Source organism: Capra hircus, chromosome 5, assembly GCF_001704415.2.
Source record: "Capra hircus breed San Clemente chromosome 5, ASM170441v1, whole genome shotgun sequence".
Lineage (NCBI taxonomy): Eukaryota > Metazoa > Chordata > Mammalia > Artiodactyla > Bovidae > Capra > Capra hircus.
Genome location: NC_030812.1, coordinates 33,413,822 through 33,558,000, shown reverse-complemented (window position 1 = coordinate 33,558,000; position 144,179 = coordinate 33,413,822). Strand labels below are relative to the sequence as shown.

General features: G+C 40.9%; 1 protein-coding gene across 7 annotated transcripts; it reads right to left on the bottom strand.

The window, feature by feature from the left end:
* On the bottom strand, positions 29,765-102,438 carry SLC38A1 (solute carrier family 38 member 1). Of its 7 annotated transcripts, XM_018047893.1 has the most exons (18): positions 101,793-102,438; positions 86,638-86,754; positions 85,438-85,580; positions 81,945-82,162; positions 69,478-69,553; positions 69,075-69,190; positions 45,574-45,647; positions 44,090-44,182; positions 43,686-43,767; positions 42,572-42,654; positions 41,084-41,142; positions 40,851-40,964; positions 39,397-39,476; positions 36,186-36,286; positions 33,733-33,851; positions 33,036-33,177; positions 32,847-32,944; positions 29,765-31,004 (listed from the first exon to the last, which is right to left on the bottom strand). In XM_018047893.1, the coding sequence occupies exons 4-18, from the start codon at positions 82,064-82,066 to the stop codon at positions 30,903-30,905; spliced, it is 1,461 nt and encodes a 486-aa protein (XP_017903382.1). In that variant the 5' UTR covers positions 82,067-82,162; positions 85,438-85,580; positions 86,638-86,754; positions 101,793-102,438; the 3' UTR covers positions 29,765-30,902. The 7 variants fall into 7 exon arrangements, with proteins under 7 accessions (XP_017903382.1, XP_013819305.1, XP_017903381.1 ...); XM_005680051.3 differs by lacking the exon at positions 85,438-85,580 and having other exon boundaries at positions 30,157-31,004; XM_013963849.2 differs by lacking the exon at positions 85,438-85,580 and having other exon boundaries at positions 30,157-31,004; positions 102,113-102,438.

Sequence of the window (144,179 nt, the reverse complement as noted above, 5' to 3'; positions counted from 1 at the left end):
ATGCTATGAGACTAGATATCAATTACAAGAAAAAACTAAGAAGCACAAACACATGGAGATTAAACAACACGTTTCTAAATAACCAACAGGTTACTGAAGAAAACAAAAGGGAAATCAAAAAATTTCTAGAAACAAATGACAATGAAAACATGACAACTCAAAACTTATGGGATACAGCAAAAGCAGTTCTAAGAGGGAAGTTTATAGCAATACAATCCTACCTCAAGAAACAAGAAAAACATCAAACAAACAACCTAATTCTACATCTAAAACAACTGGAAAAAGAAGAAGAACAGAAAACCCCAAAATTAGTAGAAGGAAAGAAATCATAAAGATCTGAGCAGAAATAAATAAAAAAGAAATGAAAGAAACAATAGTAAAGATTAATAAAACTAAAAGCTAGTTCTTTGAGAAGATAAAATTAACAAACTTTTAGCCAGACTCATCAAGAAAAAAAGAGAGAAGAATCAAATCAACAAAATTAGAAATGAAAAAGGAGAGGCTACAACAAACAATGCAGAAACACAAAGGATTATAATACACTACTATGAACAACGATATGGCAATAAAGTGGAAAATCTGTAAGATTAGATTCTTAGAAAAGCTCAATCTTCCAAGACTGAACCAGGAAAAAATAGAAATTATGAACAACCCGATTACAAGCACCAAAATTGAAGCTGTGATCAAAACCCCAAAAACAAAAGCCCAGGACCACATGGCTTCACAGGAGAATTCTATCAAATATTTAGAGAAGAGCTAATGCCTATTCTTCTAAAACACTTTCAAAAATCTCTTTTCCTGCAGAAGAAGGAACACTTCCAAACTCATTCTATGAGGCCACCATCACCCTGATACCAAAACCAGACAAAGACAACACACAAAAAAGAAAGCTACAGGCCAATATCACTAATAAACATAGATGCAAAAATCCTCATCAAAATTTTAGCAAACATAATTCAGCAACTCATCTAAAAGCTCATACGCCATAATCAAGTTGAGTTTATTCCAGGAATGCAAGGATTCTTGAATATACACATATCAATCAATGTGATACACCATATTAATAAATTAAAAGATAAAAATCATATGATAATCTCAATAGATGTAGAAAAAGCCTTTGACAAAATTCAGCACCCATTTATGATTAAACCTCTTTAAAAAATGGGCATAGAAGGAACCTATCTCAACATAGTAAGGGCTGTATATGACAAGCCTACAGCAAACATTATTCTCAGTGGTGAAAAACTGAAAGCATTCCCCTAATATCAGGAACAAGACAAGGGTGCCCACTTTCACCACTGTTATTCAACATAATTTTGGAAATCCTACCTACAACAATCAGAGAAGAAAAAGAAGTAAAAGGAATCCAGATCAGAAAATAAGAAGTAAAGCTCTCACTGTTTGCAGATGACATGATACTGTACATAGAAAACCCTAAAGATAATATCAGAAAATTGCTAGAACTAATCAGTGAACTTAGCAAAGCTGCAGGATACAAAATCAATACACAGAAATCACTTGCATTTCTATATACTAACAATGAAAAATCAGAAAGAGAAATTAAGGAATCAATCACATTAACCATTGCAACAAAAAGAATTATATATCTAGGAATAAACTTACCTAAAGAGACAAAAGAACTGTACATAGAAAATTATAAGACACTAATGAAAGAACTCAAAGATGACATAAACAGATGGAGAGATATTCCATGTTCCTGTTTAGGAAGAATCAATATTGTGAAAATGACTATACTATCAAATGCAATCTACAGATTCAATGTGATCCCTATCAAATAACCAATGGCATTTTTCACAGAACTAGAACAAAAAATTTCACAATTCATATGGACACACAAAAGACCCAGAATAGCCAAAGCAGTCTTGAGAAAGAAGAATGGAGCTGGAGGAATCAACTTTCCTGGCTTCAGGTTATACTATAAAGCTACAGTCATGAAGACAGTATGATATTGGCACAAAAACAGAAATAGAGACCAATGGAACAAGATGGAAAGCCCAGAAATAAACCCATGCACCTATGGGTACCTTATTTTTGACAAAAGAGACAAAAATATACAATGGGGCAAAAACAGCTTCTTCAATAAATGGTGCTGGGAAAACTGTACAGCTAAATGTAAAAGAATGAAATTAGAACACTTCCTAACACCATACACAAAGATAAACTCAAAATGGATTAAGGACCTAAATGTAAGACCAGAAGATATAAAACTCTTAGAGGAAAACATAGGTAGAACACTCTATGACATAAATCAAAGCAAGATCCCCTATGACCCACCTCCTAGAGTAATGGAAATAAAAACAAAAATAAACAAGTGGAACCTGATTAAACTTAAAAGCTTTTGCACAGCAAAAGAAACTATAATCCAGTTGAAAAATAATAGCAAATGAAACAACTGAAAAAGGATCAATTTCCAAAATATACAAGCAGCTCATAGAACTCAATACCAGAAAAACAAACAACCCAATCAAAAAGTGGAAAAAAGACTTAAACAGACATTTCTCCAAAGAAGACATACAGATGGCTAACAAACATGAAAAATGCTCAACATTGTTCATTATTAGAGAAAGCAAATCAAAACTACAATGAGCTATCACCTCACATCGGTCAGAATGGCCATCATCAAAAAATCTACAAATGATAAATGTTGGAAAGGGTGTGGAGAAAAGGGAACCCTCTTGCACTGTTGGAGGGAATGTAAGTTGATACAACTGCTATGGAGGATGGTATGGAGATTCCTTAAAACACTAGGAATAAAACCACCAGATGACCCAGCAATCCCACCCCTAGGCATATACCTGGAGGAAACCAAAATTGAAAGAGACACGTATATCCCATTGTTCATTGCAGCACTATTTATAGTAGCTAGAACATGGAAGCAACCTAGATGTCCATTGACAGGTGAATGGATAAAGAAGCTGTGGTACTATACACAATGGGAAATTACACAGCCATAAAAAGGAACACATTTTAGTCAGTTCTGATGAGGTGGATGAACCTAGAACCTATTATACAGAATGAAGTGAGTCAGAAAGAGAAAGATGTTTATAGTTGTATTCTAACACATATATACGGAATCTAGAAGAATGGTACTGAAGAACTTATTTACAGGGCAGCAGTGGAGAAACAGACATAGAAACAGACTTATGGACATGGGGAGAGGGGAGGAGAGGGTGAGATATATGGAAAGAGTAACATGGAAACTTATATTACCATATGTAAAATAGATAGCCAATGGGAATTTGCTCTATGGCTCAGGAAACTCAAAACAGGGGCTCTGATTCAACCTAGAGGAGTAGGATGCGGAGAAAGATGGGAGGGAGGGGACATATGTATAGCTATGGCTGATTCATGTTGAGGTTTGACAGAAAGCAACAAAATTCTGTAAAGCAATTATCCTTCAATTAAAAACAAAAAACGAAAGCCTTGAATGTGGAGAGATCAAGTGACTAAGAGCCCTGATCAGGATCTATTCCCAGATCATCACTTAGTGTTGTACACATGACATCTGGGCCCTCCTGTTGCTCTATAAATTTCTTAGGAATAATTTTAAAGGGAAGGTAATGGATGGAGGAGACTGGTAGGCTGCAGTCCATGGGGTCACTAAGAGTCGGACACGACTGGGTGACTTCATTTTCACTTTTCACTTTCATGCATTGGAGAAGGAAATGACAATCCACTCCAGTGTTCTTGCCTGGAGAATCCCAGGGACGGGTAAGCCTGGTGGGCTGCCATCTATGGGGTCGCACAGAGTCGGACACGAGTGAAGCGACCTAGCAGCAGCAGCAGCAGAGAACCTATATGAAGCAGATTGTAAAGTCTTTCTGAAAGATATACAATAAGATCTACATAAATTGAGAGAGATTTTTGTTTTAGATGGGAGGAAATCTTGGACTCCAAAATCACTGCAGATGGTGACTGCAGCCATGAAATTAAAAGACGCTTGCTCCTTTGAAGAAAAACTGTGACAAACCTAGACAGCATGTTAAAAAGCAGAGACATTACTTTGGCTACAAAGGTCCATCTAGTCAAAGCTATAGTTTTCCAGCAGTCATGTATGGATGTGAGAGTTGGATGTAAAGAAAGCTGAGAGCCCAAGAATTGATGCTTTTGAACCGTGGTGTTGGAGAAGACTCTTGAGAGTTGGACTGCAAGGAGGTCAAACTAGTAAATCCTACTCAGTCCTGAATATTCATTGGAAGGACTGATGCTGAAGCTAAAGCTTCAATACTTTGCCCACCTGATTTGAAGAACTGACTCATTGGAAAAGACCCTGATGCTGGGAAAGATTGAAAGCAGGAAGAGAAGGGATGACAGAGGATGAGATGGTTGGATGGCATCACCAACTCGATGGATGAGTTTGAGTACACTCCAGGAGTTGGTGATGGACAGAGAAGCCTGGCGTGCTGCCATCCATGGGATTACAAAGAGTCAGACACAACTGAGTGACTGAACTGAAGACTCAATATTTTAAAGTCTATTCTTAATACTCTAATAAAATAAGATTAGTGTACTGTCATTCCATCATGAATTCCAAGAGGCTTTAAAAAATCTAAGAAAATTTATTTTAGAATCAGAAGGCAAGATTAAATATCTAAAAGTAACCAATACTTTTTTAAAAGGAGGATTAAGAGGTGCTTGCCTTCCCAATTATCAAAGCATGAAATAACTGTAACTATAGTTGATAGCACTGTGTTGTGTAATTGAAATTCACTAAGAGAGTAGAACTTACCTGTTTTCTCTCTCACACACAAAAAAGGATAGATATTTGAGGTGATGGGGGTGTTAATTTACTAAATGAGAAGAATTCTTTTGCAATATATGTTTACTCATGATGTTACACTTTAGATATATTACATTTTATTTGTCAATTATACTTCAATAAAGCTAAAAAAGGAAAAATATCAAATGTAAATTCAAAATGTTTTTAAAATAAAAAATAAAACAACACCTGGTGGATTAGTGGCTAAGACTTAATCCTCCCAGTGCAAGGGGCCCAGCTTTGATCCCTGGTTGGGAAACTAGGTCCCACATGCTGCAACTAAGAGTCCTCATGCCTGCATGCCACAACTAAAGATCCCACGTCTGCAACCAAGACTAGATGCAGCAAAATAAATAAAAAGTATTTTAAAAATTAAAAAATGGTTAAGATGGTAAATTAGAGAAAACAAGTGTAAATTAGATGGCTTTGGCATAGGACTAGAAAAATTGATGGGAAGAATAGAAAGCCCAGAAACAGATCAAAATATACTTGAAAACTTAACAAAAAGTGGACAGAGTGGTTTATATAAGTGCTACTGACTTACCAACCCATTAATCTATATGGAAAGTTATATCCCCACCTCTCACACACAAATTTACTTCACATGGGTTGAAGACCTTAAATATTCTAAACAAAATATTAATAATAAACACATTAGATGAAATTTTAAGAAGATATTTTTATTACTTGGTACTAAGAAAGAATTTCTTTATAAAGTCTAGAAATACAGAAAAACCTAAAGCCATCTAGTAAAAATATCTATATTTGATCATATGAAAGCAGAAAATAAAAGGATTCAATATATCACAAGTCCAAAAACAAACACAGCAGACTGGGGAAAAGTAAATATTTAACAATACATGTAATAAAGTGTTCCTTTGTCCCTTTTTATAAGAATCAATTTTTAAAATCCTATTGGACAATTGGTAAAGAATATCAATAGGCATTTGATTAAAAAGGAAATGAAAACTGCTAATATATGAAAAAATGATCAATTTGATTAACAGTTTAGAAATTTAAAATAAAAACACAATTCTATTTATTGGTTACAACTTGGCAAAACTTCATAAGTGTCCCAGTGTCAGACTTCCCTGGTAGTCCAGTGGCTACACCTCTGAGTTCTCAATGCAGAGGACCCAGGTTTGATCCCTGGTCAGGGAACTAGATCCCATATGCTGCAAATAAGAATCTGCATGCTGCTACCTAAGAGCCAGCATGCTGCAGTGAAGGCCCAGCCCAGTGAAATAAATAAATATATATCTTTTAAAAAGTGTCCCAGTGTCCAGGTCTAGTGAAAATGCAGAAAAGGGGAATATATATATATATATATATATATATATATATATATATAAAGGGGCAAATTTATATTATTTGTGAGGAAGTGGATTATTATAACAATTTAGAGAGTAATTTTTCAATTTCTATTAAAAATAAATAAACACAGACCTTTCAGCACAGTAATCTCACTTTTGAGATTTTTATCCTAGAGAAATAATACATCAATTTTCAAGGACCTGCAGTCTTACATATTTATTGTAGTCCTGTATATACTGGTAAAAACTGTAAAACTCTGTAGGTCCATCATTAGGGGAAAGACTGAAAAAAATTATTTCTCTGGCTTTTCCATACCAGGAAATGCTATGAAATTATTCACAGAATGAGTTAAATCTATAGGTACTTTGTTAAAGGGATATCCAAGCTCTACTGTTAAGTGGGGAAAAAATTAAATCATGTACTTTATACTTACAGTACAATATATACTATTCTAAGTTTTGGTTGTTGTTTTAATTAAGTCATTGAATCCTCCAGCAAGCCTATGGAATGATTCTGTTATTATTACCACAAAGGCAAAAACAAGCATCAAAATATTAAGTAACATGTCTGAGCTTGCAGAGCCAATACATATTTTTGGAATCTATGTGTGTAACCACCATACTTAAATTTTTATTTCTCACGTTTAGTATTAGTCTAGTGGTCTAAAAACAAATTCAGCCCCATATCTATTTGAGATCTGTATGAGTGTAAGGAAAAAGGTATTAATTACTGCTGCCTCAGAAAGCAGATTATAAGAGATTATTAATTACTTCTTAATGCATCTGTACAAAGTTTGCCTTGTTGCAAGGAGGTGCTTATAATTTAAAAAATACCTATAAAAATGTTTCAAATTAAACTTAAAAATTTTGTGAAGGGAGAGAAAAACAAATCTGGAAGCATAAAATTGAATGCTGAATCAGATTATCACACTTTAAGGAGGAAAATGACTTAATGTAAACACCTTAATTTACTCATTCAATGAATATTTATTGAACACCTACCCTGTTCCAGTTGCTGGGATTACAGCAATGAATGAAATAGACATAACCCTGCCTTCTATGCCATGGAGGAGGAAATGGCAACCAGCTCCAGTATGCTTGCCTGGAAAATCCCATGGACAGAGGAGTCTGGTGGGCTACAGTCCATTGGGTCTCATAGAGTTGGACATGACTGAGCAACTGAATATACTCGTACTGCCCTCTATGAGTTACAGTTCAGACAGGGACAGACATATCTTAAATAAATGAACAAAATAAAGCATTTCAGATGGAGATAAGAATTCTAGCAACAAAAAGAAAATAAGAAAAGTGATGTAGGGCAATGTCAAAGAATGTTCAAACTACCATATAACTGCTCATTTTGCATGATAGTAAGATCACCCTCAAAATCCTTCAGTAGTATATGAACTGAGAACTTCCAGACTACAAACTGGGTTTTGAAAAGGCAGAGGAACCACAAATCAAATTGCCAACATTCTTTGGATCGTAGAGGAAATAAAGGAATTCCAGAAAAATATCTACTTCTGCTTCATTAACTACATGAAAGCCTTTGACTGTACAGATCACAACGAACTGTAGAAAATTCTCAATGAGATGGGAATACCAGACCACCTTACCTGTCTCCTGAGAAACATGTATGCAGGTCAAGAATCAAGTTAGAACTAGACAAGGAATGATAAATTGCTTCAAAACTGGGAAAGGAGTATGAAAGGCTGTATATTGTTATAGCCCTGTTTGTTAAACTTATATGCAGAGTACATCACATGAAATGCCTGGCTGAATCAATCATAGGCTGGAATCAAGATTGCAAGGAGAAATATCAACAACCTCAGATACGCAGATGATACCACTTTAACGTATTTCCTCTGCAAAAAATGAAGAGGAATTAGCCTCTTGATGAGGGTGAAAGAGGAGAGTGAAAAAGCTGACTTAAAACTCAACATTCAAAAAACTAAGATCAAAGTGTTTGGTTCCATCACTTCATGGCAAATAGAAGGGGGAAAAATGGAAGTGGAGATAGATTTTCATTTCTTGGGCTTCAAAATCACTGTGGACGGTGACTGTAGCCATGAAATTGAAAGACATTTGCTCCTTGGAAGAAAAGCTATGAAAAACATAGACAGCATATTAAAAAGCAGAGACGTCACTTTGCTGACAGAGGCCTGTATAGTCAAAGCTATGGTTTTTCCAGTAGTCATGTACAGATGTGAGAGTTGTACCATAAAGAAGGCTGAGTGCTGAAGAATTGCTGCTTTTGAATTACGGTGCTGGAGAAGACTCTTGAGAGTCCCTTGGACTGCAAAGAGCTTAAACCAGTCAATCCTAAGGGAAATCAATCTTGAATAGTCATTGGAAGTCTATTGGTGAAGTCAAACCTCCAATACTTTGGCCACATGATGTGAAGAGCTAACTCATTGGAAAAGACCATGATGCTGGGAAAGATTGAAGGCAAAAGGTGAAGAGGGAGGCAGAAGATGAGATGGTTAGACAGCATCACTGACACAATGGACATGAATTTGAACAAACTCTGAGAGATAGTGAAAGACAGGGAAGCCTGGTGAGCTGCAGTTCATGGGGTGGCAAAGAGTCAGATGCGACTTAGTGACTGAACAACAATATAGAGTGAGGTACGAGTCTTAGATGAGTTGCTATTTTTTAAATAGAATGGTCAGAGGGTCTTAGGGAAAGAGATCTGAAAGCAAGGAGGTTAACTACCATGTGGATAACTATGAGAAAACGATAACAAGATAAAGAATCAGTTCAGTTCAGTTCAGTTCAGTCACTCAGTTGTGTCTGATTCTTTGTGACCCCATGGACTGCAGCATGCCAGGCCTCCCTGTCCATCATCCACTCTCAGCGCTTGCACAAACTCATGTCCATCCAGTCAGTGATGCCATCCAGCCATCTCATCCTCTGTTGTCCCCTTCTCCTCCTGCCTTCAATGTTTTTCAGCATCAGGGTCTTTTCCAGTGAGTTAGTTTTTCGCATCAGGTGGACAATTCACATCAGGTGGACAACGTATTGGAGTTTCAGCTTCAGCATCAGTCCTTCCAATGAACACCCAGGACTGATCTCCTTTAGGATGAACTGCTTTGATTTCCTTGCAGTCTAAGGGACTCTCAAGAGTCTTCTCCAACATCACAGTTCAAAAGCATCAATTCCTGGGCACTCAGCTTTCTTTATGGTCCAATTCTCACATCCATACATGACTGTTGGGAAAACCATCTTTGACTAAATGGACCTTTGTCGGCAAAGTAATATCACTGCTTTTTAGTAGGTTGTCCTGGTTGGTCATAGCTTTTCTTCCAAGGAGCAAGATTCTTTTAATTTCATGGCTGTAGTCATCATCTGCAGTGATTTTAGAGCCCAAGAAAATGAAGTCTCTCACTGTTTCCATTGTTTCCCCATCTATTTGTCATGAAGTGATGGGACCAGATGCCATGATCTTAGTTTTTTGTATGTTGTTTTAAGCCAGCTTTTTCACTCCCCTCTTTTACTTTCATCAAGAGAAAGGATAACTAGTGCAAAGGCCCTGAGGTCAGAGCATGCTTGATATGTTTAAGGAACAGGGAGGCCAGATTGGGGTGGATAGATAAAATTTTAAAATACCACGGAAACACCCCATGTAGAGAAGGACTTCAGCTTTTCCTGTGAGTAATATAGGAAGCCACTGGAGGATTTTAAACACTGATGTGACAGCTGCAACTTCAATACTTTGGCCACCTGATGTGCAGAACTGACTCACTGGAAAAGACCCTGATGCTGGGAAAGATTGAAGGCAGGAGAAGGGGACGACAGAGGATGAGATGGGTGGATGGCATCACCAACTCAATGGACATGAGTCTGAGAAAGCTCCAGGAGCTGGTGTTGGACAGGGAAGCTTGGCATGCTGCAGTCCATGGGGTCGCAAAAAGTCAGACAAGACTGAGCTATTGAACTGAGGTGTGACAGGTCATTAACTTATGATCTGAAGGATATTTAGTTGGAATTTCAGTGTGAAGGCAGTACAGTATTTGCCATTTACTCCACACAACACACAGAAGCACTGCAGTGTCTCCCGCAAGGACCTTATGTGAAAAGAGGATGTGGCCGAGAGGGTTTCCAGAGGATTCTGAGAGGGGCCTGAGTGGGCTTGTTGGGGGCACTTGGAAATCCTGTTGTCATTCGTGCGGGCCCTTTCTTACAAAAAGCGCTGTTCTGTGTCATTTGTTTTGTGGCTATCTTGTTCAGAGAAAAGAAATTCTGGAAAATTGATAAGGATATTTCATTCCAGAAGGATTGTTGTTTTTTGACTTTGAATGAGGGGAAGAAGGTCCCCAGGACTGCACTACTCCCCCCACCCAAAACCCCCCAAAACACAAAATCCCCAGGATTTTGATTTGTTAGAAAGCTCAGATCATTTATTTTATAATGTGTGTGTGTGTGATAAGTCACTTCAGTCATGTCTGACTCTGCGACCCAGTGGACAGTAAGTAGCCCGCCAGGCTCCTCTGTCCATAGGATTCTCCAGGCAAGAATACTGGAGTGGGTTGCCGTTCCCTCCCTCCAGGGGATCTTCCGACCCAGGGATCCAACCCACATCTCTTATGGCTCCTGCACTGGCAGGAAGGTTCTTCACCACTAGTGCCACCTGGGAAGCTGAGGCAAACTTTGTGTCTTAAGTTGGGTTCCCTAGAAGCAAATCCTAAGCAGAATTTGTGTAGGGATGCTTTATTAAGAAGTATTCCTAAGAAGAACCCTTGGGGGCGGGGGCGGGGGGGGGGAGTGGTGGTGGTCAGGGAGTAGGACTGGGAAGGGAAGGAGTCAGGCAAGGAACTGGGCAGAATTGATCACAGATGTCTGAAGGAAAACTGCCCTGGCCCCCAGAGGAGCTATGCAGACAGTAGGCCTCCACATCAGGCATCTGGTTCCACAGGGGACCAAGTTGCGGTATGTCACACCTGTCGGTCATTGCTCATATGCTGTGGGACACGGGGAGGTTCTGCCTCCTCAGGCATGTGGGCCACACAGAGGGCTCCACTGGCAAGTGGAAATACAGGAATAAGGACATTGTGTGCCAAAGGGATCTGTGAGGTGGATGAAACTGGAGCCGATTATACAGAGTGAAGTAAGCCAGAAAGAAAAACACCAATACAGTATACTAATGCATATATATGGAATTTAGAAAGATGATAACAATAACCCTGTATGCGAGACAGCAAAAGAGACACAGATGTATAAAACAGTCTTTTGGACTCTGTGGGAGAGGGAGAGGGTGGGGTGATTTGGGAGAATGGCACTGAAACATGTATAATATCATATAAGAAATGAATCGCCAGTCCAGGTTTGATGCAGGATACAGGATCCTTGGGGCTGGTGCACGGGGATGACCCAGAGGGATGGTAGGGGGAGGGAGGAGGGAGGGGGGTTCAGGATGGGGAACACGTGTGCACCTGTCACAGATTCATGTTGATGTATGGCAAAACCAATACAATATTGTAAAGTAAATAACCTCCAATTAAAATAAATAGATTTATATTAAAAAAAAAAAGAAAACTAGATTTCACACCTTCCTTTCCACTCTTCCAAACCTTCATGCTTTTCCACAGGAAAACACACGTATACCTCAGATGTAAACTTTGATGTGTGAAAAGTGAAAAGTAAGCTGCTTCCCCGAGCTGAAAAGACTGCTTCTCAACTACTGAGAAGAGCCATCTTCTCAACAGGCAGGGACAGCACATACTACTTCCTCTGACACCCGGTTTCCAAGTGCTGAGATAGTCATGTAGACCTAGTTGGTTTCCAAAGCCTGAGAAGGAAATAGGCACCAGCTAGTGGTCAGAGACCTATCTCGCTCTCAGATGTGTTTTGTTTGATCTGTGTAATATGTTTAAAAATTGGACTTTCAATATTTGTCCATAAAAAAGTATCAAAAATTTTGCCCACAAAAAAAGTATCAAAAATTATTTTGTGTCCAGAGTGTTCATATTATGAACAAGAGGTTGAGAATCAAAGATAAAAAATAATCTATGCTTGAGGGAACAGTGAATATGGCAACATAAAATATCATAACAGTGGTAGGAATTTCACATCTTAGAGTTTTCTTAATAGAAGGAATAAGCTCAAGGTACTACACAGCCAATCTGAAGTAAGATAATAAAACCAGTTTGAAAGGCATTTTTAGGGACTGGTTGTTTATCAGCATTTTAAAAAGAATGAAAAGGTGGCAAGAATACACAGAAGAAGTGTACAAAAGAGATCTTCATGAGCCAGATGACCACGAAGGTGTGGTCACTCACCTAGAGCCAGACATCCTGGAGTGTGAAGTCAAGTGGGCCTTAGGTCGCATACTATGAACAAAATTAGTGGAGGTGATGGAATTCCAGCTGAGCTATTTCAAATCCTAAAAGATGATACTGGTAAACTGCAAATTTGAAAAGCTCAGCAGTGGCTATAGGACTGGAAAAGGTCAGTTTTCATTCCAATCCCAAAGAAAGGCAATGCCAAAGAATGCTCAAATTACTGTACAATTGCACTCATTTTACATACCAGCAAGATTATGCTCAAAATCCTTCAAGCTAGGCTTTAGCATACATGAACTGAAAATTCCAGATGTACAAGCTGGATTTAGAAAAGACAGAGGAACCAGAGGTCAAATTGCCAACATACACTGGATTATAGAAAATGCAAGGGAATTCCAAAAAAATCGACTTCTGCTTCACTGACTATGCTAAAGCTATTGACTGTGTGGATCACAACAAACTGTGGAAACTTCTTGAAGAGATGGGACTCTCACCTGCCTCCTGAGAAACCTGTAGGTAGGACAAGAAGCAACAGTTAGAACTGGATATGGAATAACAGACTGGTTCAAAATTGAGAAAAGGAGTACATCAAGGCTGTGTATTGTCACTCTGCTTATTCAACTTATATGCTGAGTACATCATGTGAAATGCCAGGCTGGATGAATTACAAGCTGGTATCAAGATTGCCAGAAGAAATACCAACAACCACATATATGCAGATGATATATATGCCACTTAAGTGGCAGAAAGGGAAGAGGAACTAAAGAGTCTCTTGATGAAGGTGAAAGAAGAAAGTGAAAAAGCTGACTTAAAACTCAACATTCAGAAACCTGAGATCATGGCATCTGGTCCTATCACTTTATTGCAAATAGATGGGGAAAATGTAGAAACAACTCAGATGGTGACTGCAGCCACAAAATTAAAAGACGCTTGCTCCTTGGAAGAAAAGCTATGACAAACCTAGACAATGTATTAAAAATCAGAGACATCACTTTACTGACAACGTTCCATATAGTCAAAGCAATGGTGGTCATGTATGGATGTGAGAGTTGGACTATAAAGAAGGCAGACAGCTGAAGAATTGATGCTTTCAAGCTGTGATGCAGGAGAAGACTCTTGAGAGTCCCTTGGACAGCAAAGAGATCCAGCCAGTCAATCCTAAAGGAAATCAACCCTGAATATTCATTGGAAGGACTGAGGGTGAAGCTGAAGCTCCAATACTTTGACCACTTGATGCAAAGAGCAGACTCACTGAAAGGGACCCTGATCCGAGGAAAGACTGAGGACAAGAGGAGAAAGGGGTGACACAGGATGAAATGGTTGGGTGGCATCACTGACTCAATGGACATGAATCTGAGCAGACTCAGGGAGATAGTAAAAGACAGAGAAGCCTGGCGTGCTGCAGTTCATGGGGTCGCAAATAGTTGGACATAATTTGGGACTGAACAATAGTAACAGAAAAGAATGATAGAATAAGATTGCTAAATTAAATACAAAGCTTTTCAGGTTTTATTTTGACTGGGCAGAAGTAATTTTCTTCTCAGACAAAAATCTATAAATTAACACTTAACGTGATATTTAAAATTATGATTTCCAATATTTTCACATTATATATAAAAATATGCATTTCATATATAAATATGCAATTATACATTATAAATTGCATATGTAAATATATAATTACATATTACATTTAAATGTCACAAATGTAATTATGTATGTTGTAATATTATAAGCTATGGACTATCACAAAATCTGGGCCTATGTACTCAGTAGTGGATTTCTGTAGTGGCTCAGATGGTAAAGAAACTGCCTGCAATGCAGGAGACCCAGGTTTGATCCTTGGGTTGGGAAGATCTCCTGGAGAAGGGAATGGCTACCCACTCCAGCATTCTGGCCTGGACAATTCTATGGACAGAGGAGCTTGGCAGGCTGCAGTTCATGGGGTCACAAAAACACTTGGACATGACACATTCCTATAGATGATTAAATAATCTGTGGGTGGCACTGATAAATAATGTCCCAGTTCGATATTATGTCTTTCTTTTCTTTGTCTTATTTTTAAGTTTTGGGTAATTTTGAAAATATCTCTGGTTATACGACTATAGATTTTATGATTAAATTGGCCTGAAGACAGACTCTAGCATAAATCCTCTGGAGAAGAAAATGGCAACCAACTTTTGCCTGGGAAATCCCATGGACAGAGAAGCCTGGCAGGCTACAGTCCATGGTGTTGCAAAAGAGTCCAACAAGACTTGGCAACTAAACAACACCAACAACAAATTCACAAAATATATAAAAGTTACCCATCCTGTTTTGGAACTAGCTATGAAAAATCAAGCTGTGGTTGAACAAGAATCTTCCAATTAAAATTTTCTGATGCATAAGATCAGAAAATGTCTCTCATTTCTATCTGGGATGTGGAGCTAGGCTGACTGGGAGCCTGAATATGAAAAATATGGAGGTGGGGCTGGGTTTACTTGTGGGGAAGTGTTAACATAAGGACTGTTCAAGAGTATAGTATGAAGAGACAAAGAAACAGCTGAAGGGAAGCAGAGGCAGGGAAAAAAGAGAGACAGGAATATGAATTGGGATGAATAGATGAGGATCTGATAGTATATTACTCATTTATTTTTGTACCTTTTTGTGAGTTAGAAAAATTCACAGATGTGGAATTGATGGGCAAAAGTTAAGAGTATTTACAATATTAACAGATATTGCCAAATTTATCTCTAAAAAGTTTGCAACAGTTTACACTGTCATCAGTTGCATACCAGAATGGCTGTTTCTTACATCCTTACTAGAATTACATTAGCAATTGCTTTAATCTTTGCCAGGATGAAAGTAAAAATTTTAAAGTTTATATAAATGTTATAAACTACATTTATTTACCTATGAGTTAGATTATTAGATTGGGCACCATTTCAAGTGTTTCTTTTTCTGGTAGCTCCTTTTTGCATTTTTGTAGCCCATTTTTTATGGGGATTTAAATTTTTTTCTTACTGATTTTTAAAAACTTTTGATTCATTAAGGAGATTAGCTCTCTGCTATGTAGCCAAGGACTGGGTAGGCAGAACTATAAACTGTTTCTTTGTGAATACAGTTTAGCAACTTTCAAAGAAGAAAAAATCAATGGAATGGCCTCTCTAAAGTTCTAAATAGGAGCCAAACATACAGGCATCCCCTCAAGGGAGAACTGTACCAGAAATATTTTTGTGGTTTAATGTGACTGTTTGAAGCCAAACATCCCTTGAGGTATCGAAACAATGACAGTTGGAAAGTCAGGCAAATTTGCAGAGACATCACAAAGATAGGATTAATTCTGCTACCAGTACCTTCTCTTTTGTATTTTGCTACTTTAAGAACCTCTGTCATAGATTCCCTAAAGGGGAACTCACCATGAGGGACATACAGAATGGAGATCTGACATCAATATCAGGTTTAAATACCCAGCGGGGTGGAGGGGGGAGGGGAAGAGTGGACCCTGATACCATGTGCAGCTATAATGGGAGTCCTGCCTAAGCCAGACAGCCTGGAGGGCATGAGTTGGGAACAAGCTTTGGCAAACTGCTCTTCTTTGCTTGGGCTCCCAAGGTGGCAGTCACCATAGCACTGCCTGCACTAGTCATCCTTTCTCTGTGGCTTCAACCCTGGACGAGTTGTGGACCAGCCGGGGCACCACGGTTAACAGGAGAGGCACGTTAACAAACTGTGCGGCGCCAGTGTTCAGCAGCAACGCTGTGTGGCAGCCACAGAAACTGCACCGCAGTGGGATGAAAGCCTGCTGGGAGCAGATCAAATTCACTTGGAAGTTCGCTTTTGCCTGGAGTTTGGAAGCAGGCACTTCTGGAACTAAATGCCTCAAGGGTTCTTGGGCAATTTGGAATGGGGACTATCAGGAAGGAAGCATGGAGCATCCTGGTAATATGATCAAGGGAATATTTTGAATAATTTCCACCTCAAATTTGAGAGTCAGGTCATAGTAGTCGCAACTGGCGTGTAGCAAATGTTAGTTTCACCTATTCGAAATTTTTTTTTCTGCACTTTGCTACTTTGTAAGCCACAGAGAGTTTAAAAATATTTATAGCTCAATTACTTTCTTTGTGACATCTGCATTTTGTATGCAGAAAGGCCTTCCCCTCTCCAAGATACTGTATATATAAGATACAGATATCTGTGTGTTGTTTAGTCATCTCCAACTCTTTGCGATCCCATGGACTGTACCCAACCAGGCTACTCTGTCTATGGAATTCTCCAGGCAAGAATACTGGAGTGGGCAGCCATTTCCTTCTCCAGGGGATGTTACTGACTCAGGGATTGAAACCGGGTTTCCTGCATTGCAGGCAGATTCTTTACCATCTGAACTATAGGGAAGTCCTACAGATACATAGATAGTGATAGGAAAACTCTGAAAGGCTTTGGAATAGGCAAAAAAGATTACTGGGTGTACTTTCAGTGGAATACTACATGGCTCTTTAAGGTTTTCTGGAAGAATAATTAAGATAGAATGGAAACCATTAGTTACCTAGGAAATTAACCACAGCTTTTCAGTCTCGTTATTAAACAGGTTCTATGATTCTTGAAAGTGGTCTGAGGTCCTGCTATAAGCTGCAGGTCAAAGTCTGGATCTTTAGCAGACATTGAAGAAAATAGGGAAAACCACTAGGCCATTCATGTATGACCTAAATCAAATCCGGTATGATTACACTGTGGAAGTGACAGATAGATTAAAGGGATTAGACTTGGTAGACAGAGTGGCGGAAGAACCATAGATGGAGGCTCATAACACTGTACAGGAGACAGTGACCAAAACCACACCCAAGGAAAAGAAATGCAAGAAGCAAAGTGGTTGTTCAAGGAGGCTTTATAAATATCTGAGGAAAGAAGAGAAGCAAAAGGCAAGGGAGAAAGGAAAAGACATACCAAACTGAATGCAGAGATCCAGAGAATAGTAAGGAGAGATAGAAGGCCTTCTTAAATGAATAATGCAAAGAAATAGAGGAAAACCATAGACTGGGAAAGACTAGAGATATCTTCAAGAAAATTGGAGATATCAAGGGAACATTTCATACAAGGATGGGCATGATAAAGGACAGAAACAGTAAGGACCCAACAGAAGCAGAAGAGATTAATGAGAGGTGGCAAGAAAACATGGAAGAGCTATACAAAAAGGTCTTAATGACCAGAATAATCACTATGGTATACTCGCTCACCTAGAGCCAGGCATCTTGCAGTGTGAGTTCAAGTAAGCCTTAAGGACGCATTAGTACAAAAAAAAAAAGCTAGTGGAGGTGATGGGATTCCAGCTGAACTTTTAAAATCCAAGTGCTGCACTCAATATGTCCGCAAAGTTGGAAAACTCAGCAATGGCCACAGGACTGGAAAAAGTCAGTTTTCATGCCAATCTCAAAGAAGGGCAATACCAAAGAATGCTCAAGCTACCATACAATTGTGCTCACTTTGCATGCTAGCAAGGTTATGCTCAAAATCCTTCAAGCTAGGTTTCAGCAGTACACGAACTCAGAGCTTCCAGATATACAAATGGGCTTAGAAAAACCAGAGGAATCAAAGATCAAATTTCCAGCATTCACTGGATCATAGAGAAAGCAAGGAAATTCCAGAAAAACATCTACTTCTGCTTCATTGACCAGGTTTGACTATGGTAAAGCCTTTGACTGTGTGGATCACAAAACAAACTAGAAAATCCTTAAAGAGATGGGAATACCAGACCACCTTACCTGTCTCCTGAGAAACCTGTATGCAGGTCAAGAAGCAACAGAACTGGACATGAAACAATGGACTGCTTCAAACTTGGGAAAGGAGTATGTCAAGGCTGTGTATTGTCACCCTGCAGAGAACATCATGCAAAATGCAGCGCTGGATGAATCACAAGTGGGAATCAAGATTCCTGGGAGAAATAACGACAACCTCAAATATGCAAATGATACCACTCTAAAGGCAGAAAGTGAAGAGGAACTAAAGAGACTTTTTAATCTTTAAATTTATTTATTTGTTTAATTGAAGGATAATTGCTTTATAATATTATGCTGCTTTGTGCCAAACATCAACATGAATCAGCTATTGGTAAAGAACCTCTTGATGCAGGTGAAAGAGGAGAGTGAAAAAACAAGGAAGCCATTTCTATTTCTTTTTAAGCAATCTTTAATCTACATTAATTCACTAGACTCTGCTTTTGTAAAATGAAATTAAACTCATTGATCTTCCCACCATCAATAAATTAAGAAGCTCCAAGGTTTTTTACTCTTTCATAGCAATGTATAGTTATATGCATAGCTTCCTTTCTACCAGTATATAATTGAAAAAAATTGTATATCAATTTCTGGGAATGTTGTATTTGTGAAGGATGTTCATTTAATTGAATACCTCTAGTGAACATAGGTTGGTTTTACTTATGAAGCCAGTGCCAACAAAGCCATCCCAGGAAAGCCAGTTCTTGCACCATCCTTATAGATTGTGAGAAAGGGCACTTTCTAGAAGACCAGGCTCCTTAGCAAATTTGGGAACTCACATAGAGAGGAATTCATTCAAATTTATAGGCAACATGGGCAAAGTATGGTGGAATTTCTTGGGCTTGATTTCCTAGCCTTGAAAGTGAAAGTCACTCAGTTGTGTTCAACTCTTTGTGACCCCATGGATTGCAGCCCTCCAGGCTCGTCTGTCCATGGAATTCTCCAGGCAAGCATACTGAAGTGGGTAGCCACTCTCTTTTCCAAGGGGTCTTCCCAACCCAGGAATCGAACCCAGGTCTCCCACATTGCAGGTTTTCTTTACTTTCTGAGCCACCAGGGAAGCCCTTCCTAGGCTTGAGCTGGCAAATAATAGAGACTTTTAAAAGTGCAATTCAGAGCTCCAGTAGTTGTACAACACAAACCCAAGAAAGCCCTGTTGTTGTTTAGTAGCTAAGTCATGTTCCACTCTTTTGTGACCCCATGGACTGTAGCCCAGCAGGCTCCTCTGTCTGTGGGATTTCATAGGCAAGATATTGGAGTTGTCTGCCATTTTTCTCCTCCAGGGTAATCTTTCAGACCCAGGGATTGAACCTGAGTCTCCTGCATTGGCAGGCATGTTCTTTATCACTGAACCAACAGGGAAGCCCCAAGAAAGTCCACGTGGTTAACTGACACTGCACCTATATGAATTATCAGGTCAAACCTAATGAGGTCTTCCTTTTTTATGACCAAAAATAATCTTAGAGACTTTATGGTTAAAAAGGGGAAAGATATTAAGAAAATTGGAAAGAATTTGAAGTTTTTAAAGGAGCAAAAAAAAAAAAAAAAAAAATTAGTAGGTTTTCTGTGTAATACTAGATGCCCCTTCTGAGTTCTGACTCCAAATGAATTTTGCTCATTTTTTGTTTTTGAGTTGTTTCATAACCCTGTAAATTGCAGAAACCTAATAGAGACCAAAATGATTATTGCCCAGGGAAGCAAATGAATTCTGTCTGATGGAGATGTAATTGATTTCTCCTTGTGGAAAGAGCCAGTTTTACATCTTTTAGCAAATTCATTTCAGCATCCTTGGTTGCTCATATATGTCTCTTTTCTTTGAATTCTCCTTGGAACCAGTTTAAAACATCTTATTTGTTCCTTTATTAATAATGAGCTAAATAAACACTTTGACACTTGACTACTTTATATGAGAGTCATAGCACTACATTTGTAAAAAAAAAAAAAAAGGCATATTTACCTGTGTGTTTTAAAGTTTTTTAGATGAGCATTTTTTTTAAGATATAAGGGGCAATATAAGGATGCAGCTTTATTATCTTCATAAAACTAAGTCATTTTTTTCACCATTTATTGAGTATACCTTATTTTCCCCATTAATTTGAAATGCCACTTTTCTGATGTTATTTGTGTTCTCTATTATGATCTATTTATTTCCACATCATAAGTCTGTTTTAAGTGTTATTGCTTTATAATGCATTTTGATAATTTGGCAGGTTATTTTAATGTTATGCCAACTACTGAAGAACAGATTGTCCTGCCAATTTGGGTCAGTCTAAAATTAGAAATAATGAAAGATAAAACACTAGTATACAAAAATTGGCTCAGTTATTTGGGCCTGATCAACTCCTTCTCAGACTACGCTAATGAGAGAATCTAATTATGAATCTAGAAGGTAAGCAAGCAGGTCTTCTAAGTTGCAAGGTAGTCCGTAAGCCCATAGTTTATTCCATTTTGGAAGCCCATAGTTTATTCCATTATGGGTTACTCTCCCCATACCCAAACAGTTGTGTATAAAATAGGGCAGAATAGAACATTAGCATGGAATGGTAGTGGAAGCAGTCAGAGCCATTAAAAGTACAGTCGGACCAGAACTTTCGATTCATAACAAAACCTGCTCATATTCTAATGCACTTTTACAGCTGCTTGGGTTTGAAAGTGAAATGACTCACACCCTTTGTCCCTAGGGTTTTGATTAAGAAACAGAAACAGGAGTCAGGAGGCACATAAGGATAAAAGTATCAGCTTTATTGATAATGAAGCTAGGTTGGAGTCCACAGCTTGGACTCCTGTCTCCAAATTTCCACCTTGAGATCCACATGGGCAAGAAGGTGGCCCTGCAGAATGAGCTGTCTCCAGGGCAGCCCAGTGAGGGTCAAGAGCAGCCTCACATCCAGTCATACATTGAGGTGCAGGTTGTTCCTGCGCTAACCCTGTCCACAGATAAATGCAGACATCAGACTATGGCCATCTTGCCACCTTGGTTGTATAAACTTTCCTAAAATCATGGGGAGGAGCCAATGATTGACAAGGGAAAAATCAGGCTATAGGAGCTTTCCCTTCAATAGTTCCTGGAGAAATGGAAGTGTTGATAAGATTTCCTATTTTATGAGTGGGCAGAGAAAGACTAGAGTCCCTCCTACAAGATGACACAGAAACTGATACTCATAAAGTTGAACTTGAGTTTAAGAAGAAAATATTATGTTCAACCTATTCTGATTATTAAGGATTGGAGAATTGTAATGTGCTTCAGATCAGATAGACTCCAACTGGAAGTATTTTTCTTTTTTTTAGAATTCTCAGTTGTCTTTAACCACTGAGTTTTAGCTTTTACAAATAATCTTAGAACAATGCAGTGAACTGAGATTTGGGGGAACCAGTTCTTACTGGCACATGAAGAACTATTCAGTTCCGTTGCTCAGTCATGTGACCCCATGGACTGCAGCATGCCAGGCTTCCCTGTCCGTCACCAACTCCTAGAGTTTGCCCAATGTCATATCCATTCAGTCAGTGATGCCATCCAAACATCTCATCCTCTGTCGTCCCCTTCTCCTCCTGCCTTCAATCTTTCCCAACATCAGGGTCTTTTCCAATGAGCCAGTTCTTCTCATCAGGTGACCAAATATTGGAGTTTCAGCTTCAGCATCAAGTCCTTCCAATGAATATTCAGCACTGACTTCCTTGAGGATTGACTGATTTGATCTCCTTGCAGTCCAAGGGACTCTCAAGAGTCTTCTTCAACACCACAGTTCAAAAGTATCAATTCTCTGGCATTAAGCTTTCTTAATAGTCCAACTCTCACATCCATACATGACTACTGGAAAAACCATAGCTTTGACTAGAGGTACCTTTGTTGGCAAAGTAATGTTTCTGCTTTTTAATATGCTGTCTAGATTGGTCATAGTTTTCTTCCAAGGAGCAAGCATCTTTTAATCTTATGGCTGCAGTCTCCACCTGTAGTGATTTTGGAGCCCCCCAAAATAAAGTCAAACTACCGCACAATTGCATTCATCTCACATGCTAGCAAAGTAATGCTCAAAATTCTCCAAGCCAGGCTTCAGCAATATGTGAACTGTGAACTTCCAGATGTTCAAGCTGGTTTTAGAAAAGGCAGAGGAACAAGCGATCAAATTGCCAACATCGGCTGGATCATGGAAAAAGCAAGAGAGTGCCAGAAAAACATCTATTTCTGCTTTATTGACTATGCCAAAGCCTTTGACTGTGTGGATAACAATAAACTGTGGAAAATTCTGAAAGACATAGGAATACCAGACCACCTGACCTGCCTCTTGAGAAATCTGTATGCAGGTCAGGAAGCAACAGTTAGAACTGGACATGAAACAACAGACTGGTTCCAAATAGGAAAAGGAGTATGTCAAGGCTGTATATTGTCACCTGTTTATTTAACTTCTATGCAGAGTACATCATGAGAGATGCTGGGCTAGAGGGAGCACAAGCTGCAATCAAGATTGCTAGGAGAAGTATCAATAACCTCAGATATGCAGATGACACTACCCTTATGGCAGAAAGTGAAGAAGAACTGAAGAGCCTCTTGATGAAAGTGAAAGAGGAGAGCGAAAAAATTGGCTTAAAACTCAACATTCAGAAAGCTAAGATCATGGCATCCAGTCCCATCACTTCATAGCAAATAGATGGGGAAACAGTGGAAATGGTGGCTGACTTTATTTTTCTAGGCTCCAAAATCACTGCAGATGGTGACTGCAGCCATGAAATTAAAAGACGCTTACTCCTTGGAAGGAAACTTATGACCAACCTAGACAGCATATTAAAAAGCAGAGACATTACTTTGGCAACAAAGGTCCATCTAGTCAAGGCTATGGTTTTTCCAGTGGTCATGTATGTATGTGAGAGTTGGGATATAAAGAAAGCTGAGCACAGAAGAATTGATGCTTTTGAACTGTGATATTGGAGAATACTCTTGAGAGTCCCTTGGACTGCAAGGAGAGCCAACCAGTCCATCCTAAAGGAGATTAGTCCTGGGTATTCACTGGAAGGACTGATGTTGAAGCTGAAACTCCAAAACTTTGGCCACCTGATGTGGAGAGCTGACTCATTGGAAAAGATGCTGATGCTGGGAAAGATTGAGGGCAGGAGGAGAAGGGGACGGTAGAGGATGAGATGGCGGGATGGCATCACTGACTCAATGGACATGGGTTTGGGTGGACTCCGGGAGCTGGTGATGGACAGGGAGGCCTGGCCTGCTGCTTTTCACGGGGTCACAAAGAGTCAGACACGACTGAGCGACTGAACTGAACTGAAACTGAAAATAGTCTCTCACTGTTTCCATTGTTTCCCCATCTATTTGCCATGAAGTGATGGGACTGGACGCCAGGATCTTAGTTTTCTGACCAAACAAGGTCTACTGGAGAAGGGAATGGCAAACCACTTCAGTATTCTTGCCTTGAGAACCCTATGAACTGTATGAAAAGGCAAAAAGTTATGACACTGAAAGTTGAACTCCCCAGGTTGGTAAGTGTCCAATATGCTACTGGAGAAGAGTGGAGAACTAAGTCCAGAAAGAATATAGAGATGGAGCCAAAGCAAAAACAATGCCCAGTTGTGGATGTGACTGGTGATGAAAGCAAAGTGGATGCTGTGAAGAACAACACTGCATAGAAACCTAGAATGTTAGATCCATGAATCAAGGTAAATTGGAAGTGGTCAGACAGGAGATGGCAAGAGTGAACATCAACATTTTAGGAATCAGTGAACTAAAATGGACTGGAATGGGCGAATTTAACTCAGATGACCATTATATCTACTACTGTGGGCAAGAATCCCTTAGAAGAAAAGGAGTAGCCCTCATAGTCAACAAAAGAGTCTGTAATGCAGTTCTTTGGTGCAATCTCAAAAATGACAGAATGATCTCTGTTCATTTCCAAGGCAAACCATGCAATATCACAGTAATCCAAGTCTATGTCCTGACCAGTAATGAAGAACTATTACATGCTCAGTTTTCTGTAAATAAATCAGTTGGTTGGAATAACATTGTCACAGGAACAAGATTATTTTTAAAGCCATAAACAAACATGCATTTCTGCTTACTAGTAGAACTGGAAGCATTTTTTAAAGTTTGCACACTTGAATATAAGCTTCCATGAACTCTCAGTGTCCCAAAACACTGACAAGTATGGCAAATCTGTCTCCAACAATCCCCAACAGTGATTTTAGCAAGTACCCAATTACTCCCCTTGCCCTTTTAGTTAGTGTGTGTGCGCGTGTTCAGTCATTCAGTTAGGTCCAACTCTTTGCAACCCCATGGCTCCCCATCAGGCTCCTCTGTCCATGGGATTATCCAGGCAAGAATACTGGAGGGGATTGCCATTTCCTCCTCCAGGGGATCTTCCCAACCTAGGGATCAAACCGTGTCTCCTGCATTGTAGGCAGATTCTTAGCCATTGAGCCACCTTTGTATTGTACCCTAGAAGAATGAACACAAAAATTCATAAATGCTTTATTCCACATTTTAATGCTTAAAAACTATGTTAAAAGAGCAGCTTTACAACAGAACTTTTTACATGTCTTTATTTACACCACATCCTGGGGGGAAAAAACAAAACTATGTGTTTAATCAACCATGAATGACAAAGTTTTCTGACATGTGACTCACTTAAATCATCCATCTGAAACTCGTTGACAAGGTTTTACATTAGTAAATCAGTGGTGTGCTACAGGTAGATGAAGTCTAGAATACACTGAACTCTAGAGTAGATTACATACCAGCAATCAAGATTCAAGTCTTTTGGGAAAAAAAATTACTTAAGACATCCTATGTTGGCGTGGACAGTGAAAAGGCAAACATGCAAGTCTTTCAAAAGCTTGATAAAATAATACTTTTTTTTTTTTCCTTTCTTTCAAATTTGTGCTCACAGTTAATTTTCAGGTCTTTCCCTTTCAAAGGGATTTGGGAAACAGAAATTCAATTTTGGAAAAAAAAAACATTCCTCCTCCCCAACATCTGTTTTCATAAATACTGTGTAGTAGTATCAGTGTTAACAGTGAAACAGTATTGCGAAGAAATAACTTATTATTCTGGGTATTCTATTTCTATACAGCAATAATTTGGGTCTAAAATGTTCCTTAGTATTTATAGCTCAGAGGACTAGCTTTGAAATAATTAATCTTAATACCAGTATAAGAAATCAACATAACTATTTCTCAGACATTTCTCTCTCTAAACAAGTAAGATTTGTAGGTTCCAAGTTTACATTCAGAGAACTATGTTACCTGGGAGAGACTGTAAATTTTTCTAATTCCCAAACAAAACCACTAATATCAATGAAGACATTTATTCTTGATATGCAGATACTAGCAACTTCTATTTCAATGTGGATCAACAACTTCAAAAATATACAGCCTCCTATTTATTTACAATGTATTTACATACAAATGAAGTATTTCCTACAATAAGCCTCAACTGCATAGATTCTTCCTTTAAAAGACACGAATTCAAGCCTGTATGCACATGGGCCCAGTTTCACAGTCCTTCCTTGTAGAAAACTCTAAAGAAGGAGGTCTGAGCCCTGTGAATTTTACATGCTTTTCAAGAACTTTTCCTTTAAGATTTAGTGGTATTTTTCAGTTGTCAGCCACCCCGTCCCCAATTCTGTATCTGAAAACCTTAGATCATTATAAAGAATTCTCTGTATTTTAGAGGAATGGTGTTCTGTTGCTAAAAGATTCTCAGATTTGCCATTCCTAAGGAAAACACTAACATCTTTAAATGATAAAATCTCAATCTTTATTTTGAAAGTGGATAGAAGTTTACCATGAACTGGAATGGAGGAATTACATTCTTAAGGTTTACATCCTAAGCCTCAAGCCAATTTACATTGAAAAACAGAGGGAAATTGATGGCTTTTGCAATAAAGGCATAAAATCAAATACCTGATCATTTCACCAATCTCCTCCGCACCCCCAACCCAACAAGATGTGCCATGCAGCACTCTGATCCGCTGAAACAGAGTGGAGCACTAACCTTTTCAGAGCAGTCTGTAGTCCCTTTCAGCAGAGAACTCCCTTTAAAGGGAGGATAGGATTAATCATCACATGATGAACCCAAACATTCTAGAGAAACTTCTGACCTAAATTCACTATTTCCTCTAACAAAGGGTATATCTTTTAACTGCTTTCAAAAAAGAAAAAAAATCTAAAACACCTCATTTTCATTTCTTCACAGCTGCCAAAACTGTAACCTTACTGTGTCTCAGGCCCCGTGCAGGCAGCCTTATTTGCAATGATGCACCAGCATTTCCAGTGGGAAGGGGGCTGCATTTCTCCCCTCTGTAAGTCCTGGTTCCCATTCTTATCCCTCAAGTCCTAGGAACCACTGTCTGAGAATGACAGATAGGACTAATGGGGAGAAAAAGGAGAGATGAATTGGCTGTGTGGGTCTCTAACTGGACTTGTGCCAAGATCACTGGGAGTGATTATAAAATACAGTTTACTGGACCTCCACCCCCAAAGTTTCTGATCTTATTTGGTCTGGGCTGAGGCCTGAGTATGTGCATCCCATCGAGTTCCCAGGTGATGCTGCTCATCTAGGGAGCCCCACTTTGAGGAACACTGACTTAGAGGCTTGAATCCAACTCTAGAAAGAAGCTAATTCTGGGGTGACTGCTAAGGTGTCCTCTGAAACACCATGACACCTTATCACAGCCATTAGTCCACCCCAAGCTCTATGGCCATCACCCACGTATGTCTTTCTCAACAGGGTCTGCAAATGTAAGAGGAAAAGTGGGTAGGGAGGTTTTTACCCCTCTTTGACTACTGGGCAGTTAAACTATGACTTCCTAGCACTAAATCCATTGAAAGTGCTGTGTGCTGGCGTCAGCGACTGGCATGCAAGAGAAGATACACAGTGACATCATCCATGGTAGTGGGCGTGAAGGAGATAAACTCCAGGAGCAAAAGGTCCTACAGACAGAAGCAGGCAGGCCAGGCCTGAGCCTCCAGAGTAAGGGGTGGCAGTGGAAGATGTCCCTGGTGATGTACGGCCCACCAGAGGACCCCTGCTCCTCCTTAACCCTCCTCCTCCTATAAGATCTCTGGTTGCCCTGGACCTGGTCCCCTTCCTTTGCTGGGGACCCAGCTGTAGGCCATCTGGGCACTTCTAATTGGTGGCCACTCTGGTGCCACCACCCAGCAGGCAGTGTGAGGTTGGAGCGGTTGATCCAGATTCCACTAACACCACGAGGGGCAGCTTCTCAGCAACTCTGAGCAAACATCTGCTAGGAACAAAATCATATTCATTGCTTAGATCCCTTAGCAATCTTGTTAATATAGTATCCTATTTCAGCTAAACTATGAGTTTAGATTATCTTTTCTAGTTGGTCTGGGGGCCTAGTGTAACTTGGTTTCTGAAGGTAAATACATTCCAGGTTGCAAACAACCAACCGACAGTTCTGCACTATGCTCTGCCTATAAGCTGGCTCTGCACTAGCTTATAAGTTGCGGACTGCCTATGATTAACAAGACTGAATTTCTTTCCTGTACATATGCTGCTGTCCTCACTTCCAATAAGCAACATGAAGGAAATTAGGGATTTACAGTGTGCTATGTTATTACAACTAGAGAACAGCTTATACCCCAAAGCATGAACCTAGCACTGTCCACTGGTGCTGAGATCCCGTCTCCCCAAGGAAAACATGCTCCCAAAGGCTTAAGGTATAAAATTCGTTAGTCTACTCACATAGCAGAAAAACTTGTACAGCACTACTGTGTGATTTAAATTCTACCTAACATCTGTGGTACATGTATTTTTGGCTAAGGGTTCACTACTCTGAAGAAGAATAAGAACAGTACACTTTACAGCTAATCCCACACAAATCATGAAATTAATCACTGATATCTGACAAATTACAGTAGGGTCTATTATATTCAGTCAACAATAAACTTAAACATACAAAGAAGGTTTTAAAAACCTGTAGTAGTGCAGACATCAACAAGTGCCTCCTCTAAATAAGCATATTTTAAATAATAAAAAAAAATCCCGTTCTGACACATAAAATCCAGAGATCCAAAAATATTACTACATATCCCAAGCCTCCTCTAAATAAGCATATATTAAATAATTTAAAAAATCCCCTGTTCTGACACATAAAATCCAAAGATCCAAAAATATCACTATACATCCCAAGAGCTAATGATAATCTTTTAAACTGACTGTATGGGCAGAAAGTGAATTTTTATAAGTTAATGAAGAAAACAGGAAGTAGCCTAATATAGCTTGCAAATGAAATTTGCATTTTTTTAATGGAGGGTCATCCACTATCTAGCTAGTACATGATTGGGCGCCCCCGGACAAGCTCCAAGGCCCAGGCATCTTGTTTGGTTGAGTTTCTCTTCTGCTTATTTATGGAAGACTGTTGAGAAGGACAGAAATGTCTGGGTTTCACTGGGTTAGGAATTCATACATAGGTAGGTACTCATTTCTAAATACCTGAACTCTGATCTCTGTGGATGTAATTCTGGAGCATGACATTAGAAGCTATGATGATACTACTAAGACAGGCAGAAAATAACCTTTCCTTTTCCCCCAAGAGGGTCAGGAATGATCCTGATGCTTGCTTTCTGTATGGGATATTAGTCTGTAAAGGGGAGGGGAGAGTTTTGTGTTACTCCTGGTAAGTGTGGAGGCCTCAGTGCAGGAGGAACAGAGCCCAGAGTTAAGTGCCTCAAAACTCTGCCAAGAGTCTGTGGTTAGAGGCTACTTATCTCTGGATAAGAAATCTGTTCAGTGAACAGACGTGTTTGTTGAATTCAACCAGGATGTAGATATAACACAAGCCCTGTTTCAAGAGACTAGCTCTCAGGGTACACATGCTTCTCGTTGTGTGACACAGACAATCCAAGCACGGGTGATGGCCCAGCATAGGAGGAATGTGGTACTGGGTTTCTATTCTGTCCCCAATGCCTTTTCAAGCTACCGTGCCCCAAACTTCTCTTCTTTTGCAGTCTCTCGGGAATTTCCTTCACTTGCTTTTAGGAGAGGGGCTGGGGTAAGAGTGTCAGCAACTCTGTCCCCCATGTGGGTCACATCAGGTAGGCAGTGACAGCCCACCCTTGACCAGGGATGAGGAGAGGGACAGCACTGCCACCAAAGTCCCCATCTTGGGGGAGAAAGGTACACAGTGCTTTCATCACACGCAGTCCTCAAAATCACCTCTGAAGGCTCTTTTTCTTTTTTCAAGACTGGACGGATGGCTAGTGTAGAAGAAATAGGAATGAGGCTTATTTAAGGTACAAAAATCTTGTATTTGCAATAACCTAAATTTATAAATACAAAGTGTTAGTCGCTCAGTTGTGTTCGCCTCTTTGCAGCTTCATGGACTATAGTCCGCCAGACTCCTCTGTCCATGGACTTCTTCAGGCAAGAATACTGGAGAGGGTAGCCATTCCCTTCTCCAGGGGATCTTCCCAACCCAGAGATGGAATCAGGGTCTTCTGTACTGCAGGCAGAATGGGTTCCCTTGGTGGCTCAGACAGTAAAGAATCTGCCTGCAATGCAGGAGACACCAGTTCAACCCCTGGGTGGGGAAGATCCCCTGGAGAAGGGAATGGCTATCCACTCCAGTCTTCTTGCCTGGAGAAGTCCATGAACAGAGGAGCCTGGTGGGCTACAGTCCATGAGGTTGCAAAGAGGTAGACACAATTGAGCAACTAACACTTTCACTTTCATAGGTATAAAACAAATATTTTAAAGACCCCCCACCCCCAAAGTACCTAATATAAAACAGGACTTACTTTCCCTAGATCAGCCTTGGTTAGATACACATGATTTTCTGTGCAAAAAGCTGATGGACATGAGTAGAAGCTGCTGGGTTTATAATTTAAGAAAATGTTTTTCCCCCTTCAACAATATAGTTGTTGGGCTGAAGGCTATCTGCATCTGAAAAATATTTCCTCATGCATTTTGGACAATCTTTTTGTAGGACTCTTGCTTCTCAATTTGTTATAAAGATGTCATGGGTCTTCCCCAACAAAAGCTGACTCAGATTATATAGAGTAACTTTGACAGAGGGAAACAAAACTTCATTTGCTAGATAACCCATATGTGTAGTTCAGTATATTTACCAAGGTTAAGAATCATTCCCACCCCTTTCCGAGCTGAGAACACTCGCTAGAGAAGGTCTCTGCACAGAGTGGATGGAATGCCAGCGAGGTCATGAGCTGCTGAAGCTTGCCTGCCAGGTGATCAGAGCTGCCTCAAATATTGGGCATTCTCTGATCCAACAAGGGTATGTGCCCTGTGACTCTCATCTGATTATCCCTATGTGCTATTTTAACCAAAATAGGCAAATTATTTACGAAACCATTTTTTTCTGTAAAGCAAAATAAATATATACAATTCAAGATTCTTTTCTCTGCTAAAAAGGTACAGATATAAGCTGAATATCAGTAGGAAAATTATTTCAGAATCTGGATGTACAATAAATAAACACGATGGGTGATCATGTCTTCAAAGTTCTAAGAGACGATGAAATCACAAAAAAATAGAGTTAGTAGAGTGAAAAACAATCAACTGTGAAAAGTACTGGAAAATATGATTGCATGAAATTTGGAACCAAAAAATCCACAATCTTAAAATTGATCCCCAATCCTGGAGGGGCATGAGGCATGATAGAAACAGGTCTCTTGTTTTGCTTCCAAAGTATTATTTCATTGTGTATCTTGTAAATTTCTGTTTGCTTCTGTAAACTTGCAGACGAAGTGATGAAGGGTTGCTGATGCGTGGTAACTTGACTGTTTTTCTCAGCTGGTCTCAGTGGCCTTCGTCACCACTTGATGAGTAGGCCCAGTCGTAGATGACCAAGGGAATGCTTACCAGGGAAAACAACACCCCCAGAGCCAAGAAAAGGGCAGCCTGGAGTAACAGAAAGGCAAGGGTTATTTTCAGGGAAGCAAACATTTTCCACGTACACCTGGGAAAAAACGAAAATGATTTCCCTCTCTTTTCGTGTCCCCTCATATTTGGTTGGTTACATCTATTATCGAACTGTGAGATTCTTTCTAAAGTTTCGTGTACCTGATTCTCCAAGGATGGGATACTAAGAAAAACTAGCTGTGCAGAACCATCCTCTGTATTCTGCTCTTTGACTTCATGGTCATCTTAGAGTGAGTCTGCTCTACAACTGACTGGGTATTACTCTTGCTAGCTTCTTTCAGACTAAAGATGAAAATGAAAAAAAACAAAAAAGATCATCCTTCGACAACATACAGGTCATGTCATCAACCCCAAAGATCATCCTTCGACAACATACAGGTCATGTCATCAACCAGCCTAGTTTATCACTGGCAGGTAAACATTTCTGTTTGAAAAAGTGTTAAAAGGATATCTAAAAGCAGAGTAGATTTGATCGAGTGAGACAGGAAATGGGTATACAAAATTAAATGATTTCAAGGGTTGATGAAGGCCCAGGGGGCAGGTTATTAAATCTAAAATCTGGAGAACACAAGCTTTTAAATTGCTTGGTGCTGAGAGTTTCCAACAAGAGCTGAAATTCAGGGAGAAGGATGAAGCGTCATGAGAGCCAGGGCGGGCTGAACTGGAGTCTGGAGAAGGAGACACTGTTATGGGAAGGGGAGGGGGCGGAGAGTGGGTTTGAGAGGGTTGCATCCAGGCTCACCATCACCAGTCTGGTGTAACTCCCAGTGAGCCTCTACATAGACTGATCTCTTGTTTAATGCTATTTGGTAGATCTTCCCAGTGGTTTTATAATGGGAGCAAGGTTACAGAGGCCCAGAGATTCGTGATTAGTAGGTCTCCATCACTGTCAGACTGAATCTTCAGTTTACTACCAAAATTTAATCAACCCCCACCCCTGCAAAAAGCAAAAGTCCGCGACCAGAAGACTGGTTCTTCCTCTCTATTCTTATGAAGCCCCCACTGGTTAGATTTAGAAGGATTTGAGATTTACGGCTTTAGGGATAGTCCTGTTGGGGAAGCAGATGCTCCAGTGGCATCAACGATGCTTCCTCTAAATACACAGGGATGTTCCCCCATGCCTACACCTCTCACTGGGGTCTGTTGACTCAGGTAACCTGTGTGACTGGAGTGCTTACACTATCTGGGAGGGCAGTCGAGAAGCCTTCTCAAAGGCCAAACATAATGGTGCTCCAGAAGGTACTCATGCAGCAGCCACTTCACCCCTGCTTCCCTCACTGTCTCCAAGTGCACCACCTTCAAGATGCCCTTGAACTTCACCAGACCTGGAAACAAGAATTCCAATACGGAAAGGTAGTTTCTGAATCCAGGTCTGTTGCTCCAAAGCATTTCTGTCAAATCATAAAAAGACTCAATGCTAACTCAGCTGTTTCAATTAAGGCATTGCAGGTTCCCTGGGCTGATGGATGGAGTTACAGGACCAGGGACTATACAGAAACAGTGGACTGCAGAAAATTTTGAGTCCCTTTCCACTTCAGATCTTGCTAATGACAAGGCATCACCCTGGAGAGACAAAGCATGATCAATGTCTAATTTTTTGGCTGGCCACTCTGACACAAAAGGAGCAGAACCTGAAGATATTTTGAGGGCATGGAGAAGATCCTGATATGATATTTTAAATTTCCCGAATGGGCTAACACTAGGATGGTTGCCTCCTTTTGAGGTCACTGTAAGTACTGGTTGGTGGAGATGGACTATTTACCTGGGACAGTTCAATGAAAAACAAATTAGAAAAACGAGAGTGGCCGGCATGAGACATACCCAAATTCGCTGAGTTCCCTTATCCCCATCTTGGCTTGTGATTTTTAAATAAAGAGATGAAGGAAGAATGAAAATAAGCATATTAGCAGATGTAACGCCTGGAAAATAAGAAAAATTGAGGTTACCATTGTGAAAGTTTAACTTTCTAAACAGCTATCATAGAATAAGTGGCAGGTCAGAAAGCCATACCAACGACTCCAAAAATATCCTTCATGGAGGGTATGAAGATCACCAACAAGTTCATAATAACCAGGAGTATGAAGGTCACCGAGACATGACGACATAAATTAAACTTTGTTTTCTTAGACAGTTCAAATAAAGAAGATCGAACCTGCAGAAAAAGAAACAAAAGGTCCTGTCATGCCTCCAGCTCGATGCCTTTTGTGTTTCTCATCAGTTATGGACGGATTGGGGTGTAGGCATTTGGACATGTTCAGTCCACATCTCGTGAGTTTATAGATGGCTCAACTGTCTGGGGAGCCAGGGGGCTGGACATAATTTGGAAAGTCCTTTTCTTTATGAGTAGGTAGTTTTCTTTTGCAGGGGGTGGGGCGGGGCAGGGGACAGTTTCTATTTTATCTGTGACTGAGCACTCTCTTCTGGTCCTTCTATACTGCCCTGCCTTGGATGACTGGGATTCAAATAGTCTATCTACATCTCTCTGTAAAGAGGGGGGATAGATTAATCAAAATTGATTCATCTGTCAGAAGCCTACCCTGACTCACTGATCCTACTTTCTTTCCAAAGACCCTTGAGATTCTTCCCTGAGGCAGTTTCAGTGATGCAGGAATTCCCCACAGCAGCCTTGCTCTGCAAGCGGCTCCTAAAGGCAGCACGAAGAGGAGCCCTCAGCTTTTCTCAGGTTGCACTAAGGCCTTTTACTCACCGTGAAAAATAACACGGGCACGGTGAGGATGACGGCCACAATGACTGCCAGCCGTACCGTCAGGATAAGGATGTCATCCTTACTCTGATACTTGTGGAGAAGGTCGGACTGCACGCTTTCTAAAATGAGGCGGAATGTGAAAGGGCATTAAAACAAGACAGAAGAATTATCATGGAGTGACGGGTTTTCTGAACCACAAAGGATCTGTAAACTAAAGGAGGCAAGGAAAGCAATGTTCTGGGGACTGAAGTGTCTATTCAATTTATAAAGTTGAAGAGCAAAATCCCCCATGTGAGACATGCCCCACCTGTCCATACCTGCAGCAAAAAAGAGTGTAAGAATAATCACCAGAAATTACACAGAGTGTAATTTACACTGAACTAAACCTAGGAGTGAGCTGAGGTTAGGAATACCATACGGTTGAAACACAAAGCCCTTCTTCATCTGGATTCTCTTCAACTTGGTGCCACTCATCCAACAACGTCCATCAGCCTCAGTCCAGCTGCGTGGGCTACAGGCCACCTGGAGCCTCTTTCAAAGACTTCTGTTATCACTCAGCATCCAAGCAGAAGTGCCCATGGAACTTCATTGCTGCAAGGAACTCATTCTTCTCTTCCAGATATGTTTTCTTCATAAAGCTTATATACCAACCACTTTGAACTTTTTCTTAACACTGAACTTCAGAAAGTGTCATTTCAAAGACAATCAAAGCTAGAAAAGCAGTCACTGAGCAAGAAAAAGCTCACCCCTGCCCTTTGTAAAAGAATAATTGCTGTTTTTAAAATATTTATTTTTATTTATTCATTGGGCTATGTCAGGTCTTAGTTGCTGTGTGTAGAATCTTTAGTTGTGGCATGTGGGACTTAGTTCCCAGACCAGGGATCAAACCCAGGCCCCCCGCATTGGGAGCGTGGAGTCTTAGCCACTGGACCATCGAGGAAGGCCCACTCCTGTCTTAATTGATGACTGTACAGTACTTAGTTGTAATTTGGATGTGCTCTGGAGAGGAGCTAAGCTCAAGGTCCTTCTACTCTGCCATTTTGTCTCCAGCTCAAAAATCCACTCCTTTGACTAGAGATAGTTTCGTTCCCTTCCCATCTCAAGGTTCAGGGTGTGGAATTCCAGTTCCATTTAACAGTCTGGGCCAGAGACAGGTTTCAATTTTAGACAATGGATCCTAGATTATAATAAAAATCTCCTTAGTTGTAATTTCCTTGATTCAAAATTCATAACCATCTAAAAATACCTGAGCTTTTTTTCTTTGACCTAAGAGTATTGAAAGGCTTTGGTATTCTATTCTATGTGGAAAAAAAAATGGATTTGCCAGAAAAAAATCATAGCTTGAACAAGGCCACAGTGAGACCAGTCAACTAATATTAGCCTCTCTCTCTCTCCTTCCCTCCCTTTACCCACCCCCAAGCCCTGCAACTCTGCAGGAAACCTGAGAACACCATCTTTATGCAGAAATTAAATGTGGTATTTATGGATTCCTCAGACAATGCTCTTCTCCACTGCTTGTGAAAACAGTAATTAGGGAATTCCCTGCAGGTCCAGTGGTTAGGAGTCAGTGCTTTCACCACCAAAGGCCTGGGTTCAACCTGTGGTTGGGAACTAGGTCCTACAAGCTGTGAGGATTCTGGTAATGGTAATAATACAACTGTATAATCAGGGAAGCCTTTCCAGGCTGAATTAATCATCTCAAATGTGTTTAAATTTTGAAACATTTGTGTTTATGGAAAAAATAAGAAAGAAATGTTATTTAATAGGGAATGTAATGTGAAATTTATGTATTCAAATTTAAACCAGGTCCCAAACTGTAATGATAATGAAAGCTGTTAAATAAACCTGCAGGATGACTGGAATAGGAGAGGATGAAGAGGCAGTAAGGTAGACTTTTCATACAGGGTCAATAAAAGTTACAAATGAAACTCTGTTCTTTTCCAGATTTCATTTAACTCTGTCATTGCTTCATATTGAAGCAAAGCTCCACCTGCTGCTGAACAATCAGGTGTTTTATTCTTAATTAACGCACAGTGTCATGAGTGTAGCACTCTACTTTTTCTCACTTTCAAAATCTGTCTCTGTCTCTCTTTTCTATTAATGGAAAATGACCCAGTTCACAACAGCAATTAGGAAAGCCTTCTCTGATATAGTTCTAAACCTTCCTTAGTAAAGGTGACATGCTTATAAAATGCATTTTTTTTTTAAGGACAGTATTAGGAGAAAAAATTATGGCATGTTGTTTCAGTAATTATTCTATTGCATAGTCAGTATGAATATGTAAAGGAACCATAGCCATTTGCTTTAAGCAGAAGAAAAGATCAGTAAAATCAATGGACAGATTTGTTGCTTTTGGGGGTTATCACACTGAAATATCAGTACATATTTTGATACTGATTTTTAATAATTTACTTACTAATACCTATATTTAGGTACTGACAGAAGGTACTTACCATAGAATGTCAAATAGCCAAAAATGGCAGTCAAGAAATACATAACAAACATGGCGAAAAAGGAGATATTTGAAACCATCTGCATCTTTTTCTGTGATCGACTAAAAACAAAGAAAAAGAAATTTGAAAAATTAAAAACCATGTTATTGAATGTAAGCACAAATATTAACCCTGAAGAATGGAACTTAACATTCTTTCTATCAGGCTTGGGCTGACTTGAGCTCCTGTAATTACCCCCAGTAATTATACCAAATACGCCAGTTTCCAATAACCTTCTTTACACTGATTGGGTATTATGAGAGAAAGAGCCATGGAACAAACAATCCCTTCAATGTTCTTCCCCATTCTTCTGAAAGAAAATTGCGTTCTCATCTGAAGGGCAGAGTGTATTTTTTTAACATTTGTTTGATACTATCTCCACACTCAGGATGCACAGGAAAAAGGCAGAATAAGTTCCAATGCTGTTTTCTTGGCTCCAGAGATCAGGCGCTGAGCTAGAATTTGACTTTGCGAGTTTTGTCATTGAAACTGCTATTTAAGGTCTGATTTTCCCACCGAATAGCCTCAGGGAGGGTTTCCCAGGTGGCTCATTGGGTAAAGAATTCACCTGCAGTGCAGGAGATACTGGTTCCATCCCGGGGTCGGGAAGATCCCCCGGAGGAGGGCATGGCCACCCGCTCCAGTATTCTTGTCTGGAAAAATCCCATAGACAGAGGAGCCTGGCAGACTGCAGCCCACGGGGACGCAAGGAGTCAGACAGGACTGAAGTGACTCAGCACGCACGCACTCACACAGCCTCAGGGAAGCCTATATGTCTCCATAGCAACTGGTGCCCAAGAACTCACAGCTGGGATAAGGAAAGCCTCTCTCTCTCTGAGGTTAAGTTGATCTTGGGAGTTGGCATGAACCTCTAAGTTTCTTTAGCTGCCTAAACAATTAATCTCCAAGACTTGTACTCAAAGAGTAGGCCACCAAGAAAGCATGGCATTTGACTATGTCATAACAGGAAGTATGGAAAACAAGACAAACTGAGAAGTACCCACATAAGAAAACTACAAACTAAAAGCAGGACTATGAAGTTTAAAAGATGCCGGAGAAACCTTAAATATAAGATCATAAAGCAGGACTAATGTATGCAAAGATAGGCAGATGTAAATACTTCAAAACTTAGTCATAAATCAATTTAAAATGAAAGAGGAACAATCATGAGTGAATTCAACCCTGAATAACATCATCTTTCTTTCAAAATGGAAACAGATAACTATACTGTTAATCTTTTCTGAGCTTAAGACTATGCCATGATGCCTATTTCAAGAAACAAGAAAAATGTCAAACAATCTACCCTGACACCTAAAGAAACTAGAAAAAGAAGAATAAAATCCAAAGTCAGTATAAGAAAGGAAATAAAACTGAGTGGAAATAAACAAAATAGAAACTAAAAATAAAAAGACAATAGAAAGGGTCAATGAAACTAAGAACTGATTCTTTGAAAAGACAAACAAAATTGACAAACCTTTAGCCAGGCTTACAAAGAAAAAAAGACAGAAGGCCCCGATAAATAAAATCAGACACAGAAGAGACTAAGTACCAACAAACACCATCGAAATACAAGGGACGAGTATTATGAAAGTTATACACCAACACACTGGACAACCCAGATGAAATGGACAAATGCTTAGAATCATATAACCTTTCAAGACTGAGGCATGAAGAGACAGAAAATATGAATAGACCCATCACTAGTATAGCGATTGAAGCAGTCAGCAAAAACCTCTGGAAAAACAGAAGTCCAGGACCAGAGGGCTTCACTGGTGAATTGTACCAAACAGTCAAAGATTTAATACCTATCCTTCTCAAACTCTTCCAGAAATTTGAAGAGGAGGGAATGGTTCATAACATATTATGAGGCCAACATCTTTGTGATACCAAAACCAGACAAAGACAACACAAAAAAGGAAAATTGCTGGCTATTATCTCTGATGGATATAGATGCAAAAACCCTCAACAAAATATCAGCAATGACAAACCCACAGCAAACATCACTCTAAATGATGAAAAATGGAAGTTATCCCTCTAAAATGAGGAAGAGGACAAGGATGCCCACTCTTACCACTCTTATTCAACCTAATAGCAGAAGTCCTAGCCAGAGCAACTAGGGAAGAAAAATAATAAAAAGCATCCAAATTGGAAAGAGTAAGGTAAAACTGTCACTATTTACAGGTGACATCATTTCATATACTGAAAACCCTGAAGACTCTACCAAAAGACTATTAGTGATAATAAACAGGTACAGTAAAGTTGCAAGGTACAAAGTCATACAAAAATCTGCCATGTTTCTATATGCTAACAGTGAGATAACAGAGAAATTAAGAAAACAATTCATTTACAAGTGCAACAAAAAGAATAAAATATCTAGGAATAAATTTACAAGGATGTAGCTACAGAGAATAGAGCACTGGTTACCAGCAGGGAAGGGGTAGAGGGAGCACAAAATGGGGAAAGGAGATCCAGTGTATGGTGATGGATGGAAACTATATTTTTGTGAGCAGGACATAGTGTGTATGGAAGTAGAAATATCAGGTTGTACACATGAAACCTATATAAGTTGTAAACCAGTTATCTCAAAAACAGAGACTATGACATGATAAATATTTTTATGTAGAAAGTCTGATAACAGTGGGCCAAGAAGAGAACCCATGAGGGAATTCATAAGCAGTCCTTTCGTTCTCTTAGAAGAGCAATCAAAAACTAACCCATAATCACTGCAACAGTTTAAAGTGAACAACAATATTCTTCTGTCCAGTTTGTGGTCTTAACATTCATTTCTTCATGCCTGATTTACCAACCTTTTCCAACTAAACCAAAAGGCAAATCATATACAATGTATTCAGTGGTTCACAGATGAATCTGAAGATTACCATTATTCATCCGCAAACTAATCACAAGTAATATAAAGCAACACAAACACTTGAACTCTCTTAAGTAACACAGTATTTGAAAAACCAAATTAATAAGAAAAAGCCCACATAATAAACACTTTTTATATGTTTATGGCCAAAATATACTGCAGGTTTGTGTCTTGCTCAAGAATGACAAAGTAAATGTTGAAGTTCATGATATGAGTCCGTTTATTTTGATACAGCACTTGTCTAGTAATGAGGGGCTGTAAAATGACTCAGTTTGCAAACAAAAACAAAAACAAATCTCTTACTCTTTAAGCTCACTGTAAATTGGCAGGACCGACGGGTGGCAGACAAAAGCGAACGCAATTGTTGGTAAAGCATACACGGTCTATTCGAGAAGAAAAAATAAACATTATGGAAAGGCATTTTTACCATAAAAACTGTATTGCTCCAGTATTTCTGAGTTGTCTTTTTATCTGACAGCCCTTCAGAATCCTTGGATTATTTGGTTATTAGGGGAGCTTTGATATCTAAAATAGGAGTAGCTTTTCTAAGACAGCTTATCTAGCTTGAGACATTAGGCACTTGGCAGAGAGGGGTTTTACAGCCAGGCTCACCTACAGTGTATCTTACATCCCCCAGGCATTGCGTCACCTGTGGCACTAGCTGGTTACCAGCACTTTCCTCTGTTATTTCGCTGAGTCCCCACAGTCCTGAGACAGACCAGCACTATTCTCCTGGCTCCCTCCAAGACAGGCAAGGCAACACAGCCAGAACATGCACCTTCGTTTCACTGCTCTGTGCTTTATAAGGGGTGCAGCAGTCAGACTTAAATATGGCATCTAAAAAGAAAATGACTTTCTTAAAAGAAAACTACTTTACTACTTTGGGGTACTTTTAAGAGTTTAAAGAGAGAGCAGGTAAGAGATCAATCTAAATTAGTTTCTCAGAAAAAGATAATTCAATATAGTAACTTCTTATGCAAAAAGAAGCTGGCAGAGAAGAAGGGAAAAGTAACATTTCTCATGCCATAATTTTGCCCAAGTAAGGTATCAGGCACATTCTAAGAAACCCTATAAGATACACAATAGGATCATTGTTTTACAAATGGAGTTGACAATTTGCCTGAGCATTCAAATCCAAGCCTGACTGTTTCCATAGTCCTACCCTTCCCCAATATGTCGTATGAATGTTCCTGAAGTGTCAATTTGTGGTAGAGTCTATATTTTAACTGTACAAGCTGGGGAAGTTTGAGGTATTCCTTTCTGTCACCATGAGACAGAAGCAGTGAGCTGTGGGATGGGGATGGGTGGGAGGGAGGCTCAAAGGTAGGGATATACATATAGTCAGGACTGATTCAAGTTGTTTGGCAGAATCCCACACAACATTGTAAAGGAATTATCCTCCTATTAAAAAATTAATTTTAAGAAAAGAAGAAGCAGTGGGCTAAGGATGTTATTAATTTGTTTTTAAAGAACTGTAAGAAATAGCAGAGCTGAGATAATTGTGCAGAAAGAGGTTTTCACAGAGAATACTTTAGGTTGTCCTACACTAAACTGGGTCAAGGGGAGCATGAAATACACCATTTGTATATTATTATTTCTTCAAGGTCATTAAATGGATTGTGGCATTTGAAACCTGTGGTACCCTGTTCCTTTGAGAACAAATACATCAAAGACAGTTTAATTAAAACAAGTTTAAGAAACACAATGTCCTTTGTAAAAACACTCCTATTTTTATATCTAAAGGACAAGAAATGTACCTTTGAATTGAAGGTAACATATTTTGGCGTACACATGTCCACATTTGTTGAATTAGGACTTGTTGAATTTAGCTCTGGAACAAAACAGGCAATTTGAAATTTCTTGTAGATAACCTGGCATTAAAAAAAATAAAGGAGAAACAAACTTTATCAAATAAAGCCCAATAATGCATAATTATTACGTAGCATCGTACTATGGCAAAACCAGGCCAACCATTTCAACCAGCACTTACCACAATTAGGAAAAAAACCATACAGCTCAAGGAAAATCCACTCGTATAGCCAAGATAACCTAAAAAGAGTTTAAAGAATTATTATTATTATTTTATCATCACCTCTTTCAATGCATTATTTCAAGCACAGTTTGGGGTTCCAATAATATCCATACATGCTAATATGAATATAAGATTTTCTATTTGATAGGGCTATCTTATTTGGCAAAAAAATGGTAACTTTAAATTAAAACAATACAGTAGTATGTGCTTTGATTCCAGTTCTTCCTGACACACTAGAGAATGCAGATTTCCAGAATCCAGGGGAAAAGAGCCTCCCAAATTTGGCTATAGTCTCTGCTGCTGTGTTCTAATGAATTCCTATAGCCAAATCCATTCACTCCTTGATCCGTTCGATAGTTCTGGATTATGTACTCACTGTGTACATACTGAATATGCACAGAAGAGATGAAGTGATTTCTAGGGACAAACTGAGCACCCGAGGCACTCGGCCTTGTTCCCCTTAGAATGCCTGGGAGATCTCTGAGCACCATAAGCTCCAGAAAGGCAGAGTTAAGTGGTCTCTGGGGGCTGCATGGTTCTCACCTCTGGGGGAGAAGAGTCTTTCTCCATTAGCACTAAAAAGAGCTATATATACACAGAAAAGCTTAAACACAGACTCAGAAACCAGAAAATTAAGTAGCAGTAAGAACTTGAAATGTCTGCCTCGAATGAGCCCAGAATTATAAGGAAATGCATTTCAGAGGCATTGGACTGGACAGAGGTCTGGCTGCATTATTTCACACATGACATTTTCATAACATCAGGGGTTCTTGTCTCCAAATATAAGCACACATGCAAAAATGTCAAAACCAAGTGGATATGGCTTAGTGATCATCTACCACTTTTCACTTCTCTCTCTCCCTTCAGTGAGACTGGTTAGACTCTGACCATTTAAGATTGATTCATAGTATCAATTTTTGCCTGTTCAGTCACTCAGTCATATCCGACTCTTTGCGACCCCATGGACTGCCAGGCTTCCCTGTCCTTCACCATCTCCTGGAACTTGCTCAAATTCATGTCCATTGAGTTGGTGATGCCATCCACCCATCTTGTCCTCTATTGTCCTCTTCTCCTCTGGGTAAAAATACAAGCCACTTTCTGTCTTGGTATTAGCTGTGAAATTCTGTCCATCTAAACAATCAGAGTGTGTAAGACCTTCTATGAGGAGAATTCCATTTTTTGGACTTTGGGCTTTTAGACAGAGCATTTTCTGCTGCTGGCCCCAGGACCCCCTTTACACTTCCATGGCTTAGAAGAGGGACTGCTTACAAAGTCGCATACAAGCCAGTGTTTTTGTCCCCTATTAAAGTCGTGCCTCATTAATACTTACAATTTATTATTCAATCTTTACCCTACAAGTCAAAGTAGGGAGCAAAGTTGTTTGTTTTTATTAGGTTTCTGATTCATCTGAGTGCTGTAGAGACTGTGATAAAAGCAAGATCTTACCTAAGTTCTTCAAGAGACACAGAGGGAGAATTATGCCAAAGGTAACTACCACCACCATCAGGCGGCCATCCACGTACCAGGCTCTGGAAGGCATTTAAGCAGATAGCCATATTTTCTTAGAAAGCGACTTTTTTTCTCACAAGTAAAATTTCACAATATTAAAAAAATGTTTTTATTTTTAGTGTTTACCATTAATTGTAATTATTATTACAAATAAATTAATTGTTAATTAATTATTATTAAACACTTTAGGCCAACCACTAGTCATTTACTATCATCTGTCTCTCCATGTGACTGAAGAAGAGATACTGCTTTCCCCCTGCTCTTCCCCACTGGCTAAGTGTGCCATTCCTCTGAATTATTTATATGACTTTAAAGCTGAATGCACACATTACGTTTTGTCAGATTACAACTTGTCTTATCAATTGTTTAAAGAAAAAGTTCCTTTTTGCTTGGCTTGGTGAATATCATCAAAAAATAAGTCACGACGGGTAGGCATTGCTTTCTTCCTAATTGCTTGTATTTGACCTTGAATCCTGATGCTAGAACACTAAGAACTCTGGCTTCTACAATTCTCCCTTGAAAGAAGACAGAGAAACTAAGACTGACAAGAACTGTTCAACAAGAGGTAGTCAAAACATAACGGTGTGCCAAATGCAGAGGCAACATCTTCCAAGGTTAGCTGGACCTTTAACGAGGTTGGCTCATGTCAATTCTGCTCCCAAAATGTTCTGTCTCTTCTTTAAGGAAGAATTTTGGATCTTAATTTTGCATGTTCTATTTCTGCATTAAAAATACTCCATGTCTGTTTTATTTCATAAAAACTAGATGTCAATTTCAAGCTCTTGGGAAGTTGCAGGACTTAGCGTCTTAGCACGGCCGATGGATCTATTTTTTAAATGCTCAGATTCAAACGGTTCTCCTTGCTTCCTTCATTTATATACCCTCAAGCAAACAAGACACAACAAGAAAAACAAGAAACAGGAAACCAAGAAAAAACAGCCTAGGGAAAATTCTGTTTCTGCAGTCTTCATAGAACAAAAACTTGGGTTATTAGCCCACATTTCAATTAAAAACATTTTAGTTATCTTTTAAACAACAGTCTATAACTTACGAAAATTCCTCTTCCTTTCCCATTAGAAATTTTATGGCAGAAGGTAGCTCATTTTTTACTATGAAGAGGTAGCTCAGTATTGCTAGAAGAAAATGAGAACATTTTTAGAAAGAAGATACTGAGGCTCATGTTGCAAGCTATACAAAAGGTGACCAGACTCTCTCTAGAGTAACCTTCAGTAGTACATAAAGATGGCTGTAGACACTGTTCAAGTACCCCTGGCTCTAACTGTAACTGGTTGTAAGTGACTACTGTCTCTGCTTCACTTTCATTGCACAATTGTAGCAACGAGAATGACACTGCTTGAATTGTGTTAAAATTCATGTGGCCACCCAACCACTGAGATTAGAAAAAATAGTAATAACATTCCCAACTTTAATGTATAGAAAAAACAATCTTTTTACCTCCAGTGTTCTGTAGGGAGGTGGCTCCAAAGATGACGAGTTTCCCTGTGGTGCCAAAGACCTGTTCTCCCAGCTTTTCATAAACCATGCAGCCTGTTTAAAAAACCATAGTTGAGAACAGAAAAAATGATGAGTTCCCTACATTAAAAATAGCCAAGATTTCACCATTCTATTGACTATTCCCCAAGTTACTGGGTCTTTATCAAAAATCATATACATAGTCTTCTTGGCTTTGCAAGGATTAAGGGATTCTCACTACAAAACAAAAATAACTTGTTAACTTTTAAAAATGTCAGACATGACCACCATTTTTTTTTTCAGGTTGGCTACAAAAGCATTACAAGTAAGTGATTAGGTCATAAGCCTTATTTTCATTTTAATTATCTCAAAAATCTCCCTACTTTACTGGGGGGAATTCCCATTCTAATTTTATTTTCAGGTCTGGTGTATATTATTAAAATAAAAATTTGATTTAAAAATAAAAACCCTGATGGGAAGAAAGGTTCCTTTTGAACTGATGAGGCTAACAAGGAATAATAATATTCCAACAATGCCTTGTGGGTTCTAAATATAATAACATAAAAACATGTAATAACCACAACATTAGAATTTTGATCTTTATTTCAGAGATTTGACACTCACAAAAGACAGCAGCAGATAACTCTTTCAAGAAAATAATTAGGCTATAGCAAAATTCTGAAGTCTTCAACTGGCTCATCTCACCAAATGTTAAACCATTCATTAAAAAAATGGGTTTATGTTTCTGTAACAGTTCAGCTCACATTTTTCAAAAGGTTCACAGAAAGAAATTGGGTTAGACTATAATTAAACTTTTGTTTATTCTTTCATAAGACTGATGTTTAAACTAGACAATGGTTAGATCCACAGTTTATTACAAAATGTTCCAGTTAAATGGAGTCATCTATATACAGTAATGGTTGGCCAATGTGGTTTTAGCTAACGTAAAAGTCAAAGTATTACAAACATAATCCAGTGTCCCAGGAATAGAAAATAAACACTTCAGGTATTACACTGCCCAGAGAACTTAAAGTCTTTTCACAGCACACTGACGCCCACATTGCTCGGGAGTCACATCTTCTCCTTGGAATATGCACAAAAGAGAATGAAAGCTCTGTTTACTTTTAAAACCTTGGAGCCTATAATATAAAAGCATGGGATCCTTGGTCTGAATTTATAAACACTTGAGGAAAAACCAAGGTCTTTAAAGTGAAGTCATCTTAAACTAGAAAAGCAAGTATATTTGAGGGTTCTCTTCAAATTGCAATGTTATTTGCTTAGTATTCATAACAAGTTCATTTACATGTTTCTGTATCTACTCTAAGTAAATACCACTATAGGTCTTCCAGCGACAACAGGTCAAAGTACTGTTTTTCCTTAATATACAAGTTGTTGAACAGGGAGAGTATCATTTGTTCATAATGTCACTGTGAGAATTTATCACTTTGGCTTTACAAACAGCTTACCTGTTTCCTTTGAACAGATCAACAGCAGGTTGATTGAATATATAGACAGCAGTGTTACTGAAGTCAAAAGTACCCTAAAGCAAAGAAAATAAGTCTTGTGATAACAATAAAGACTCCACCGTAAACTGCGGAAAGGCCAAGGCTGATTCGTAGGTTAGCACTATTCACTGATAGAATCCAAATACTGGACCTATTATTCACACCCTCATTAACATCGTCAATAAAAATGTTCTACCAAGTAAAGAACTGCTCATTGGACTGTAACTCCAAGAATTCAAATCTTTTACGAAATTCTAAGCTTAAATATAAATGGCACTCTGGGATCATTTCAATTGAGCTGACTTTTAAAACAACATTGTGAAAGAAAGCTTTTGTGGTCTATGGTACACTTTCTGTGACATCTAAGTGAGGAAGTGTGAGAAGGGAGGGGTGGGGGCTGGGAGAGGAAGGCATGAAGCAACCTTTAGGTCAGCGACGTGACTTTGGGCACCTTGCCTGAGGTCTCCCATTCCTAGATTCCTTGCCTATAATATAAAGGCGAATGGTGTCTAGGGTTCTTTCCATCTATTTGCTCTATGGCTATTTCTGAATAAATAAACCACTGAGATAATTCACTTTTTTTTTTTTTTTTTTGCTCCCAGTGTCTCTTAAAAGAACCTCCTTTAATGGATGGGAAAATTCTGACAATCAGCTGTGATGAAAAGACGGTTGAATGGTGAACTCATGGTTTTGTTTTAGTACATCTGGCTCATGGCCGAACGTTCCTCAAGAAAAAAGCACAGTTAAAAATGATGTGGGAGATGACACAGATTTCAGAATCATTTGGTTAAAACAGACCTAAAAATTGAAAATAAAGCTTATTTATTAACAGGAACAAAATTCCAGTCTTCTAGATGAAACCATTCACTTCCTGATGTTGGGGAAAATGTCCCGGAAACAACGCTTTAGCGTAATTGATTCCATGTCTGAGTAATTATGGCAATTATTTTTCTGGCAAGTTCTGTTGGGCAGTGCTTGGCACCTTGTGCAGTTCTCTCTGCAAGGGCCTCTTCCCCGACCTCCCCACATCCCACACACCTGCTGAACCCCTGCTGAGATGCCACCTCCTCAGGTGCCTTCCCTTGCCCCAGGCAGAAAGACAGCTTCTTAGCTTTCCCCTGTCTTGCAGCATTTTGTTTCGCCTATGTTTCAACCATGGTGAGATAAATGGGGGAGCAAAGACAGTCAAGGGCGGAGAAGATGAAGGGCCGGAGACTGGCCAGGAAAAGTAAGAGTGACAGGGCTCACCAGACATAAAACAAAACCTGGGGGAAAGATCAGAAAACCTAACCCTTTGGGTGAAGGTACAACTGACCAGCTAACAAAGGGGAATTTAGGCATGACTGTAAGGAAGTGCATCTGGATATGTATTGACTCAGATCTCAGAGTAATAGGGTGAATAAGAGGGTAAGTCCCTTATTACTTATTCTGGTTGAGGGACATGAAAAGCTGAAAGCAAGCATTTATTAAGCAATGGAGCAGTTTTGAGATAAGCAGTGGAACATGACTTGATACGCCACAGAGTAAGACACAGGACACAACTGTGCTATGACTTCTCTTTCATCTTGTAAGATAATATTTATGTTGAAGAAGCAGACCTTGAGTTTCACTCCGAGTTCACTCACGGTGACACTGAACCCTAAATGGCAATTTCTGCATGTGCCTAGGCCAGGCCACAAGGCATTTATTTCTGTGTGGCACAGAGAGCTTGGGCTTCCCAACTGGAGGCTGAGTGGGCGGAACTTGAGGATTAGCCATATGCTCTTCTGGAGTGACTTTGTCCTTTGCTCAAGTGACTCTCTTGGAACTGAGCTGGGGAGAAGAGTGCATATTACCACTGGCCCCGAGCTATGGAGTAAAGACTATGACCTCTCAAAATACATACCTGGCAGGAGGGATAATTACTAATGTCTACCTGTGGTGTTGGAGAAGACGCTTGAGAGTCCCTTGGACTGCAAGGAGATCCAACCAGTCCATTCTGAAGGAGATCAACCCTGGATTTCTTTGGAAGGACTGATGCTAAAGCTGAAACTCCAGTACTTTGGCCACCTCATGTGAAGAGTTGACTCACTGGAAAAGACTCTGATGCTGGGAGGGATTGGGGGCAGGAGGAGAAGGGGACGACAGAGGATGAGATGGCTGGATGGCATCACTAACTCGATGGACATGAGTCTGAGTGAACTCCGGGAGTTGGTGATGGACAGGGAGGCCTGGCATGCTGCGATTCATGGGGTCGCAAAGAGTCGGACACGACTGAGCGACTGAACTGACTGACTGACCTAACGGTTAACCAAAGGCCCTCAGCCCGAAGAACTGGGTATTCAATAGCAGAAGAAAGATTCTAAGGAAACATCTGTTCCCCCAGCTAGGACCATGTGGAGTTCTCATACCAGAAGCCACTTTGCCTTTCTTTTGGGTGGACTTTCTTTGGAGATGATGCACTTGTATCAGGGCTTCCCCTGGTGGCCCGAGTGGTAAAGAACCCGTCTACCAGTGTAGGAGATGCAAGAGTCTTGGGTTCGATCCCTGGGTCGGGAAGATGCCCTGGAGAAGGAAATGGCAACCCACTCTAGTATTCTTGCTTGGGAAACCCATGGACAGAGGAGCCTGGAGGGCTACAGTCCACAGGGTCGTAAAGAGTCGACACCACTGAAGTGACTCAGCACGCACACATGCATATCGCTTCCTTTTCTTTTCCAAGTGGGAGAAAAGGGTTGATCAGGGAAGATTTTAGCAGGAAACTCAGCTATCTTCTTCCCCACACTTAACACTGGCAAACTGAGATCATCCCACAGTGATGACAAGCCCCTTGCTTCCATGTCTGAGAGCCATCAGGTCACACCCCCAACCAAATGACCCCATAGTAAGTCTGATAGCCAATCCCTGAAGACCCTTTTCTCCATGCCTTCAAACATATACACCTTCCCTTCCAAGACTGAAAGCTAATATAAAGCAAAAAGTTTTTTCTAAGTTGTCACTAAGAGGCAACTTCTGTATATATTAAAACTCTAAGACTGCTTTAGCCTGTAACGGAATCTAGCACTAATGGCATTAAAATTTAGAAAAATTCACCCCCCTATTTAGATTCTTAGAAGAAGTGATAAGGTATCTAATTAGTTATCACAGATCCCAGAATAGTTTAAGAGGCTCCAGTGGGAGCTGACGTCTAAAAGAAAGACCAGGAAGAATGACTTGAGATACAAAAATGATTTATTTGAACATTTATTTTGAGCCTAACTGTGCCCTTACTTGGGCTTCCCTGGTGGCTCAGAGAGTAAAGCGTCTGCCTATAGTGCGGGAGACCTGGGTTCAATCCCTGGGTTGGGAAGATCCCCTGGAGAAGGCAGTGGCACCCCACTCCAGTACTCTTGCCTGGAAAATCCCATGGATGGAGAAGCCTGATATGCTACAGTCCATGGGGTCGCCAAGAGTCGGACACGACATTTATCCAAGTAAACATCTGGACATATAGCTTGGTTTCCTGGAGGAGAAACATAAGCTGGTATCCCTGAACTAAGAGCAACAGAAGTGATTCATGTTTTCATCTCATCTGGGTGTCATATAAGCTTTCATGCTGCTACGTGTGTGCGTGCTCAGTCGCTCAGTCGTGTTCAACTACTTGAGACCCTGTGGACTATAGTCCACAAGGCTCCTCTGTCCATGGAATTTTCCAGGCAAGAATACTGGAGTGGGTTGCCATTTCCTCCTCCACGGAATCTTTCCGACCCAGGGATTGAACCTGCGTTCCTTTGCATCTCCTGCACTGGCAGGTGGATTCTTTACCATTGCTCCACCTGGGAAACCTTTCACATTGCTAACCACTGACCAAAAGTTTTCATATGGCTGGGGCAAAAGCTGCTCACTGAAAAAGGCCTGTTTCAATGGGAAGCAAATCTCAGCACCAGACAGTTGTCAAGGTATGAACAGTCCAAACTGATGTTCAGCCTTGAAGAGGAGGGGATCTAGAACATGACTGGACATAGGTCCTGGGGAAGCAGTGGAGGCGGGGGTCAGTCTTGTGAGGAATGTGGTCAGGAATTTTGAGAACCCTGATGCATCAGTGATACTTTGTAAACATGGTGCAGGGACACTCCACTAGATTTTGTGTCACCTGAGAACCAAAAGGCTGGTTCAGTTCAGTTCCGTTGCTCAATCGTGTCCGACCCTTTCAGTTCAGTTCAGTCCAGTCGCTCAGTCGTGTCCGACTCTTTGCGACCCCATGAATCGCAGCACACCAGGCCTCCCTGTCCATCACCAACTCCCGGAGTTCACTCAGACTTACGTCCATCGAGTCAGTGATGCCATCCAGCCATCTCATCCTCTGTCGTCCCCTTCTCCTCCTGCCCCCAATCCCTCCCAGCATCAGAGGCTTTTCCAATGAGTCAGCTCTTCGCATCAGGTGGCCAAAGTATTGGAGTTTCAGCTTTAGCATCAGTCCTTCCAATGAACACTCAGGACTGATCTCCTTTAGGATGGACTGGTTGGACCTCCTTGCAGTCCAAGGAACTCTCAAGAGTCTTCTCCAACACCACAGTTCAAAAGCATCAATTCTTCAGTGCTTCAACTCTCACATCCATACATGACCACTAGAAAAACCATAGCCTTGACTAGACGGACCTTTGTTGGCAAAATAATGTCTCTGCTTTTGAATGTGCTGTCTAGGTTGGTCATAAGTTTCCTTCCAAGGGGTAAGTGTCTTTTAATTTCATGGCTGCAATCACCATCTGCAGTGATTTTGGAGCCTAGAAAAATAAAGTCTGACACTGCTTCCACTGTTTCCCCATCTATTTCCCATGAAGTGATGGGACCAGATGCCATGATCTTTGTTCTCTGAATGTTGAGCTTTAGGCCAACTTTTTCACTCTCCTCTTTCACTTTCATCAAGAGGCTTTTAGTTCCTCTTCACTTTCTGCCATAAGGGTGGTGTCATTTGCATATTTGAGGTTATTGATATTTCTTCCAGCAATCTTGATTCCAGCTTGTGCTTCCTCCAATCCAGCGTTTCTCATGATGTATTCTGCGTATAAGTTAAACAAGCAGGGTGACAACATACAGCTTTGATGTACTCCTTTTCCTATTTGGAACCAGTCTGTTGTTCCATGTCCAGTTTTAACTGTTGCTTCCTGACCTGCATACGGATTTCTCAAGAGGCAGGTCAGGTGGTCTGGTATTCCCATCTCTTTCAGAATTTTCCACAGTTTCTTGTGATCCACACAGTCAAAGGCTTTGGCATAGTCGATAAAACAGAAAGAGATGTTTTTTTGAAACCCTGGTTAGGAAACAGAATTCTAGTCTCCTGGACTCAGGAGAGACCTTGAGAGACTACCCTGCCCAGCTTTTCAGCCAGGATGAGAAGCCTCTCTGCTCTGTGCCAACACAAAGGCTTATAGGTCTGCCAGGTCTCCTATCAGGAGACACAAGTACCACCCATCCTGATTCTGGAAAGTGCTGTGCACTGGAACTGAGGCTGAGCTGAAAGCAGTGCTGCTATTTTCATCCTGAGTCCTCATTTTACCCTCCGGACCTACTTGAATCTACTTGAAATCTATCCCCTCTTCCACCTCAAAGTCCATCTGATGGTGCTCATTTTACAGTGCTCATTTTAAGACAGTGCTCGTTGACTTGAACATCTCTAGTACTTTCAGCTGTTCATCCATCCTTTTTAATGGCTGTGTGCATGATGGTCTCACATTAGTTTTGGTCCAAAAAGTGCAAAGCACAATAAGATGATTAATTTGTGTTTTACACCCTGCTTCTTTTAAGGTGACCTATTTTGGTTTTCATTTTTATGGAAGCAGGTCACACTTTTCATTCTTATTGAGTTTCTGGTAGGAACTGCTGTTAGGCCAGTCTTCCTAGTTCCATCCTGTGCACTTTTTGAAAAGTCAAGTATAAGGGTCTGTACTTATTTTCATTACCTTTTATCTTTCCAGCCTCCCGATATTTTTTAAATTGTTGAGCCTTTTTACTTATGTATCAATTACCTCATCCAGCTTCCTATCTTGAGTTTGCCTTCATCCAATTCTTCACCCAAGAAGACTCGAGCTTCATCCTGAGTGTGGTTCTAACTCTGAATGGAACAAGACCGTCTGGAAAGTGGCCCCTTGTCCACACAACTACTCCAAGCAGACATCACTCCTGACTTCTCATCCACTCTCTCATCCCTCGTGTCAGGCAAGTGTCTTATTTCTGCCTCCAAAATATAACCCCAATCCATACACTTCTGTTTTTTTCCTATCCCCACATCCACTACTCAAATCCGAGCCACTATCATCTTTAATTTCTGGGCAGCTGTGATAATCTCTCTGTCTCCTTTTTCTTGATTTTCTTGGATTCAGCAGCCAGAGGAATCTGTTTGATTGCTTTATTATGTGTCTCCGCCACTGGACTGTAGGGCAGGCCATGACGGTTTAATTCACAGCCATGGCCTGTCCTCGGGCTTCCCTGGTGGCTCAGATGGTAAAGAATTCACCTGCAATGCTGGAGACATGGGTTCAACCCCTGGGTTGGGAAGATCCTCTGGCGAAGGGAATGGCTATCTGCTCCAGTATTCTTGCCTGGAGAATTCCATGGACAGAGAAGTGCGACAGACCACAATCCATGGGGTCACTAAGAGTCAGACCCGAGTGAGTGACTAAGCATGCACTCATTGCCTGTCCTATTTACCTATACTTATAATATCACACACAGCACATAGCAGACGCTTACCTGAGAATAAGTGACTTTACAAAGGTTACAATCTCATTTTTAAGTCATGTGAGATTCTGCCAAATATATTACAAAAACCATGGTACACTCTGCTTAAGCCAGTCCTGTGACCTGCCACTTCACTCTTCTTAAAATTTTTATTGGAGTATAATTGATTTACAATGCTATGTTAATTTCCACTGTACAGCAAAGTGAATCAGTTATACATATACATATATCTACTCTTTAAGATTCTTTTCCTTGTTAAGTCATTACAGAGTATTGAGAAGTATTCCCTGTGTTACCAGCTCATTCTTCAAAAGATAAATTAGTTTAGCATGACTATTTAGGACATACTTATTTGGCCCATGGAGCAATATTTTCTGCAGTAATTGCACATAAATAAGCTATTTAGTAATTTGCTCTGGAATGATGTTTGGGCTCTACTTTTTACCACTTTTGAAACCTGGGATGGAATTTGTCAATTTTCAGTCCTCTGGCAATATATTCAGAGACATTTTTCCTCTATTTGCTGCAAGAAAATTTTGTCTCATACATTAAACAATGAACACCTAAACATCTACTTTAAAAACATTTATCTGTCATTGTTTGAAACATATTTATAGGACTGTGATTCTTTGTTCTTCTATAATATATACAAAGATTATATGGCTAATGTTTTAAAATTTTTCATTTTTAAAAGTATTTTATGCTAATGAAATAGAAAGCTGTGACAATAAACGGAACCAACACTTAAGATGACTGAGATGTTCTATACCATGGCTGTAGTGATTTCACAACTGTCTTTGGGTAAATTCATCCAATCCTACATCCTTTAATTTAAATTAGGAATTTTATAAGTTACACCTTCAAAAAAAAAAGAAAAAAGAATAAAACCCAACCTCACAACACTGTAAGGCAGATAAAACTATCTTTTTAACAGCCCAGCTACATAACAAGAAATCATATGACATCCTCTAACCGAGCGTCAGAGCCCTTGAAAGAGGTGAAGATGAAGCAGCCATCACCGCTGTGGATCCAGAAATAGCTCAGATGGGGGTGTTCAAGGCTGCCACGCAGGTGAGGGCTTTCAACTCATCCAGGCCCCACTTCTCTCAAAAAAGAGAGAACCCGTAACCAATTCTCCCAGCATGACTCTCCCTGTCCTCTCCCTTGCCAGAGTTTAAAGCAGTTATTCTCAAGCTTCGAGTCTATCTGAATCTCCTTAGGTTCTTGTTAAACTGAAGACTCTCAGTCAGCAGGACTGGGTTGGGACGTCAGGTGCTGTATTTTTCCCAAGCTCCCAGGTAAGCTGATGCCGCTGGTCCATGGACTGCACCTAGAGTAGCCACGATGTAAAGCTACGAGCTCTGGTCCCCTGGCACGTCCACCTCAGTGTTTATTTCTCACAACCTCTTGACCAGCGCCACCACATCACCTGCCACACTGTCTGCATGCTCAGTGTGATTACCCGGAACACGGACCCCACCGCTGTCCAGGTGAGACTGGGCTGAAGGGAAGCATATACAGCTGAACCAATGCCATTCCTGTGGGGCCCTGACCGACTCTCAGCGTGAAAGTGAGTCCTGTCTGTTTCCTTTGGTTGACTTCCTAAGGGTATTAGGGCATGACTTACTTCACTAGGATAAATATATTTTAAATTATTTTTAACTTCACACCCCTCCCCAACTGCCATGTCCTTTCTTCCAAAGGGGCCCTGAAGTTGACCACAGGGCCCCTTTTAATTAATTAAATTAAATTAAATTAATCTCCCCTCTTCTATTTAAACCTGGATGAGAGTATAAAACCTTTTTAAAAAATAATGTCCAGAGATGCCTGTTTTATTTCTTACCAGGTGATGGCATTTCAGGCTGGTAACTTATTATATCAACTACTTTTATACCTCTGAAGTACAATCCACAAGCCAGCTCAGCAAGGAGCAATAGTGTCCGCACCTAACTGCGAGGGGTGGGTGTGGGTGTGGGTGTGGGGGTCAGGGATGGGGGGCCAAGCTGGATTTTCCAAGTAAAGGTCTTGGCTGGCAGAGTACTGTGACTGGAGCCAAGGGCTAGGCCTGAGGTTGTTTGAGAGACCCTGACACTTGGAACCCTGTGAATTCCTAGGCCTAGTCCTCCAACCCAAACCTTAAGAGTGCAGTTATTATCTTCCTTTTCATAGTCAATTCAGCCCAAACAAGGAGCTGAGCTGGTCCTAGGAAAGTGGATCTGGGGCCTATTTTCAGCTGACCCGTCCTCCGCCTACACTCCCAACCTTAGGGCACTGCCCTTTCTGCAAGTTCTTAGGAAAAAGCTAGGTTTCTGGTAATTCCCTGTCTCTTTTCAGTTCTGCTTTGAGAAGAAAAGGGAACACAGGGGCAACCAGGGGTGGGCACAGGCATCTCGGCAAGAGTTCCGGCGGCCTGAGGCTCAGAGCCACGCAGAGTCGGGTCTGCACTGCCCGAAGTGTTCCTCTGGGAACTCAGGGCCAGGGCACCCTCCTGGGAGGGTGTCCAAGAGGAAGAATTTACTAACCGCATTCTACACCAGTAGCGGCTGTTCATCTGAGAAGGCAGAGGCTGGGAGAACATCAAGATCAAGGAAGAAGACCTAGAAGGGAGGAGTGAACAGCTCTTTCTTATCACAAGGGAGGCTGTGAAAGTAAGCAATTACTAGGTGAATCATTACTGTAGCTCCTCTTCTTTCCTCAACAGAAAAGAACACCAGCTTCCTGTGAGATCTGGAGAGCCCCTGCCTAAGAACCGAACAACAAGCTGGTGTTTTTCTCTCAGACCAAGTCACTCGGGAAAGAATGATCTTACTAGCATCCCTACACTAGGGCCTCAGGCGGCCGCGGACGCCTTTCTGCTCTGCCTGCACGTGTCTCTGAGCTGTGGGGCTCTGTGCGTGCATGCTGGCACCTGAGATGGAGCCAGAGCACCAGTGCTTTGTGACTTGGTGCCCACGAAAGCTTTCGTGAATTGAAAAATATTCTGACATTCTAACGTTATTTTATCATGCAGGTATCTCTATTTCTATATCCTTTGAAATCCCCAGTGCCTGGGAGAGTGTCTGGCACATAAAATGTACCAATAAATATTTGATGAATAAATGAATTATTTCCTTAAAAAATTATTAAACTTTTCCCATGCTCATCATTAGAACAGTCCATGTGAAAACTTCGCTGGAGAGAAAGTGGTCTTTATTACTCATCCTGCTTTTATCTAACATCGTGTTCCACCAAACTGTAGCCCCTCACTCTCAAACTCCTAGACAGAGATGCTGATTAAGGCAGAATATTTGCAAGAAAATGTAAAGCCCCAGGACGAGGGAACTGAACAAAGTGTAGGAAAATCTCTGTTTCCTGGTCAGTCATCTTTCTCCAGTGCTTCCCTGTGATGCTGGCCTCTCCCAAGCTCTCTTCTACCTCCCACCTTTCTTCCACATTTCCAGGCTGTCTCCACCTTCCCCATTTTCTCATTCACCTCTCATCTCCACTGACTCTCCCCACTCTTTCACTCCACCCTCAACTCTTCATATAAGAAATATCTCTATGAAGTGAATTCAGCTCAGTCGCTCAGTCGTGTCCTACTCTTTGTGATCCCATGAACCACACCACGCCAGGCCTCCCTGTCCATCACCAACTCCTGGAGTCCATCCAAACTCACGTCCATTGTGTTGGTGATGCCATCCAACCATCTCATCCTCTGTGGTCCCCTTCTCCTCCTGCCCTCAATCTTTCCCAACATCAGGGTCTTTTCAAATGAGTCAGCTCTCCAGATCAGGTGGCCTAAGTATTGGACTTCCAGCTTCAACATCAGTCCCTCCAATGAACACCCAGGACTGATCTCCTTTAGGATGGACTGGTTGGATCTCCTTGCAGTCCAAGGGACTCTTAAGAGTCTTCTCCAACACCACAGTTCAAAAGCATCAATTCTTCTGTGCTCAGCTTTCTTTACAGCCCAACTCTCACATCCATATTTTAAAATACTGCTGAAGAGAGCAGAGTGCCTGCTGGGGATGAAGGAAGGGCTGGAGAGCCCAATGAGGTGAATTTGAAATGTCATTCATCTGTGTGGTCAGGGAGCTCAGGTTCAGGGCTTTTCCAGGCTAGTGTGATACAGCACCAGTGGAGGAAGGGAATTTCAGGCATGGGGAAGCGAGGAGTTTAAGCGAAGGGCTGTGACATCTAAGCTGGACAGGGAAAGAAGCACAAAGGTCTTAAATGACATACAAGGCACAGTTGGGAGTATCCAAAGGGAAGCCCCTGGAGGGAAGTTGAGGAGGCTGTGGTCTGGAGCAGGGTGTCTGGAGGGTACGTGCAGAGTGGGTGCTGTAGTATAGTTTCTGGTCTGGGTAGTGATGGCAGTGGGAGAGGCTTAAGTGGAGAGGAAAGGGCACACAGTTTTTTTTTTGATGAGAACTTAAATGGAAGAATACACGCCTGAAAATTAGGAGAGAGGGACAAGCTGTTCTAATTCATGAGAAAATTTTAAATATTTTGAAAAATTCAAAATTATTTTTTACATAACAAATGCACCTCCTAGAGCTTTCATTTACTTCAATGAGAATTCAGCATAATTAAGCACTTTGTTGATCACTGCTAACAATAAATTTATATTAACAATAAGACCCTGATGCTGGGAAAGATTGAAGGCAAGAGGAGAAGGGGAACGCAGAGGATGAGATGGTTGGATGGCATTACCAACTCGATGGACATGAGTTTGAGCAAGCTCTGGGAGTTGGTGACGGACAGGGAGGCCTGGTGTGCTGCAGTCCATGGGGTCACAAAGAGTCAGATATGACTGAGCAACTGAACTGAACAGAACAATAAATTTAAATATTCACTCTGTCAGGCCCACACTAAACACTTTTAACAGTATTTTACTTATGAATAGTACTATTACTACCTATTTTACAGATAAGGAAACTAAAGTTCAGAGAGGTTGAATATTTTATCCAAGGTCACAAAGCCAGCATCATAGCCCTCAAACTCTGGTAGTCGAACTCCAGAGTCTTTATCCACCATGCTTTACTGTCTGCCAAAGTCAAATGTCCACAGAAGAATACCAGTGTGAAAAGCAAGACCCTAGCAGAAGACAAAAAAAACTTAGATTAAAATGTATCCAAGCATTAATAATTGAGCTTGTTTTAACAGACTCTGAGTGATTTTTTTATATTTTATACATTTTCAAAATGGCCTTAATGATTATCTTACTTTTACAATAACAGTATTAAAATAAAAAATATAAAGAATCTTTCAAATGCCAGTATCATTATTCCAAACCCTTTTTTGGGGGGTGTACATCTGTTTAAGCCCAAAGCTTATTAATATAATTCCCATTTAATTTAAGGAACTCATGAAATACTTATGGAAAAGAGCAGAAACATCTAGTTATTCAATCCCAAAATGGACTTCTTAGTCACTACACCCTGATTAAATTTCAACATTCTGAGGATCAGAAGACCAGCACACTGGAATCTGGTAGCATGTGATTATTTGTAATATTTACAAAGTGAACAAGAGAATTAAAGGGATGGTTTTTAAAGGCTGGGCAGGGAACAGGTGAGGATCAATTATTTGTACAATTCCACTACTTTTCTTGTAGGCAAATCTAAAGTCTGTGGTGCAAAGGTTCTCTTAAACTAGCCTCACTGTGGATTCAGTTCAGTTCAGTCGCTCAGTCATGTCTGACTCTTTGCGACCCCATGAATCTCAGCACATCAGGCCTCCCCGTTCATCACCAACTCCCAGAGTTCACTCAGACTCACGTCCATCAAGTCAGTGATGCCATCCAGCCATCTCATCCTCTGTCGTCCCCTTCTCCTCCTGCCCCCAATCCCTCCCAGCATCAGTCTTTTCCAATGAGTCAACTCTTCGTATGAGGTGGCATCATTCCTTCCAAAGAAATCCCAGGGCTTATCTCTTTCAGAATGGACTGGTACAACTATAGGCAAAAAAAAATGGGAAGTGGTGGCACATGGCTTTCTTTCTTGCTGGTACAACTTCCCCATTTAAACTCAGACCTCCTCCTAACTTTCTTAGCTTCTCAAAAGCATCAACTAAACTGATAAACTCTATCTGACAGAACAACACTGTTGATTAGGTACTTTGTTTCGTCTAAGGCAAGAAATGTATATCACTGGTGATCAAATCAAATAATACCTAATATAATCCTATATAGAGAGAAGTTTTTAAAAGAGATACGCAGATAGAAATAGTGTTTATCAGTTTAGTTGATGCTTTTGAGACGCTAAGAAAGTTAGGAGGCGGTCTGAGTTTAAATGAGGAAGCTGTATCAGCAAGAAAGCAAGCCATGTACCACCACTTCCTGTTTCTTGCCTATAGTTGTTGATAGTAGGCCTGTGGGTTTTGTGAGCGCTCCATTTTTAACTTCAGAAATGGCTTCCTTCCTCTCCTTCCATTCCACAAGGATCACTGGCTTCCCTCCTCCTCAAACTTAGATCCTTACCTTTCAAAATGATGCTGCCTTTATTATACTCTAAAGATGTGACCCCTGAGTGATGAAAGAATTCCATATAACCATTAGGTAAAGGAACCTGCTATGCTTGGACTGTGTGGACTTCCATTCCAGTATGAATAGTGGAATACAGGCTCAATTCACACTTTTTCTTTTTCCAAGGTAACAACCCATACACTTAAGGTGAGTTAAGAGGAATACATCATCATTGTCCTCCCGTCTCCCCTCCCACTCCCAACTGGTGTCATCCTGGGCAAGTTACTTAGCCTCTGTAAATCTTAGCTTCTTTATTTGTAAAATGGGATGAGAAATAGAATTGTTATAAAGACTCCATGAAACAATGCATACTTTATAAGTATCTTCACTTTTTAACCCTTAAAAAAAAATTAAGCCATTCTCGTCTTGCAAGCCGTACAAATAGAGGCTGCAGGTGGCTTTTGTCTATAGACTATAGTTTGCTGACCCTGATACAGATGTAGATCACTGATACAGTGTGCCTGACCAAAGGTGAAGCCTGGAGCCATAGAACAAAGCCAGACTAACTGGCCCACACCAGGGCAGTTTTCCAATCTACTGAACTACCTGCTACTCTGTGAGTTCAAGCGAATCTGGAAAATCCAAATTTCTGGACTACTTGGACCTACTGTGCGACACATCGGTCTTACTGTAACCCAGAAGAGTAAACATTAAAGGCATTCTATGCATCACGGCCATGAATAGTACTGTTAAAACCTCAGGCAGTTTAGTTAAGCTGCTTCATGCAGACTAAGAAAAACACAGGGCTCCCAAATGGGGCCACGCTGTTGCCCTTGGGTAGCACCAGGGCACTGGATGCAACTCAGTATAGGAAGATCTGAGTGAAGACTCAGTGTACATGCTGCAAGTTTATGCATACATGCACACTCACACGCACACCACTCCTGTATCTCTGGGGCCAAGAGAATCGACTTCTTGGCAGCCCTTATCAGACTCATCTCAGATGATTCATCAACTAAGCATAACCACTCAATTTTTAAAAACAGTGGGTGGGACCTATCTTTTACACTTGCCAACTCCTTCTGTTTACAAAATAGGCACTCATTTGTAGCACAACACTAACCCCTTTCCTATTTCCCCATTTCTGAAAAGCTTCCTCACCCAGTGAATTTCAATAGAGTTCAAGGGCACTGCCGCTGTCCTTTCTACATGTATTTCAAATGCTGGCAAGGCTGAATGTGCCACTGCTCCCCTTCCAGTATCATTATTCCCAAACAAGAGACTGAGGCCAGTGATATTTGCTGCCAGCTGAAGGACAACAATTTTCTCTTCAAATCATTTCTAAGGAACGGAGACCATAACTCAAAGAATTTTGAAAACAAGTAAGTGACTGACAAGATGGAAGATGAGTGAGCCTCTACCCAGGGACCTCCTAGGATCATCAGAAGAGCAGCATTTCCTACTGACTTCCTCTTTATTGTGCTTGTTTTGATATCACAACATCCAATTTGGTCTTTCCTTAGGAGGCAAAGAACTGCCTGCTTCAGAGCCCCCAGAGAAGACAACTCAACATTTACCAGGAATGACTTGACAAATATCACACAGACCATCTTTGTTATGGCTAAGAGAAAATTATCATCTTTGGTGGGTATGATTCAAACTTTTAGGAATATATCTGAAGTAATAAGGCAATGGAAGTTCAAGATCATGCAGAATATTTGCAAAGGCACACTGCAATCTCACTCCAATTTGGTAAAATTTGCAGAAAAAGATTGAGAGACTCCAGAGAGCTATGCTGAGGTAGTTGTTTAAGACAGTAAATCTCCTGATAGAACAAGAAGCTCATATTTGTGATACGACAGTAATGATCAAATAACCATAATATATGAACAGGACTGAGGGCAATGTGCTGATGAGTCTGTTGTTCTAATTCCATTTCTGCCTACCCCTTATGCAGGCTGAACTGTAAAACACTAGAGAAGGCATCTGGTAGTCTGATCTTGGCTTATAGCATTCCTCATTTTTTAGATTTATCTTTACTGAATGGCTATTTACTGATTTGTTTGCAAACATTGTGATTATAAGCAATACTGTGTTGCATCTTTTTGGTGGTAGGATAATGATAACCATCTACAAAGGTAAATATTAAGAGAGGGACTTTACCTATAATTGGAACAAACAATCCACCACAAAGTGAAGGTAATTGCTATAAACTGACAATGAAAATTACTGTCCTTTCTGCAAATAGCAATTTAGCAACAAATGCCCTTTTAGCGATGCAGTGCTAACCTCATACAGTATTTCTTAACAGTCTCTATTTTTATTTTTCAAATGAAGGAGGCATTCCCAGGAAAGTAACCAAAGGGTGGTGAGTCCCTGGCTAACCTTCTATAATTTTCATTACATCTCCACAGCCTACTTAAAATTAGAGGGTGAACGAAATCTCATAGCTGATTTTTTTCCTTCTGATAAGTTTGCAAAATTGTAAGGGATACTGTTTGCCCTAAAGCCTTTGTAAGATTAAGCTAATTCTTACATAGTCATTCATTCATTTCAGGAAAACTTTATTGAGATCAGCTATAGGCAAGCACTGTTTTGGATTTTATGGTGGGGGGGAGAGATAAGGAAGAATTAGACATTAATCCTGCCTTTGTAGGGATCAGTGCTCAACAGGAAATAGAATATATATGCCTAAATAATGGAAGTATGTGTGCTGTGCTGAGTTGCTAAGTCATGTCCAACTTGGGTGATCCCATGGACGGTAGCCCACCAGGCTCCTCTGTCCATTTTCTAAGCAAGAATACTGTAGTGAGCTGCCGTTTTCTACTCCAGGGGATCTTCCCAACTCAGGGATTGAACCCATATTCCTTGTGTCTCTGACACTGGCAGGCAGATTCTTTACCACTGCATCACTTGGGAAGCCCTAAATAATGGAAGTGCTATTTGCTATGAAGGCTACACCAAAAAAAGAAGAAAGGGATATCCTTCCCTCTATCTTGGAGGATCAGAGAAACCTTTCTGGAGATGGCATCTGGCCTGGGTCTTATAGGAATGTCAAGATTCAGAAGCACAGGGATGGTATGGGAGTGGGATGGCCTCCACTGGGTAGCGGAAAGGCCAAGGTGATGTGCACAGTCCTGGTGGCCTCTGTGGCTGATGCAGAGGCAGTCTGCAGGAAGATGAGGGGAAAATGCAGATTGGAGCAGGTGGCACTGTACTGATGGCTCATTCTAGCTCTTGTCGTCTAAATAACCACACTGAATTATTTTTTTCTCAAGTTTTCTGTAGGTAAGAGAAAAAGTCTCATTGCAGTGGTTTTAAGTTCTTTAAAAAACAATTTTCTTAACTAGTTTCTTCCCCTAAAGCATATGGTGAAAAAGATACTTTAAAGAGTGTAAACTTCCCACTCCCATTCCGCCCCCAGGCCCTGTGTCACACTCCTGAAGGAGCCACTGTCAACAGTTTTCTTGTGAACCTTCCCCACAAAGTCTAGGTAATAAACGTACATATACGCAATCTATCCCCATGCTCACTTCCACCGAATATTCAGTTTGCTTCTACATAATAACATCCCTGGAAAATTTTTCCATACCAGGACATGTAAGTCTATTTCACTCTTTTAAATAGTAGTCTAATATTCCATTTCATGGAACTAGTATGGTTATTTAACCAATTCCCTAATAATGAACTTGATGTTATTTGACTTTGCTACTTCTTGGTTTTCAGTTCTGAATTACAAAAAGTTTAGTTAAAGTCCTGGAAGGAATTAGGTTCAAGGGCAGTGAGCAATCTTAACTAGCGCATGAGGCAAAGGCAAGCACAGGTAAAGACAAATATGAAGCAGTTCACAAAGCCTACTGGTTTTACAACATACTGGAGGCTTGTCTAGGGTGTCCCAGGCGGCTCAAGTGGTAAAGAATCCAGCGCAGAGCCACAGGAGACCCAGCTTAGGACTGGGAAAATCCCCAGGAAGAGGAAATGGTAACCCACTCCCAGGCAAGAACACCTTGCCTGGGAAATCCCATGGACAGAGGAGCCTGGCAGCCTACAGTTCATGGGGTCACAAAGAGTCAGATATGACTAGGTGACTGAACACATGAGGCATGTATTATACTTGCTGCGACCAGGAACTTGACCACCCCCAACACACAATTTGGTATCCTTGGTATTCCTGATCTATTTTCATTACAAAAAAGGTGGGTGATGGTTCTTGGTGGAACAGCAGTAAAGTGGTTCAAGGGTACTGACTGATTTTACAAGGTGATTTTGAAGAGTTAAGGGATTAACTTGCAAATACCCATTGATAATAAGATTTGTCTCAAGAAGTACATTAATAATGTAAGTTTGGCTTCTGAAGGCATCACTAAAAGGCAGCATAGTGTTTTAGGTCACTCAGGTTCTAGAGTCAAGAGATCCTGAATGCAACTCTGGCTCCCCTACTTTCTAAGCTGTAATTAAACATCAGTTACTTCATCATTAAAATGGGGGTAATATTTGCTTCATAGTGTTGCTGTGGGGATTAGATGAGATAATATGGCATATATAGTTACCGTTCATCAAATGTTACCTACTATTTAGTAGCTACCTAGTTAATACTTTAGCAAATGCTTAGGACATAGTGTTACTACGTACCAGGCACTCCTGGTTATCTCTCCATCTCCCTCTCTCTATCTCCCCTTCCTGTCTATATTCATACTCATTAGTTTCTTAAAGGAACTTGATGGGGTCGTTACTAATTAATACATGTTTTCTTGCATGTCATTTTTCAAAGTGTGCTTTTAGACATTATCCTTTTTATTCTCATCACCACTACCTAAGTGAGACAGAAAATGGAAAACACCAAAAATAGGCAGGAGTAATAATCAGCCAAAATAAAATTTAAATTATTATTCCACACAGATTATAATGCTATTCCACAATGATCATTTTGAACAGATAGTTTACAAACTCAGTGTTTACAATAAACTGTGATATCTCTTTGAGCTCCTAGGAATATCATGAATTACATTCTTCTTTTTCATGGTTTTAAACTTAAAGGTTACATGATTAAAATAATAATACATGCTAAGAAGTTAGGAAAAATATAAAGCATTTATTACTTTATCAGCTTCTATATAGTGTAATTAACCTCTCATTCACCTGGCACAGTGAGATGACATGCTCTTCAGACATTAATTTCCTATAAAATGTAGGCCTTTAATAGAAATTTCAGAAAATGCAACTTTCCTGTTTTGGGAGATGGTAATGTGAAATAACAAACAAAACAAAAGCTATCATTCTTCCATGCTAATATTTACTTTTAATCCAACTTTTGCTATAATGAAGTTATGGGGAAGCTGTGCAAAGAGATTAGCAAGAGAGGAGGAGGATACAGTGCAGAGAGATTTCTTCAGTATCCACTGCCTTTCCCTTGGACCCCACTCTTAGGAAAACTTGATTCGATAGGAGCATCTCACCCTTACTTTCACGGGGTCCTCAGTGGCTCAGATGGTAAAGATTCTGCCTGCAATGTGGGAGTTCTGGGTTCAATCCCTGAGTAGGGAAGATTCCCTGGAGAAGGGAATGGCAGTGACTCCAGTATTCTTGCCAGGAGAATTCCACAGACAGAGGCTACAGTCCATGGAGTTGCAATAAGCTGGATACAACTGAGCATCTAACACTCAGCACATCGCCAAATTGCTGCTTCAGGGAACAGCCCCATTATTATTATTATTTTTTTAACAAAGAACATATACATTCAGAACAACTGTAAGCAGAGAGTCCCCATGACCATATTTCCTGTTTCTTAAGATGCCAATATAAAGCCTCAGAAAGGCTTTGGGTAACACAAATCCTCACAGTATTCTTATAATAGGGCAGAATTCACTGAATCTAACTGAATCAGATGTGCTTTAAACATGAATGACAGCCATTATAGTCAGGTCCCCCAAATAAGCCCCAATCTCATCCAAGGAAAAGCAATCACCCCAGCAAGTTTCCAGATGACCCCAGTGAAGAGTCCGGCACCCAGCCTCAGTGAGACACAGAGGAGCCTTCCCGGCTGCTTCTCTGAAGAAGACTGGGCAGGCTTCGACTCCTTCTCGGTGTTGGCCAATGAGAGTCTGGAACAGGGCCCTGTACCACACGAATTATCTTCATCCTGCCAACTGCTTCTTGGCTTTGAGCAGCTGTGGGAGCAGCTGGTTTACAACACAGAGTGAACCCTTGTTCTGAGGTAGGAAAGTTCTGCCTTCTGTGAAAAACTTGTAAGTTTGGGTCTCTATACAACTACCTTCATGAGCTTTACCCTGAAGATTAGGTGTGTGGTGCTGGCTATTCATGGATCTTACAAAGAACCAAACAACCTATGATGGTTTTATCCAGAGGAGATCTTCCTACAACTATAAAAGTCACCTTTATCTAAGTCTTCGCCTCAATCAGAAACTGAAGAGTCATAAGACGAGGCTTATCCCTGAACCAGTGTAACTAAAAATCAACCACATTTTGGGAATGGTTGATGGAACGCTGGAATTTACCCCTGCTTCCCCTGCTCCAATAAACCTGTAAAGGGATTTTTTTTTTAAGGCACAAAACTCCTAGGATAGTAAGAATACGAGAAAAGAGACAATTACAAAGTTTCAGAAGCTGGAAAGCAGACAGATCTGAAACTTAAATTTGCAGTGGAGAAAGCCAAACCAGTTTACACCAGAGAATTCCCAAAGGGCCTGGGGGCATTACTGGAAGTGGGCAACAATGGACACGATGAGCTAGAATAAAGAGGATCTATCAAACTTCAAGAAATAGCTAGATTCCTCAGACCAGGTATCTACTCTGTAAATTGAGCTGACTGCTCCTCTCCCATCTAGGCAAAAGATACATAAATATATTCTCTGAAACGTATAAACTGTAAGTCTCCAAGTGAGAGACCCAGTACAACTTGTGGGGGAGGGGTACTGCAATGAAAACCAGGATTGGGTGCACACATGCACAGATATACTCCCCCAAGCCCTTTCCCTCTACTTGGTCCCCAGAAAGACGGCAGCAATGCCCAGGCCTTACAAGAAGATCTCTGGGTGATGTGAACAGCCAAGGAGAAACTGACATGGCTGGTTCCCCAAGAAAAGGGCTACTGACAGCATCTTTAGTTAAGCTATTTCCAGCAAGCTCCACTCATGTATACCAGATCTCAATTAGCCTTGTTCTCTCCCCACCCTCTGGCAATTCTTGAATACAGCAGACAGAGAGGGACAACCTGACATGTAAGGAAAGATTCTAAAATGAAATAGTCCAAAACAGAAAAGTCAGCTTGCATCACAAGAGTACAGTCAGCAGAACTCAGATTATAGAAACTCTATAGGACCAATGCCCTAGCGTCTTCAACAAATAAATTGCACAGAAGAGAACAGAAGAGAATGGGGCCCTACAGACTCAGAGACTTAAACCACATACCAAACACTTGTGCTATATGGACCTTATTTGAGTATTGATGTGAACAATCCAATTGTTTTTTAAAAATGAGATAATCAGAGCAGTTTAAATATTGTTTCGATATTTGATGATATTAAGGAACTGTGGTTAATTTTTTGGGTATGACATGTTATGGTTATGTTTTACAGCCATATATTAGTGAAATACACTGAAATATTTTTGAATGAAATGATGGCTTGGATTTGCTTCAAGACAACCTGGGAAAGGGGCTGACTAAACAAGCAAGGTCATGAGATAAAGGGAATAAGGGGAGCTTTTCGATTCTGTACTTGGTGTTTGAAATTTTCCATAATAGAGAAAAATGATCACTAGAATCCTCAGGGAAAACAATGAAATCATAAAACAGAAACAAAATAATATAAAAAAAGGAACATTCAAAGAACGTTTAAAACCTCCTGTAAATAAAAAAGAAGAAGAAATAAAACATTCAGTAAAGAGTTGGAGAAAAACTTGATGGCATATCCCAGAAAGTACAGTGACAAAGTATACAAATTAAATAAAGAAAAGAATGAACAGTTAGAGGCCTAGTTCAGAAGGTCTAAAATCTTGGTAACAGTTTTAGAAAGAGAGAAAAAGAGAAAGAGCAGGAAGAAATTCATCAAGACAACAATGTAAGAAGATGTTCCAGAACTGAAGACCATAAATTTCTAAAAGAAAAGCTGTACCAGTTGCCTGAGACAATGGATGAAAAGAGATGCACAGCAAGACACATCACTGTGAAACTGCAGAACGTTAGGAACAAAGAGATCTGTCAAGTTTCCAGGAGAGACAAAATAAAAACAAAAACCCTGGCTATATATAAAAGATCTGGAATCAGGAGCATTTTGACTTCATAACAGAAAAAAAAAACTAGGAAGGAATGAAGCAATGCTTTCCAAATTATGAAGGAAAATGGCTGCCAATAGAGAGTTTATATCTAGCCAAACTAGATAGCGTTTATATCTAGCCAATCAATGATGAAGGCAGAATGAAAATATTTTTCAGATATGAAGGTCTCAGAAATTTTATTTCTATTTACCCTTTCTCAGCAGCAAACGCAAGGAAGTAAATCCAGAAACAGCAAGAAATGAAAATACAGGGAACAAAGGATCTAGCAGAGAAGAAAGGAGGAGGGAATTACCAGGATGGTGACAAAGAGAGATTCCAGAGCTGAAGTCTCCTCTCTAAGCCTCAGCTCCCTTATCTGTGAAACTGAGAACTGACAGTAACACCTGCCTCATAGACTTGTCAGGACTCAGCATAAAACACTCTGAGCAGTTCCTGGCATAGAGTAGAAGCCACAAGAATTTTCTCATTATCCTCATTAAAGAATTGACACTTTGTTTACAATAGCTAAAAAGAAAGAAATCAATGTAAAACACTTACATTTGAACCAAACTTCCTTCCAGCTTTGGAACAACTGAAAATTGTCACAGAACTATAAGGTTCTGGAGGTAAATAGAGTTGTGAGATTTTTTTTCTAGCGCAATTTTCTTGCTTCAAAGCATAGGGAATTCCAGCTCACAGTAGCTAAGTTACTTGCTGGACTACATAACCATTTAAAAAGAGAGACTAGCAGTCAGGGGTTTCATGTCAATGCACTGAAAATCACAAGTGCAGCTACTCAAACTCCATCTATGGTATCGTCACAGGGTCAGAGTTTCACATATACCAAAAATATATATCACCACAGAAATATTTTGTTTACCTTCTGTCATTTTAAAACCTGGCACTTGGCTCAAGATATACATACACAGAAAGACCACCCAGAAAGATTCAGTCTGGGCAATAAAGAGAAGAGGGTTTCCTGAATTAGGCTGACAAAAAGGAAGGCAACATATTAGATTCACTGTCCTACACAGAGTTGCTCTGATTCTAGGAAGGACACCTGTAATGGGTTTACACACAAAAGTAAGAATATTAATCCCTATAGCACAGCCTGGGTAGGCATTTCTGATGCCTGAGTAGTGGGATGGGTAGCAATGTACTTCTGTCAGGTTTCTAAGTCTTTCTAAAGAAATAAACACAATCTGCAGGGTTAGTAGTCTTTCTAGAAATGCTTTCAAAGAAATGATGGATACAACAATGAGGACTATTGGGCAAACCCAATGAAGAGGGAAAGTGTAGTCAAGGGCAAAAACGCAAGATCCCAGGAGAAGGGCATTTTGTACTAGCCTCAGCAGGCAAAGCACCACTGATACTCCTTTGAGGTTTGAGAGGGGAATGAGATTGGGTAGGAATTTTCCTGGCAAAAACAATGATTTCTATAATCTGCCATCTCATTCCAACTGAAATTAAGCCCTCTGTACATTTGCAGAAAGTCTTCTTCAACAGTTTGAGATGAATTTATTGTGAAAGAAAACTGTCCATTTTCTTTTCACTGAACTCAGGGGTAAAGTACACCCTATTTTCTCATCTTTAAACCACTGAAAACTTCTGTACTTCTTGAATATTTCTTACAAACAAATTTGCAGTTACCTTTGGATATAGTTTATGTCCCACAGCAGTTCAAATACCAAAGTGGTGACTGGATGGATTAAACACCTCTTAGTATTTTCACCATTTAGCTGAGACTTAAAGTGACAAGTCAAGTGTACAAAAATACAAGTGCTATTTTCAAATCTTTTATCCTCTTTACAAGTACTTATTTTGGTAGTTTTGATTAATAGAACGATTTTCTATTTTCTTAGCTGTACAAATATTAGGTGCTTCTTGGAAAAAAACCATTCAAACAAACAATACAAAAGTATGCACTATAACTTAGTCAAGCTAGTAAAACATAAAAAGAAATAAGAACCATTTAAAAATATTTCCAATGTCTTCTGGGTATGAACAGAAACACACAAATGAAAAGTATGGCTGTGTCAACACTCACAGAAAAAGTAGGATTCCAGTGTTTGCCAGGGCGAAGGCGAGTCCTAAAATCCCACTGCCCATAATGGCGTTGCTTAGGTTAAAAACAGACATGCCCAAGGAGGTTGTTCCTGGAATCTGAACAGAGACACAGTCACACTAAACAAAACAGTCCTCCAGAAAGATCATCACTCCAAAGCCTTTAAAGCCTATCAGGAACCAACAGGGAAATGAAACTCGAGGAATTCTTTCTTCATGGTCTAGTTATTTTTTCAAATGGGTTTCGGGAGAGAATACACAGGCTCCGAGGAATGTCTTGGTGAGTAAACAGCTACGCTTTTGGTACTATGCTGGATGAATTAAAAACATCTGTTGCAATTATTGTAATTTAAGAAATAAGCAAACTTTATTAAAATGACACTTACATAGTCATCACATTTCTTTTTTTCCAAGTGGCTGTTGGTGAGACTTCTTCTGCTTTCACGATCAGAAATAAACTTGCTGTAAAGAGAAGCATAATGATTTAATCTCATTATGATGACTTGGGGCTTAACATCATGACTGAATGATTTATTATTTACCAAAACATCATGCATGAAAAATTATCAATCAGTTATCTAAGAGTTTATAGTCCTATCCAGCTGCTCTCACTGACTTGTGGTTTTTTGTTTTTTTTTTTTTTTTTTGGTCAGGACTGTTCTTGTTGTTCAGTTGCTAAGATGTGTCCCATTCTTTGTGACCCTACTAGGCTTCCCTGTCCTTCACTATCTCCTGGAGTTTGCTCAAACTCATACCCATTGAGTTGGTGATGCCATCTAACCATTTCATCCTCTGTTGTTCCCTTCTCCTCCTGCCCTCAATCTTTCCCAGCATCAGAGTCTTTTCCAATAAGTCAGCTCTTCACATCAGTTGGTGGCCAAAGTATTAGAGCTTCAGCTTCAGCATCAGTCCTTCCAATGAATATTCGGGCTTGATTTCCTTTAGGATTGACTGGCTTGATCTCTTTGCTGCCCAAGGGACACTCAAGAGTTTTTTCCAGCACTACAATTCAGAAGCATCAATTCTTCAGTGCTCAGCCTTCTTTATGGTCCAACTTTCACATCCGTATATGACTACTGGAAAAACCATAGCTTTGACATTATGGTCTTAGTAAAGTGATGTCTCTGCTTTTTAATATGCTGTCTAGATTTGTCATAGATTTTCTTCCAAGGAGCAAGCGTCTTTTAATTTCACAGCTGCTTTTAATTTTTGTCAGGATTAGTTGCTCACATTCTTGTTTCACCTAATAAACTAAAAGTGCTCCAAGGGCAGATACTTTGCCTCATTCCCTTTTACATCCCTCACTCTCAGTTCAGTTCAGTCGCTCAGTCATGTCCGACTCTTTACAACCCCATGAATCGCAGAACACCAGGCCTCCTGTCCATCACCAGCTCCCGGAGTTCACTCAAACTCATGACCATCAAGTTGGTGATGCCATTCAGCCATCTCATCCTCTGTCGTCTCCTTCTCCTCCTGCCCCCAATCCCTCCCAGCATCAGAGTCTCTCCCAATGAGTCAACTCTTCACATGAGGTGGCCAAAGTATTGGAATTTCAGCTTCAACATCAGTCCTTCCAACCAACACCCTTTTAGGATGGACTGGTTGGATCTCCTTGCAGTCCAAGGTACTCTCAAGAGTCTTCTCCAACACCATAGTTCAAAAACATCAATTCTTCAGTGCTCAGCTTTCTTCACAGTCCAACTCTCACATCCATACATGACCACAGGAAAAACCATAGCCTTGACTAGACGGACCTTTGTTGGCAAAGCAATATCTCTGCTTTTTAATATGCTATCTAGGTTGGTCATAACTTTCTTTCCAAGGAGTAAGCGCCTTTTAATTTCATGGCTGCAGTCACTATCTGTAGTGATTTTGGAGCCAAAAAATAAAGTCTGACACTGTTTCTACTGTTTCCCCACCTATTTCCCATGAAGTGATGGGACCAGATGCCATGATCTTCGTTTTCTGAATGTTGAGCTTTAAGCCAACTTTTTCACTCTCCTCTTTCACTTTCATCAAGAGGCTTTTGAGTTCCTCTTCACTTTCTGCCATAAGGGTGGTGTCATCTGCATATCTGAGGTTATTGATATCTCTCCCGGCAATCTTGATTCCAGCTTGTGTTTCTTCCAGTCCAGCGTTTCTCATGATGTACTCTGCATAGAAGTTAACTAAGCAGGATGACAATATACAGCCTTGACGTACTCCTTTTCCTATTTGAAACCAGTCTGTTGTTCCATGCCCAGTTCTAACTGTTGCTTCCTGACCTGAATACAGATTTCTCAAGAGGCAGGTCAGGTGGTCTGGTATTCCCATCTCTTTCAGAATTTTCCACAGTTTCTTGTGATCCACACAGTCAAAAGGCTTTGGCATAGTCAATAAAGCAGAAATAGATGTTCTTCTGGAACACTCTTGCTTTTTCCATGATCCAGCAGATGCTGGCAATTTGATCTCTGGTTCCTCTGCCTTTTCTAAAACCAGCTTGAACAGCAGGGATTTCACGGTTCACGTATTGCTACTTAGTACCAAACAGTGCAAACAGTAGATGCTCATCTTGAGAGGAAACAAAAGACAACTCTAAGTCAAAAAGAGCTATAGATTTTGAGTAATTTTAATACCAAAGAATTAAAACACTATATGCAATGCAAGTTAACTTTTATATAGATTTTTCTCTAACGGAACATTAGATAAGGTCAAAAATACTATAAGGCTGGCATTTAAAAAGGATACTGGAGACAGGACTCTTTATAAGCTCACATTCTTGGAGTACAAAGTTATTACACAGGAATTCTCTCCTCTCACCCCTGCAAAAATGGAAAATAACTCTTTCCCCATGAAACATTACTTTAGCACCTGCTTATATATGGGCAATGTGGGAGGCATGGAGTGTGTCATAAGTGATGTAGACACTAGCCCATAGGAGTTCAGTTCAGTTCAGTTCAGTCGCTCAGTCGTGTCCGACTCTTTGCGACCCCATGAATCGCAGCACGCCAGGCCTCCCTGTCCATCACCATCTCCCGGAGTTCACTCAGACTCATATCCATCGAGTCCGTGATGCCATCCAGCCATCCCATCCTCGGTCGTCCCCTTCTCCTACTGTCCCCAATCCCTCCCAGCATCAGAGTCTTTTCCAATGAGTCAACTCTTTGCATGAGGTGGCCAAAGTACTGGAGTTTCAGCTTCAGCATCATTCCCTGCAAAGAAATCCCAGGGTTGATCTCCTTCAGAATGGACTTAAGATGAGGAAATTATGGTAGATGAGGAGGGGCATATGGTCCATGGTCAGGGGCAGAGCTAGGGCCTAAAGGGATTCAGACCTTGAGCTCAGTCCTTACTTGTCCTGAGGGCGTGAGTATGCTACCCCTGTGAAATGGGAATGACACTATTGCATTGTCTCACAGTGTTACTGGGACAGTTACATGAGAGCACATGTAAAATATCAGTACAGCTTCAGGCACAAAATGAAAGGAACACTTTCTGAATCTGGGGAAGATTCAGACAGGCTGAGTAGAGTCAAGTGTATACAAAACATACAGAAGGAGGCAATCAGAATGCTGTAAGAACAAGCAAATATATTATTTGGATTAACATTAGAACTTTATGGCCTAAATTTCTAATTTAAAAAATTTCCCATTAAGAAAAGAAGTGCTATTGACAAGGAAAAGTCCATCCATAAGGAAACTGCTACATGTAATAGTAAAACAGGAATTCTTTTTGGCTTTTCTGGACATTTAATCATCTGGTTTTAGTAAGAACTAACCCATAAATTTTTCACTAATAAATATAAAGACACTTGAACTAGACTGTTTTAAAGAAGCATGTATTTTTGAACTCTACATTTTCAGATGCTTTTCTGAATGAAGCTGTATTTCATAGTAAACCATTTTTTAATGAAAGATATATATCATCAGTGTTGGTTTTATTTATCTACCTTTTTCATCTTGAATCCATATTCTTCAGGTTTGCTATTTCCACCTGGATAAACCCAAAGGCAGGCAACATATGAACTATGAACTTCCCCTGAGGCCACCACCTGGTATGAGCAACACAATCTGTGGGTGATTTCCTTCAGCATCTGCATTTGCCTAGGACCTTTCCAGTGACTGTCAGAAATGAAAAGGAAGTGAAGAAAACCTTGGTCTCCTGAAACACAGGAGGTGATGTTCCACTTAAGGAGCATTTCTTGTAGTCCTGTATGGATGTGAGACCATAAAGAAGGCTGAGTGACGAAGAATTGATGCTTTCAAATTGTGGTGCTGCAGAAGACCCTTGAGAATCCCTTGGGCAGCAAGGAGATCAAACCAGTTCATTGGAAGGACTGATGCTGAAGCTGAAGCTCCAATACTTTGGTTACCTGATGCAAAGAGCCAACCCATTGGAAAAGACCCTGATACTGGGAAAGATTGAGGGCAGGAGAAGGGGGTGGCAGAGGATGGGCATGCTGGATGGCATCACTGACTCAATGGACGTGAGTCTGAGTCAACTCTGACAGTAAAGGACAGGGAAGCCTAGCGCGCTGCAGTCCATGGGTCACAAAGAGTTGGACACGACTTAATGACAACATAGCAACTGAACGACAATGACAGACCAAAACACCAGACTAGGAACATCAGACCATGCAAAACGGAGATGGGATAAGGAAGCCAGACAAGGAAAAACCATTACCGGGTGGGATTAGCCAGAGGAATCTTAAAGGCTGAGGTCTGGGAAACAGCATGGCAGGGTATTAGCAAGAGAATGACATAATAAAGCCACTTCTCTGGAGACCCATCTGACAGTACTCTAACCCTGGCCCTTCTTTTACCCTTAACATTTTAAATCTTTCCACAGAACTGAAGTTTACAGATCTGGCTGGAGAGGGACAAGGGAGAGCAACCTTCCTTTTCATCCTGGCAGCCCAAGGAAATGGGGGTGCTGGACTTGCCAAAATGAAATGGACTCTTATTGAGTGCTGCTGTTAAATAAAAGACTGCATGTAATCAGATTAATTTTAACAACCAACTTAAGTCTGCCAAATCATTATCCAGAAGGTCCCGTTTGCCTTTCTTGTGGAGGGACTTTCTTTCCAAAGAGAATTTTCATTATTTTTAAATAAAGGGGAAAATCCCCAACATTTTCAAATCAACTAAACCAAACACCAATAAACCTCCTGTTATGGCAGGTCTAAGCTCCTGGCCTGCCTGTGCACCCCAGACTTGGGGCAGAAAGCTGACAGAGAAAAATGGATCAAGGCACCAGGATGCAGGGGCATTCCACAGGGTCACAAGGCTGCAACAGGAGCAAAGAAAGATGAAGCCCCTGCATGCCTGCTGGCTCCCTGATGCAATGCTTCCACAGGAGGAAAATAATGCAAGGGACTTGCAGAGCTGTTGTGATGAGTAACCATGAAAAGCTTATTAAAACACATTGTGCCTCAAGTGCCTCTCAATTCTGTCTCTTTCTGTCTACTTTATGCAGCCAAGCTTAATAGGTTTTCCCAAAAATCTTTACTAGCGCTCCTACTGAAAGTTTTCAGTACAAATTGCTTGGCCTGCAAATTCCGGGTACTGCTGAATTCCTCAGCAATCAATGCAAAGAAATAGAGGAAAACAACAGAAAGGGAAAGACTGGAGATCTCTTCAAGAAAATTAGAGATACCAAGGGAACATTTCATGCAAAGATGGGCTTGATAAAGGACAGAAATGGTATGGACCTAACAGAAGCAGAAGATATTAAGAAAAGGTGGCAAGAATACACAGAAGAACTGTATGAAATAGATCTTCACGACCAAGATAATCATGATGGTGTGATCACTCACCTAGAGCCAGACATCCTGGAATGTGAAGTCAAGTGGGCCTCAGAAAGCATCACTATGAACAAAGCTAGTGGAGGTGATGGAATTCCAGTTGAGCTATTTCAAATCCTGAAAGATGATGCTGTGAAAGTGCTGCACTCAATATGCCAGCAAATTTGGAAAACTCAGCAGTGGCCACAGGACTGGAAAAGGTCAGTGTTCATTCCAATCCCAAAGAAAGGCAATGCCAAACAATGCTCAAACTACCACACAATTGCACTCATCTCACACGCTAGTAAAGTAATGCTCAAAATTCTCCAAGCCAGGCTTCAGAAATACGTGAACTGTGAACTTCCAGATGTTCAAGCTGGTTTTAGAAAAGGCAGAGGAACCAGAGATCAAATTGCCAACATCCACTGGATCATGGAAAAAGCAGGAGAGTTCCAGAAAAACATCTATTTCTGCTTTATTGACTATGCCAAAGCCTTTGACTCTGTGGATCAAAATAAACTGTGGAAAATACTTCAAGAGATGGGAATACCAGATCACATGACCTGCCTCTTGAGAAACCTATATGCAGGTCAGGAAGCAACCGTTAGAACTGGACATGGAACAACAAACTGGTTTCAAATAGGAAAAGGAGTACGTCAAGGATATTGTCATCCTGCTTAGTTAACTTCTATGCAGAGTACATCATGAGAAATGCTGGGCTGGAAGAAACACAAGCTGGAATCAAGATTGCCGGGAGAAATATCAATAACCTCAGATATGCAGATGACACCACCCTTATGGCAGAAAGTGAAGAGGAACTCAAAAGCCTCTTGATGAAAGTGAAAGAGGAGAGTGAAAAAGTTGGCTTAAAGCTCAACATTCAGAAAACAAAGATTACGGCATCCGGTCCCATCACTTCATGGAAAACAGATGGGGAAACGGTGTCAGATTTTATTATTTGGGGCTCCAAAATCACTGCAGATGGTGACTGCAGCCAAGAAATTAAAAGATGCTTACTCCTTGGAAGAAAAGTTATGACCAACCTAGATAGCATATTGAAAAGCAGAGACATTACTTTGCCAACAAAGGTCTGTCTAGTCACGGCTATAGTTTTTCCTGTGGTCATGTATGGATGTGAGAGTTGGACTGTGAAGAAAGCTGAGCGCTGACGAATTGATGCTTTTGAACTGTGGTGTTGGAGAAGACTCCTGAGAGTCCCTTGGACTGCAAGGAGATCCAACCAGTCCATCCTAAAGGAGATCAGCCCTGGGATTTCTTTGGAAGGAATGATGCTAAAGCTGAAACCCCAGTACTTTGGCCATCTCAGGCGAAGAGTTGACTCACTGGAAGAAACTCTGATGCCGGGAGAGATTGGGAGCAGGAGGAGAAGAGGACGACAGAGGATGAGATGGCTGGATGGCATCACCAACTCGATGGTCATGAGTTTGAGTTAACTCCGGGAGTTGGTGATGGACAGGGAGGCCTGGTGTGCTGCAATTCATGGGGTCGGACACGACTGAGCGACTGAACTGAACTGAATCTTAGCTCCCCCTGCTCTTCCAAATGGTCTTCCCAAGAGGCGGTGAGGACGGAGATAAGACCAGGGCATTCGGAGAAAAGCAGTACCACTAGGAATGCACTCTCCCCTCACGAGACCCTCCTTCCTCCTCTAAGCCAGTGTTCTCCTGCCTGGTGCACGACCCTCATCCTCCGTGTGTGTGCTGGATACTCTCAATTGAACGGATTCTTCTGACTCTGACCTATTTACGATTTTTCTGTGGCACCAACTGTGGCATAGGCACTAATCTCGCATTCAGAGTGGTGGCGTCATGTATCACTCCTTCTAAGTACCTGCCTCTCTCATTAGCAACTCAGATGAACCCTCCATAAATCTAAGCTTCCTCTTCTATTGAGGAACCAGACTGGCTTAGGCTATAGGGAAATCTTGCTCGGTAAGAATGAAGTACTCAAAGAAAGCCTCTGTATTTTCTTTATGGTGTTTCCACATTTTTTTCTCTTTTGTTTTTCAATCTTTGCTTTGTATTGCTGCAAACTTAAACATACACACACATACAACAAAAACAATCTTTTTTTGTGATGGAAAAGTCTGCTTACAATAACTAGGTCAGCGGCTTATCACAAGTTTCTGTTATTTTACCATTTTAAAACTGCAATTGCGTGTTAAAAAAGCACTGACCTCTGGCAAAGACCTCGTTATTGACTTAAAAATGGGCTATTGGAGAAGGTGTCTTTGACATGTGGTCTCAGGATGATAAGAGTACTATTAAGAAAGAGTTTTCGCTGGGTTGGTCTGTACCCATTAAGCAGAATTCGATCAACTCTTAGGTAGGCAACTGTTCTGTGAACAAAACAAAACAAAAATCTACAGTGGCTGTCATGCTGACCTTCAATAGACAAAGCCTTAAAAAAGGATGTAGGCATTATACTGAGGTATGTGAAGGAGGCAAGCAATATAGAGCAGTTATTTAAAACCAAAAATAAACCAACAACAACAATCCAATTAAGGATGGGTTGTACAATGGGAAAATAATCTTCCTGTTTTAATCTCCACCAGTCAGGTTCTTACTAGATTATAGGGTTTCACTGGAGGATTTATAACACAAAAGAGATGAATAGCTGAACTTAAATAACCTTTCCTAGCTCCTCCCCTATAAATACTACATTCTATATGAAGGAAAGAGAAAAGGAGGAAAAAGCATGTATGAAAGAGACTGGAAAACATGAAAGAATTAAAGAAACAGTAGGTATTTAAAGAGAATGAGAGGTGAACAAAGCCTTATTCAGTGGATAAACTCGACAGAAAATAGGAGAAAACAGACTTCTGTTGAAGCAGAAGTGATTAAAGCGAGGGAAGAATTTTCCAATATGAAAACTGAATATAAGAAAAAGTTATAGCCTCTTCTACCCAAAGGTACAGAAAGGCATTAGAAGCAAAGAAGTGATAACTTTTCAAGACTCCTCCCAACAATACAAACGTAGTTCATCAACTCTGAAAGATAAGGGACCAAGAGAAAAAAGGCTGATGCAAGTGTGTAGTGACAAGAGTTTCTCATTAAGGAAAACCTTAAGGAGAGACTCTCAAATTTTGTTACAAGCTTCCTGGGTCATAACAACAATAACTATACATGGAGATGAGAAGAACAGTATATAAATATTAAAACATGTGAATATTTGCCTGGATAGAGTTAGTTTCATCTATGACTATTTCAACAACTTTAGGATAACGATAACCAACAATCACCCCAAACCTAAAATAGTTTTGTTAGTCCGTGGGTGGAGAAGAAAGATGTGCTTGCCAAAGAAAGAGGTCTGTAATTTTGTTAGAGACTTTCCCATATCTTGCCAGACCCTGTGCCAAGTACTTTAAATGAGTTTTCTCATCTCTTTTCATAATAATTAGCTCCGTTTTATGGAAATTAAGTAACTTGACTAAAGTTACATTACTAATAACTAACCCATTGAGCCAGGATTTGAACTTAAGCTGGCTGACAATACAGCTTGAGTCCTTAACCTACAAACAGCATTGCATTTAATATTCCCGAGCAATCCCAGGAGATCAGGTATTATTTTCATGCTTGTGGTACAGAGATGGAACTAAGGCTCAAAGCACAAGATCACACAAGACCTATGGATAGAGCTAGCATTCAATACAAGTTGAAATCCAAACCATGTATTTAACAGCTCTGTCTGTCTCTGTCACTTTCATTTAACAAATGCTTTGAGATGTTTGCCCTGTACCAGGCACCATTATAGTATCATAACAAGGTATAAGAGATATAAAGATGGTTAAGATGGTTCCTCCTCTCCAGAAGATCACATCTGAGGAGTGTCTAGAGCTTCTTACCCAAAATGAGGTCCACGGACCAGTTGTAAAGGCATCACCTGGGAGCTTGCAGGAAGTCAGAATTTCAAGCCCAGTTCCAGAGCTAATGAGTCAGAATTTGGAGGTTAACAATTTCTCCAGGTGTTTCAAATGCACATTAAAATGTCAGCAATACTGGCCCAGTGGACATTTCAAAAGGTTTTGCTGTTCCGGGGTATATTTCTATGACTGCAGGGCTTCTGCTGCCTGGCTCAGACAGTAAAGAACTCTCCTGTAAGGCAGAGAACCCAGGTTCCATTCCTGAGTAGGGAAGATCCCCTGGAGAAGGGAATGGCTACCCACTCCAGGACTCTTGTCTGAAGAATTCCATGGACAGTGGAGCCTGGAAGGCTACAGTCCATGGGATCACAAGAGAGTCGGGCACGATTTCTATGACTACAACTCCAAAAATTAGGGCATGAAATAAAACAACTGAACTGGAAGAAGGGCAGGAGTCCTAATACCCAAAGGGCTCTACTCTATTTTTAACTAAACTTTAAAAAATGCTTCTTTAAGTATCCTAGCGGGAGAAGTTTCCAGGCAAGGCTATCAGCTGGATGCCAGGTAATCAGGGTTCAAAATTTGCTTTCAACATTTTCTCTAGCTTCCTTACAAAGACGCATCGTTACCTAGAAGTTCACTGTTTTGGGAGAGGATTCTCTTAGATTCATACAATCAGGCCTACCTTCTTCCCACCAATGTGAAAAAGCTACCAGAAGAGTCAGAGGTACTCAGGTGTAGCTTTACAGAAATCATGGGGGTGGGGGCTCTTTTCTGATGTTTACTTACCTTTTGGGCTTCATGCTATAATATGTTATTTTTAATTTTTATTGGTCTACAGCCAAAAGTGAAGCAAGATTTATAAACCATGTCAATCAAAGAGGGGAGATAAATAAATGCATCACACTGCATCTGTAACAGTGCAATCAAATTCCAAAAAATACAAGGCTGTACAGCCCATGCCTGGTAGGCAAGTGGGCTCTCTTGGCAGGCACCCAAAGGGGTGAGAAGCGGTGCCTTCTCTTATTGCAAGGGGTTATCGCATCCAAAACAATACTTTTTCGTAGTAAAACCCTTAAAGATCACGTTCAGAGCCTGAACCGAATATTATAGAAGACTCTCATTTTAATACACTGATTTGGGAATGAAGCTGTTACAAACCCAAAATTTGCTACTTGTGAAACAGCTGATGGATGTCCCATCCATTGTTCAGTGGAAATCAGTAGTGACTACAGAACACCTCAGGAACCCACAGCAGAAAACAGCACTAGTAGAGTTTAGCCGGGTTTAAACTGAGAGTAGGAACTATCCTGTTCATTTATGCTGGAGCATTTTAATCAGAGGTAGCAGAAAAGGGTAGAAAGACAGATTTCTTACCGACCTGTATGAGCCCTTGAGCAAGTTATTTTATTCCTCTGAGCTTCCACATTCTTATTGGTATACTGAATTTTTTAATTTTCTCATTTGCAAAAGAATACATTGCATGATATTAAGGGTTGTTCTAAGGATATGTGTAATATATAATGAAAACTGGCACTCAAGAAATGGCAGTTATTCTTAACAATTACACAGAAAAGGTGAAAGAGGCAAACTTGGGTCCAACAATAAGAAATATCACCGCACAGTAAAAGATACTTGGATGGTAGTGAGGAAGTATTTGGGTTAGAGACTTAATCTCTGAGAACATTTAAGGAAGAGAATAAGGAGGAGAGGGGGCTGAAACTTCTGAGTGTATGTAAATGAGGGCAGCCCAATCCTACTCCTGACTTTCAATTACGCATTGTATCAGAATGCAGAGATTATCAGAAAGGATTGCTGCAGAGAGGTCTGGTTAGCTGACAAAATTTCATCCTCCTCCTTCCCAATTTCCTTTTGATCCTGCCCTCCCAAGTGCAGCATGGTCTATGTTCTAACAAGCAGTCCCCACATATTTCACTTTTCTCCCAGCCTTTTAGGAGGCCTCAACTCCAAACAAACCACACACAAACTCCCAAGCTGAAAAGCTTTCCGATAGGGATCCACATGAGCTGGCAGCAACGTGGATGAACCTAGAGATAATCATACTAAGCGAAGTAAGTCAGGCAGAGAAAGATAAATTCCATAAGCTATCACTTATGTGTGGAATCTAAAAATACAACACAAGTGAACTTATCTATGAGATGCAAACAGACTCACAGACACAGAGAACAGACTTGTGGCTGTCAGTGGGAAGGGGGCGGGGGAGAGAAGGACAGGGAGCTCGGGGTGAGCAAGTGCAAACTACTATACACAGAATGGATAAACAACAAGGTCCTACTGTATAGCATAGGGAATTATCAATATATTCAATTTCAATATATTCAATTTATCCTATGAGAAACCATACTAGAAGACAATATGAAAAAGAGTGTATATTCATGTAAAACTGAATCACTCTGTCATACACCAGCAACTAACACAATGTATAAATCAACTACACTTCAATAAATTAGAAAAAATAAAATCAGGTCAGATAATGCCCCAAATCATTAAAATATATATATATATATATACATATTTATGTTTAGTCCTACTCTTGTAACTTAAGAAACACAGGACCCAAGGGTTGGAAGGACTTGTGGTCACAGCTGAGGGTGAGAGCTGCCAGGCCAGCATTCTTCCTATCTGCCCCCTACCGCCCCTCACTCACAGTATCTCTTTATTTCTCTCTGTTTCATGTACTATTTCTCTAGTTTCTCATAGAGGCATTTAGCTCGATGTTATTATTACTTAAAACCCATGTTACAAATGACGCTTGTAATGACCTATTTGTCATTTTAACATGGGAACGTTGGCAAACGAGACTTTGACCATTTCTTGATTAAAATGTGGGCGAAGCCAGATGACTGTAGTACACATTCAGATGGCATGCAGCTAAATTCCAACAGTTGGTCTAATTCATAAGCATAAAGCTTTTGAAAAGTTAGGGCTGGTTGGGGTCCAATGTATTTATACATTTTTATTAGACTCAATTGAAAGATTCGAAAGGATGAATAAAATTCCTTTCCTATTTGCTTCATCTGCTATTGCAGACTATGCCCAACAGATGTCACATATGAAATTCAAATTACATCTTCAAATAGAGCGTAACTTTAGTAATGAATAATTCAAGAGAATAACTGAAAAACCAGAATAATATTTTAGAGACATTTCTTTCATTGGAGAGAAAGTGTTAATGGAAAAATACTCACCTGTTTATCTGACCATTTTCTACTTCAGTGAAATCATTGGAATCATTGCTAATGTTATCATCTTCGGGCACTGTCATGTTTTGCAACTCAGTTAGTTCGAGTCCACTTTTGAAATGCATCATGTTTAGAAACTACCTGTCGTCAAAAAATGGGTCCAAATTCTCTTTTTCTGAGAATATTTACAACTGGACAGCAGCAAAAATATAAGGCTGACACCCCTAAAATACAACACAAGGAAAAATAATTAAGCATAAAAATACCACTGATTAAAAATAAACTATTATACACAAACAATTACTTTACTGATAACATAACTTTTACATTTTGTTATTCAATGTATTAAAGCAATCTTGGCACATCAAATTATAGAGACTGTAAATTTTATGTCTTTCATAAATCTCCCTATATTTTTAACTATAAAAGGAGTCATGTCCCATAATCTTTATGTTCACGTTTATAGAAATACCATGTCATCTTTAGGCAATAGAGATGCCCTTTTATGAAGCAGTAAGTTTAAAAGGAAAGCGACTCAGTTGTTTAATGCGTCAGACCACAGGGCACACACATACCTGGGTACAGATTGAACAGACACAAAAGCACCTTTGATTTAGCAATCCCAGTTTAATAAAAATGCAAATCCTCAATAAATGGCATCATGCAGGATCAACCACCCAACTTGGAGGTCAAGCAGCAAAGGACAAATCTGTGTTTTGAAATTTAGCTAACAGTTTATCCATCAACTGCAAGAGATTAAATCAATCTCTTCAATGAAATCACTCCATGTCAGGGAATTAGGGAATTAAAAACTCATACCCTGGGGATTTAGGTTAATCCACCTGAAACTATATTTCCTCACAGAAATGAAAGACTTGCCGAGTTCACATTTTCCCCGACACGGATGACTGTGACTTAAATTTCAAAGGGGTCACCATTAATATAGAGTTTCAGGCTCCCCAGGTGGCTCAGTGGTAAAGAATCCACCTGCCAATGCAGAAGATGCAGAGGATGAGAGTTCCACGCCTCAGTTGGGAAGATCCCCTGGAGGAGGAAATGGCGGCTCACTCCAGTATTCTTGCCTGGGCAATTCCATGGACAGAGGAGCCTGGCAGGCTATAGTCCATGGGGTCGCAAAGAGTCAGACACAAGTCAGGCTTAGCAACTGAGCACTATCACTACAGAGTTTCAGACACACAGCATCACAAATCAAAAAGCAGGTGGCCACAGAGGTGTGATACTGTGATTTATCATACAGTGAAAGTCACTCAGTCATGTCTGACTCGATAGTCCACGGGGTCACAGTCAGACATGACTGAGTGACTTTCACTTTCCCTTCTCCAAGGGATCTTCCCAACCCAGGGACTGAACTCAGGTCTCCCACACTGCAGGCAGATTCTTCACCAGCTGAGCCACAAGGGAAGCCCAAGAATACTGGAGTGGGTAGCCTATCCCTTCTCCAGCGGATCTTCCCAACCCAGGAATCGAACCAGGGTCTCCTGCACTGCAGATGGATCCTTTACCAACTGAGCTATCAGGGAAGCTCTGATTTGTTAGAAAGAATACATATTTGATCTTCGTTCTTACTTCTGGCTCACAGCTCACTAAACCCTTAGAGCTCAGATAGTTAAGAATCTGCCTGTAATGAGGGAGACCAGGTTTGATCCCTGGGTCGGGAAGATCTCCTGGAGAAGGAAATGGCAACCCACTCCAGTATTCTTGCCTGGAGAATTCCATGGACAGAGGAGCCTGGCCGGCTACACCCCATGCGGTTGCAGAGTCGGCCATGACTGAACGACTTATACACACTGGAAGAGTGATAAATGTCTTTTGTTATGTTAATGAGACAACTCTGGGAAAGCACCTAGGATGGGGGCTGGTTGCCAGTAGAGTCAAACATTTGATTAGAGGACTGGAATTTTCAGTCCCATCCATGAATTCCGGGGACAGGAGAGAACTTGAATCAATCACTCATGGCCAATGAGTTCATCAATGATGCCTATGTAATGAAGCCGCGAAAAAAAATCAATAAAGGAGGTTCAAAGAGTACCCATACTAGGGACCCAGAACTCCCCCACGCCCTGGACCCCACACTCCACAAGGACAGAAGCTCTTTTGTTGAGGACCTCGCCACTGTACCTCTACCTTTGGCTGTTGGTCTGTATCCTTTCGGGCTTCCCTGGTGGCTCAGCGGGTAAAGAATCTGCCTGCAATGTGGGAGACCTGGGTTCGATCCCTGGGTTGGGAAAATCCCCTGGAGAAGGGAAAGGTTACCCACTCCAGCATTGTGGCCTGGAGAATTCCATGGACTGTATAGTCCATGGGTCCCAAAGAGTCAGACACCACTGAGTGACTTTCACTTTCACTTTACTTGTATCCTTTGATATCCTTTGTAATAAATGGGTAACAAAGTGAGTAAACAGGTTTTCCTGAGTTCTGTGAGCTGTTCTGGAAGATGAATGGAGCCCAACGAGGAGGTCATGAAAACCTCTGACTTATGGCCAGTCAGTCAGCAGCACAGGTGACAACCTGGACTTGTGACGGCATCTGAAGTGGAGGGCAGTCTCATGGGATGAAGACCTTGACCTGCAGAATCTCCTTCTATCTACTGGTAGATAATGTCAGAATTGGGTCGACAACTGTTGGTATGGGGAAGCCTACACCCACGCACATCCACGCATATGCACGTGTTGGCACTGGGTCCAGGAATCCTTTTAAGAAGGAAATGCAACTGTCAAAGTCAGGCCTGTAAAGGTATGGGAGCCTGGGGACCAAGGGATGAAGCAGAATGTCATGAATTGTTTTTTTTCACCTCCAATGGTAAACCCCCTTGGATGATGTTTTGATATTTTGTCTGACCCTGAATTCCACAACTGTAACCCAGTCAAGAGTGAAAACTCCAATGTGCCCATGTAAGCATCCTATAATACCCAGGAAGTAATATTTAAAATATGTAATATTTAAAATAGTAAAAATATGGTAATATTTTCTGGACCCTCAGAAAGTACTCTGGAACAATAATTCTTCAAGAATTTCTTTCTTCTCTTCCCAACAGCTAGGCCACACATTACTCCTTTTCATTCACGCATTTAGAACAAGACTTCCCTAGTTCCAGGATTCTTTAAAGCTTCCACAAGATAAATACTGTCTACTACCTCAGGTTCCAGAAGGCTCACCCTTTCTGCAGAACAGGGCCTCTTCTGGAAACCAGGAAGCAGGGACAAGAGACCAAACCTCCTTGAACTCCTGATCTAAAGCCAACCTGGCAGCTCCGAGCTGATTCTTCCAGCCAGGGTGGCGGTGCTGGAGCTTAGGCCATGACTAATTGCTTTTAGTGCCTTCACACAGCAGCAATGTCTACAGCCTGTGTTTTCTTTGCAAAAGTTGAAGTGCATTAAAAAGGCTAAAGCCCCCGCCACCTTTTGGCTCCCCCTAAAGAAAGCCACACAAGTGGATCGGACTGGGTCATTCCTAGGAGTCTTGCCACCCTGGCTCTCACCTAAATGACTCCCTCAGAGGTTACTGAAGCGATCCTGCAGGGCTTCTAGAAAGTTCACTCAGTGGATGGCGATTCCAATCTGGGCTAAGGAGTCCTTTTCTCTCCATAAACTTGCAGGAAATAGGGTACTAGACGAAAAATTTCTAAGGAGAGGAAAAGGAGACTAACAACAGATTTGGGTCTACTGTTTGTATCCAAACTTTTATATTAATATACATGTGTGTATACAAATATATACTAGGTACACACACACACACACGTGTGTGCAATGGACAAAAGAGGAAAAGAATAGAAAGAATAGATGAAGTTCTGGCTGTTAAAATTATGTCAGTGTTGGCCAAATGCCAGTACTAAGCCAATCACATAGGATACATTTATTTTTGCCTTTGGCTTAGAAATTCATTTTTTCACAGTTCCAGAAGTCCAAAATCAGGTGCTGGCAAGTCCTGTTTCTTCTGAGGCCTCTCTCCTTGCCTTACAGATCGCTGACTTTCTGCTCTGTCCTGACATAGCTTTTTGTCAGTCTCTGTTTTGTCTACGTTGTAATCTCCTATTTTTTTTTTAAGAATAAATTTTTATTGTTGTGAAATAGCCTATCTGAAATCTAACTTAGTCTTGAAAACAAAAACTGGAAAAATGCGGAAAAGTAACAAAATTAGTGACATGTGTCACTAAAAAAGTTAAGGCCATACTTAGAAAATACTACCCATTCAATTTATCATATATTTATTGAGTGCTGGGTGATGAAAGTATTTTAAAAGCTTGAAAGGGTCAAATTCAAGGATCTGAGGCAGTTTCACAGAAAAGTCACATTTGAACTGGCTATTGAAAAAGGGGAAAAAGAAAAGTTCTGGTTCTAAAGCTAATATATACCCATTGCAGAATCTTTAGAACAAACATTGTACAAGAAACCCAACACCCAAAATGGGCCACTATTAAAGTTTAATGTGCTCTTTCTTCCCTTCTTTTCTTCTTTTTCTTTTCCTTTCTTTCTTCCTTTTTATCTCTCTTTTATTAACTTTGAGATTTTAGTGTTTTTAGTATATTGTTTTTCATGTAATACTACATAGTACACATTTGAAAAACAGACATGTTTTTTTAAAAATGTTAGTTCCATATTAATAAATAATATGTGTAGAAAAATTAGAAAATACAAGCTTGCAAATGAAGGAAAAAACAAATAAAAAGAAAAAAAATCACCTGTTATCTCAGCAAGCAGAGACGATCACTGTATATATATATTGGAATATCAGCTTCAGGGGTCTTTCTATGCACATAGATATAGTGCCTGGCACACAGTAGACACTTGATAAGTATCTGTTAAATGAAAGGAATGAGTACAGATTTTTTAAAAATATGTACATTTACAAAAATGGAAATCATACCACAGAGTTTTTAAGATGTATTTTTTCACTTAACAAGATATAGTCTCCCATCCTGAGTTATGTCCATAACACAGTTTTACATCATTACTGAAAATGCTCCTTAACTGCTTGACTGCGCCATAAATTGACATCCAGCCTGCTATTGCAGGCCAGTCGCAGTGCCTGGTGGACGGGAGACAACAGGTGGAGACGGGCCCTAAGCTGAGACTTCTCAATGAAGGGGAACATGGCCCATGACAAAGAGACAGGAAGTGCAGGTCAAGTTTAAGAAACAAAAGAATTACAGTTTCACTGAAGCACAGAAGCAATTATCAGACTATACAGTCAATTATAAGATTGAATGAGATCATCACGCGAAGATTTCGATGTTGACCCAACTACAATGACTATCCCCCAGCGTCTATAACAGGTTACAAATGACAGTTGACTAAGCACAGAACATTTCTGATCCTTCACTACAAAATTCAGAGATATTCTTAAGAAGCAGTATTATCTTGGTATGCTTATTGGTACATTTTACTAATACTACCCACGTAAAAAACATAAACTTCTCTACTCTTCATGGTAATACATATCAAAGAAGAGGTTATACAGAGAATTTAACATTGCTTACAGGTTTCCTCGATAGCTCAGCTGGTAAAGAATCTGCCTCCGATGCAGGAAATCTCGGTTCGATTCCTGGGTCAGGAAGATCCCCTAGAGAAGGGATAGGCTACCCACACCAGTATACTTGGGCTTCCCTGGTGGCTTAGATGGTAAAGAACACACCTGCAATGTGGGAGACCTGAGTTCAATCCCTGGATTAGGAAGATTCCCTGGAGAAGGGCATGGCAACCCCCTCCAGTATTCTTGCCTGGAGAATGCCCGTGGACAGAGGAACCTGGCAGGCTGCAGTCCATGGGGTCGCAAAAAGTTGGACATGACTGAGGACTAAGCACATACAGCCTACTGAAACAAGCAAGACCTTTTCATATAAAGTAACAATAATAAAACATTTGCATGATAGAGACCAAACTGTACCGTAAAACAAACACTAAGTCCAGAAAGATTTCAGAGCCATACATATGTACACGTGGGAAGGAAAGAAGGAAGGAAGGAAGGGGGAAGGGGAAAGGAAGGAAGTTGAAGCTGGGAGAAATCAGGTAAGATTTTACAAAGAGTTAAGATATGAGCTATGCTTAAAAACAGGATTTAGACCGGAGTAGGGAAGGCATTCCTTGCACTAGAAACAGCACAGGCAAAGACATGGTGGCCAAGTGTGCACAGAACACCCATTCAGATGAATCTAGCTGAAGCACAGAGATCAAGGAATACAGTCTTGAGTAGGAAGAGGTTATACTGGTTTGGTAAAAGCTGGTTAAAAACTGTAGAGAGGAAACCAAACCAAAGAATATACTATAATTTAAACATTGTCCAAAATTACTTTGGGGGATAAATAAGCAAAAATACATTTAGATTCCACTAACAGAAAGCAGAGTTTCAAAGAATAGCAAGAAGAGATAAGAAAGCCTTCCTCAGCGATCAATGCAAAGAAATAGAGGAAAACAACACATTGGGAAAGACTAGAGATCTCTTCAAGAAAATTAGAGATACCAAGGGAACATTTCATGCAAAGATGGGCTTGATAAAGGACAGAAATGGCATGGACCTAACAGAAGCAGAAGATATTAAGAAGAGGTGGCAAGAATACACGGAAGAACTGTACAAAAAAGATCTTCACGACCCAGATAGTCATGATGATGTGATCACTAATCTAGAACCAGACATCTTGGAATGTGAAGTCAAGTGGGCCTTAGAAAGCATCACTACGAACAAAGCTAGTGGAGGTGATGGAATTCCAGTTGAGCTATTTCAAATCCTGAAAGATGATGCTGTGAAAGTGCTGCACTCAATATGCCAGCAAATTTGGAAAACTCTGCAGTGGCCACAGGACTGGAAAAGGTCCGTTTTCATTCCAATTCCAAAGAAAGGCAATGCAAAAGAATGCTCAAACTACTGCACAACTGCACTCATCTCACACGCTAGTAAAGTAATGCTCAAATTTCTCCAAGCCAGGCTTCAGAAATACGTGAACCATGAATTCCCTGACGTTCAAGATGGTTTTAGAAAAGGCAGAGGAACCAGAGATCAAATTGCCAACATCCACTGGATCATGGAAAAAGCAGGAGAGTTCCAGAAAAACATCTATTTCTGCTTTATTGACTATGCCAAAGCCTTTGACTGTGTGGATCACAATAAACTGTGGAAAATTCTGAAAGAGATGGGAATACCAGACCACCTGACCTGCCTCTTGAGAAATCTGTATGCAGGTCAGGAAGCAACAGTTAGAACTGGACATGGAACAACAGACTGGAAATAGGAAAAGGAGTACGTCAGGGCTGTATATTGTCATCCTGCTTATTTAACTTATATGCAGAGTGCATCACGAGAAACGCTGGACTGGAAGCAACACAAACTGGAATCAAGATTGCCGGGAGAAATATCAATAACCTCAGATATGCAAATGACACCACCCTTATGGCAGAAAGTGAAGAGGAGCTAAAAAGCCTCTTGATGAAAGTGAAAGAAGAGAGCGAAAAAGTTGGCTTAAGGCTCAACATTCAGAAAACGAAGATCATGGCATCCGGTCCCATCACTTCATGGGAAATAGATGGGGAAACAGTGGAAACGGTGTCAGACTTTATTTTTTAGGGCTCCAGAATCACTGCAGATGGTGACTGCAGCCATGAAATTAAAAGATGCGTACTTCTTGGAAGAAAAGTTATGACGAACCTAGATAGCATATTCAAAAGCAGAGACATTACTTTGCCAACTAAGGTCTGTCTAGTCAAGGCTGCGGTTTTTCCTGTGGTCTTGTATGGATGTGAGAGTTGGACTGTGAAGAAGGCTGAGCGCTGAAGAATTGATGCTTTTGAACTGTGGTGTTGGAGAAGACTCTTGAGAGTCCCTTGGACTGCAAGGAGATCCAACCAGTCCATCCTGAAGGAGGTCAACCCTGGGATTTCTTTGGAAGGAATGATGCTGAAGCTGAACTCCAGTACTTTGGCCACCTCATGAGAAGAGTTGACTCATTGGAAAAAGACTCTGATGCTGGGAGGGATTGGGGGCAGGAGGAGAAGGGGACGACCGAGGATGAGATGGCTGGATGGCATCATGGACTCCATGGACGTGAGTCTGAGTGAACTCCGGGAGATGTTGATGAACAGGGAGGCCTGGTGTGCTGCGATTCATGGGGTCACAAAGAGTCGGACACGACTGAGCGACTGAACTGAACTGAACTGAACAGAAAGCAAAACTGATGGAATCTAAATCCTCTCTAGAAGTGTAGCTGCAAATGAATGTGGGAAATGTAGTTTTCAATTTTTCATCCAGTGCAGAACTGGACTAGAAAGAAGTAGGAACAAATACTGACTGGGCCAATCTATCACAAAGTGTCTTTGCAACTGAAATTGTATTTTTGCTTATTAATCCCCCAAATTAGAAGGAAAGTTATGACCAACCTAGACAGCATATTAAAAAGCAGAGACATTACTTTGCCAACAAAGGTCCATCTAGTCAAGGCTATGGTTTTTCCAGTAGTCACGTATAGATGAGAGAGTTGGACTATAAAGAAAGCTAAGTGCTGAAGAATTGATGCTTTTGAACCGTGGTGTTGGGGAAGACTCTTGAGAGTCCCTTGCACTGCAAAGAGATCCAACCAGTCCATCCTAAAGGAGATCAGTCCTGAGTATTCATTGGAAGGACTGATGTTGAAGCTGAAACTCCAATACTTTGGCCACCTGATGCAAAGAACTGACTCATGTGAAAAGACCCTGATGTTGGGAAAGATTGAGGGCAGGAGGAGAAGGGGACAACAGAGGATGAGATGACTGGATGGCATCACTGACTCAATGAACATGAGTTTGAGTAAACTGTGGGAGTTGGTGATGGACAGGAAAGCCTGGCGTGCTGCAGTCCATCGGGTCACAAAGAGTAGGACACGAATGAGTGACTGAACTGAATTGAACTAATCCCCCAATCTATTGATTAGCAAGGTGGGATTTCCAGGTGGCTTAAACAATAAAGAATTTTCCTGTAAATGCGGGAGATCCAGGTTCTATCCCTAGGTCAGGAAGATTCCCTGGAGTAGGAAGTAGCAACCACTCCAGTATTCTTGCCTGGAAAATCCCCTGGACAGAGGAGCCTGGCGGACTACAGCCTATAGGGTCACAAAGAATTGGACAGAACTGAAGTGACTTAGCACTCACACAATAAAGAGCAAAGTGGTGGGACCCAGCACCCATTCTGCTGGTACAATTTTAGCAGGTGCTGCAAAGGTGTCCTCTGCAGCCAACAACTGTGGTGGTGAATTCCTGACCATTAGATTTGGCCTCAGTGATGTGTTCCCGGAGGATGCAGTTCAAACAATGAGAAGCTGGCTTCCTGATGGAGGCATAAGAGAAGACCCTTAGGCGAGCTGAGTGGTGGTACTCAGTGTTTATTCCTAGACATTGAGCCCAAAGCCTGGTCTGCCATCTTTTCTAGCAATTTTACAGGTTTTAATTCCCTGTATTCAATCCCTTTTGCTTAACATACAAGAGATCTCTGTTTATATGCAGTTAAACCCTGACTGATATTCTTAATTTTATTTTTTTCAATCTCTGAAATTTTTTATTATGAGAACTTTTAAACATATACAAAAGTGAACATAACATAATAATGAACCCCCATGTACCAACTTCAGGCCGGTCTTGTTGAAGTTTTACTCCCAGCATCACCTAGAATTATTTTACAAAACATTCCAGATATCATCTGTAAATACTTCAATACATATTTCTAAAAAGTCAGATCCATTTTTAAAACAATACCACCATATCACAATCACATCTAAAACATAACAAGAACCCCTAAATGACACTAAATAGTCAGCGATGCATGTGTGCTAAGTCACTTCAGTCATGTCCCCCTCTGGAACCCTACGCGTACTGTAGCCTGCCAGGCTCCTTTGTTCATGGGATTCTCCAAGCAAGAATACTGAAGTAGGTTGCCATGCCTTCCTCCAGGGGATCTTCCCTGACTCAGGGATCAAACCTGAGTCTTACATCTCCTGCACTGGCAGGCAGGTTCTTTTCCACTAGCACCACCTTGGAAGCCAAATATCCAGTCAAGTATACTTAAGTGCAAAACTGCTATGAATGACTATTGGTGATTAAGAAGAATAAGATCATACCTCTCCTAGTTCAGCTCCTGGGAATGAATTACGACAGCTAGGTCAGTGGTTTTGAGAATCTGTTAAGTATAAGGCCAGTTATGGTTCTGTCTTCCTGACAACTCTTCCCACGACATCTCTTCCCATAACCAAGTGAGTCTATTTACATACTGGGGGTCCCTGGCTCACCGGACTCTCAGATGGTAATAATATAATCTATGAGCTGCTTCACTATATTTCAAAAGGCCTTAAACAGGCTAAACAGGTTAATTAAAATGTCATGAGTCCGTACTTTTGGCAAAACTGCCTTAACTTAGTGTGATAATCCTAGATTCTGACTGGCAATGTTATATATCTTAGAGTAACAAAAGTGGGAAGTGAATTAATATTGATGCTAAAGCTGAAACTCCAGTACTTTGGCCACCTCATGCGAAGAGTGGACTCATTGGAAAAGACTCTGGTGCTGGGAGGAATTGGGGGCAGGAGGAGAAGGGGATGACAGAGGATGAGATGGCTGGATGGCATCACCGACTCGATGGACATGAGTCTGAGTGAACTCTGGGAGTTGGTGATGGACAGGGAGGCCTGGCGTGCTGCAATTCATGGGGTCGCAAAGAATCGGACACGACTGAGTGACTGAACTGAACTGAACTGAAGTTATAGTCAAAACTCTCTAAACAGTATGCTTCAGATCCAGCTGTTGCACTGCATATAAATTATACTTCAACTAAAATAAAAACTTAGAGTGGATACAATCTTTGAAAACCCAGGGTCCTTGGGAGGTGGGGAATGACCTTCAGTAGTGAAAGACTGGGATTCAGTGAGCAGTCTCAGAAGAGAAGGTGTTTTCTCTCTTCTTACTCAACACTCATGACTTAGCCAGTGCTCCTGGTCTCGGCTCTGCTAGGACCTGGCCTCCCTCTCTCCCTCTGCTGGCTCCCCCAGCTTCTGTCAATCACGCTTAGCTCCATATTTGGAAAGCGACTTTGAACAATCAGCCTGCTCCTGTCTCTACTGCCACCAGTCTAAACAGCTTACCCCTGTTCTCATCGCTCCCTTGAATCCTAGTTCTACTGGCTTATCCTGGCTCCACCCCTCAGGAGCTGTGCTGTCTCTGGGCAAGCAGGTTAATATCTCTTTGTCTCAGTTTTAGGGGCTTCCCTGGTGGCTCAGAGGTTAAAGCGTCTGCCCGCAATGCGGGAGACCTGGGTTTGATCCCTGGGTTGGGAAGATCCCCTGGAAAAGGAAATGGCAACTCACTCCAGTACTCTTGCCTGGAGAATCCCATGAACAGAGGAGCTTGGTGGGCTACAGTCCACGGGGTCGCAAAGAGTTGGACATGACTGAGCGACTTCACTTCACTTCTGTCTCAGTTTTGCCATCTGTAAAATGGAGATAAAACAGTATCTACCTTGCAGAGTCACTATAAAGCTTCTGCAACTGGGTCCGTGCCTGCCCTGGTTCTGGTAAGCGAGGGCGACTGTCACTGCAACTATTGCTACCTCTTCCTAATCAAGGCAAGAGGCCTTTTCTCAGTTCTCAGCCTTTCACCTCCCTGCGCAGGAGGGACATTGTTTCCTGAACCCCACCACCTTGCTTCTCACTGCATCTGCAAGCATCCGCATTCTCAGGGGAACTGTTTCCAGCCTCCACTGCCAGCTCCTGCCCTCCTCCCAGCCTCTGTGCTCCGTGTGGGGGCAGCCCCAGCCCCACCCCCCTTCCCTTCACACACTCACAAACTCTTTCCTTTGTAAGTTTCAAGCCTGAAGTGTCAGTCTTCATCCCACAGGGGTGTCTTTCAGATCTCCTTTCCCCAAGGGCTTTTCATTTTACAAAACTAGAATTCCTCTAGAAACTAGGAGATAGGATTTCTGTCATACTTCCTACTTGCTGATGATGACGTCACTTAACATGCCATTTATTTCTTCATCTGTAAACTGAGAAAGCTGGAGGGGAGAGACAATCTCTCAGGTTCCCTCTTCCTGCTCAGAAAAATTTTCATAAATTCTTTTCAGACCCCAGCTGTCTGGGAGACCTCTTCACGTGAATGTTTGTCATGACCTCCAACTCCACGTGCCCCACTGAACATAACATCTGACCTCACACATCAGCTTTTCTATTTCTGTTCATGATAATGTTGGTTTCCCTCATCACTCAGACTTGGAACCCAGGTATCTAATCAGTCTCTGAGTCCTATCAACATTTCATACCATCCCTTCCTCCCTCTTGTTCCTCCTGGCTCCACAATCGTAGCCTGGCTGGTCGCTTCCCCCCATGCTGCCTACTGAGCCCAGCCCACTCCATTTACAGACACAGATTCTTCTTGAAAATCCATGTCTTTCGTATTCCTCTTTTCCCCTTGCCCGTCCTAAGTGTTTCTACTAGTCAAACCCCTGGAACAGCAAATTCAAAGCCAAGATTGCCCCGAACTCTTCTTTTACCCCTTAATATTTATTTATTTATTTGGCTGTGCTGAGCCTTGATTGCGGCATGTGGAATCTAGTTCCCTGACCAGGTATGGAATTCAGGCCTCCTTGGGAGCGTGGAGTCTTAGCCACTGATCATCAGGGAAGTCCCCTCTTAACTCTTTAAATTTCTCTCCCAGGATGTTCCTTCTGAACCTTTCACTCCTGTAATGGATCTGCTTTGCAGTTTTCAGCCTTCCTCTCACTGCCCCCCACCTTGGCCCTGAACATACTTCTCAGCCACTTCCTTTCCCATTGAGCCTGTGCTCACTGAAGTACATTTCTTTCAAAAAGCCCAGCTTGCTGGCTTGAGTGGTTTTTTTTAAAAAAAGATTATTTCAAGCCAACCTTCTCTTAAGGTCTTCCTCCAATGACCAACTTGTGATTATTTACCTGTGATGACTTCTCATAGCACTTTTGTATACTCACTGGATTATAGGAAGGGGTCTTATATGTTTTCACGATCTCTTTATGGAGTTATCCTCTTTCCTAATTACATTCTCAACTTCTCGAGGACAGGGAGCAGAGACCTTCTAGCTCCCTAATACACAGTGATAGTAAAAACGTTAACAATAATGATGACTCAACTGATCATCTGCCTGCAGACAATACAGCATAATCCTCACAAACACAATTTCTCAGGAAAGCAAAGAAGAGAAGTTAAAAGAAGCAACATGTACAGCTGCTCCATATAGTTTTCATTAACTCTGCCACTGTATTTTACTTTCGATCTGAGCATGCACAAAGTATGTGATAATACATTTAAAATTGTAAAGCACTATATTAATGAAAGGTATCTATCATTAACAACCCAGTCACTATGGCTGGAATGTTTAAGAATTCTTGGTATGATTTCTACAAGCCCACAGAAAGGGTTACATTAAAGTAGTGGTTCTCAACTAGGGACCATTTTGGCCCCCGCCCTCAATGGACATTGGCCATGCCTGGAGACATTTTTGGCTGTCACAAGTGAGGGGGTATTGTAGGCTTCTAGCGGAGAGAGTTCAGAGGTGCTGCTAAACATCATACAATGCACAGGACAGCTATTCACATCAAAGCTTTATCTGGCCCCAAAGGCCAGGAGCACTGGGGATGAGAAGCCCTGTGTTACAGGAAGCTCACAGGGGAATAAGGACTGACCACTCCCGCGGAGGGCAGAGAGGAACAGCTCACTTCTTTGAAATGATGGACCCCTGGTCCTGTCTTGTTTACAGTATCCCAACACCTGCTCCACAAGAACTCTGTTCAGGTTCCTAGATGATGTTTTATTTTTATTTTTGTATTGAACTATTTCATTTTATTAGAAAATATTTGACTAGGTAATACATGTACACAGTACACCATTCATAAAGTACACAAGCGTCTACAGTGAAAAAAGCATCTACAGTGAAAAAAGCCTCCTTCACTGCTGTGCGATGTGCTCAGTTGTGCCAAACTCTGCGACTCCACGGACTGCAGGCCGCCAGGCTCCTCTGTCCATGGAATTTTCCAGGCAAGAATCCTGGAGTGGGTTGCCATTTCCTACTCCAGAGCCTTCATTGCCTATCCCCCGAAAAGTTCCGTCCCATGTTTTCTTCTATAACTTTCACAATTTTATTTTTTACATTAAAATCTTTGACTCATCTAGATGGATTTTTCAAATGTCTCTTATTAACATGCCTAGCCGAAGATGTCTAGGAGTTAACCTTCCCACTGAGATCTTTTGGAATTATTCTCATTTCTCAAAGAGAAAATACTAATAAACTTTAGAAGTTAATGAAGTTAACCTGCAACTCTGGATACAGGAAGACAGACTGTATTGTATACTACATTTAAAAATTTAACTTTAATTAAAACAGCGAGTGTCTTTGAGCAGTGTGAATACACAAAAGTAAAAATCTTTCTCATCAACTGAAAATTAATAGATTTAAATAATTATGTACAGAGTTCAAAAACAGCCCAAAATATATTCCTATAACCTTTGAGAAAGTCTCTTTCTCTGCACATGTACTTTTTGCTCTAGCAATACCTCTGATCAAGAATTACTACAGGACTAAAAACAATGAATGGCAACTTAATATATTTTTTTTTTAAGTTCTAGCTAACTCCGAACAAACTACTCTAGGAAAAATAGAAATCATGACAAATTGAAAGCACCACAGAGTAGTGCATATAAAGAGGATCACTTATAAACATTTAAAAATATACTTTTATTTGAAAAGAGAAAATATAATAAAACACCATAATTCATACTAAATGATGTTACAGTCTTTGAACAAGCTTTTTTTCTTTTTGGACTTTTTCTCAGGCAAAATCTGAAGTTCGGATTAACAGATGCACTCTCAAACATCTCTCCTAGTTCTAAAATCCTCTAAATTTATGATTCTATATACTGTTTCTTAATGGATCACTTTCAGAGATAAGATGGGCTTGTAGACAAGTCTTTTGAATAGGAGACGCAGACTAGTAATCCTCAATTCTAACTGGGAAATCACCTTGGGAGGTTTGGAAAAATAATAGTGATAACATGCCCCCTAATACATACCAGTTTCTGATTCAGTTCGTCTAGAATGGAATCTAGGCATGGATATTTTAAATGCTTTGAGAAGATTCTAATGTGTTGCTAATATTAAGATCTGCAGATTATATTAAAAGCTAAAAACAAATGTAGCTGGAGCCCAAGTAGGTAAGACAAATGAGCAAAGCAGATTGGGTACAAGAAACTGGAGAACATGTGGCTCGTCTATTTCAGTAAAAATAAGACAGATCTTTTTATTTCTTTTCAAGAAATGCCAGAAATCAAGTTTTAAGTGAAATTCAGATACTTAAATGTTGACAGCTAATTCCAAACAATTTTAAGAGAACAAGTCTTACAAAATACACCCACAGGTTTCATTTGGTTCTATAGTCACCAACATAACAAAACCAGTTCAATAAATCAAGCCCAACTTTTCCTCTATGTTCTGTCCTGCCATTCTCCCAACTCAAAGGCCCCTCCTCCCAGACCTCAGGCCATAAACTCTCCCTTTCCTTTTCCTTTCCATTGTTCCCTTCTTTTCCAATCTTCTTTGTCTTCCGTCACTCCTAAGAGATGGAAACTGAGATCCACACATTAAATCTTTATGTGGCCCTGGCTGCATCACTCTGACGGACTTCTCTACCTGGGAAAATTCAAGTTATAAATTGTAACCTGAGGCTGTGACTCCATGATGTCAACAACCAGTTGGTTTTGTGAAGTCAGGGGAAAAGCCAATCAAGCTCATAACTCCGTATTACCAAGAGGTTTATCAAACAAACAATATATGTAAGTCGTCATTTAATTTCTGCTCTTGTTTTGTTTTTAAATCTAAATCACTTATAAAAATTACGCCAGTATTGTTTTTTAAAAATTCCGCTGTCTGAGCTCTATGCCAGGCCAACTAAATCTGAATCTCTGGAAATGGACTCTGGGCATTGGTAGCTTTTAAGAGACTTTAGGTGAATCTGGTGTGAAGCCTGCTTTGAGAATCATTAATCTTAACCTATCCTAAACCTGCAGATTACCAGAGTTTGAACTTGTTCAAGGATATTCTCAGCTCTGTTCTCATTGTACCTTCACAACTCACACACTGTCATTAGTATCGTACAGATGAGAAAAGAAGGCATTAAAAATGTTAGCTGAGTTACCCAAGGGGACCCAGTTAGTTACAGGCAAAGATACACTATAGCATTACCTGAGGCAGAGTTCCTTGACAGGAACCTGGGTGCTTGCAAAGTTTACCCAAACCATGTTGCTTTCCTATCACTGGATTCCTTTATGCTTAGTAAGTAACCCTAACACACAGGTGCTGAGCTGAAACCCAGTGACTAAAATGCGATCAACTTCCAGATATGTTTTTTAAAAAGACTCAATTTAGGGCCAGTGTTCTAAGGTGTCCTCCTCTAAAGTCTATGATGCTATTTGGATTTCACTTCCTTCTATGCACTTGCTTCCCCCACCTCCATACTACCTTTCATAGACAGATGCATGTTCTCCCAGGGACTAAAAAGTTTCAGGTAGTTTTGTTAAGACATTTTCAGAAAAATATTTTTAAATGATTAAATATTCATTGAACATTAGAGGTAAGGGAACTTTCCTGATCAACTTCCCCCACCTCCTCTGATAGATGAGAAACCTGAAGTCTCTTTTAATTGAGTACCTATGGAGTACTAACAGTGTGCCAAGCTCTTCACATCTATTATCCTCACTAACCCTTCAGGATAACTCAGTAAGTACCACTATCATCACCACCATCACTACCATTTAACAAATGGGGGCAGGAAACTGAGGCTCAGGGATGCCAAACAACTTGCCCAAGGTGTCTAGGCTAGTGAGTTGAGACTGGGCATTTACATTTGACTCAAAGTATCTGTCCTTACTTCACCTTCCATCACCTGGACTGATGGTGCAAAACGTGAAAGATAAATATGAAAAGGCTAGGAGGTGATCAGTGAACACTTATTTGAAGAGGCAGAAAGTGGTATTTGGGCTAAGCCTTTTACAAATATATAGCATTTCAGCAGCCATTCCAGTTTGGAATCAGCATCAATATTGAGGCAGAAAGTGACAGGGAGGACATAGGGTGAACTGGGAGAAAGTGATGGAAAGAGGTGAGGAACAGATGGTGGAAGGTCCCAGGTGCCTGACTAAGGAATTTAGACTTTAATTGTAGGCAACTGATTTTGACAACCAGTGGTTTTAATAAAGATTAACTAAAAATTAGTTTAAAAAATACAGATCCCATGGAAGTGTTGAGACTGAATTAGGGGAGCAGAGCTTGATACCAAGGAGGCCAACTAGAAGCCCATTACGCCTCCTTTGCTGGCTACTTTACTCTTTACCCTTCACCGTGCTTGCATCTGCTCCCCTGAGTGCTGGTTTCTTCAGGGCACCTCCACGTCTGTTTCACCATTTTTGAATCCCAATAAACTCCTTAAATTGCCCTGTCTAAATGAAGTGATAGAGACCTGAACCTGGGCAGTGGGAATGGAGATGAAAAGACAGGTTTATGCGTCATTTGCAGGTTCCTGGTAACTGCTCAGAAATGGAGAGAAGGCATGAGAGACGGAGCAGAGTAGAGACTCTGATGCTTCAACTTAGCAGAGGAACAAATAACCAGATCTAGAAAGAAAGGGATGGTCAACAGTAGCATTAAAAGGTGAAAGATGTTTTGACTAAGATCTCAATCCAACAGGCATTTATTAAGCAGTTATTCTGTGCTGGGCATTAGGGAACAATGGTAAGACTAGTTTCACCCTCTTGTATCACCCAGAGAGAAAAAAAAGACAGTCTGGCAATAATCAGGTGTCTGGTCTCTTAGTCTCAGGACAAATGTACCCTCTTACAAAGACCCACCTAGAGGGTCATCTATCTCAGGCATCAGCCTTCCTCACAAGATTGATCTGGTTTTATTTGTTCACTGTAAGAACAAATCTCCAACATTCATTTATAGGTGTATTTATTGTCTGTCTCCCCCCAGGAGAAGGGATATCTCACAGAAACAGGAACTTTATCTTGTAGTTGCTAACTGCCACATAAACTCTCAGTAGGAAATACTCATTGAATATGTTTAGGGGAAAAAAAGTGAATTCACCTCATCAAGGTTAAGACCTCAAGCCAAACCAGGTGAGTTTCCTGATGTCTAAGGAACTACTGAAAACTACCTAACTCTTGAGGAGTAAAGCCAATTTGAAGTTGGGACCCAAACTGAAATCCAGGGGGCCTACTATGATCAGAGAGAGACCTGACTTGGCTGATAGATTTCAGGAATACCCAGCCGGTGAGAGATTCATTTAACAATGAGGCCAGCCAGCCACCTAGCTCAGGTTTTATTTCCGTCGTCGTTCTGACGTCAGAAAAAGCACGAGTTGCCGCAGTTTCTTCTATCAAGGTGACAAATTACAGTCTTGTTGGGCCCTGGAGTCTGCAAACGATGGATTTATTCTCTCCTTCCCCTTATATTAAAAAGTCTTAAACCCACGGCAGAGATGTCAGATCCTTTTCCAAACGCAAATAAATACGGTTTCCTAGCGCCGGGGTCTTTTCAACTCATGAAATACATCACCAGGGATTCGTCCGCGAAAGTATGTGATGGTGGTGGCAATTAGGTTTTCACCCGAGAACCAGAGCAATAAAAACCCGGTCAGACACAAAGGACTCACAATTGTAGCACCAACTTCCCAAGCCGAAGACAGCCTGTGAAAGGCACGGGCGAAACGCCGGGACGCGGTTACCGCGAAATTCCTTTTGCCGCCATATGTACTTGTACCTTCTAACTACAGTTCAGTCCAAACCCAGGGCTGGGCACTTCCACAGGGAATCGGCGCCCAGGCAGCCCTGTAGCCTGGGGGTATCAGTGGGTGCTGAGGACCCCGAAGTTCCGGGAGGGGCTGAGGACCCCGAAGCTCCGGGTGGTGGGGGCGTGCACTGGGGCGAAGGAACACTTTCCTCCAGGCACCCGCCAGGCGAGATTAAATGCCTATTGTGGTAACATTTAGGGACACGAGGGTGATTCGGGGGTCGGGGGAAGAGGTGGGAGTGCTGGGGAGACCACTCGGCGCTCGGGCCCCGCGCAATCGGTGCCCTTTTGTTCGCCAGCTCCAGCGGTTCCTAGCTTTCAGAACGACACTTCTCTTTCTCTCCTTCCTTTGGGAAAGAACCTCTTTGGGGCGGGAAAGGGCAGTGAGTCACTGCCAGCATCGCTTAACAATCCTCCTCACCCTCCACCCCGTCCCCCAACCTCATAACCCGCATCCTCTCCGTTACTGAGAGCCCGGCAGAGCTCGAGAAGGGCCGGCGAGCGTGTTCCTGTTTACTCGGGCTCCGTGGCTAGTCCCCGAGACCCAGCCGGCCTCACACTCAACCCCGGGCACATCACATGCCTTTCTTGGGGCTCCTAAGACACAGGAAATTCCCCGCAAATGCCCAGCACTCAACCACTGCTCAGCAATGCAGTGGAGCCCTCACCTCGGCGCGCTCTCTAGACCCGCGTGGTCCCTAACCCGCGAATGATTTAACCAGATCCGGCACCACAATCTGCCACTAAGAAAACAGACCCCAGAAGTAAGCCGCAGCCCACGCAACGCTGAAACCAGGGGCTCCGCGCCTCTTCACACTGCCGCAGGGGTCAGCAGAACCGTGGATCTGACTTTTCTCTTGGTAAAAGCAAAATCCGACCGCATCCGGCTCAGCCGCGCACTCCTGCCTTTCACACTCGCATGGATGACTTCTGCGTTACCGCCTCCTCTCACATCTAAAACGTCCCTTTCCTCCCCACCGCTGCTCCCTCAGCTCTCCCTGGGAACGGGAAATCCTCTTACCTCGGGCCAAGAAAAAAAGGGGGGAAAAGTGGTATCCGCCCTTCCCGGATTTTCCCCCAGCCTTGCGATGTCCTTTGTGTCAAGGTCTGGCTGCCTTGGCGGATGAAAGGTGCCCTCCGTCAGCGAGGGCTGGGCGGGGAGGCTCGGCGTGGCGTGGCGGATTTCCGAGGAAGGTGAAGGGCGGCGACCTTCAGGCGGAGCGGCGTGCCGCCCCAGCCCGCGCACTCCTGGCTCTCCTCCTCCTTTCGGGGCCGATTGCATCAGAAGCTCCCCCCACCAGCAACCCTTACCCACACGGTACTCGCCAGGCTCGCACTCACATCCGCTCGCTTGGCCGCAGAGGTTTTCGAATCAAATCAGTCATCTCCTACTGGGGGACGCGTCGCCCTTGCGCATCCATGGCTCGCGATGGTTTAGCTGTTCAGGCTATTCATCCGCGTCTCGCCTGCCGTCGCCTCCCCTCCTGCGCGTCCGCTCTTTAACCGAAGCTGCGTGTCACTGAGCGATGCCCATCACATGGTGTCTCTTGCCTAGGCGGCCGCCCCTGGCTGCCTCCTTGTCGCCGTCCGCCGAGGATGCGGCGACCGCAGCCGGCGAAGGTTGAGCATCGGAAAGAGAGGCAGCGAGGGAGGGGTTGCGGGGCGCTTGTGTGCCGGGAGCGCCGGCGGTGGCACCGGGAGCGGAGTGTGCGCGCAGTCTGGACACCTGCCCCACGCCCTCCTGGTGCCCTGCAGCGAGCCCAGAGCCCAGCTGCAGCGGTGGCCGGAGCCTGGGGGCCCTGGAGGTGGAGAGGGGAGGTGGCTTGGAGGGCACGGAAGGAGGCGAGGAGGGCTGTGCGATGGGGGGCTGGGGCTGCATTGGGGGTACGCCGGAGCCGGGCCGGGGCGCGTGAGCGAGGGGAATTGCATTGTGGGAAGGGCGCCGCGTGAGGATGGCCGCCGGAGTGGCTGGTCGGCTCACAGCCCTGCAAGCAGCGTGGGAGCCGCTGGCAGCGAGGGAGCGGCGTGGAGGCTCCCCAGGGACTGCGCGGAGGAGGCCGGGGACGGCCGGGAGCGCGGGCACCTCTGGAAAGCCTTTGTCCGTCACCCGCAGTGGGAGGCGCCTCCCCTCTTCCGGATCCAGCACCCGCAGTCCCGGCCAGCCCCCACCCCGAGATCTATGCTGAGGGGCTCTGTTGAGGGGACTGCGTGGTTTTGCTGAGCTGGGGCGCGCTCTGGGCTGGGGGGAGACCCCACGTGATCGAGCCCCGGGCGTGGCGCGTCGGGGATCAAGAAGCCGGGCGCTAGAAATCGGGGGTCAGCGGGGAGCGAGGGCGCAGGATGGAGGGGTCTGGGGCCGCTGGGCCCGTTCCCCTTTCTTTTGCTCTTTGTTCCGGGCACAGCCCCTCTGCACTGACTGGCCACTTCCTTGCAGGGCAGTGTGTTTCCTTAAAATGGCGACAGGAAATCCCACCTGCGCGTCAGCCAATGAGACAGTCAGCGCCGCGCGAATTTGCGGGGTGGAAACTCGAGCCTTCTATTGACAGGAATGGTTGCGTCTCCGTGTTCCATGAAAACAGGAAAAGGAAGGTGAATCATCTTTCAAAAATTAATCTACCAGGCGCATTTCAAAAGGGCAGACGGAGTAGCCTCTGATGGAGTGGCTATGGCTTTTTAGTCACCGCTGGAAAAGCGAGAGGAAAACCAAACGCCTCATAACTAGAATAGTCGTTCCGTCGAGTGACAGAAATTGGTCTTGGTTAGTTCGACAATGGCTGACTGAGAACCCTATTCAGAAGGCCAGCTCTTGAATAAACCGGAGAAAGTGAAAGGCCTTGCAAACAGAAAGGGGAAGATGATGGATGGGGAGCCTCGTTCAAACAGACCTGCGATCAAATTCGGCCTCTGACACTGCTTCCCTCGCCTGCTTGACGTTGTCCTTAGTTTTGTTCCCAAGTTTGTTTAAACACACACACACACACACACACACACACACACAGTAGTACCCATATCATAATAATATTATACACGTCGCCCAAAAGTTGGGTTTTCTTCCCCCTCCTTTTCTAGAGGAAGCTAATTTAGAATGAAATTTGCTAATTATAAGTAGTGTGCCCTTTGCCTGGCAGGGATAATGCTTATGAATAAGGAAATCTGAACATGCAAAATAATAGACCGAGCATGGCTCCATCAGCTGGTTGAAATATTTACCTCATCATCACTGGTATATTCCCCAGTGTTTAAAGAACATGTCTGATCATCTGATTAGGGTTTTAACTTATTTCTGTGCACCTAAGGCTGCAGTTAGGTAGCATTAAAAATTTTTTTTAAAATTGTGGTAAAAGTCATATAATACAGTGAGTCAGTGAAGTCGCTCAGTCGTGTCCGAGTCTTTGCTTCCCCATGGACTGTAGCCCACCAGGCTCCTCCGTCCATGGGAGTCTCCAGGCAAGAATACTGGAGTGGGTTGCCATTTCCTTCTCCAGGGTATCTTCCTGACCCAGGGATTGAACCCAGGTCTCCTACATTGCAGGCAGACGTTTTTAACCTCTGAGCCACCAGGGACTGGCCTATTTTAACTGTATTTAACTGTGTAGTTCAGTGACACTAAGTACATGCATATTGTTTTGTGAATCTCACCATCATCCATCTTCTGAATTTTTCAGCTTTCTATACTGAAACTTGGTTTCCCTTAAACACTTAACTCCCCATTCCCTTTCCACTCCCAAAGTACTTTCTGACAGCTGTTGTAGCTACCTTGTATAAGTGGAATCAAGCAGTATTTGTCTGCTCTTAATATATGTTGTAATGCATTTTTAAAGGTTAACTTATGTCTTATAAACAGATTGTACCTTTTTTTCCCCCTCCCTGTTCTCCCAGTAGACTCTCATTAGCTATCTGTTTTATACATAGTAGTGTATATATGTCAGTCTCAATCTCCCAATTGATCCCACCTGCCCTTTCCGCCTTGCTTTCCATACTCTGTCTCCTCTGCATCTGTGTGTTTCTGCTTCGCTAACGGGTTCATCTGTACCATTTTTCTATATATGTGTGTTAATATTCAATATTTGTTTTTCTCTTTTTGACTTCACTCTGTATGATAGTCTCTATGTCCATCCACATCTCTGCAAATGCCACAATTTCATTACTTTTTATGGCTGAGTAATAACTACTGGTGCCAATCAATGAATTTGGTAAAGTTGCAGGATACAAAATTAATGCACAGAAATCTCTTGTATTCCTATACATTAGCAACAAAAGACTGGAAAGAGAAATTAAGAAAACAATCCCATTCACCATTTTAACAAAAAGAATCAAATACTTAGGAACAAACCTACCTAAGGAGGCAAAAGACCTCTACTCAGAAAACTGTAAGATACTGATGAAATAAAGAGGACACAAACAGATGGAGAGATATACCATGTTCTTGGATTGGAAGAATCAATATTGTTAAAATGACTATCCTATCCAAGGCAATTTACAGATCCAGTGCAATCCTATTAAATTACAATGGCATTTTTCACAGAATTAAAGCAAAAATTTTTGCAATTTGTATGGAAACACAAAAAACCCTGAACAGCCAAAGCAATCTTGAGAAAGAAAAGCAGAGCTGGAGGAATCAGGTTCTCTGACTTCAGACTATACTACAAGACCACAGTAATCAAGGTAGCTTTTTACAAACTCGATTCAGTAGTTGAATTGGGCTTCACTCCTTGCCAACTACTGTGCTAATCACTTTACATGTAAATATTATTACATGTTATCCTTTTAATTACTCAATACCATATTAGCCTGTGTGTAAACAAGAAAACAGGTTTGAAGAGGCTAAGTTCACATTAAGACAGTAAGTGGTGATAGGGGGCTTGAATTCTTGTTCAGGCCCAAATTCAAAGTCCACGCTCAGGCTTAACCGTGATTCTACAACCGTTTGCAACTAGACACTCTTGGGCTTTGAGTGTGGAAAGATCTTCACCCCTCATCTGGATTTTAGTTGACAATTTGAAAATGGAGTGTAGATGTCCCCTTGGAGGCTGAAGTGAAGAAGCTGCTGTGGAGACGATTGCCGGGAAGGAGGATGGGGATGGTATTCAGGAAGAGTGCCCAGTCGCTTCAGTGTGGCTTTTCCTCCAAAACCGCTTGTAGGTGAAACTTCCTGTAAGAGGTCCTTTCAGTAGCTCAGCATTTAAACCCAATTGCTGTGGTCTCAAATGGAAGCAAGGGGTATCGTGATGATGACTCTCCTCTTCGCTGTGTGCCTCTCAAGAGACAAGCAACAACAAAAGCACCTAATAGATGGTCTCTCGTTTAATCCTCACATCATTCCTAGGAGGTACCGTCCATTATAACCTCTGATTCAAAGTCTAATGAATTTATTCCAAGTCCACTCAGCTTTAACTGGCATATCTAGGTCTTACATCCAGCACTGATTCCAAAGCCAGTTTTCTGTGCCTGGCTCTAAGATGTTCCCTGATGCTGGAACAACCCCTTTGGAGGACCAAGAGGATGAAGGACCTCCTGCCTTCACATGGGGATCACTGCCCTATTTCCAGGCAGCCCAGGAATCAGTTTGCTTTGTAACAGAATTATGAGCCCCAAGGGCATTGTTGATTGTATCTAAAATTACTGTGGACCTTTGCAACTGAGTAGATTTCCCCAAACGATACTCACCTAGTCAGGACATATTAATGGGTTATATAGTAGGCTGCCCTATGGTACTGAGAAAAGAAACATTTCTGTATCTGAAAGTGAGGCTGGAGCAGGAATCTGTAGTGTGAAAAGAGAACTGAATCACCTCAGGTCACCTGGGAGTTTTCTAGTAGCTCCCATTGGCCCTTTCTGGAAGGTTCCAGGAAGGAGTGGCTGCTTTGTGAAGAAAGATTAATCACATCCCCAACAAGATTCAGCCTGAACTTGAGCCACACCTGTTCTCACCGCAGCTTCACCCTATACTCACCTGGGTTGTACATGCTTCCCGTCTGCGTGCCCAATAGGAGAGCTGTGCACTTACAAAGAAAAGGTGCTTTCCCCCATGGGTTTTCAAAGCTGTCCAAATATATCGGTAGGTAGAACTATATATATATATATTTTGTGGATGAATTTTGAAATGGGATCAAAACTATCTCCTGAATATGTATAATTTTCTCTTTTTAATCAGTTATAGGACAGTCTGAATTTTGACAATGATGGAAAATAGATCAGTAGGTATAGTTTTTGCAGAATAACTATTCTGAGTATCTTCTATTTATAACAGAAGTAATATGACCATCTATGAAAAAAAAATCTTACCTCATTAGAAAATAAGTTATTTATTCTGAAATCAGTCTTTTACTCCAACTAATATGGTCTAAAACATCAGATGGTCTTTAAAATTACCTAGTTTTTCTTTTGATGGATGTAATCACATTTCTTTGCCAAATTAACCCATTTCAATGTTCTTTGGGTCTCATTCATAGATGACAATATTTTGACAATAGGAGTTAGTTAAAGGAGCCACAGCAAAGAATAACTTTGCAACCTGAGAGTCCCAGTCGTCTGGGCCGTCCTTGGAGCAGACACCCCCTCCCCCCAGTAGCACTGTGACAGGATCTGCTGTCATCTCTTCCAGCATCTCAATAGACAATCTACCTCTCCAGATCTGTAACTGGCTCTGGCAGGAGGTCAACAAATTCTACTGAATCTAAACCGAATTTAAAATAAAATCACAGCGCAGTCCTCTTTAAAAATGTCTATTGTTCCTGATTTTGGCCCAGGTTAGCTTTGTAGGGTCACTTAATTTTCATCTGTTAGGGGAGCAGAGAGTAGGGTTTGTTCCGTATTGTGACTGGATGGCAATATAGTCTCATTCACTGAAGCTAAACTAAAGAACCAGAGCCAGTGATCAGTCCCAGGGGTTTATTTACCTGACCTTTACGCATTGTTATGTAGATCAACATGCGTGGATCTCCCTAGCTTCTTACCAAATGAGGTAACGATACCCATCTGATATTTGAATGACTCTTGTGTCTCCAGATCTTCACCACAATGCTTGGCACACAGTAAGTTTACAATAAGTGGTATATGTTACTTTCTTGCATGCTTCGCAGAAAAAGCACAGGGCAATGAATTTTCAAAGCCCCAGTTTACAGGCATGAGTATTGCATTATGCTCATTCTATTCTGAAACAGCTGTCGGACCAACACCTCTAATCCGTTCTCCCACTATGGCAGTAAGGAGACAAAGTATTAGAAAATAGTCCTCCATGTCCACTCCAAACCTTAATTTTAAACTGACAAAGGGAATTTAAGCTCTACATACGAATGTGCTAGTCAAAATGTAAAATTGTTCCAAAGTTGAGTATTTTTTCTACACTTGTTAATGGTGCCAGTATAAGTTATTATAACTTTTTTGTGAGAAAATTAATCACATATAATTTAGTGATTAAAATGTGGGCCTTGAAGCGAAATTTTCTGAATTCTAATTCTGATTCCACCCTAATAACTCTGCAACCGTGGGTGAGTTGCTTAACGTCTCTGTTCCTCAATTTCCTCATCTTTAAAGTGGAAATAATAACACCTACCGTCCATGGTAATATAAAATATGTTTGTTAATATGTGTAAACATTTCAAGTAAGTCATAATGTATCCTAGGTATTTAATACATAACAATATTAGTTACTGGAAAATAATTTGGCAATAAATAGGAAGAACTTAGATCTCATTGGTGTCACTTCTGGGAATCTGCATCCTAAAAACAATACACAGAGATGTTCACAAATAGCACAGATGATAAGAGCACAGGATTTGGAATCAGGCAAGTAAAGGTAAAAAGCATGTTGGAAAGTATTCATTCAAAGTAAGGATAACATAAATTTAAATAATAGGTCCAAATTAAATACTCAGGTGGCTAGACTCAGGGAGATCTTTAAACCCTCAAACCCTTAGAGATAGTTTGAGAAATGGAATACAGGGCTGACTGTTCCTTAGTTCTGAACCAGTATGATCATTCTTACTTTCTTATCAGTTTGGGTATTCAGAAGCAATACAGCGGAGAAAGAATCTTCATCCAAGGGCCAGAGAAATTAAAGCAATAGTAGGGAAGTGATGAGAGGTATCAAGGGAAGTGAGGATAGAGGTAAGAAAATGGGAAAATGAATGACAAAATTAGAAGGCCTGAAAATTTGAAACAAGCCCCAGATGCATAGCATGAGCTAGTTCAGGTGAGGACAAGGGCAAGGTCATCTCAGGAAGTTAGAGGGAGGATATATGATGCTAAAATCTTGCTGGCAGAAATATGGTTTTTGCCTTTTCTGCTGAGAAGGTAGCTTTGGGGAGGAAGGGGGGTTTTTTTTGTCTTTTTTTTTTTTTTCTATTTCTTCTGGCAAGCAATAAAAGGGGAAGAGCCCTATTCATTACTTGAGTAGAGTAACACACTTTACTAAAATAAATTTCTATTTTAAGTAATTGTTCTTAAAATAGGAAATACCCAGTAATTTTCAGTGTGCTTGATTTTGAAGGACTATGTTTTCAGTTTTATTTTAGACATTCAATGCTATTTCATAATCACAAATGGGATAATTTTACTGAGAGGATTATTGATATGTTTCTAGTTAACTATACACACACATATATATGTGCTTCTAAAGTAAAATACGCCACAAGTTTTTGATTCAGATGTAACATGTCCAAAATTGAACTCATCCTTTTTCCCCCCAGCCCAAACCCTCCTCTTCCCATGTAGACCCCATCTTGTGAAAGTCTGCAATCGTGGTCACAGCTGTTCAGGCTAGAGATAGGGGGGTATCTTCATGTCTCCTTCACCTTTCAGAAGTGCATTCTTTGCACTAACATTTACTAAATGCCAGGCATTCTGCTAGCCCTTCATGGAGCTCAGAAGTACCAACATTCTGCGGATTATCTCGCCAGTGAATGAAGTTTGCAGATGGAGAGAAGCGCTGTGAGGGAGAAGCCTCAGCATGACTCTCTGGGGTAACAGAGGCACATGCGCTGAGCTGGGAATCTGGGGAGGCTCCCCTGAAGACATGAGCCTTGCTTGGATGCTATCCTCCTTATGGGGAGGATTTTAGCAAGGAGCAGTGACGGACATGATCCAGAGAGCATTTCCAAAGGAGTAATCACCAATCCTGTCACTGTACCTCCTAAATACTTACGGCATTTGTTCATTTTCCTTCCTGCTTATGACCATAGCTGGCATGAGCCTCCAATAACACACTTCTGGAAAAGTTCTCATCAAAGGGCATTGATAACATATGTCATCCTAAAAACATATATTACAAATCTTTTTAATTAATTTAACCTAAAGACACCTTGGTTTTACTTCTGCAACATAATATGTACCTGTATATATTTGTCACTAATATATCTGTATTATTGTCCTATTTATCATATACATAAAAACATTCACAAAAAAGTTAAATAGCGGGAGTTTATACTTATTTGTTATTTTTTGTATTACTAAAATATATTTCTAATTATTACTACAATATTAACATTTTAGTAAGATAAATTCTATTGAGTATGCTTTATTTTTGAAATCTTAGTTAACACTCTGTGATACAGCAATTCACAAGTCTGGTTCCAAATTTGATTAATTTTGATTCTTTTATTTTATGGCTGTCACAGCTGGAAAAGAAACCTCACAGAGACATGGGGACTCAATGGAGGCAAAGTACTATTGGCTATACTTATCAAACCAAGTCACTCAGTTCTTAATCCTATCCACTAATTTGCAAAGATCTGTTATTTCGTTGTTGCTCTACAAATGTACACTTAGACAAAGGTCATCTTCAATGGTTATAGAAGTGAACTCATGGACCTTACTTGATAATTCTGAATTTGTTTTGATGGACTTCTTATCACATTTGATTGATATTGCTTTACCTTGCAATAGGAAAAAGAACTCTCTCTAGGAGCAAAGTATGAGTTCTACTTTTTCCTATTTCCTTACACCTGTATTAGGATTATTTTTCATCTGAAGTTTCTTTAGGGGAATCTTTCAAATTTACTTTGTCCATTTTTGGAGGATAAGTTAAGCTAGATAAAACAGAAAATATATTTTATAAACTCACTAAACCGAGCATACATAAATGCAATGCACTGCAATGTGCTGAGCAGGGACAAATGAACCAGGGCACTGGTGTTTCCCTCTGTGCTCCTTCCTCAAGATACCTTGGATGCTGCGATTGATGCTGCATCTAACGTGTGAGCTGAGAGAGGGCCATCATCGATCTGTTCACCTAAATAGGAGGAGCGATATTGTCTTCCTGCAGCCCACTTTGTCACCCCACAAGAGCCTCCAGCTGGAGGACCCCTCCAGCCACTCTTGGCCGCTTGATTTTGTCACGGCAGTTTAGGAGTCAGTTGCCTGAGATGACAGTTTCTGAAACCTACGAAATGATCTGTTCAGAGATTATCTCCCCCACCAGTCTGCAAGCTTCATAAGGGGAGATGGCATGTTTTTAACTGTTTCCAAGCACCTTAGACATAATAGAAGCTCAATAAATATTTGTCCAATTAGTGAAAGTATGAATGAATAAGTAGAATGTCTTTATAGTTCAGTAGCTCTAATTCTTTCTCTTGAATTTAAATTTCAGGTCCTTAAAATGACGAAGAACACAAAAATATTTATAAAATATTTATCAAATGTACATATAGCTAATTTTTTAAAGCCTGAGAACCTATATACACAAAGAAAATGAATAGCCATTTTTGGAAACTTGTGGCTAATGAATTACCATTTTAAAACATCAGGGGTAAGAGCTTATCGAATGACACTTTTGAAAGGAAAAAAGGAACTTCAACCCATGTTTAAAAAGTAATCTGATGGGCTTCTCTGGTGGCTCAGTGGTAAGGAATCAGCCTTCCAATGCAGGAGACACAGGTTCGATCCCTGATCTGGGAAGGTCCCACATGACGCAGGGAAACAGGCCCATGCACCACAACTATTGAGCCTGCTCTCTAGAGCCCGGGAGCCTCAACTACTGAGGCCATGTGGCAGCAAATACTGGAGCCCGCGCACCCTGGAACCTGTGCTCTGCAGCAAGAAAATCCACAGCAATGAGAAGCTTGTGCACCGCAACTAGAAAGTAGCCCCGTTTCACCACAGCTAGAGAAAAGCCCATGCAGCAACAAAGGCCCAGCACAGCCAAAACTAAATAAGTAAAGGGGAAGGCGATGGCATCCCACTCCAGTACTCTTGCCTGGAAAATCCCATGGACGGAGGAGCCTGGTAGGCTGCAGTCCATGGGGTCGCGGAAGAGTCGGACACAACTGAGCAACCTCACTTTCACTTTCCACTTTCATGCATTGGAGAAGGAAATGACAACCCACTCCAGTGTTCTTGCCTGGAGAATCCCAGGGACAGCGGAGCCTGGTGGGCTGCCGTCTATGGGGTCGCACAGAGTCGGACACGACTGCAGTGACTTAGCAGCAGCAGCAGCAGCAAACATTTTTTAAGTAATGTAAAACAATACATGTATAAGGCTTTCCCAGGTGGCACAATGGTAAAGAATTCACCTGCCAATGCCGGAGACACAAGGGATGTGGGTTCAATCCCTGGGCTGGAAAGATCCTCTGGAGGAGGAAATGGCAACCTTCTCCAGTATTCTTGCCTAGAGAATCCCACAGACAGAGGAGCCTGGCGGGCTACAGTCCATCAGATCACAAAGAGTCAGCCATGATTGAGTGCACTCACACACACACACCCACACACACCCACACACACATGTATGTATAAAGGAAACTGAATAACTTGGCTGTACACCTGAAACATTGTAAGGCAACTATACTTCAATAAGAAATAAAAAATTTTAAGTAATGAATTTAGTTTAATAAGGTTCTAGGTCATCGGAATTATCTAGAAAATTAAGAGCCCCAACCCCCTAAAAATGACCATTCCTTAATAAGAGTATGGGTTTTCTTCCAGACTTGTCTGGATATGTGCCAGCATGTCTAATTCACATTTGCTCTATGAAACATTTGTAAATGGAGTCTAATTAAATTTTTTTATTTAAAAGAACAGTTATAAATTAATTTGTCCTGTTGTTCCTCCTTGCTCTTCTTATAACAATATTTAGACATCATCCTATAGTTAAGATACAAAGCACTTAGCAATATCAATTTTATAATGAATTCAACAGTTCTTTATATTTGTTATTCTAACTATATTTACATATTTATATTTATTTTAAAATAAAAATATGAACTGTTATTTCATGTAACTTTATATTTATTGTAACTTTGTATCTTTATATTTGTTATTGTAACTTAGATCAAAAAAGAAATGCACTGGTTCTTCCTTTTCAATTTTGAAAAGGAACAGAATGAAGAAAATTGTCTTATTGCTTGGCATTTGTTTGTTCAATACTTGTTCAACGAATGTGTTCAAAATTAATTCCTTTGGCAGTGCTCTTTATCTGACTCTCCTTGGGAAACTTACTCCTGCAATTATTTTTTTTACTACTGTATTTTCATTCTCTTCTCTACTGACTGTAAAGTATTCAAACTTCTCCTATCATTAAAATAAAGAAAAAAAGAGGATGGAGGAGTTAGGGAGGGGGGGAAATTTGGAGGAAATTCCCCATGATTTTACATTTCTCTCTGGCTATAGCCTTTGTCTTCCATTTAAGTGTCAAGCTCCTCCAAAGAATAGTTAACAATATGTTCCAATTCTTTTCCTCTCATTCACTTTTTAAATACACACATACACATACAACTGTAAGATTTATTCTCACCATGGAAAAGTTGGAAAATGCAGTCAAATGAAAAAAAGACAATCCAAACCATTTATAAGTTGATAGACTCTAGATAACCACTATTGACATTTAGTTCATTTTGCATATGTGCATACCATTACTACAATGAGAATCATGTGTAGTTTTGTATTTTTGTGACATTAAATTTTGATCATTTTACTCTCATTAAAAATTCTTCAAAACCATAAAATTTTAAGATTACAAATTATTCCATCACATGCTTTTGCAGTCATTCTCATTGATTTCAGATTTTTACTTTTTTTATAGAAGTGTATGGTACTTTTCCCCATCTCTGATTATTCCCATAGATAAATTTCTAGAAGAGGAATTCTAGAGTTAAAATGTAGCAATGCTTTAAAATACTTGCCAGAAGTTTAAAATCACTTTCTTGAAAGAAAGTACGCAATGAAACACTAATAGTATGTGAAGGTAGTCATGGTCTTGCTTCTTCAGCATTCTTGGGTATTATAACTTTACTCATTTTTATTAATCTAGTAAGTGAAAAGTTTCTGGGTTTAATTTGCATTTCTTTTGTTACCAGTTCTGTTGAACTTTTTAAATGCACTTATTAGACCTTTTATTTCTTCTCTGAATTGTATATTATGTGTATTTTCTCCCAGTATTTTAGTGTTTTGTAATCCATTTGTGTAAGCTTTTTTTTTAAAATTTTAAAATCTTTAATTCTTACATGCTTTCCCAATGTGTAAGCTTTTTATATTTTAAAAGTCATAAATTATAGCTGTATTTTTTTTCTGTTTTTGTCTGCCTTTTATTTTTTTATGTTCAGAAGTGGAAATTTCTATGTCAATAAATTGTTGTTTTTTTTTTCTTAAACTTACAAATTAATTGCTTATACAGAGATAATATTCACCAGCACATGGCTTTAGTTCTTATGACTTAGATATTTTTCCACCTGTTTACTTCTTTAATCCATCTAGGGAGGCTTAAGAATCTAAACTGATTTGTTCCAAATCACTAACCTATTATTCCAGTGCCAGCTGTGAAAATTCTTTCTTTCCTCAGTTGTGGTGCCTCTTTTATTCAATGTTATTATTTATTACAGTTTATTATGCCAGATGAATTTAAGATTATTAAGTCAATAAAACCAAACATTTCAACTTTTGCCACACCTATAATTCAACTTAAACACACACATAAAGGATTTACAAAGAAAACCTAGACTACCCAAGGATTCTCTTAACATGAAATATGTGTGTTGTCTTTCTATATTTTTTAAAGTGTAAAATATATAAATAAAGATCTGAATACATTGAGAAGTATACCACACTCCTGAACAACCTGAATATAGCAACTTTTCCTAAATTAATTTGTAGAAACGGAACTTTGCCAATCCAATCTTACTTTTTAAAATAAAAACATGAACTGTCCTAACTAAGACACCATGCACAACTAAGACACCATTTTTAGGTAAATTACATTTCTCTATCAGGTAAGCATATATAGGAACTTTTCATGTAGTCAATTTTTAGCTATCCACAATATATTGATTGACATTCTTGTTTTGCAGGTAAACATTGACATTCTTATTTTGCAGGTCTAAGTCACCAAGAACGTTTGAAAATCAATCAATCAGACTTCTGTCACAGGTTGGGTTCCCTGGGAAACAGTGTGAGACTGAAATGAATGAGTGTGAGGTTCATCAGAGAGGCTCTTGCGATCCACACTTGAGGAAGAGAAGGAAAACAAGCAAGATTAGGGAGGAGGAAGTAGTTGGGCTACAACACAGTTAGAGCGAAATCCTCAGCCAGCCCTACAGGGAGCTCAAGGTTGGGGTGGTCCTTTAGAGTTGTATTTTTTTCACCACCATATGGACCAGTCATGGGATGCAGACTGCCCTGGAAAGGAGTGTCGACTTCGGACAAATCAGCTTGCTTTCGCCAGATTCTTCCACAAGGGGGCAGATAAGTGAGGGTTTCCCTCAGCTGCAGTCTTGAAGGGGGAAGGGACAGTGTCCTACGGTGTGCTCTGCGGCATAAACTTAAAAGTAGACCTCATCGTTTCCTTGTTGTGAGTCAATTATCAATGTCTACTCAGTAAGATTTGTAAAAGTAGAAAACAAATCTTGAGAGAAGTATTTTTAAAAAACACCCAGCCTAGTATACTCCATGTTATAAATGGATAAGAACTAGACAAGAAAGCGTCCTGAAGTCCTCATTGTTGTGTCTTGTCTGACTCGTAGGCACGCAAAACCAGAACGGAAGAATTTCCATTCCTTTTTTTTCTTCTCATTCCCCTCTTTAGTGAAGTAGCAAAATATAAAGAAGCCAGGAAGAAATAGGAGCAGATCAACGTACACATACATTCTTGGTCAGGGAATGTTAAGAATTGTCTGTCCATATTAACACAGAGCACTCAGTTTTATGGCCTTTCTGAAGTGGGGTTGGGGGATGGGGGGACAGGTAGAAACGAAGGGGAGAATGGAGGGCATTGCAGAGGTGGCAGCTGAGGACGAGTGCGGAGGAGGAAACGGAAGGAAAATGACCAAACCCCTACCAGTGCCCACCTGAAGGTTACCTGCTTGCGTGTTGCCTGTTTCGCCTTCACAACAGCCTCTAAGGTAGACGCTGGTACTGCTCAGTCACTCAGTTCTGTTAGAGTCTTTGAGACCCCACGGACTGTAGCCTGCCAGGCTGCTCTGTCCATGAAATTTTCCAGGCAAGAAATACTGGAGTGGGTTGCCATTTCCTACTCCCAAGGTAGACACTATTGTGCCCAATTTTCAGAGGGAAATGTGAAAGGCAGAGAGGTGCTGTAACTTAGTGGAGATTTCATAGGCAGCAGCTGAGCTGGAATTAGAACTCCCATCTGTTGGCCTTCTGCACCTGTGTTTCTTTCTGTTATATGCTGTAAATATGAGGGATAGAATAGAAGAAAACAATTAGAAGTCATCCTGCCATTCTAGTATCATTCACCTTTATCATCCATATAGTTTAATGAATATTTATTGAGTGATTATCAGGACCTTTAATATTTGTTGGGATTAAAAAGAGAGGAGTAATATACAATTTTAGTCATAAGATGTACTGAGTTTATCAATTACTAGCATGTTGGTTGTGCTATTTTGTTCCCTATCAGCGGCAAAGTAACAAAAATGATTATCCAATTAATTTCTTCTTTAGCTTGCCTGAGTTACCAAGCTGTCTGACAAGCTAGCATTCTTAAGACATTACAAACATAAGGTATGCCCTGACAGGTTTCCCAGGTGGTGGAGTGGTAAAGAACCGGTCTGCCAATGCAGGAGACACAGGATACACAGGTTGAATCCCTGGGTCAGGAAGATCCCCTGGAATAGGAAATGACAACCGACGCTAGTATTCTTGCCTGGGAAATTCCACGGGCAGAGAAGCCTTTCAGGCTACAGACCATGGGGTCTCAGAGTCGGACGCAACTGAGACTGAGGATGCACATACCTTGACACAGATTTTTGGAGATGAAAGAAGCTGCTGGCATGGAGAGGGGACTCATCTTTCCAATGGAGGCAAAGTGAAAGATGTGATGTAGGGACCTCCCTGGTGGTCCAGTGGCTAAGATTCTGCACTCCCAAGACGGGGGGTCTGGGACTGATTCCTAGTCAGGGAACTAGATCCTGTGTGCCACAACTAACACCCAGTGCAGCCAAATAAATAAATATTTTTTAAAAAGAATGTGATGTAAAGGAGTGGAAAATGAGAGATGAGGAGGACATTCCTAATTGTTCGTTGGCTTCATTGAGGAACCTAAAAGAGCAAGTTAATACTGTTCATTCTTTCTCTTGGTATGGAGTCCTGGTTACAAGCAAAGGCTTTGTTACTAAATATACCCAAGTTTCCATCTGGTCCACATGCAAGATGCATATGTGGGCAAGTGACTTAACTTCCGTTACCTTGAGTGTCTCTGTACTTCTAAAACAAAGAATATTCATAGTACCCATCTCATAGACTTGTTGTGTGGGTTACCTGAGATACAAGCTTAGAGTCTGACGCTTAATGCTTTCTACTTATTAGCTCTGATTAAGAATTACTATGCTTTACTTGAACATTTATTTAACTCTGTTTTATATTTAATGTGGGAGATAGTTGGTTTAAAAAGTGGTCTCTGAAACTGGACAGCCTGAGTTCAAGCCCAAGCTCTGCCTTGTACTGACTGCACGTGTGACCTTGAGCGAGTTACTTACTCACACTATGCCTCAGTTCTCTTGCCTGCAAAGTGGGGATTATAACAGATCTTACTTCAATGTTGTGAAGATAGTGAGTTCATGTATGTAAAGCCTCTAGAACAAGACCATCTTAAAGACCTATGTTTTTATAGTTACCTACATACGTGCATGTATACGTACTCCTAAAATAAAATATTCCAAGTTCTTGATTTCAGGCGTAACATGTCCAAAATTGAATTCATCCTGTTTTTCCCAACCCAAACCCTCCCTTCCTCCCATAGACCCCATCTTGGGAAACCTCACCACTGTGGGCACAGTAGTTGAGGACACACAAGCCTTGAGACATACACACACACTGGAATGTATGCACACACACACTGGATGTATGCACACACACACACACACACACACACACACCAGCTCCAAATAGTCCATGTCACTACAGTCCCTTCTCTGTGCTGAATTTCCCTGGGAAAGGGACCTGACTTTTGTCCTAGAATCTAAGGGCAAGATAAGATGGCAGGAATGCGCAGCCTGTGCCACAGTGAGCCCAAGTCGGAGGCTCACCCCAGTGCCCTCTGAACCTCCCTTATCAGCCCGCTTTCCTTCCTTCCGTCATTCCTACCCACCAGTGCTCCCCTGGGGCCTCTTCCTGTGCCCAGTCCCTGGTTTCAGCCAATTTCAGCAATGCGCCTTCACAAAATATGAACTCTAATTAAAGTGTTTGCTGATAACTTCAGGTAGGAAAACTCCCCGGGGGCCTTTTCATTTTTTACAAGGAGGAAAAGGCAATGCCTCCTTCATGGCTTCTGCCCCTCCAGCCCTTCCCCTTCGTCCTTAATATCTGTCTGGCTTGGGAAACGCCCACAGCGGGTGGAGCAGAGGCCTACGTGGTTTTGTTCTCGGGGCTGCTCCTCTGGGGGTGCTGGGTTACAGGGCAGGGTTTGCCAGGACACAACCAACATCAGCTCTATTACTCCCTTCCCAGATGAGGGGGCAAAGCAAGGGTCCTAGTTTTGGTTTAGAAACGGTTACTACCATTACCTAGTCAGGTTCTTTGACTATTCCCCTCCCCCCAACCCGAGACACTTTCACATTCTTAGTTGGGAAAAAAAGGGAGACAGGGGTCATATTAAAAAGAGGAAGGAGACACAGGTTTAGGCGAGGGCCTTGACAAGTTTTCTGAATAGACTAGATGTGCCTTGGATATACCAGTGGCTAAATAAGTGCCCCACTGGATCTTGAAAGCATAATAGAAACGTAGCATTTCAAGCTGGGATGCTGGAATTTCCTCCATAGCATCCCTGATAAGGGGCTTCTAGCCCCCTAGGACTGTTTATTTCATTTTCAGGTTATCCTCTCTCTGTCCTTCACTACCCCTTCCTCTCCTCTCCTCTGTCACATGAGAAGAACTCCAGATATTCAACAAGAGCTATAGGTAGCACTACCCTCCCCTGGGGCCAGTGACACCCCAATCTGCCTTGCCTTCTCTTTCTCAGCATAAGCACTTTTGAAATTTCAAGTATGTGATCTGTGCCCACTTTTGTTATCTGCTGTCAAACCATGTGTCCCAGATTTTGTTTGGAGAAGTTGTTAGTCTAGACTCCTAGGCTACTCCAATTTCTCTCATTCTGACCCCCTGATCTTGCTATCTTTCTTTCTCTTCGACCCATTACAACTTCTTAAATGTTTCACACAGGTACTTGTAAAATCTGCTGACTTCTAAAGAACTCTAACCATGGTTCTAAAGTACTGATGGACATGGAATACAGGGGTGACCAGAACATATGAGGAGAGGGTACAAATAATAACTCTCACATGATATATGGGCATAAGAGGGGAGGACAGAATGAGACTCTAAACTTAATACAAAAGAGGAAAAGTGCATCCAATTCAGTTTATACCTGAAATCCCTTAAAACTTTGGATCTTTATTTTCCTAGATCAGTATTTGTCTTTTGTAGATTATACTTGCTTCCCTATCTCTTTACAAGTTAATTTTTTCTATGGTCCTCAATTAATTGTTCAACTTTTTCCTTAAGAATATCTACTCAACCTTTAGTACTCAAAATACCAGTACCACCTGGAGAACCAATACCATCACATGGGAGCCTGTTAGAAAGGCAGAATCTCAGAACATACATTTTAACCAGATACTCAAGTGATTCCTGTGCCCACTGAAGTCTCAGAGGCACTCTATTAACCTTCACTGCTGTTGCTAAGTCACTTCAGTCGTGTCCAACTCTGTGCGAACCCATAGACGGCAGCCCACCAGGCTTCCCCGTCCCTGGGATTCTCCAGGCAAGAACACTGGAGTGGGTTGCCATTGCCTTCTCCAATGCATGAAAGTGAAAAGTGAAAGTGAAGTCACTCAGTCGTGTCTGACTCTTAGTGACCCCGTGGACTGCAGCCCACCAGGCTCCTCCGGCCATGGGATCTTCCAGGCAAGAGCACTGGAGTGGGGTGCCATTGCACCTGCAAATACTCCATGCTTCCTTGGCAGGGGCTGGAAAAATCTTAAAATTGTGTTCCAAAATTGCAGCAACACACCCTAGTCATTTATCCTTGACTGTGTGCATTGATTTTCCTCTCAAAGGTGGATATAGTTAAATTTGCTTCCCTGGTGGCTTAGATGGTCAAGAATCTGCCTGCAGTGCAGAAGATCCAGGTTCGATCCCTGGATCAAGAAGATCCCCTGGAGAAGGAAGTGGCAACCCACTCCAGTATTCTTGCCTGGAGAAGTCTATGGACAGAGGAGCCCGGTAGGCTACAGTTCATGGGGTTGCAAAGAGTCAGACACGACTGAGTGACTAACGTAAAAGAATAGTTAAATTCAGGGAAATTCAAGATATGGGTGACATAAATACTCCAAGAACTAGAGATAGGGTACTTTACTGTACTTCTAGAAGAAGGAGATTTGAATCATTGTCTCAGGATAAATATGGTGATGGGGAAAGAAAGAGACATGAGCAGAATCTAGAGTAATCGCAGGACTGAAGCTGAAAGGGCAGAAGATGGACTTGCAATAGCCATATGGGGTGGTAGTGAGAATGAATTTCCAGCCACTGACCCAATCCCCCCGGTTGGAAAGCGGAAGCGATGTAGGGGCAGTTAAGAGACTGTCTTGTAGATACTTAGCAAAGAAATACTGTGTATAAAAAGGATGCTGTAATGTCTTAAAGAAGTTGTGAAAGGTGGACTGCGGAACTTCCCTGAGCCTCAGTTTTCGCATTTGTCAAATGGAAGGTCATTTCCAGTGTGAAGATTGTAATAAAGAATAAAAGCAAACCATGAGAAGCGTGTAGGCCAGGGTTGGCACATAAAAACGCACTGAATGGGCACAGAGGTAGCTGGAGTTATTCTGTTACCACTCTTCAGAGACTGAAAGCAGAGAACACATCTAGGAAGCTCTTCTAGTAGTAATAATAAACACAACAGTGAATAAATGCTCACTGTGAGCTGGGCGCTTTTCTAAAAGTGCCTTACAGAAAGTAGTGGATTACTCCTGACCGCAGTTCTCTGAGACAGGTACTGTTAGCCCCATTTTTCGGTTGAAAACTGAAGGACAGGGGAGGCTAGTGATTTTCATAAATTGCCACAGACAGAATTCAGATGTACGGTGTGACTTCAAATCCAGCATTCTTCACCACCAGCTATTCCAGTGTTCTACCAGCTACATGTGTTCCAGTAAAGACAAAGAAGAGAGGTTTGGAGGGGGATATAGAAAAGAAAGGGATGAGCAAAACCCTACCAGGGAGGAAGAGATGGCAGTGAGTGAGCAAACAGCCCTGGATGAATAGCCAGAATCCAAAATAATCCTGAGCTGATGAGCAAAGCTGGGAGGAAAATGGAACTCTTGCCAGGGATGGAGGCTTGTTCGGGTTTTGGCTTGTCATGCTTGGAATGTTTAAGGTTTGAGCGAAATCTCTGGGATCATTTTAAAGCCATAAAGAATTATTTTTTAAAAATAAGATTGCTTTTGCTTTTTTGAACAAAGGACACTCAGAACCAACCATTCACCTGAAGCCTGTGTGTTTAGTGATTAGTTCTGTACACAGGTGAGCATTTCTCAAGTAGCACATATTTAAAGAGCATAAGTGGCTTTTTTTCACACTCCATTTAATTTACACTGGTTTTACCTTCCTGCACAGATGGCCTGCTTTTCCTCTTCCTGTGCTTAATTCTCACTGAGCCAGAGAATGTTAAATGCCCATGAGGATTCTAGTGGAGTGAACAGAATACAGGAAGAGGAGTCAGATGGTGCTGATATTACAACAAATCTGCAAGGAATGGTTTCTAAAGTTATGATACTATGTACAAAGCATTAAAAAGATATTTTGCTGCATCATTAATAAGAAGATGCAAGTAATACTAACTGAAAATAAAGAAGGAAACTATATAGTATGCCCAGTATGATTCTTTCAAATGGTGAAAGCAAAATGTGTATAAATATATGTCTTTATTTATCACATATTCTTCAAAGGCCAGGAATTTATTAAAAACGTAATAGTTGTTATTTCTAGGTGATAAGATTTAAGGTGATTTTATTCATTAAATTCATTTTTATTTTTCTACACTGAGTAGTTATTTTATAATCAGAAAACTTCCATGCTTTAAAAAAAGAAAAGCAACATTTAGAGTCTCTGTTTTTCCTGTTAGGTGTTTAAATCTGAAGGAAAGTGGTAGTTTCTGCTGAATATTTTGCCTAGCGGGGGCAGTATTAGTCCCCAAGATCTCTGCAGTTGCCCTGTTATTGGGCTGTTTGGGAGAGCCTTAAGTTCAGGGAAGAAGTGAGGAGCTTGTCATCACCAGCTGTTGATTGTTTAGCGACATGAAGTAGAACTGCTCTTCCTATGAGGCGGAAAAGTCAGCCAAGAGGGACAGAAAGAGGGGGTGGAAGGAAGGAAGAACCTTCAGAAGAGCCTTCCTCTTCAGCATTTTTCAGTGATGATTACAGGGGCTCTGCCAGCTGCAGCCTGCAGCTGTGTCTCCAGCTGTGCATGGATGGGGCTGGGTGATGCACCCGTCAAGTGCCTGCTGGTCCTTCTCCAGGGCATGGAGACTCGTCAGTGCACCAGTGGGGCTGGGGCTGTCCTGATACTCTAGGAGCAGGGCTTTCTGGACAGCCTTCAGAACACTGAAGTTCTCAGAAAGATCAAGTGAGTCCATGTACATAAAACTGAAACCTACAAAGCATTATATTGATGCATTTGTTTAGATGATTTCGGTCCTTAAGCTCTACAACTTCAATCACAGTGACTTTCATAAACGCAGCAGACAAAAATTTTTATTGTTTAACATATTTTAAAATTCTGAAAATAACATTACAGTGACCATAAAGAATGCTGTAGAGCAAGAAAATTATGATCCATCACTCAAGAACCAAATTACTTTCATTTGGGGGACTTTAAAGTGTTTATACTCATAGTATAAGAAAGTCAAATTGCATTACAGAAATTCTGAAGAAAAAAAAGTATCATCCCTCTAAAATTCCATGACCCTAGGACAACTGTCATTAATTATGTATATTATCTTATAAGTGTTTTTCTAGAGGCAACATCTTTAAACCCTAAGTTGTAGTGGATATACTAAAGTTGTAATCTGATTTCCTTTTGTTTTTCTGTTTAACACCATATTAGGTAGGAGTCAGTTTAGGATAATGATTAAAAATCCCATGCTCTGCAGTCAGGTAGGAGATTCTTTAAGGAGTTCTCCCTCTATTAAGTGGAAAAGGGAAGTCACTGAAAGAGATCATTGAAAAAGGGCAGGGGAAATGAAGAAGAATATTCAAAAGAGACTTCCAAGGGGGTAATACCCATTTCATAGAATTACTGTGAGACAGCTATGAAGTAATATCCGCAACATTGCAAATTTATGGCCTAGAATATAGAAAGCATATGGTACTTATTGTATCATATGTTATATAGACTTTATATTAATTATTTTAATATCAATATAAGATTCCATAGATATACTATAATAGCTCTATTATTGACTATTTTCTTAAAATTTTTTAGTGTTAAGTAATGCAAGACATTCCTTTTCTTACATTTTAGATGATCTCTTCTTGAGACCATACACAATTTTACGGAATTACTGTGTCAATGAATATTTTCTTGGTTCTGGATACATTTTGCTAGATTTATTTCCAAACATGTTCCAATTTACAATGCCATTATCAATATTTGAAAGCAGTAGTCTTACTGCACCATTGCCAGGATTGAATATTAAAGTTAGCTTGTGTGTAGGCACGTGCACACACATGTGTGCTTGTGTGTGCTCACTAATTTGGTAAAAAGCTAATGATGATGTATGAGGATTTTTGCTAAGTCAGGGCAAAGCCTCCAATAGGCTGGCATGTGGAATTAGGAAGCAATGCTCCCTAGAGGTATTCTTATGGTCTGGGCAGACTAACTTTTCTGATTATGGCAGAAAGTTCTAGGAATTTAACTCCAGTGGTATGTGCAGGACAGATGCCCAAGTGTGTCTCCTTACTTACATTGGTCCAGAAATTCAGTGGGAATGAATTGGTCTTCAGTTCATGAATGGGGGTCAGCAGGTGTAAAAAGTTTTAATGGTAAAATACAGAACCTCCAATGAAGAAAGAAAAAGGAGAAAGGAAAGAAGGAAGGAAGGAAGAAAAACTAAGCTTCAGGAAGAGGCAACTGAGCTTTAGAGTAAAAATTCTGTTTGAATAATGGCATGTTCTGATACAGGCAGGATCTGACTGCTGAAAGGAACTGGTGCTCTTCTGAGCACTTAGAAAGAGAACATGATAATAAGAAAAAGGAAAAATATATCTCCTGGGGTACAACATCTCTGCTGTGGCAAATCTTTCTCGGAAACAACTAGCCAGGAAATGCGGACATTTCCACCCCGCCGGAAAGCGAGAAAAGTCCTCGAGTGGGCGTGCCAGGCTGTAGTTTGGGCAGCAGAGCATTAGCACCGGTGGGGCAGGGATGGCCAACATGATGGACACTGAGGCAGGGACAACCCTGCTCTGGGCACCATTCTGATAACATGTGAGGCAGAGGGCCTGCCTGTAGCTGCTTGCCATCCTCTTTCTGAATTTCTGCTTTTGATCTAGTATCTTGGACACTAGATATCCAATCTTATCAGAATCAACAGTGAAAGAACAGTAAAAAAGTCCTGGGGAGATATCAGAGTAGGAAGTACCAGCAATGTCACCCCACCTAGAAAAAAAAATTGCACTGGCAGAATCTGATTAACCTCAGAATTTAGGAAATTGTCAAAGGCTTGAAACTTATAGAGGAGGGTGTTGCTGTTAAATTGCAGTTAATTTTAGTTAATTCAGCTCACTGCACCCAGTACAGCAGCAGCTACCCAGTACCCACTCCCCAGACCCTTGGTAGGCAGCCAGCCATGCACACATTCCAGGAGAAGCTTGTATGTAGCTTGTAAGAGTCAGAGGGGGCAATAAGGATCCTCTGTTAGGCATACCCCAGATCTGTGCTCTGATTACTGCTTCTGAGCATAGAGGTACAAAGAGGTGGGTGGCAACTTTTGTTGCACTTTTCCTCTTTGTTGCAAGATCCTTCTCTTCCTGAAGTTACTTCCAGGGGATTTAAGTGCCAGTGCCTTTCTTCACAGTAAGTTTTCTTTTTCCTTCCCTTCTGAGAGCCAGATATTAAAGACTAAGACTTTCAAAAGATACTGAAAAATAGGGGAGAATAGAAAGTTACTGTACATGCCCAGGGAAAGGCACAGGCTTAGGAGAGACCTGAGAAGATCTTAAGTTTACTCCTTGGCACAGAGACAGTCCACTATAATAAAAAAAAAATAAAGACAAAAAAAGGAAAACAAAAACAAAACCCATCAACCCTAGGGAAGGGGAAGAATCTGACCTCCAAAGATTCTATATTATCAGATTCAAACGTCCAGTTTTCACCACCACCAACAAAAATCACAGGGCATACAAAAAAATAGGAAAGTCAGGCTCATTCAACAGAAAAAATCAGCAAGTGAAACTGTTTCTGAAAAAGACTTTATGGCAGATCTGCTAGACAGTCTTTAAAACAAATGTCTTCAAGATGCTCAAAGAACTAAAGTACAGTAAAAGTAACATGTATGAAAAAAATGAAAATTAACTAAGGAAAAAGACTTCCGAAGCTGGAAAGGACAATAACAAAAATTTAAAATTCACCCAAAACAATTCAAAGTAGAATTGAACAGAGCAAGAATCACTGAATTTGCAGATAAGACAATGGAAATGATCGAGTGTGAGGAACAGAAAGAAAAAGATTGAAGAAAAGTGAGCAGAGAAAGCCTAAAGGACTTGGAATACACTGCTGAGCAGACCAACATACACATGATGGAGTCAAGGAGGAAGAGGAGGAGGAGAGAGAATATGCAAAGAAATAATAGTAAAAATCTTTCCAAATTTGAAGGCATGACTATAAACATCAGAGAAACTCAACTGCTCCAAGTAGAATAAACTCAGTGACCCACAGCAAGATACATTTTAGTTAAACTATCAAAAGACAGAGAGAATCTTGAAAGCAGCTTGAGAGAAGTGACTTGTCACAGATGAGGGATCCTCAATAAAATAATCACCAACTTTCTCATCAGAAACTTCGAAGGTCAGAAGGCAGTGGGCAGATATATTTAAAGTGCTAAAAGGAGAAAAAAAAATCAAGAATCTTACATCCGGCAGAACTATTTGTCAAAAATGAAGGGGAAATTAAATCATTTCCAGATACACAAAATCTGAGGGAACTTGTTATTACTAGACCTGTCCTACAAAAAATACTAAAGTAAGTACTGCAGGTTGAAATAAAAGGACAATAAATAGCAACTGAAAGTTGTATGAAAAAATAAAGAGCTCAATAAAGGTAAATATATGGGCAATTATAAAATCTAGTACTATTGTAAAAGTGCTTTGTAACTCCACTTTTTGATTTCTACATGAGTTAAGAAACATACTTTTTTAGAAAAAGAATGATTGTTGTAGCTTTGGTCTATAACTCTACATCTTGCTTTCTGCATAATCCAAAAGGCTAATTTATGTTTTGAACACACAATATTTTAAAATGTAACTTTATGATAACAACTGATGAAAAGGAGCAGAGATTTTGTATGTTATTATGGTTAACTGGTACATGTCCAAATTAAAGTGTTATAACTTTAGGATGTTAAAAGTAATCCCCATGGTAACCACAAAGAAAAGAACAATCCAATTCAAAAATGGGCAAATGACTTGAACAGGCATTTTTCCAACATGGCCGAGAAGCATATGAAAAGATGCTCAACATAATTAATCACTAGGGAAATGCAAATCAAAATCACAATGAGCTATTACCTCACAGTCATTAAGATGCTGTGGTTGTTCAGTCTCTAAGTCATGTCCAACTCTTTGCGACCCCATGGACTGCAACACGCCAAGTTTCCCTGTCCTTCACCATCTCCCTGAGTTTGCCCAAGTTTATGTCATGAACAGTACATGTATTTAAAAAGTATGGCTACTATTTAAAAAAAAAAAACAACAGAAAATAGCGAGCAAAAAATTGGAAAATTCATGCACTGTTGGTGAGAATGTGAAGCAATACAGCTGATGTGGAAAATAGTATGGCAGCTCCTCAAAAAATTAAAATACAATTTGAGTATGATCCAGCAAACCCCATTTCTGGGTACATACCCAAAATGGAAAGCAAGATCTTGGAGAGATGTTTCTACATCCATGTTCATAACAGCAGTATTCACAATAGCTATAACATGGAAGCAAATCGGGGTCCATTGACAGATGAATGGAAAGGCAGAATGTGATATTACATACAATGGAATGTTACTTAGCCTTAGAAAGGAAGGAAATTCTCCAATACGTCACAACATGGAGCTAGTCACAAAAAGACAAATAATGTATGACTCCACTTACATGATGCACTTAGAGCTGTCAAATCACAGAAATAGAAAGTAGAATGGTTGGTGCCAGAGGTTGGGGGATAGAGGTAATGGGGCATTATGGTTTAGTAGGGATAGTGTTTCAGTCTTGTAAGATCAAAATAGTTCTGGAGATGGATGGTAGTAATGGTTACGCAAAAATATGAAGGTACTAACTAGCACCAAACTTAAATGGTTAAGGCGGTAAATTTCATGTATCTCATTATGTATATTTTAACACAATTAAAAAGCCTTGGAGAGAGAACCCAAGGGATTATCCTATAAGCAATGTGCATATATTTTAGTGTATAGGGTTTATAAAATCTGTTTTGATCACATATTGGTCCTTTTAGTTTCTTTCCCACTCTTAGCTCTGTTCTATTCAAAGAAGTTTGTCTAACAGCTGAGTTCTAAACAGGTGAGGTCCTTTGATAAGTGTTTTTATAGATTTATTTGCCCTCCTCCAGGTTTATAACATATAAAGGCACTATAAAGGAGTGGATAAAAATGTAATAGACTGGAATTTTTAAAAAGTCAGAAAGACCTGGGATTGAATCTGAGCTCCAGAAGTAACTACCTATGTGACCTTGGGTAGTTATGCACCCTACATGCATATGAAATGATATGATGATGCTGCCTGGCACCGATAAGAGTTGGTGCTTGTTGACATTATACTCAGAAGCCCCAGCAGGAGCTAAGAGCATTCACTCTTTCTCATTCTGCTTGGTGTTGAGGTGAATATGTCAGTGTAACACAGCCAGTTCACTTTGCAGTGAGAATTACATGCAGAGCATTGCTTAATGGACAATCAGATGACATCAACAAAATGAGGATTTGTAATGGATTTTGTAAAATATATATATGATTTTTTTCAATTAAATTTAGAAACTAGTCAAGCAGGGAAAAAAAACCTTATTTTACCTGAATTTACCTGATAATCTCAAACCTGGCCTGATTAAGCATATAGCTTCTTAGAATAAGTCTTTCAAGACCTAGTTGTGCAAACCTGGATTTCCCTAAAAGACCTCCAGTAGTCATGTATGGATGTAAGAGTTAGACCATAAAGAAAGCTGAGCGCTGAAGAATTGATGCTTTTGAACTGTGGTGTTGGAGAAGACTCTTGACAGTCCCTTGGACAGCGAGGAGGTCAGTCAGTCCTAAAGGAAATTAGTCCTGAATATTCATTGGAAGGACTGATGCTGAGGCTGAAGCTCCAATAATTTGATGTGAAGAACTGAATCACTGGAAAAGACCCTGGTGCTGGGAAAGATTGAAGGCAGGAGGAGAAGGGGATGACAGAGGATGAGATGGTTGGATGGCATCACTGATTTGATGGACATGAATTTGAGCAAGCTCTGGGAGTTGGTGATGGACAGGGAAGCCTGGTGTGCTGCAGTCCATGGGGTTGCAAAGAGTCGGATATGACTGAGTGACTGAACAGAACTGAAAAGACCTGGAGATCAGATATTCAAAAGAGATATTTTTTAAAACAATGCTAATATTTACATTTGAAACTCACCTTTCTTAATTACTTTAAAAAAGTAATTTATTTACTTATTTTGTTTATTTGTGTATTTATTTTGGCTGTGCTGGATCTCCATTGCTGCAGGTGAGGCTATCTCCAGTTGCAGTGAGCGGAGGTTGCTTTCTAGTTGCGGTGCACGGGCTTCTCATTGCGGTGGCTTCTCTTGTTGTGAAGCACAGACTCCAGGCGCGTGGGCTCAGAAGCTGCGGCTCACAGGCTTAGTTGCCCTGCAGCAAGTGGTATCTTTCCGGACCAGGGATCAAACCCATGTTCCCTGTACTGGTAGGTAGATTTTTAACCACTGGACCACCAGGGAAGCCTCTCAATTATTTTTTATTTTGTAAAGGCTCTGGATGAAGCGTTTACACACACACCACACACATATACATTGATAGGTTTATGTATATGTGTGTGTGTGTGTGCGTGTGTTTATTCTCAGTTTGCCTACTTAGTTTTTTTCACATGAAAAAGAAAAACACGCACTTGGAATATAACTGTGGTGAACTTCCCACTTCATTTTGCATCAAGAAAAGAGTGTGTGGGGCTCTTGGTGACTCTCCCTTACTTTCTCTCTTTTCGATTTAGGCTTCAGGAAAGAAAGTATGAACGTAAATGAGCATAAGGGAAAAGCACATCAATAACCAATACAAATGTGTATTTAAAGCATGACTGGAATTGAAAACATGTGTCCAAAGACTTGTACATGAATGCTGACAGCAGTATTCATAATAGCCATATTGACAGGCCTAAATGTCCATCCCTTGATGAAAAGATAAGCAAAATGTATTTATGCATACAGTAGAATTAATTTGTATTTCTATATGAATACATGCATATTGTATTTGGTGTATTTAACTCTATGAATATACTTAAAAGTCACAGAGTTGTATACTTGCAAAGAGTAAATTCTATAATATGAATTTAATAGTATGTGAATTACGTTTCAATAAAGCTGCTTTTTAAAAAAGAAAAGTATCAACTAGATTCTGATGGAACTATTGTAATTTTCTTTTTATCACATCTATACATAGTTTCACCCTACAAGTTATAGCATTTTCATAAGCAGCCTGAAGGTTATTTATACAAAACCAGCTTTTTCTGAAAACATCTTCACCTTAGAAATAAAACAGTTTTCTGGGAAAAGCAGGGAACATTAACAGCAAATTTGCTCAAACTTCTTGGAGGATTATGGAAATGTTTGCATTCTCTATTCACACTCACCAGTTGAAGCTTCTGAGGCAATGTTTGTTTTCGGAACACTGAAAGCTTCCCGGAGAGATTGAAGAATTCTTATTATTAAGAGTAATGCCAAAACAGTATTACACATTTGACATGAAGAATTAAAGAGAATGACTAATGAAGCTCTAGCAAAGCTCCTTCTAAATTCTACCTCTGTTCTCTTCCAGTGTGTATGAGTCTTGTTTTCCTATGTCCAATTCATTTAAGCAATGAATTCTTCCAGAAATTGAGAAACTGGCAAGCAACGACAAAGTCCACTCTAAAAACAAATCTGAGCTTTTGATCGTGCTTCCATTTGATCTTCTTTAAAGATTAAAACCAACAATGCCATCAATATGCTAAAGGAAGGAATTAGTTTAAAATAATATTACAGACGTTTAAGTTATGCAATGCTTTTCATCTTATAGGTATGAAAGTGGAAGTGAAGTTGCTCAGCGTGTCTGACTCTTTGAGATCCCATGGACCATAGCCTACTAGGCTCCTCTGTCTATGGGATTTTCCAGGCAAGAATACTGGAGTGGGTTGCCAATTCCTTCTCCAGGAGATCTTCCCAACCCAGGGATCGAACCCCTGTCTCCCACATTGTAAGCAGATGCTTTACCATCTAAGCCATCAGGGAAGTCTGGCAACTGATATTTGGGGGCTGGGGTCATTTTTTAGTTATCTATAGGAAAATTTCTACACAGAAAAAATTACATCATGAGATTAGATTCAGAGCTTATTTGGATCATGCATTTAATTATACTTATTGAGAAAAAATAAATTTTAATCCTAATAAATTCTAAAACAGATTAGAAAAAATAACACAAATCTCCTTAGCCTGCCAACCAGTATTATTATCAGTTATTATCAGAAATTAGCTATAATATTCAATGAGCTAATTCACTGCTAACTCTTTAAAGAACATAGCCTTCAGAATAAAGCAAAAATATATTAAAAGATGGAGACAGTCAGTCCTTTGCAATCTCTTTAAAGTCAAATGAGATGATTCCTTGAGAAGGGTCCAAACAGCCTTCTCTCCAGCTGATATCACCAAGGAATTCCCCATCCAGTGAGCCTGAAGGCTATGGTGGAAGTGAAGGGCAAAAAGATCCTCATTTCCAGGGACAGCTGCCTGTCTTTCCTAGCTAGAGACACCTGAACCCAGAACTGCCCCCCAACAAGCCTTTGGGGCACATTGGAAAACTTCAGAAGCCACTTTTGGTGGCCCCCCTCTTGACATGACCCACTGACTAGGCAGCCACAGCATCTGGTCATTGTAGACCATGTAGAGACTATCGCACCCACTTTGGATACCTTGAGACTCACTACATTAGATTTCATTTCTCACCAGTGCCTCTCCCAAACCATTCTAACATCTACAGTTCACCAAAGTGATGCACTATTCTTCTACATAGCAACCCTATTTACTTTTATTCTCACTTTCTCTACTTTGCTTGCCAAGGCATACTTTTTCTCTTCACAGACTCAATCTCTCCAATACACATTTTGCCTATCAATTTTGGAAAAAAAGTTCAAATCTCTCCACTAACCCACCCACCATCTGGGACTGATGGAGCATATTAACCTGGGCCTAGCAGAGTAGATCAACCTGTTGCCACACATCCTACAGACAGCTGGGCTAGCCTGAGAATTGAACCACTGTGGTGTTTGTGAACAGGACACCACTTCTCCCATGGTGCATCCAGTTCCAGATCATTTTTTTCTTCCTTTTGTCTGCTATGATTTCTCTGAACTTCTCAGCATCACAATTTCTTTACTACTGGGTATTGTCTAGAAGAACCATGGATATCTCATGAGGACTTTCAGAAGAACTTCCAGTAGTCCAAAGAGTACAAAGAAATGAACAACTGACTGAAAATATCCAAATGGGAGACACCACTAGACTCTGCTTCCAACACATGTATCCCCTGCTTATACCCCAAATTGGAAGACCCAAGTATAGAAGTCATCAGATTCACCACCCTCTTAAGTCAACTACTCCATTCCAGTGACCCTGACTCTAACCCCTCTCTGATGCATTTACCCCATGAAGACACTCTCTTCATGTCATATCTCAGAGCCTGACTCTATGATATGATGATAGAAAACCAAATACCTTATCAAAAAGATACTAGAAGAATGGTGATCATCAAAAACATGGATAACACAAAGCCTTGTTGAGGATATGGAGACATTCGAACTGTGCTACTGGAAATGTAAAATGGTGTAGCCACTTTGGAAAACAGCTTAGTGCTTACTCAAAGAGTGAAAAATAGAATTGCCATATAACCTAACAAGTCCACTTCCAGATATATACTCCAAAGAACTGAAAACATATGGCCAAACAAAAACTTGTTTACAGCAGCATTATTCTCAATAGCCAAAAGCTGGAAACAACTCAGATGTCCATCAGCTGGTGAATGGATGAACAAAATATGATATAACCCATACAATGGAATATTATTCAGTCACCAAAACGAATGAAGGACCAGGGTAAACTACCGTGTGGATGGACTTTGAAAGCATTATGTTAAGTGAAAGAATCCAGTCACAAAAGATCATATATTGCAGGGTTCCATTTATATGAAATACCTAGAACAGGCAAATTCGTAGAGACAAGAACTATGTTAGTAGCTCCTCAGGACTGGGGCTGGCAGGGGAGGGAGGAATGACAAGTGACTGAGGATGAACCTGGAGTTTCTTGGCTCTGAATAGGCTTTACATTTCCCTCCCTTTGCCTTTCCAGACAAGCAGTGGTAACGGCTCTGTGCTATTGCTTGTCCCAGATTCTTTGTCTTCCCTTGTTGTTTCCTTTAATCTTCTCCACATCCGTTTCTTGTTGGGACAATGGCTGATATCTGCCCCCTTTCTCTGATATGTCAGAGTTTCTAACTCTGAGGCTTCTTGCTGCAACTCCAAATATCCACTTCCTTATTCTCTAGGGTTAACCACATTGATGGATCAGGACTAGAGAAAGGACTACATTACAACTCTTCCTTTCTCTTTTATTCTACACATACTATTGAGAGGTGTCAGCTATCCAGGACACCAGTGCAGTGCTGGCCTCTAACTAGGCTGTTAGGGTCTAGGGTGTTAGATAGAAACGGGCTCAGTGGCAACCTTGCTGTGCTCCCATGGAATTTTAAGAGACAGCTTGGTACCCAAGTTGCCCTGAAGCTTTTGGATTTTAGCTATTGTTATTTGTAAACCCCATTGTTTTTGTGAGTGAGGGCTTGTGTTATACAGACTAACTGACTCCATTTTTCCAGGAAAGGCGTAATTCATTTTCAGAAGACTAAGATAGTTTAGGGTCAAGGCAGAGCCAGACAAGAACCTATATTTATTTCATTATACAAAATACAAATCTTCCATTGTTAAATGTTTACAATGAGTTGAATGCCCTGTCAGCCCAATCAACCCCACATCGCTGAAAATAAACCCCTTATTAGGCAAAATCAAATTTATTGGCCCGTGGCTATGAAAGAGATCACAAATCAGAGAAACTGTGGAGCGTCTCACGAACCAAAGCAAAAGGTAAAACTAGGATAGAAAGAATTCTGGGTAAATGCTATGGCTAGGGTTAATAAAATTTAAATAAATCAGTGTTTTTATAGTCTCCCTGGGCTCAATCTCTGGGTCAGGAAGATCTGCTGGAGAAGGGAATGGCAACCCACTCCAGAGTTCTTGCCTGGAGAATTCCATGGACAGAAGAGCCTGGCAGGCTACTGTCCCTAGAATCGCAGTCAGACTCAACTGAGTGACTAACACTTTCACTTCATTTTCACAAGCCAAGTAAGGCAGTGTAAAGTGGTCAACCTCATATTCAGAGTGCGAAGGAGAACCAGGGTCTCATTTCCTTGATAAAAAGACAGCTAACATAGATGTGGAATAGAAACTCTCTATCTGAAGCTCTGCACCTGCTCTGTCAATCCAGATTGCTTCTCTGCATCAAAGCAACTCAGACCACTCCCCTCCCCAGACAAGAGTGCATTGTTCTTCTCTTACTGATAACAATTTAAATCAAATTACTTACATTTCTTTTTAAATATTTTTTTAATTCAAAAGTATATTGTTTCATTTTATGCATTGGCTCCAATGTTAAAACATTATTTTCTTGAAATTGGCCATGATGGCCATATTTACACCACAGAAATAATCAAACTCTACAGATGGGGTGTTTATCCCCAAAGAACTGGTTTATCAACCCCCTACTACCTCTCTCCTAGTCCTTCAGTTCCCCTCCTGGCCAGCGACCCATTGTTATCAAATTTTTTGTACCCTTCTAGAACTATTCTATGCACATATTTCATACTGAAACACACACATGCACCTTTCTTATTACAACCATTAGCATACCGTACACATCATTCTCATTTTTGTCACACTATGTTTTGGAGAATGTTTCACATTGACAAATACACATTCACCTCAATCTTTTCGACAGGTGCATAGTATTCTGTGTATGGATGTGTCAATTTGTATTTAACCAGTGGCATAAAAATGAGTTAGAGAAGGAACTGGCAACCCACTGGAGTATTGTCTGAAAAATCCCAAGGACAGAGGAGCCTGGCAGGCTACAGTCCATGGGGTTGCAAAGAGTCAGACAGGACTGAGTGACTAAATAATATAAAAGGTTTTAGGTTGTTCCCATCCTTTGTCACAGCAGATAAAACCATAATGAATAATATCATATCCACTGTGCACAGAATGTTCATTTTAGTTTAACAGACAAGTTTCTGCTCTAGCAAAGGTATTGAACATTGGAGAGTAACACATCAATCTTCCTCTGAAGCTTCCTTGAAGCATCATGCTACTTATACTTTTGACAGTCTCTGATTTCAGAGAATAGTTTCCAAGTGAGGAAGAAAGCAGTCACTTAAAGGAGAGAGGTGGTATGTCCAACTCTCAGTGCACTGTGTCCTTGGGGGAAATACTGTTTCTTGTTAACTTTGCAGCTGGCTTTATCTTTTATTCCAGTCTAAAGAATGGCAGGACAGATCTTTACAGTCCAAGCTATTTTCACCTTCTCATTGCCTTGCTGAACTGCATTGAGTATGTACCAATAAGCAAGAACTAAATTTCCCTAAGATTAAGCTGCTGAGATTCTGGGGGTTTTGTTTTGTTGTTTTACCAGAGCCTGGATGCCATCGATTGTTCTGTTTTAATTAAATCTCCACAAAATGAGGTACTAGCTTTGGGGCTGGTAGCAGGGGACAGAAAACTATTATTGGAGGATGCATGGATGTATATCCGCATTGTCATGCTAAGTTGTTTCAGTCGTGTCCAGCTCTTTGCGACCCTAATGACTGTAGACTGCCAGGCTCCTCTGTCCGTGGGATTCTCCAGGCAAGGATACTGGAGTGGGTTGCCATGCCCTCCTTCAGGGGCTCTTCCCGACCCAGAGACTGAACCCATGTCTCGTATACCTCCTGCAATGGCAGGCTGGTTCTTTAGCACTAGTGCTATCTGGGAAACCCATATCCATATTATGCACTGGAAAACTTTTGGTAAAATTGTCATCTGAGGTAATTTGGAAGGCATATCAAGTTCCTAATAACTTGTAGCCTTAGAAGAAGAGATTGGCCAGTATTGGTTGTTAATGACCGCATTTGGCAAGGTATCATAAGAAACAGATGAGCTCAGAAAACAGTGTGTGAGCAGTGAAGGGAACAGAGAGTATCTATACATTTGGGAAATTATAGGGTTGCAAGAGGACTCAAACAGTAAAAAGTAGCAGTGAGCAATTCTCTGATAACAAAGTCTGATTAGAATAGTCCTGGAGCAAAAATCAAATCAAGATAAAACCGTTGGGCATATTGTGAAAATTTGTGTGGGCTAATCTAGCACCAAAAGATGCTTACTCCTTGGAAGAAAAGTTATGACCAACCTAGATAGTATATTCAAAAGCAGAGACATTACTTTGCCAACTAAGGTCCGTCTAGTCAAGGCTATGGTTTTTCCTGTGGTCATGTATGGATGTGAGAGTTGGACTATGAAGAAAGCTGAGCACCGAAGAATTGATGCTTTTGAACTGTGGTGTTGGAGAAGACTCTTGAGAGTCCCTTGGACTGCAAGGAGATCCAATCAATCCATTCTGAAGGAGATCAGCCCTGGGATTTCTTTGGAAGGAATGATGCTAAAGCTGAAACTCCAGTACTTTGGCCACCTCATGCGAAGAGTTGACCTATTGGAAAGGACCCTGATGCTGGGAGGGATTGGGGTCAGGAGAAGGGGACAACAGAGGATGAGATAGCTGGATGCATCACTGATTCAATGGATGTGAGTCTGAGTGAACTGCGAGAGTTGGTGATGGACAGGGAGGCCTGGCATGCTGTAATTCATGGGGTCACAAAGAGTCGGACACGACTGAGCGACTGAACTGAACTGAATCTGGCACCTGCTATGTCTTTTCAAGTGGACAAAATAGGGTTAATGAACTAAAAGTGCGGCTTTCCCACCAAAGATAGGCCCAAAGTAATTGCAGTTGAGAGAGAAAGAGATAGAGAGCAATAAAGCAAAGACATAGAAAATTCAAGATGTATGAGTAAAGAAAAATAAAAACTATGTCCTTTCAAAAGCTTGTGCATAAATGTATATAGCAGCATTATTCATAATAGCCAAAATATGGAAATAATTCAAATGTCTATTGCTTGATGGATAAATATAATATATCCACACAAAGAAATACTATTTATCAGTAAAAATTAAGTACAGATACATGCCACAATGTGGATGAACCTTGGAAATATTATGTTAAGTGAAAGACACCAAGCACAAAAAACCATATATTATATGATCCATTTTATACAAAATGTCCAAAATAGGCAAATCCATAGCTTCAGAAAGTAGATTTTGCCCATTGCTGAAAGAGCTGGGGTGGGAGAAAGCGGGGGAAATAAGGCGTGACTGCTAACTGGTATGGGGTTTCTTTTTGAGATGATGAAAATGTTCTGTAATTACTGGCAATGGTTGCATAATTTGGTGAAGATACTAAGAAGCTGTGGAATCTTACACGTTAAATGGGTGAATTGTATGATATATTAATTTTATCTCAAAATAAGCTTGGATTTAAAAAAGCATATCTCACAAAGAACTGTGGGTTTGGCTACTGGTATACGAAATTGATTAAAATCAGATGAGAAAAGGACAAAATTTTTGAGAGAGTTAAAAATGCTAAAGGAACCACTAGCCTAGAAAGGAGAAATTGACTGCTTCGGATTTGAAACAGCCCTTCATCCCAACCTTCGATGAGTAGAAAATGGGCTAGAAAAACTGTCTCACACTTAAGGAAGAGCTATTCAGTAATTCCCACTAAAGGCTAAATAGGATATCATAAAGGAGAGACTCTTACAGAGGGTTCATTCAAGGGCTATGAAGACAGGAGAATTTAAGAGTTCCTTGTGAAGGCAGAATTGGAGCCTAGTTAAAAACTTATCTCATCTCAGGTGAGGAAGCCCTCCCCGGGTTGGTTCAGCAATATTTTAGAATTGCTACAGACCTGGACTTCCAGGAGTATTTGGTGCACTGACCTTACCCATGGAACAACAGACTGGTTCCAAATAGGAAAAGGAGTATGTCAAGGCTGTATATTGTCACCCTGCTTATTTAACTTATATGCAGAGTACATCATGAGAAACGCTGGACTGGAAGAAACACAAGCTGGAATCAAGATGGCCGGGAGAAATATCAATAACCTCAGATATGCAGATGACACCACCCTTATGGCAGAAAGTGAAGAGGAGCTAAAAAGCCTCTTGATGAAAGTGAAAGAGGAGAGCGAAAAAGTTGGCTTAAAGCTCAACATTCAGAAAATGAAGATCATGGCATCCGGTCCCATCACTTCATGGGAAATAGATGGGGAAACAGTACAAACAGTGTCAGACTTTATTTTTTTGGGGGCTCCAAAATCACTGCAGATGGTGACTGCAGCCATGAAATTAAACGACGCTTACTCCTTGGAAGAAAACTTATGACCAACCTAGATAGCATATTCAAAAGCAGAGACATTACTTTGCCAACTAAGGTCTGTCTAGTCAAGGCTATGGTTTTTCCTGTGGTCATGTATGGATGTGAGAGTTGGACGGTGAAGAAAGCTGAGCACCAAAGAATTGATGCTTTTCAACTGTGGTGTTGGAGAAGACTCTTGAGAGTCCCTTGGACTGCAAGGAGATCCAACCAGTCCATTCTGAAGGAGGTCAACCCTGGGATTTCTTTGGAAGGAATGATGCTAAAGCTGAAACTCCAGTACTTTGGCCACCTCATGCGAAGAGTTGACCCATTGGAAAAGACTCTGATGCTGGGAGGGATTGGGGTCAGGAGGAGAACGGGATGACAGAGGATGAGATAGCTGGATGGCATCACTGACTCGATGGACGTGAGTCTGAGTGAACTCTGGGAGGTGGTGATGGACAGCGAGGCCTGGCATGCTGCGATTCATGGGATCGCAAAGAGTCGGACATGACTGAGCGACTGAACTGAACTGAACAGACCTGGACTTCCAGGAGTATTTGGTGCACTGACCTTACCTATGATCCTTAGTGTATAGTGTATTGAGGGGCTGATATCTTTTTAGTTCCTAGGACTTTCAGCAAGAAGAATCACATCTAGACCTAATATAGACACAATAGGGTAGCAGCCCAATGAAGGGAATGCTATACTTCTCCCAGAAGTCCTGGACTTGAAGGTTGATGCCGTGGATGACTTTTGCCTCAACTCCCTCAGGACCACCTGTAGGATTCCCCTCAGCGCAGTAGCTGGCATGTGCTAAGCACTAACTGATGGCGATTATGCTAAACTGTATTAGAAAGGAAGCCAGCTGGGTCATGGACATACATAACCTTAAGGAACTTGCTGGAGATCACACAGCTAGTAATGACAAATCAGATCTTGAACAAGTTTTGCAAAACCACAAGGTCCTGCTTTTCCCCCAGACTTCCCATAAACCGTGGCAGAGTGATGGTTAGCTGGAACGATTCCTGGCATTGCTGATTATTCAGTTTTCTTCAACAAGTATTGTGAAATTTGTGGTGCCCTTTTAATTTAATTATTGCTTACATGTAATGTGTGTGTGTCTGTGTGTCTGTGTGTGTCTGTGTGTGTCTGTGTGTGAAGAGTCTTGTTTCACTAGCTTCTACTCCACTAGCAAGAAGGAATGTTCACTTGCTTGCTTTGCTGCCTCCAATGCAGACAGTAAGGACTAAATATTTCTTTTTGGAGCAGTTTATGAGAGAAGAACGTTTTCAAATTTATGAGGCTTTCGTGCATTTTCAGAAGAGATTCTCATATTTCACATATTTTCTTCTTTGGATCTTTCTATTTAGAGATCAGTTTAAAAATACAACTCATCTATCTGGAGCAGAAGGGTTGTGAACCATGAGTTCCACATCTCTGGAGACTTTGAGTCACTTTAAAGGCAAAATATGAAGAAAATAAAAGGAAATTAAAAAGATATATAGCTTAGTTTTGGCCTAGAATGCAGCATGATTCCATGATAGGTTACAGTAGATTGGAGATACTGAAAGAAAATGCATCATTTACCAAAACCTGAGGGATATTTTTCCCCCCAAGAGAAATAAACAGCTGCTTGTTAGAATTGTGTCCTTATAGTAGGCATCCTCAATACATCTGGTTCCTTTTCCTGCCTATTTAGACCAGATACTTTACTCTTAAAAATTATACTGTTGTATGATTTTGCCATATTTTCGGTAAGCATGTATAACTTAGGGAGTTTAAAGTTATACACTTAGGACCTCGGATTATTTCCCCAAATCTTTAAGAAGCAGATGGTTCAGAAGATCAGTTTATGATCACTTGTCCTTTGAAAATTAAAGGCCTCCAGAACTAAATCTAAGTGATGGTCACCACGATTTTAAGGTTTCTTGCCCTATCTATTTGGAAAGGCTACAATTTCAGCAACCTGAAGGCAGCTTTTGGCAATGGCACCGTTGTTGAGTAGGGAAAGGAGATGGGTTACTTGACATTATGTCTCTTTTCCACTTTGATTTCTTCACTTCTCCATCTTAGACATTTCTGGAAGGACTTGCTTATCTCCTCAGCAACACATTCACCATCAAGGAGACTTGACCTCTGTGTGACCTTCGTGTTCATCTTGAGGCTATTGGGTTGTATTGAGGTAAAGAAGACTGAATCATAGACAGGAAGCCAAGGCCACCATTCTGCCAGTAAGGCAAGAAACAGGGGACGCGGCAGCTGAGCTTCTGGCTGGCAGGATTCTTGTTACCTTGGGGTCTCATTCTCCTGAAAGAACTTCAAGCCATGTGTTTCAAACCCTATTGCAGAGAGCCCTAGGTTAAGGCTGCCCCTGATGAACCATTGTGGTGGGATGAAGCAGGTGCAAAAAATTGGGAGGCTGAGTCCTTAGAATCTAGACAGTGACTCTGACAGTTTCAATCTGCACAGCTCTGTTTTTATCTACTGTACAGGTTGGGTCCTACATCACATTAAATAATAATAATAATAATAATCAGATGAAAAAGTTGAACTTACCAGAACTCCTTTCAGGGAAAGTACTGTAAGTGGTTAGAAAGAATACTAAGGTCAGACGTTTAGGAAGGGTGGGAGCAGAAGTGATATCTTTAAGAGCAGAGTGGAAATAAAAAGATATGGCAAGTAAACTGCCATCTCAGGAGAGTGGGTACTGATGACGCCAAGCTTTTGTTTTTCCTGAGATGAATTGGCTGATTTGAGGACAGAGTTGAACTATTCATGAGAAGAGGGGACATGGTGTGCATGGAAGGGTGGACAGAGAAAATCTCCAGTTTATAGGACAGCCAGGCTGACCTGGGGGAAGAATATATCAAGTGGGATTTTATGAAACTGCACACAGTGGCAAGTGCAAGGTAAACAGTCCCTTTACTATGTAATCCTCTGACATCCACACCCAGGTAATATTTAGTAAAACTTGCTTTGGGTCTTTCAGCCAGAGAAGGCAAATTATGCTGAAGTTTGCACCTTGATGGTTTAGAGAAAAAAAGACACTGTAAGTGTTTCATTTGGTGATTCACTAGAAGGACTCGTAAGACTCAGTAGCAGGTATTACTCACTGCTAAGGGCTTCCTTGGTGGCTCAGATGGTAAAGAATCTGCCTGCAATGCAGGAGACCCAGGTCGATCTCTGGGTCAGGAAGATCCCCTGGAATGGCTACCCATGCCAGTATTCTTGCTTGGAGAATTCCATGGACAAAGGAGCCTGGGGGGCTGCAGTCCACGGGGTCGAAAAAAGTCGGACGTAACTTAGCAACTAACACACACACACAAGGGTTGTTACCAGAAAGGATATAGAGCAAATGCAACAGGAAAGAGAGACACAGCAGGGGCTACCAGAGAGGCCTGTCATGGGCTTCCAAGACCTTTTTTGTCCAAGGTCACACAAGAATGCTTTTTGTTGTTGTTAGCACTTAACTCTAGGGGTGTGTGTGGAATGTCTGTCTGGGGAAGTCTGAATGAGCCTCAAGTTCCAAGGATTTTATGGAGGCTAGTCACATAGGCATACCCTGCTCTGCAACCAGGCTTAGCTATCAAAACTCAGAATTCCAATAATGATATCAGGCACACGTCATAAATCTTGGTGTTTATAATGCAACCTGAAAAGCCAATATAGGATGATCTGTTGCTTCAAGGGTTTGTAACAAAATCATCGATCATCACGTAAAGAACATTCTGAGGGTAGCATTCCCAGGAGGTGGCCAAGGGTCACTCAGGGTTCCCTCGAATCAGGCTTGCTGCGTTAATGTTTTCTTCACAACATGTTGGGGACAACCAAATTTGACTAGGATTTGGAAAAGGATGTGGCAGCCAGACTCACGTTGTAGAGGTTAAAGATGGCTTGTGCCACCCGGAGGCAGATCATAGACTAGGCAAGAAAGCCTTCCAATTGAAGGCCTCTTGTTTTTGTTTTTTTTTTATGTTTATTTTTAATTTAAAAAAAAAGCTCTTATCAGAATTTAGTTGCTTTACCATGTTTTTGTTTCTGATGTACAGCAAAATGAATCAGCTATATATATACATATATCCCCTCCCTCCCACCCTCATCCCACTCCCCTAGGTCATCACAGAGCCTGGAGCTGAGCAACCTGTGCTATATAGCGGCTTCCTGCTAGCTAGCTATTTTAGATATGGTAGGGTATATATGGAGACCTCTTGTTAAAGATGACTGAGCTCTATTTTTTAAGTCTAAGTGTTTAATTTCATGATACTAGCTATATTTATTTGGCAAGCATTTAGTAAAATTTTGAGCCTCACCTCAACTATGCTACACAGGGCATATTTATTCATTCAACAATTATTTTCGGAATGAATGTACTATTTGCTAGACATTGTTACATTGGGGGTAAATTAATGAAAACTCAGATATCTGTTTTTATGAAGTGTATAAGTCTTGTGGGGAGAAATCAGAACAGATGTGATTTGAGGAAGCTAAAATCTACTGAGTTTGGAGAAAAGTCATAAGAGAAGGCAGGTGTACTACCTGGAAGTCTAGAAAAAAGAAATCCAAAGAAACTGGCTATTGGTGTCTGTTGGCTATTTTACTAGATCAGCCATTCTAATTTGTCTGGAACTGAGGTGTTTCCCAGGATGCAGGACTCTTTCTGTGAAAACTGTTCTCTCAGCCGTGGGGCTGGGTCCTGCAGCCACGGCTCTGCTGTATCACCTGTCCACCTGACTAGAAATTAGGACCCATTATTAGCCAGTGTTTATCTCCAGAAGTTGGCCAGAGAAGTTGCTATGAATCTAACTGTAGAGCCCCATCATGAAGTCTGCACACCTGTCATTGAAGTCTCTAGAATAAATCTAGCCTGTTTAACTTTTTATTTTGCAAGTTTTTTTTTTTAATTTTAATTGGAAGTTAATTACTTTACAATATTGCGCTGGTTTTTGCCATACATTCACATGAATCAGCCATGGGTGTACATGTGTTCCCCATCCTGAACCTCCCTCCCACCTCTCTCCCCATCTCATCCCTCAGGGTCATCCCAGTGCACCAGGCCTGAACACTCTGTCTCATGCATCGAACCTGGATTGATGATCTGTTTCACATATGATAATATACATGTTCCAATGCTATTCTCTCAAATCATTCCACCCTCGCCTTCTCCCACAGAGTCCGAAAGTCTGTTCTTTACATCTATGTCTCTTTTGCTGTCTCGCATATAGGGTCATCGTTACCATCTTTCTAAATTCCATATATATGCGTTAATATACTGTATTGGTGTTTTTCTTTCTGGCTTACTTCACTCTGTATAATAGGCTCCAGTTTCATCCATCTCATTAGAATTTATTCAAATGCATTCTTTTTGATGGCTGAGTAAGATTCCATTGTGTATATGTACCACTGCTTTCTTATCCATTTGTCTGTTGATGGACATCTAGGTTGCTTCCATGTCCTGGCTATTGTAAACAGTGCTGTGGTGAACATTGTGGGTACATGTGTCTCTTTCAATTCTGGTTTCCTTGGTGTGTGTGCCCAGCAGTGGGATTGCTGGGTCGTATTAGCCTGTTTGACTTTTAATTTTCTGAGGTACCCCAGTCTCCTTCTAAGCAGCTCACTGCCATTTTATTTTTCAAGAAAGACAATGACTTCAAAATGAAGGGACAAAAGAGTCTTTGCTGGATGTGTTATTGTTTCCATAGCTAACCTACTATTTTGATGCAGTCCAATGCAAATACCAAATGGACGTTTTAATGTTATTTTAGAAAGTGATAAAAATGTGTTTCATATGAACCTCATAAAAGTTTCTAGAGGTCCAGTGGTGTGGGCTGGAGAAGGCAATGGCAACCCACTCCAGTGTTCTCGTCTGGAGAATCCCAGGGACGGCAGAGCCTGGTGGGCTGCCGTCCATGGGG

Excerpts from the sequence above, each read along its gene's own strand:
- SLC38A1 (XM_018047893.1), bottom strand. The coding sequence starts at position 82,066 with ATGATGCATTTCAAAAGTGGACTCGAACTAACTGAGTTGCAAAACATG. Across the intron at positions 39,477-40,850 it reads ATGTTACCTTCAATTCAAAG|ACCGTGTATGCTTTACCAAC; the intron begins GTACATTTCTTG and ends CTTCTCGAATAG. Across the intron at positions 32,945-33,035 it reads GGATATTTTTGGAGTCGTTG|GCGTTACATCTGCTAATATG; the intron begins GTATGGCTTTCT and ends CTTATTTTCCAG.